The sequence below is a fragment of the Molothrus ater genome, chromosome 3, assembly GCF_012460135.2.
Source record: "Molothrus ater isolate BHLD 08-10-18 breed brown headed cowbird chromosome 3, BPBGC_Mater_1.1, whole genome shotgun sequence".
NCBI lineage: Eukaryota > Metazoa > Chordata > Aves > Passeriformes > Icteridae > Molothrus > Molothrus ater.
This window is the reverse complement of record NC_050480.2, coordinates 19,520,610-19,664,788: the sequence shown is the minus strand read 5'-3', so window position 1 is coordinate 19,664,788 and position 144,179 is coordinate 19,520,610. Positions and strand designations below refer to the sequence as shown.

The window sequence follows — 144,179 nt, the reverse complement described above, 5'->3', positions numbered from 1 at the left end:
ACCAGTAACTTTATAAAACTGGCTCAGAATCAGAGCCTCCATCACAGACATTTCAACAACTACACTTCTTTGCATGACTACAGACTTATTAAATTCTTTGAGCAAAACTTGGACACTTTCAATATATTCCCATAAATACCTAAAAATAAATACTTCCCTTTATTCTTATCTACTATTGTTGCATTATTAAAAAAAAAAAAAAAAACCTTGAAAAAAGGGGGGAAAGAAAAAATAAAATTGCAAGCAACTTGTGAAGCTCTGTCAACAATGGAGAGAACTTCCTGCATTGTTCTGCCTGATGTGCTGCTCTGAAGCAGCTATATGGACAAGTGTTCCTAAATATGAATCACCTTTTCCCTATTTGTGTGAGTCTAGCTGTTCTTTTGACACTCTAATACCATGAATTCTTTCAGAAGTATGATTGATTGGATCAAAGTATTATGCTGCTCTTTTTCTTAAAGCAAATTATCTGCATTGCTGGAGATTAAAATAGGTTTGTTTTCTAGCAAAAGTACATCCATGTGCCTGGTCTTCAAAAAGACCACACTCTCTATCTGTTATGTTGCTCAAGAAAACTAAATATATTGATGTTTAGGAGAGATTTTCATAAAAGAATAAAATATAACTCATAGGAAAAGCATGTATAAATACCAGAAAAATTATAACAGTGAAATCACCTGCAAATTACAGAAAATGTCTAATCCAGGAGAGTAGAAAAAAGGGTTAAAAAAATTGCAAGAATTCTAGAAGCTCAGATGACTTTGGAAACACAGATCAAAAACAAAGAGACTGGAAGTATAATTAACTCCATTACTGCTCAGTCAAATGAAAACAGCTGTGACACCCTGTCTTATTTATGACAGCAGCAAATAGCTCTATTCCCTTGCTGGTTATTGCTGTAGGACAGCAGTGGTTCTACAGCAGGTGAAATAGAAACAAGCTGCTAATATTTATGTCACTAGATCAGGCTATGGATACAAGATTTATGCAGAAGTTCTATAAAAATATCCAAGTAGCTTTTATATCTTCTGCAGCAATCCTCTTCCAATAGCAAACTAAATATCTCTTTATTAAATATGATCCTATGTTCTAAGTTGTACTGAGGCAAAAAGGCAGCTCCCCCACTGCTGAAGATGAGAATGTATTTTCACTGCAAACCCAGATTTGTTCACTCTAAAACATAAATAAAAATCTTTTTAGCTCTCAAAACCACTCAGTTATTTGCAAATCCAAGCTACACTTTGTCAATGTGGTGTGGGATATGTGGTAGCTTGGTAAGAGAACTGTTTGCTGTACTTTGAAAAGCCTGTGCTTTTAACAATATGGAAAGCAAAGAAGAAAAACAGCTTTCAGATAAAACCCTTACTTTACTAGAAAATGTCATTACCTCCTTTGATATATTAAAAAAAAATGTTAGTGGGCAGATTTCCTAAAGCAGTTTTTTACCCCACTGCTTTAATCACTGTGCTTACCACACCTAATCGCTCTTCTTACTCCGACTAACTGCCCATTAAATAATGACTGAAAATAAGATTGTCAATAACAGGACAGAAAATAAAGCAAGTAGGATGTTGCATACTTCACTGCTAACCTTTTTACCCTCTCCCCTCCTTATCACCCTTCCTCCTCCCATTCCCCTCTAGTTTTGATGTTGCCTGCACTCCCCAGCTTCACGGTGGATTGACACTTGCTCACTATCACAGCCCCTACCTGCACCCCCACAGATCCAAACCCCTTTATTTCTCCACCCCTCTTCCATTATGCACCAGGAATTTGCTCTCTAAGCACTTCACTTTGGTCCCATGGGGCCAGATTTTCTCTCAACACCCCCTGTCTTCCAGGGACTTTGGACAACCCTGACATCCCTGCCAGAAGAGGTCATCTTCTCCACTTACCCCATGGATCCCACACCACAGTCACAAGTGGCAAACTAGGTCCTGATCCCTCTCCTAATGTGGGCAATATCATGTGCTTCTTCCCACTCCACCCAAAATGATGCTTCTCCCCTTCTTTCTGGTTATTTCACCTAAGGAGCATCATCAGGAACCAGCCTCTGGGGTTTGGCTATGCAGGAACACCTTTACACCGCTGTGTCACCATCCCCACATAACACAGGAATAACGGAACAGATGAATTTGGGAACCAGACTGATGCCATGTGTCTTTGTGTCCCCCATCTGCTTGTTGCTTTTTTTCTTTTTTTTAAATATTTCTCCAAAATCCTCAGTATTGATAATGTCTCCTGGAATTTTTTGGGCCTGTCTACAGCATATGCAAATAAAATGCCATCAAGATGATCATGAGGGTTTCAGAGGTAGGTAGAAACAAATCTGCCCTTTTTCTACCACAAGATATGTTGTTTCTACACAGATACATGGTTCTAAAGGGTTTAAGACTTTCTCCTCTTTCACTTTCACTGAAATTAATGTGCATAAATTGGCTGAATAACTGCACATGTGTTTAGGGATTTAGTTATGCATGAGCACAGCATAGAATGTGGTGAGTTTTCCAGTGTTAATGGTCCGTGGTCTGACCATTACACCTTTACCTGGCCTTTTTGCACCTGTCCATAAGAAACCATGGGCATCAGCTCTCTTTGTGGTAGCCTTTAGCATCTCAACTAGCCTTGAAGACACTTTTTGGTCCTTACTCTTCCAATGACTCATGGTAGAGAATACAGGAGTGAATCCCTGGATCTGACAAAGATGTGAGCAAAACTCCAGCTGGCCTCAGCTGTACTAAGGTTGAGCTGCTGGCAGCCTTGTGGGCACGTGCACAACGCACACATTAAGACTACTTGGCATTTTAACACTAACACTGAGCTACTGTTTCCAGCTCTTCCACAACCCAGATGTTGTTTTCCTCAATCTGGCAAAAAAATTTATCCAAGTTTTGAGTAGCAGTGGTAATAGCTGCAGATTTTAACTCACAAAGGGACGAATTTTGCCTGTGTTTACTTTCTGCAGAATGGAGAAGAAGCTCTAGATGCTTGTAGGAAGTAAGAATATAGTAAACATACTTTCTAGCCCTTTTCTTAGGCAATGAAATTACTCATTCCTGCCTAGTACAAAGGCTTAGCCCGACAAGGTAATTTGTGCAAGCAATGCAAATTATGGAAGTGGTAAAGGCATGCTTGGATTTGGATCACAAATCAAACTCTCCCAAACCTCACAGAGATCCCAAATGATTTCCCTGCTTCCAGGAGAGACCCTGCATTTCTTGGCTTTCAGCCTCCCTGCAGCTGCAGCACCATCCCAGCTGTGAAGGCAACACAGAGTGGCCAGCTGTGCTGGCAGGGCTGTGCTTCCCACGGAGCCATCCCTGTGCACCCTGCTCAGAGAGCTCTGGGACAGATGAGCTGAACATCCCAGGCAGCCACAGCCACCTGGGGCCACTTGCTGCATGGTGTCACTGAGAAGACTCAAGAGTGAAGTTTTTCATTCCAGCTTGGTGGAGATGCTCAGATTCTAAAGCTTTTGCCTCCTCTGGGTGAGTTATTTTGCTGTAGGAAATCACCTCCAGCTCTAGCGAGGTGTCACTCTGCAGCAGCCCTCAAGCATGGCAAAGCACAGAAGAGCCAGAGCTCAGTGAAAACCAGAAGTGGTCAAAAGCAGGGCAGGGTATAAGGGATGCTTCACAGGGCATGCAGCTGGCAAGGCTGGATCCCTTTGAATCTTGGGTTGGGAATGGGTTATAAGGGACCTGAGGCACCTGTACAGAAAGGGCTGGTATCCCTCAGGATTTAAGGAGCCTTGCACCCTGTTGGACAAACATGTAGGAGCACAGGACAGCCAAGGTTCCTCAAAGGATGCCACAGACCCAGGTTTGGATTGCTGGATCAAGCTCTGAGAGCTGACAGTGAGTCCTGGACCACTGTACAGGAAAACATCCTTCTCTTGCCTTCTGCAAAGGGCTGTGCCAAGCCCAAGAACATGGCTGACGTGGAAATGGGAGTGCTGATACTGGATGCCATCACTGCATCTCTCTTTCTATATTTTAGCTGGCTAAGAGCATGACTAAAAGCTTTCCTCTATTATAGTAGCAAAATCAGATGATCCTGACATTTACTGATGAGGAAGCATATGAGGCTACACACAACCAGCACCAAAATAAACAAAAAAAATTTTTGCAGCCTTAATGACAGATTCACTTATTTTGGCATATCTTCCCAAATTTGGTCTATAACTTAAAGACAGGCAATGTTTAAAAATTCAAAACCAGAAGTGCAGGCTACCCTGGGACAATTCTGCTGATCTTTCAGCAACATGATCAAGAGAAGAATGTAGTCTATGAGGTATTAATATTTTTAGAATTAAATATTTGTTGCCTTAAAAAAAAATATGATGCCATTTGATACAATTTATCCAGAGAGTAGAAATATAATAGTACTCCAAATCAAAACACCAGAGCTAAGAATAAAATTTAAAAAAATACATTTAAAACATACTGTACTTAGTTAAAATAACGGCTAAATGTCAGTTTATCTTTCTGTATAGGAATAGCTTTAACCAGCAAAACACTACAAAAATATTTTGTCTTTTGTATAGGGACCTATATTAACTCTACTTTGTGAAGGGAGAAAAAAACCCAGATTTTTAATTAACAATTGGAAATTGCTTATTAACCTCAAAATAAATTAATTTCTTTATCTGTCCCTAGCCCACATCACTGAGATGGCAATAGTAATTAAAAAACAGATAAACTATTAAAAAAGTCCATAACTTAATGCACACAGGCAACCTGAGTTCTTAAGTGTGCAGTGATAGAGATATTAAAAACCCTCACACTGATAAGATTCTGCTTTAAAGATGAGACCTCATATGCCAACTTTCAACAGAGTGATTTCTTAAAGTCAAGCCATAAACCCTAAAACTGGGATTTCATGGCAACACTATAATTTATAATACTTCTACAGTTTTCAATTATTCAGATGCTCATGGCCCAACAAATTGAATAATGAATGGAGTAATGAATTGAACCCTGACAAGATGATAACAGAAAATATTATGAGTAGTCAATACACAGTGGAAACCACTTATAGAAAGATCCCTCAAAGAAACTACTTGTTTGAAGGACACATTTTCTCTTGAAATCCAAAAGACTTGCAGGAAAATGTGTGCAGGAGTTGCCATTAACAAATAACCACTGAAGGCATAAACCTGCAGAACTGTAGTATATTTCTAGTGACCAAACTGTGAATCATAATCATAAATAGACCAGTTATATTTTCTGTGGATGTAGGTTATGCATTTCATTATTGCTTTTTTTTCCTCCCTCTAATGCCACAGAGAGAGAAAAAGAATGGCCATATAAATTCTTAAACACTTTAGCTGCAGGCTTAGCCTTGGAAGTGTGATGATATTCCACAGATGCTAAAGCACACAGGTCTTAACAGCATTTAATACATTTGCATCTACACTGCAAGCCAGAAACATAAATAATAAAAATGATAAATATACTGTTCAGAAATGGCAAAGGTAATGCACGTTTGTATCTCCCAGCTAGTATTTAAAGGAGTAGTGCAGGCAGCCAGCAAATGCCACGTTAAAAAAAAATAAAATTAAATTAAATCAACACAACAAAAACCCCCAACCTAAAATCAGATTCAAACAAAGCAATATTCTGCATTAGCAAAGAGATAGTTAGCTTATTCCACATAGTGAAATTTATGAGATATTGACAGTTTCAAATGAAGGCAAACAACACTGCCTTCCAAAAACTGCCCCCAGACTTCATGCCAAAAATCAAAATAAGCCTTTTATGGAAGACTGGAAAATACTGGGCTAACTATAAGAGAAAAAAATACTGACTCCATTTAGAGTAGGTCTAAACACAAGGCCAGTTATTTGTGGCATGTTTTGCTTGAATCCATGCTTGGTCTTCAGTGCTGGGTCAACACTTTTACTGGGTTCACCCAAAAGGCCTAAATAGCTGTAAACAGTGTGAAGGCTGGAAATAAACTTAACAGCTCCAGACCCTTTGTGACTGTACTTGTGTACTACCTAAGTTGATTCAGCTAAGAAAACTATAAGGTTTCAAAACCCTCAAAAAAAAAAAAAGAAGATAAAAAGGAAATTCAGAAGCCTGGAGGTTTTATATTCAGTACTCAAATATCATAGTGGGGAAAGAAGTGTCCTTATTTCTCTCAAGTAGTGAAAGTGCCTATTTCCAGCATTCTGAAGAAAAACCCCATAACCCAGGAACCAGTAGCCAGGTGGCAGAGCCAACCTTTCAGTGACACCTCCAGGTGCTCTGCTCCTGTATGGCCACCTCTAATGTGCAATGACAGTTCATCAAAAAGCTGCATCAGCTGGGAAAAACAGATCTATGCCTCCATCTCCAACATGGGCAGAGCTCCCAGCATGTGCAGCTGCCAGCTCACAGCCCTTTGAGAAGCTCCCACGCCCTCACATTTGTGTGAACTCAGTCTGGACCACCTGGGCAGTGGGATATAGCTGGGTTGGTGTTCACTCAGCCCAGACCACACATGCAAACCCCTCTCTGCTTGCTGAACTTAAAAGGAGGAGTTAGTTAGCTCTCAGCACCTAAAAGATCCTGCTCTTAGGTCATGGAGAAGTTCAGATCTCTGCTGTAATACTGTAAATCCACAATTAACTACATGGATGGAAGAAATAAGCAAATACAAATATGTAAACTGTGTGTATATGATTTTTCTTCATTGTTTTCCTCTCATAATAGAGGGAAAATCAGTTATATCTGGAAGTTTGGACTAGTGCTTTTCATTTCCCACTGAAAAGGCAAGCCTGTCTTAAAAGTGAATGGGCTTTGAAAACTAAATGCTGTGACAAAATCACAGTAATTACACTTAAAAAATCACTTACATTTTTATTTCAGCATTTTCAGCACCCTGCTGTTACTAAGTGACCTCCAATCATATTATAAACATTAAATTGCACCCTTTGCCTTTCCATTCTTCTTAAAATTTGTTTTTTAATAGGTCTGCCACTGTTCTTTTTCCATGAGCATTTTTTCTGGTATTTAACTCATCAGCTGTGACAGCCTGCATTGCTTATCAAATCCAATATCCCATTATTGAAATCATTATCTAGCCATAAAAATACATTGATTTGTGTTTACTGTTAATATTTTAGAGCTTAAAGCACATTTTCCTCACCAGAAGCAGATTTGGTGGTCAATTCTGTCATCCTTGCTCATCCTGAGCAATGAAGCCAATGGAATGGCAAGACTTAGTGTAGTACAGGGGTATGATTCTTAACCAAAGACAGAAACTTTGGAAGAACTTTATTTGAATTACTGCTGTCATTCTTAAGCTCAACTTCTGCTGAAGGCAGTGGGAGCTGCTCTAGACAAAGCCTAGTAACTAACTAGTTTTATACAAGCTCAAATTGTGCTCACCTTCTTTCATTTCCTTTCCTCACAAAGCAGCTGTGAACTGGAAAGACATGCAGATTTCTTGAAAAGGATATGGGAAATCTCTTTGCAAAAAGTCTGACCTGGAAATAGTCTGTCTCACTTGAAAATGAGCCTCCTGAACAGATATTCAGCTGTTCTCAAAGGGATGCTTCAGTAAAGACACGTAAATTTCAGCCTAGTACCACCAGTATAATTTTGATGTGGTGGAGCCCTGCCCCCACAAGGTGGGGGCTTTAAGGAAAGATTTAAAGTCAGGGATGTAACATTTGGAAAATGTCAGCTAGCGACTAACAGAGAAAAATCATCTAAAATATGTATTTCTGAAGCAATTGCACTGCTAGAACTTCTTTACAATGGCATTTTCTCCAGCTGGGAGCTGTAATAGTCTTTACAGCTAAGTGGAGAGGGACTCTTCAACTATAGAGATAGGACAAGAGGGAATGGCTTCAAACAGAGATAGGAAACTCAGTTTAGATATACAGAGGAAATTCTTTACTGGGAGGGCAATGAAAATTGGAACAAGTTGCCCAGGGAGGTTGTGGATGCCCCAAGCCTGGAAGTGTTCAAGGCCAGGCTGGATGGAGCTCTAAGCAACCTGGTCTAGTGGAAGGTGTCCCTGCCCATGGCAGCAGGCTTGGAACTAGATATTGTTGAAGTCCCTCCAAACCCAGACTATTCTATGATTCTGTCTGTATAGCCTGTGGTGTCTGGGCTTCCACTAAACAGTTTGGGTTAGAAATGACTCAAAATTTTAATATAAAGGTAATTTATTTCTATGCCTTAGCCCACACATTAGCAGTAATATGAAAGGCACTAAAACAAGGGTAATATTTAAATTCTGTTAAAATTAGTGCTCCAATATTCCACAAACATTTTGGGCTTTACAGACAAAACACATCTTACAATTGTAAAATTACTATTTATTATAGTTCCAGTACAATAAATCTGTACAACAAATCTTCATCACAAAACCTCAGCTCCTCTAGGGCCTAACACAACTCACTGCTGGTGTTTCAAGACACACATCCTGGAGCAACATCAGAGTGGTTCAGTGGTTCTCACCTTCCTACACACCACAGAGAAACATTTATGCTAGTAGCTTATGCAGATGCTAATATATGGGTTATCAGCATAAATCCACTGCTCAGTATGGGAAAAACCTCTAATTCACCTACCAGGTTTCTGAAAGCTCAAAACTGACACTATTCCTGATATTGCCACCCTATCCAGCAGCTCTGGCTTCTCCGAGACCTAAAACATTAGATGAGCCTGACAGATCAGACAGGGGCAGCACTGCTGCCAAATCCTAGCTATGTGAATTCCATGTTTCCCACTTAAAAGCATTGCCTGAGTGCCTAATCCAGCTAGTTTAGACGTACATTGCACCTCTCTTCTCAGCTGGCCCCAGGATGCTCCACCATGAAGCTGGGCATGGCTGTGCTGACAAAACAAACACCTCCTTTTCTTTTTTGATGGGGAAGTGCTGCAAAGCATGTAGGTATCATCATGAAATGAAAAGGCTTGTTAAAATCAGATGTTATTTAGCACCCCTTTCAATATGTTGATTTTTAAATTTCTCTGAGGAGAGGCACCAACAGCTGTGCTGAGAAAGGAGGGGTTTGCTGCAAGTACTGAAGAAGGATATGTGTCCTTGCTCAGAGCCAAACACTGAGGCACCACCAGCAGTGACTCCAGAGGTGTGCAAGGGGACTCTAAGGAGCTCACTTTCTTTGGCTGAGCTTACCCTTTATTTGATCACTGTTTAATCATCCCTATTAACTATTTTTCTTTTGCTTCAAGAGCTCCTGAAGATAATCCAAAGGATGTAGGTCATGTTATTCACTGAACACACACACATTGATAATCACACAAGACAACAACAAAATCAGTAACAGCAGTGAACTTCTGGTGCAAAATAAATGGAAACATGGGTTACAATTTGACATGAGGTAAAGATTCAGTCTTTCTTCTACATATCCACTTTCAACCCATGTTCCTTATCCTATGCCTTTCTCTTGCAAGAGTCATCCACACTTACTGTGAGTGACAATTCCTGTAGCCTTCAAAACAGCAGTGATTTTGTGCCAAGCCAAATTCACTTATGCAAAAATACTAGGGTTTTGGGGGCTGTTCTGGTTTTGGGGGATAGATACAAAAAGACACTTTTTGTAAATACTGAAAGTGACTCTCATTAGATTGTTTTTAGCTGCCTACAGACCTAATATGATTCAGCCCACCAAGAGTCCACTTCTTGGCCAGACCAGACCTTGGGGTCCTTGCCCTCCAATGGTGAGAAGATATGCCACTGTCCCAAAAGCAGTCTACTCCCCTGGAAGTTCCTTAAACTTCATTCAAGCTTAAATGTCAAATAAACCTGGAACTGGTATTTTGCAAAACTATTAATATCATCAGCATCTAACAACCTGATAATATGTAATTTATCATAAATTTTAAACATTTCTGTAGGAATTTTTGCTTTATATTATTGACACCTCACTGGTAAAACTTGTTGCTTACATGGTAGAATTAAAAAATGAAAACTACAGAAACAAAAAGACAAGCATATTTAAAACTCCAAAAATTATTTTAAATATTGTGCTAATGCCTTTTGAATTGTTAAAGAAAATGAAATGCTAAACCATGTTTTATTAAACCATAGTTTCTACGATATCTACTTTTCCATAAGATTGTCTCATGTTTCATTTTATTAACTCTGAAAACACAGCTGGAGTTAACTAATAAAATAGAAAGCAATTTGGATTTTTTAAATCATCCTTCACAGTTAAATTTACTAATCCAGTTAAAACTGCCTCACTTCAAAGCCTAATGTGTAAAACATTTTTATCTCACATGCTAAGAAAGACTAGGTTGAAGAACATTTTTGACTTACAGTCAAACTTGATCTGCTAAACACACAGCTCCACTCAGTGACAGCCTGGTTTGGAACAGATTTCTTTATTTTTGGAAATCTAGCGTCACTGAAAAAATACTTTAGAAGTGTGTACATACCAACTCAAATATGTATATACAGTCCTGCTGGACACAGTGAGATTCCATGTATTTAAAGCACCGCACCTATGGAGCATTTTGCCGGATGAGAGCGGTATAACAATATCAACATCTGGATTAAAGGATAAACATCCATAAAATTAATATCTAAATCAAAATTTTAGCATGGTTCTAACTGCTTTAAGCACTTAGATAGCATTATGTACTTGGACAATCATGTACGGGGAACACATACCTGGCATTTAGGAGTAAATGGGGTTGGAATCTGCCTGATTGGGATGGGGACATGGAAATCTGATGGACAACAAACAATGTTTGTTTTGGACACAGGGGTCAAAAGGAAATGTGTGTGCCTCCAGCTTCACTGAACACAATGTGCAGAATCTGAACACCATCTGCAGAATTCTCTTCTCTCTCTGCAATCAGACTATCAAGACAAGGAAAACATCCTTACTGGAGTCTTAAAAGTCACTCTCCTGTAGCTGAAAGCTCTGTGTGGCAGAGCAAGTATTTTGCCCTACCTGTCATTTCACACACCTGTGCCCATCCAGGCCTTCTCTTGTCATGGAGACAAAGCCCAGAGCTGAAGTATACCAAGCTGAAGAGAGAAGACCACCATGATTTCTGTGGGATTGGGTTCTGAACACTTAACAACCTCCCTTGCTGCTCTCCAGGAGGTCAGGCTTCAGGAGAAGTCAACACATAAACCAGAAACGTTTGCATATTTGAAAGGTATTTTTTAAATACTAAAATAAACAAGGAAGGTGGGGGAAAGCAGAGGAAAAGCTTCCTCTCTGATCATTAGTGTAAACCTACTTCTTGGCACACTATGGAAAATTAGTAGCTTTTAAGAAAGGGCTTTTAATTGCTTAATCTAAGTAATGTGGACAATGGCATACGTGTTTTATTTTAGGGTCTATCTAGCCCACTCAGAAAATGTAATGGACCTAATTTTCATTTAGTATAGGTCTGTGCAGTTCCTAAAACATCTAAATGGCTATTAATTTAATCAGGTAATTTAACTATAGCTCTAGAAAAGGCCACCAGCTAGTTGTCACGCAATGATTATGAGGATGACATTTCTATCCCATGATGCCAGAGGCAGACTTTGATACATCATTTTCTTTTTGAAGGTTAAACTCAGATAACCTGCCTTTGGCATTTAATTAGCTACATATTAAACACTCTTTTAATAATAAAATGATTAAAAATTTTATTGCTTCTCAAATGAGGCCCTTTTAGATAGATTTAATGACTTGGTTAGAGCACTGTAGTTTGTGAACCAAACCTTAGTTAGACCAGTATATAGTATAATGATATGCTTTACAGCTTGCAAAATCTGTATTTTATTCAAATGACTGCCATAATCATTTTGGGTAAAACTTATAATGCATTCTTCTGTATTTTTAAGTCTAACTGTTAAATGTCATTGAAAAGTAACTGAGAACCAACTGATTTCAGGATTTAAAAAAATGTTCAAATTCAGGTAGTTACATTAAGCTGCAGCAGGATTAATGTACTGTATTTTATACAGAAATTGTTTATCCTTTTAAAAATCATATGTTCACAATTCAGTATCTGTAAAAAAAACTCTCATGTTCACCTAGCAATGATAAAAAAAGCGTGAAGTGGCTGACAGTCTCCACTCTTTATTTGGTATAAAAATGTAAGCAATTTAATGAAAACTGACACCAAAAAAAGATAATATCTTTCCATTCCTCCATGGTAATAACAGTGTCATGACTGCAAAATAGCTGTAAAGATAATAATTCCATGGGCTGTGCCCACAGAGCAAATAGCACTATAAGGCAAAGCAAGTACATGGCATTTAAGAATATATGTGTTTTATGTCTGTGTGCATATAGATTTCTCTCTATACTTAAACCAAAAAAACACCTTATCTACAGATTAAGGTAATTATTAAAGCTCAAATTTTTGTGGCCAGAAGTTTGGCCTGCCAAAGTCTCATCACCTTCACAGCCAGAACTAGGTCATCTCCTCACAGGCAGTTAGTTACTGGCAGAGACGCGTAATGTAGGAGTCAGCCTACCATCCAGTCCCCTTAAAAGTGGTCCCTCAGGGAAGAAGTACATTGTCAGGACAGCTGGATAAAGAGGGAAGTTCATCTCCAAGTCTGTCAACCTAGCACTTTTCATGGGCATAAAAATGAAGGAGAAAAAACAAGAGCAAACCAAATGAAGAACTGAAAAGTGATATCTTTTAAGCTGTACTGCCTTGTTTCCAAGTCTTTGAAAGATTTCTCTGCTGGAAAAAACAGTCTGTCCTCAACATCTACTCAACCCAATTGTGACAAAGCTGGAACCTTTTTAAACCTGCCCTTTTGAAGCAGGAAGGACAGATTATTTCCTTCACCAAAGTCTATTTGAGAAAGGAAAAGTGGGAGGCCATGGGGATTGTGGTTATTCCCTTTTCATTTTCAAACCCCTTCATCCCTATCCAGATGTAAATTAGGACAATCTACAAGTTACTCTGCTTACAGACTCAGCTGAGATGCTGCTGGGAGAAGAAATCTACTTCTCCCTGTTCTTCCCATGTTTCCTGAGCCAGAGCAGTCATGCACCAGTGTCCTTCTCACCACTGACATCCACACAGTTTAACACCTCAGTTTGACACAAGACACCACAAGTAGATCAGGGCAGGTGTTTGTGCCAGGCCCACGAGCACATCACCAGTGCCCTGAGCAGCCTCTCAGGCAGTGGGTACCTGCCTTCTGCCTCAGTGGTACATGGGCCTGCTGTGTCCCTGGAATTTGTAACCACCAGCCCACCTGGGCGGTTGGCTGACCCTGGTTGTTGCTGTTGGACTCGATCTGCTCCTCTTGTTCAGGTGCTGTGGGGCTGAGAAATTTCTTTCTGAGCTTTTCTCTCTCTGCTACCATTGCCTCTGGTGTCATCAGCCCTTTGGAAGCAGCCTGCTCCTGCTGCTTCTGGGCAGGTCAGTACAAAATGTTGGGCTTTGTTTTTGTGGCTTATTGGGGTTTTTTTGGAAGGTTTTGGTGGTGGGTTTTGTTTTGGTTTGTTTTCTTTATGCCTGGCCAGTCTGACTCCTGGTAACTGTTGAGAGTTCCTGTCAATGGTTTTGTGCTGATGTATGGACATTCAGAGCATGCACCCTTCGAGCTTTTGTAGGCCAGACCTCATTTCAGTGTTTAAGATGCCTGCATGCCTAAGCACATGAAACCTGTAAAATGTAAGAGGTGCTCTGCACCTCACTTGGTACTTGCAGCACTGAACCTGTGAGATGAGATAAAACTTTAGAAGTATTGTCCCGATAACCCAAAAGCAGTACCATATAGTGCATTTACATTTTATAATCTAGACAAAAGTGCTGCCTCAGAGGACCACCACAGAAATGTTTCTAGTAGAAATTGAAGTAGATCAAAGAAAAAAGATCAGATTATCTGCTCTTGGGCATCCTTACAAAGGCAAATGGAGAACATGTAAAATACCACCATTTCACTTCACCCACATGTTAGTAAAATGCTGTTAAGCCACTGGGAAGCAGAGCCATGTACCAAGAAGTAAAGATTTTAGAAGCTATTTCTTATATAAAGCAGACTTTTTGCTTAAAGAGACAGTTTATCACTGGGGAGATGACACTCACATTGTTGCCTTTGTACCATCCTTTTGTGAAGGGTGGGAGAAAAAAATCCCTTAGTTTGTCTTCAAGCAGGTAAAGATTCCCTCTCCAGAAGAATGATGGTGATGAAGAAGACAGGCTAAGGATTTTCTGAACTACTAGATCTACAAGCATGTGAGGACAAAAAAACAAAAGTAGTCTTTCTAGTAATTTTTTTTTTCAGTATAAACCATTTTAAGCATGCCTTCCTGCTTTTCTTTCCAAGATACTTTAGTTTTCTTGGGTTTTTGTTGTGGAAGTTGAACCTTCCTTTTCAAACTGCCCAACTCTGGAAGCTACTGTTACTTGAAAGCAGAGCAATAAAACAAGCAGCAAATCTGCCTTAAAATACAAATTCCCTCTTCCAGTCATGCTTGTGCCTGCCCTGGGATCATGCCCACCTTCTGCAAAAATTCCTAGGCGTATCAGCTTCCATATATCTCATTTTTCTTTGTGAATAATGGCCATCCCTTTTCTTATGTTACACTTCTGTGCCCAGCTATTCAGTTTCTGCTTTTTCACATGATCTTGACATCATGGGATGATACTCCAGTGTATTATTTTGCTATGCATCCATGCTGCAGGTGAACTAGTTAGTGAAGAAGGTTCAGGCAACGCTCTCTCTTTGTACTCCTGTTTTGAAACTATACCGAATTTTCACTCTTTGAGTTCTGCAAAAGGACTTTTTAATGTAGTAGATTACATGGCCAAGGACAAAATCTATACTGAAATACAAATTTTTAGCCTTTCTGTGCCTCTTGCAGTGCCCATCAGGATTAGTCAACATGAAAATGGGTTAGAAGCTGTCCTCCAGCAATAGCACCAAGCTTGGGTAAAAAGCCTGAGTGCAGGAAACTGCCTCCCTGCAGTGATGATCATGTTTCACCCAATTTATTCAAACACATCAGTTATAGCTAAGCCAAAAGATTGCATTAAGGATGCCATATTAATCATTAAGCCAAGGTAGCCACTTGCAGCAATGAAATAAAACTTTTCACTTTCTCCTGGGCATGTGATCCCACTCTCCCCTACACCCTACAGAGTCTGACCATAACACCAATAAGCATCTAACTTGGCAAGGAGGAAGTTTTCTGATTGCACAATCAGCAGAGCTGGCTCACTTGGGGATCTGACAACCCAGAGCTGGCCTAAGGGAACAAAACTGTGACTGGGACCAGGATGGTCTCCTTCAAGAGCAGTGAGCCTTCTGCTGGCATCCAATTATGTCCTAAATAGGAAATGAAACATAAACACACCTCTCTAGCACTCCTTCAATAGAAAGATAAAACACAGATGTAATTTGTTGAGAAAAGGCAGTGATCCAACTTTGTAAAAACCATAGGGTAAACACCTAACAAGACTGTAAGCATTCCAGCATCATCATGTGATTTTTGATGACACAAAGAGATTTGGACCTGCACCTTATACTTTAACTCCAAGCTACCTGCAAAGTAATAGCAAATACAAAGTGGATCTGAAAACAAAGTACACTGCACTCAGAAACTGCAAGAATTCCAAATATTCAAAACCACATTTCTAATTATTATTTAAAACCAGCCACAAAAACAAAACCCAAAGCTCTGCATATGAAGTTTTAAGCTCATCTCATGATTACGAACTGGCAAACTAACTATTTGTAAAAGAAAGGACACTAATAGCACTGTGCCAGCAATGATCAGAAGTACAAGGTTTAAAAAAAGGATGATGAGATGCTTCCATACAAAAGCTTGATGCAAAATATCATGGGGTGAATAAATCTTTCCTTTGACTTCAATGGCCTTTTTGTGAGGAGTGAAGTGTCTGAATTTAAGAGGCAGGTTTTTTGCTAAGATAATTATAAACAGAAAATAAAGCTATTAGGATTCCAAGTTTACCTCCAAAAAACATATGAATTTGGAAAAAAAGTAATCTTTGAAATCCCAGGATTTGGTACCCCATCATTTGCAGAAGAGTATCTGGTTTCCTATCTCATTTACTATGGATAGAAATATCCCCTTCCTACTCTTACAACACTTATCAGATTTATATTTGCTTATGTTCTTTAGGAAGTAGAAGGTGATGAAAACCACAATGAATTTGATATATTTATTTATGAAAAAGAAGTCCAGTGAAACTATACATATAGTTTTATGGAAACCTAAATAAATAGAAAACACACAACTATAAACAAATTAGACAATTAAGAAGACTTTTATAATCAGAAAGATACATGGTTTGACCAATAAAATTTTGACATAACTGTTTTAAAAATATTTACTGTTTTAAAAGTTAAATTCACACCATTAGTTTAGCATCACTTTTTGTTATTTGAAATACCAGAAGTCAAGAAAAGATAGTACAAATACATTTTTACATTTCAATATTCTTTAGCTCTGAAACTAACAGTGAATTTTAGTGGTTTTCAATCTCTGGGCTTTTTTAGGTACATTTTGGCAAGATGTTATGCAATTTGCATTACTTTTCTTTTAGAGAATGGTTTTGTGGCCAGAGCTAGAAAGCAGCTGAGCTCAGAAGACAAATACTGGTTTGGAGTTCCACATATTTATAGCATGTAATGCTCCTGGCAGAATGAAAACAAACTCAAGAAAGCATAAGGTTGTTAAGTTTTTTGTCATGTTTTAACCACAGCCAGCACTCAAGTCCCACACAGCTGCTTGCTCACCCCTCCACCAGAGGAATCAGGGAGAAAATTAGAAGGGTAAAAGCTGGAAAACCTAAGGGTTGAGATAAAGATAGTTTAAGAGGGAAAGCAAAGAAAACACGAGCAAAGAAAAAGCAAGGAATGAATTCACTGCTTCCCACGGGCAAGCAGGTGTTCAGCCATGTCCAGGAAAGCAGGGCACACCCCATCATACTCCAAAATCACCTGAAAAACAGAGCATCCCTTTTATATGAACTTCTGGTTCAACCCCTGGTGGCCGTAACAGCTTCTATGGGTTAAAGGATCACCATTAAAATAGGAATCAGGATGCGCTTTCTTGGCATGACTCTGTTTAACCCCAAAATAACTTTTTCTCTTCAAACTGGGTGGATAGATTCTACTGAATACTACTCTATTTCCAAATGAAATTAAACTAGTTTATCCATAAGGATTCATATTGAAATTCATATTACTTTTTCTATTCTGTGTATGAACTCAGAATTATGTGTACAATTTGTTCCTGAACCTACAGCCTCATGACCAGAGATAATGGAGCAATATACTCTTCCCCCATATGCTTTGGACTGTACCAGAAAACACCTGATCCTTTTGTTTTATTCCTGACTTAGTGTTCGAAACAGTAAAGAAGTGATCACTTGTGTTTTAAATTACTGGGTGTATTTTGATCAGACATTTGTCTCATACAGAGTAATGAAAGATCAAAGTTGACTGCCTTTGTGGCAATAATGACTATGGATCAAGGAAGTGATTCATTTTCTGCTTATAACCCCATTGCCCAGTCTTAATATCCCTTTACCTCCAACAGAAACTCCAAAGAGGAAAACTTTCCATACAGGCTACACATTCTCAGTTACTGAGCTCAGCTGCTGTGCTCAGCCACACATACAAGATGCAACACTGCACTTCCTTTACTAAAAATTCTTTGCCTGTAGGAGTCCCTGTTGCAGAAGTAAAGCTCAGTGTGCCCAGTGGAAGGGAGCACTTGCTCCACTGAGGAATAAATTACTGATGCAGAAGGCAAACACAGGAATTGCTGCATTTATATATATATCTATATAGATAGACTTCCCACAGACATATACAACTCTTCCTGTGTAGGGTAACATCAAGGATTCTTGGTTTTACAAAACCAAGTAAAATCCAGCTCTGCCTGAAAACTACTACCTGCAAAGCACAGGAGCTTTCCTTTCCTTATGTGAAGTACATGAAACTCTACTCCCTGCCCACACAACCCCAAAACCCAAAGCTGTTGTTTCTCTGCACACTTGCTGCTTTGCTGTCTCCCCTCAAGGGCAGAATCTCGGGGGTTTCATGTAATTTGTATGAAAATGTAATGCTTTCCAGCTCTTTCATTTATGTTATGCAAAGTCAGGATTCTCCTCTGCAGAATTTAAAGCATACCCAGTGAAACTTGACAGGTAAGGGAGGGTAGGTGGAGGAAGGTCTTAGAGGTCTGAGAAAGTGAACATAATTTACAACACCTAAACCCATAAAACCTCATTAAATATGTAGAGGCAGCACACCTAGCAGGAGAGGGAACTGGGTAGGGCTGGCCCCAAGCACAGAGGACGCGCTCCACAGAGACTCCCTGCTGACCTTCAGTGGGGAGAGGACTGTCTCAGGGAGCTCTCCTGCACACTTTCCTGCTCAAGTCTTGTGGGATGCTCTCCAGCAAGGCAAGCTGCTGGGAAACCTCTCCATTCACCCTCCCCCTGCATCAGTAGTGTATGAAGTGTGGGGTCTGTGTGTACATCTGTCCATTGTGCCACTCCTTTGCTGGCAGGGAATGCTGGGGTGAATGAGAAATCATTACCCTGTGGCACTACATTTAAAAACCATTTCTGTGATGTGCCCATGATTTTTTTGCAGTTTCTGCTATGGATCTGATTATCTAGTGTTTTGAGCATACAGGTAGGGTGTAGGAAATGTAGCTGTCTTATGAACTGTGATCCACCACAGCCCAGGAAAGCCCATCATTGGGCAGAACTTATCCTTGTCTCTCATTAAATTCTTCCCCCAGTCCTCCCAGCTATAAGAAGACCATTATTAAAATGCCAAGTCTAGGAAGTGTTCAATGTTAACAAATAAATTTTTCAGACAAATGCTGGTTTGGGACTTTCCCAAGCATGTCACACTCAGTCTGCAGATGTAGCCCATTTCCATGGTCTCAGTAGGAACAAAGGGTTTTTAAAGACCCCACATAGACAGATACAGAGCCAGATCCTATACCTCAGGTGTTAAATCTTATGTCCATTGGTCAAAAAACAAGAACCATTTCCAAATATTTTAAATGCCTAGTATTCTCTAAAAGGAGGGCTAAACACATATAATTTACCATGACACCAACTGAAATCCATCCTTCTCCTTCTAGTTCGTTACCTTCTTTTTTCCCCTCTCCCTCCTTTCTGTTTCAGTGAAAAAAAAAAAATCCATCTTAAGCATGGCACTCAGCCTCTCAGCTTTACTATGAATGTGAAAAACAAATGCTGAAAAGAAATGTACCTGGCTCTATGCAGGTCTCTAAAACACAAGATGCAGTGAAAGAGCTGTCACAAAACTTACTGCAAGTATAAAAAAAAAATCTGGGGTTTTTCTTTTGCATGCTTCACATCTAATCAATTTACAGCCTGACAGTATTCCTTCTTTCTTACTGTATAAAGGCCTGGTATTCAAGCATTTTTGAGTGATAATTCAATAGGATTAAATTACACTCATGTGACAGCTCAACCTCACTAATGAGGTACATTTCAGTAAACTGTTGACAGAACTGTCTGGAAGGCTTCTTTAATTTACCAACATGTAACAACATGGGAAAAGCATTAGTCAACTAGATGAAGATGAATAAGCACTGGGGTCTGGGGGCATTTTGCATTAACACATGACAACCTAAAAGTGTTTTTGTCATTTGCTCTTTTTAGCCCAAGGCAGTCACTGAATAACTGGTACCTGTTAGTGTGATTGACTTACCAAAGCAACAGAAGGGATTATATTTACAAATGTCTGTATAGAAAACAAGCCAGAGAAATGTCTTTCTTTTTTCTTAAAAGATAACAGTTGTTCTGTGGGAAGATGTCTTACAGCTACAGCCAGGCTGAAAGAACATTTAAATCTCCTCAGTCTGCCAGCATGCTACATCCATTATTTCATTTCAGAGGTTCTTTTAAGACTAGAATTTTTTTAAGCTTGTTTAAAATACATCATTCCATAGAGCTGTTGACTAGCAATAGTACATACAACTTTTACTAAGCAGAAAATGTAAAAGGAAGAGTAAAGGCAGCAGAGACAAACTCTGTGGCTTCAGGCAACACAAAACTCTTCATGTGCATCAGTTTCTGCACATATACTGCTATTAGCAGGCTTAAATAGAAGCTGGGGGGCACTTAATGAACTGATGACAAAATTAAACTAAGGAGAGACTTAGGGAGACTAAAATGCAAATGAAAGTGAAGATAAAACAATGCCAGTAACTTAAACTGTGCAGCTTCCTGTAGGTGTAAATCAGTGCATGTGATTTTAAAGATGTGATGCAAAGTCTCTTGCCCAATGCACTCAACTAATGTATCTGCTGCATTTTTAAAACTAGAAAGGTTAAATAATTGCAAATAGCATAAGATTTGAGCTAAACCGGTTGCACCATGACTGATGGGAAGTAGTCCACTGAAGGAAAAGTCTGCCTTTCCATTTATTCAGGTTGCATATTCAGAGTGTCTGTGTGTATGTGTGTGTGAGTGCTTGCGTGTATTTTATTCTGTTCTTCCTTGGTATCACCTGGTGCAATGCTCACAGTTCTGTGAGTTTGTATCCTTAAAAGGGACTGTCTGTTTCAGAAAAATTAAAACTTTTCTTGATGGAGGGGGAAAAAAGACAACTGAACCAGAACACAAGTTTTCCAGTGTAGTGGAGACAAGCTAAGCATCCTAAAATAACACTGTGGTAGAGGACAGAGGGGCAGCAGGAGATCTTGTAGGCTAACCAAAAGAGAAAAATTCAAAGGCTGAATTCACTTGAACAGGAAGCAGACCCCAAAACCACATAGCTGTCTGATTATATTGAATTTGAACAATATGAAAAGAAGAGAAACAAAAGAGGCATAAATGAATCTTGCCATGAGTAAAGTTGATGAGGTTAAATAATAGATAACCACTAAGCCTTTTAAAAGATTCATCTTTTCCCATTTGGATTTATGGTAGTCTGCAGCTGAGGGCTACAATAGCCTTAATTTTTTCCATCTGTACTGGCTCTACTACCTGACTACCTAACTTCTTTCATCTGTTCCTTATTAAAACCAGACTTTATCTCACCAAGGTAACCCTATTGTCTGTGACCACAAAATGAAAAATCATAACTTTTAACACCAGTGAACAGCCCTCCCCAGTCTCTTCAGCATTTCAGACTGGTAAATATGACTGATGAGAACAAAAGGGGTACGTGGGTAATGCCTGGGGAGTGGCAAAACTGCTGTGGTCTCATGCTGAGTGTCCCTGCTACCCCCCTGTCACTGACACCCCTGTCTCTATACAGCAGCAGAGACACAGAACAACTCAGGCACAATATTAAGGACAACCTTAAAAATGTACAGTAACCCACATTTTGATCCCTTCACACAAGTTACTTCCTACATACACATACATAAGAATAAAAATACTGAAAGTCTGGGGCTGGCAGGTGCTTCTGTCCTCTTCTACAGGCAATCCTCTGCACTCCCCCCCCGTGACTCTCTTTCTTTCTAGCTGGTGTTTTGTATAGGCCGTACTCTGCTTCACAGCAAGTAGTGGGGAGCCAAGAACTTTTGACTGCATTTGCAAAACTGTTTTGAAAATGTATGGAGAAATGTCTCAAATGACAAATATCCAGAAGAAGGAAGAGGAGAGGGGAAAAGTGATTTTCATATATAAAAGAACTTGGTTAAAATGGTTTCTGAAGAACCTTACACCTTGTAATCTCAGTGATGGCTGATTGAAAGCACTGATGCCACAAAAGTAGAGTAGAAAAATAGACGCATGCTGTGCTGATAATGTATCTTTTTTAACAGTCTGAGTCTCTGGGGCCAAAAAGGGCTGGTGCGTGACTTTGTCTCTTCCTTTTTTCCCTCAACTCAGATGCAAGTGTATTTATTATTCAGCAAGCTGAAACCTTTTTGTCACAAAAAGTTAACTTTTTTCCATTGAGTTTTACTATTTATTGGAAAGGGGAAATACACTGTTTTCATGACTGCAGTGCCAGAGTAGCTCATGGTCCTGTGCATTCATCATCACAGAATTACTTGAAGGACTATTACCTGCTCTTTGTGAATGGCAGACTTGAGCTCAGAAGCTGGTGCATTCAAACTCAGTGATTTGCTCAACATTACATAAACTTTTCTGCCACAACGAGGCCCTGAACTTGGGCCACCTGAGGTTGTCTATATGGAAAAATCAGAAATTTATAGAAGTTTCTTTTCAGACAAACCAGCTTTTGAAAACACCTAATTCCCTTCTTAATTGCTTCTTAGGTCTACCAAATGTCCACAGTACCACACAACACCTTGAATAAACCTCAGGATGATCTTATCAGGCTTATTAAGAAGTCTATTGATGGCTTTACGTGTTTTTCCTGTTCTGCTATTTTATCATTAATAATTTTTAACTGTGGTGTAATCAGTAAGTGAGACTGAAAAGGCTGGTGTATATTGGTGAGCCAGGGAAAGGCTAAGAGCCCTAGCATACAAAATACCATGAGAAGTAATTGTCTAGCTTGTTGAAAACACAGGGTTTCTTTTTTTTTTAAGCACAAAACCTTCCTAGCTAGTCACCAGTATCCTTAAGGATAATTTCAACTGGTTTCCAGGGGAGACAGGCAGGAATCTTGTAAATTCATTCCTGCCCATGAATACCTGACCCCTTACAGAAACAGAACTACAATTGTAAGGAGAGGTTCTCTTTCAGAGACTAGAAGTCATAGGTTTCCTCCCTTTTCCCTTCTAGCAAAAATACTTGGAATAAGTAGGACTTAAGAAACTAGTCTGATCCCCTGTAATGTAAAGCAGCTTTTTTTCAAGTCCATCTCATAGGTTGCCAAAAATACAAAAAAAAAGGAGGGAAAGTTAAAACACTCTGATAACACACTCTCATTTACTTTTGGATGACAGAAGGCAGCTTCAGAGCATACATGAACCTAAACCACTTCTCTTCCTTGGCGAGGCAGTATTTAGGGACATCCATGGGTTATGAACTATGTTGTGTTTTCTCTCACACTCCATGACTTTCTTAGGTACAACAGATGCTTCTAGGACAGTGAGCTGAATGAGCACAAAGATCTAAATCCATATAGGCTCTGTACATACAGAAAACCACAGAATATCCTGAGCTGGAAGGGATCCACAAGAATCATCAAGTCTAGCTCTTAAGTGAGTGGCCCATACTAGGATCAAACCCACAACCTTTGCACTATTAGCTCTCAGCAACCACATGCCAGACAACCAGCAGAGGATTCACCACTGGGTCAGATCGACACTCTAGCATGTAAACAGAATGATTAAGTTTGTACTCAATACTGGGGAAGAAATTGGTCAGTGCAGAACTTGAAATAGGACACCGGGGTGCCAGAAAATCTGTTTTTAAGTACTTCCTCCCTGACAGAGCCAACAAGCACACAGCCTGAGCTTGCTGGCACTGCTCAGCCTCTCCAGCACCCTCAGCAAACTCCACAGGGCACAGAGCAGAGCTCTGCAGCCTCCCTTGCTCCATCCTAGAAGGGAAGGACAGCAAGGCACCTTCCTGAGAGTTTTACTGTGCAGTTCTGGAGCTGGATCTTGGGGCTATTTTCTCTCTGTGTTGAAATATCCGTGGGTTATTAATTTACTATATGCCCATCACTGTCTTGATTCTTCTGTTCAGTCAAGAGTGCCACAAGTCAGTGTCCTTTTTCCAGGACTGTAACACAAGCACTGCACAGGTGGCAATGCCTTCGGGCAGTGACATCTGCAAATCCTGCACTTTCCAGTCCACAGGCAGTGCAGGCAACTGTCAGAAATGGCAGTCAGCTCCATCCTGTCCTCCTTGGCTCCAGTTCCTGGAACACAAGTCCCATTCCTATCTCTGCTGACCAAAGGTAACCTCTGGGGCAGAGGTGATGGGCTGGGCTGGAAATGCAGCACCTGCACATGAGTCAGTGCTCCAGGGTGGCTCCTGCCTGCAGGTGTGGGCCTGAACAGCAGTGGAGCAATGGCCACAGGTAACACCCATCTGGAGGTATCTCACAGACAACAAACTGAGCAAATAGCTCAGGTCCCACCTTGTCCTTTAAAACATGTCTTTATTCATGTTTGTGCAGCACCACCTAACACAAGACAGAGATGAGGCATCATCCCATAAATATTGTAACTGTTCTAAAAAGTACAGCACCTGTCCCAAAAAATCCAGATTGCTTGTTTGCCATCCATGGCCTTGAGTTGCCCCAAGAGAGTAGCTGGTGGGCAGAGCATGGATATCCTGCTCCATCTTTCAGCTCAGGGAGAAAAGCACACTCTGAGCTGCTACTGCTGCTATCACTCTGCTCTTGCAGCTTGGAGCACTGACAATTCCAGGTCTGCTGCCCTTATCTGCTACAAGATCTTCCAGCCAAAAGATGACACACACGTCCTGTTATGACAAATTGCTTAATTACAAGTTTGGTAATATGTAATACTTTGTATTTGCAGCTATCGTTAAAGCTGAAGGAAATGAAAAAAACATCCATTACCCTGAGAAAAAAGTCTACTCTTACCATAAATTTCTGATAAAGAAATGAAGTAGGTTCAAGTTTAATCACACCAGCAGTAAATCAAATATCAAATTTAAAACAACAAATTACAAAGAGCCTCCTCACAGTCACTTAGCATTGATAAATTAGTAATGTAATATTAAATTATTCATATCTTTTTTTTTTCCTTAGGACTATAATGATATACTGTACACAGCACTGATAATTTACTTAGGCTGAGTCCATTCATTTAATTATGCTGCTAAACTTGGTAGGCCAATTGGTCATCATGAGAGTTTCCAGGCAAGCTAATCACAAATATATAGAACATGTCCCTTATTGTCCCCAGCGGCTAAGTGCTAAAATGCTATTTAGTGCTCAGAAGGTTAATGTCCTGCTTATGTAAATTGTCCAATTTAACATTCAGCAGCAGTATCATAAATTCTGGCTCCAGGATTTCATTAAACGTATGTTCAAACTAGTTGACCTTAAAGGTTAACAAGCACAAGTTAAACAGGACAATTATTTAACTCGCTTCTTATCAAGAGACTGAAGCGCTCTAGCCATTTAATAGTTATGCATACTTCACAATTAGAATTCTTAAAAGGTCTCTGATAAAGCGGCAGGTCATGAATTTTCATAAGGATGTCAGATAATAACTATTTATCTGCACTTGTTTTTCTTTCTTATAAACTTAAACTTTGATCTTAACATTCAATTAGAAATGATTCCACAGAGAAAGACTAGGTGACTCAAGGAGCTTGTCTTCACATTAATTTGAATCTAAATTAAGCTTTAAAAACATTGCATCCATATTGTCTCCTACAGAAATTAATTCAGAAGTTAGCGACCTATTCTTCATGCAAAAACCACTTCAGCCTTTCAGCGTTAGGCGATCGAAAACCACTGAATGCCAAATTATTACATCAGGTTAACAACCGCATTTTAATGCAAATCACAGGAAGAAAACTCTCCCTATACATCATGAAATAATTTGTATCATACACAATTAACTTGCCTGGTACTATGTTAACCAAAGATGAAGACAGATTAGCTGCGATCATTCCTTTTTTACGCTGCCCTATTTCTCACACAGCTTCTTTTCCGGAGGCTTTGGTGAAATATGAACAGCAGCAGCCCCTGGAAGTGGCTGCCACAGCCACCGCTACCTATGGCAGTGGTGATGCATTGAGAGCAGCTCTTCTGCTGACATTTCAAATCCCAAACACAACTTCTAAATGCAAAGGATCAAGTCATAGCTTCAGGGATACATTAAAACAGTAAACATACACGAGAAATCTCTGGAGCTGACAGTAACTATATTCCAAGGAAGTCACAAGAAACCTTTTCTATTTTTTTCCGAGATCAAAGGTACACGGTGATTTCACTTTCAGATAAAATAGAAACTACAGTTTTATAGTTATAAATCATGCAATTGCCACAGTATTTTAGAAAGAAAGGAAATGCAAGAGAAATTTAATGGTTATTTGAGAGAGAAAAAGTATTTTCCTTTTTCAATATGCTTATGCTTTCACCTAGCTCATGAGGATCTTTTGAGAACAAAATTTTGTTCCTGAGGGTGTCTGCTGAAAATAGGATCACAGGACATTTTAGAGCTAGGGCCTAATTTTTTTCAGTAATATATATTAAGAAATGCAGGTCAGTGGGATTAAGTCCATAAAGATGGGATGTTGGCTACCTATTTTCCAGTGTTCAATTTTAAAAGTTTTCTATCTTAAAAGAAATCAGAAAGCTACAGACTTTGGCAGTTAGGACAAGAAATCAAGAATAAAGTTACGTCATATAAGCCTAGAGGGGAAGGGACTAAGACTCTGAGAGCTGCTACCTGCAGTACATTTAAACAGCCAAAGGAAGTGTGATATATTCTAATTTTGTGAAATTAGCAGATTCCTTTGGCTTGCTTTGCCAGAGTTTTGTTTCCTAAAAGCACTGTAATTTAATGATGGCAAAGCAGTACATGATGAATACTCATTTGTCTTTCTAATGGTTATTGAAAACCTTGCAGAAATAAAAGAATTTTCTAGCATGCTGAAAGTGACAGCTTTTTATGACCTCATATGTGGCTCCTTTTCCAAACTTCATCTTTTGCATTCTGGCTTCAAATTCTTCCTGAAAGAGGACATAAATAAAAATGAATGGCTAATGGACTAAAAACACTTATGATCAGGTTTTCATAACGAACATTATTAATGGCTTCCTTTGCACATGCACTGACATATAGTGCAATACTCATTTCTAAAGTAAAATTTAGAGACCTATTTGCAATAAAAAGTGTCTCTGTCTCTCTGCGAGCCTCTCAGGAACCCTGGGCCAGTCTCGAGTCGGCAGACACCGGGGAGGGCAGCCCCGACACGGCCGACAGCGGGGAGACACTGTCTGTGCCCCGAGGGTACTGAGGGCACCTGGGCTGGGCGCCTGTGCAGCACAAGAGACACCAGAGACATCGGTAGAAGATAAAGGGCCGACTCTTAGCAGGGGCTAGTCCATGGTTTTATTCAGATCCCAAAGGAGCTCCTGCGCCTCAGGGGGCCTCCTGCCGAGACCCCCGGGAGATGTCCGAAGGTCACATTTCAAGGGAGGAGGAAACCAAAAGTAGATAACATTTTACCAACCAATAGGTATCTCTGAGGGATGGGAACTGGGGGATAGACATATAGGGCAGCGTATGGGACTAGGCCTGGGGGGCTGACCCCTGGCCTCTGGCAAATCACTCGACAACTTGGACCGAAACTTCTGGATGGAAGGATGGGATGCTGAGTGATTGACAGAGAGCCAGGGTGGGGGTTTAGGGATGATCTCATCCCAGGAGAGGGATAACACAGATAAAGGGAGGGGAGTACAGTCTAGGATAAACCATTTGGGAAAAATATAGGAATACAAAACAAAACTATTTCAAAGTATTACAAAATATAAAACGCACTACAACAAAAAAGCTAACAGATGCAAATAAAAATGAGAGATTCCATTACATAGCTACACACAAAGGATTTCTATTAAAGATAAACAGAAACATTTTCTTCTAAAGGCAGAAAGAGCTTCATTAGAAACTCACACATGTATGTAGGATTCACATTTATCTCCTCAGACATGAGTATGTTTCTTTTTTTGTTATCAACAGTACTAAAACCTTGAGTCTGGTTTTGAGTAGCAATGGACACACATATCCTACTTTGGCTTTTCCTATAGTTGTGAATCTTCACACCTGAAAAATCCAGTTGACAGAACCCAGATCATCTCCAAACAATGCAAAAAGCCCACCAAACCCCAAACCACCCCCCCCCCCCCAAAAAAAAAAACAAACCAAAACCCACGAAAACAAGTAAAAATAAGTGCATATCCTTCTGCCAGACTTCTAGTCTTTCTCCCACATCACACCACCACCACCTATTTCCTTTTAAAGGGCAACAAGACAGAAATGAAATCCAGAAAAGACAGGCAACTTGAAGAGTTACTATTATATAAAAAACTCATCAATCTGTCCAATCATTGGTTAAGATCACCACAAATCCTCTGGTCTGGCTCCTCACAAGTCCAAGATTTAGGTAAATATTTTTGTCCCTGTTTAGAAAGGCAAGTAATTTTTCCTGCTGCCACCATGGGACCCCAGGCACCCCATCCTGCAGAACAAATGAAGATCCTGTCAGCATGGGGAGGTTCACTCAGGCAAGGAGGCTGAATGGCCCCATGAGCCTGATTTACTCCACAGGACTTCTTCTCGTAACAAACCCATGAACATTTACAGAACCCACTGCTTCTGAATTTAAAAGTAAAGCTCATTTCTCTGACTCCAAGTTCTTTCAATAATTTCCATAGACACATTCCAAACATCCAAACTCATTGCATCAAAAGAAACTCGGGATTTCACTTGCGATATCTATTTCTTTGGAGCTGCAGTAAACAAAAAACAAACAAACCAAAAAAAAGCTATTTGAGTTTAGTTAATCTCAGCATTCAGATGAGAACTGAAAGATTACTTCTATAACAGGTTTGTCCATTAGCAATTCCATCATTAAGGTACATCCCTAGAAGCATATGGGCAAAAAAATGAACTTAATAAACAATGACTAGTAATTACAGTTTTGCACAGGCAACAAAAATACTGTATGTAATTCTATTTTGCCTTGACACACTGAGGGATCTGCTACTGAATTTGGGGAACCAGGAATGCACTTGTCTTTTACTACCTTTCATCTTTTACTAAAGATGAAATTTTCCTAAAACACTTTGAAAAAGAATCCCAATGTTAATTGGGAGGGTGCCCATTGTTAGAACACAGGAAAAACTTGATGAAGACAATTGAAGATTGGATGATGAATCTCTCGAGCAAGTGTCTTAACAGAATGGGATTCTGGCTTGATAGAACCACCTCTAACTTTATTTCAACATATCTAAACACTTGTTCACTGAAGAGTTTAGGTCCCTCTAAATATCGCCCAGGCCCAGTAAGACTCCTGATAGATCTCACCTCATTTAAATGAGTCTTAACTACTATTGTTGGCCAAGTTCTCATTCAGCTGAAGGAGTAATAACTGAGTTCACTGATTTGTAGATTATTTTCACTCTGAGGAGACGGGAGTGTAGAAGGGGGAGGAATTGATTTTTAGCAATAAATTAATTGGCAGCAATACATCTGAATGCAAAGTTTAGTTTTGTTCGTTTAAAGTGTTCTTGTGACCTTACTTCTAGGAAAGTTCAGGTTCCTGAAAGCATACCATTACTTGAAAAGCTGAGAGTATGACAGGAGACCAGTTGTAAACCAATTCCCATTGTGCTTCAATTCTCAGGAGGAAAAAAATAAAACTTAATCATTAAGTACCGAATATTTGCTGAATGAGAATTATAGCTTTTCATCAGCAATTGGGTGCGAGTAGGGCACCCCAGTAACAGCTCTTGTGCCTGCAACCTCATGTATTCAGGCTTCATCAAGGTAATTACACATCGGCTTAGTAAGCATGTTTTAAGAACTCATGGAAAGATTTTATAATCTGGAAGGTCACAGGTATAGAAGTCTTGCTGAAGAGGGGTTTAGAAGCTTTTTGAAGCTTGATTTTATTTGGTTTTTTGGGTTTTTTTTTACTGATTGGTGTAGGATAACTTATCAGGTGGTATTGAAGGGAGGTGTATCAAAATCTGACATTAAATGAAGTGCAAGAATCCATGCACTTGCTGATCTTGGGCAAACAAGTTTGAAGTAAAGGTCAAGTCCAGCTAAAACCTGAAATTTTCCTGTCTTAGAGTTTAAAAAAATATATCATGGAAATTTTAAGCTAATTTAACACGATTTTTCTTTGGCTCTTACACCATTGTATGAGGGTATTATCTCATACTCCTCAATTATCCCAGTACAGATTTTGCTTTGTAGTTACAATACTGTTTTTGGCTAACCCTTCTGCATCTCTATTTTATTATGACTTTTATGGCCAATGTAAAATCACTGCAGTGAGGCTTCAAGTGGTTTTGTGAAGACTGTTATAATAATGAACAAAGTAGATCTGGAAAATTTTGCTATTTGAGGTAATAATTAAGCATAGCTTACAAATATTTAGGTGAAAATATATAAACCTTTCAACTGAAAATATATATAAACTTCCCTGAAATTATTCTGTAGTAGGAAATGACTCATAATTAGTCACCTTACAGAATTATCTTTCTCTGCATTTTCTTGCTTTATGTGTCCCTGCACAACCCTCAGTGCAAAAAACAAAGTTACTTTTCTGGCACCCTTGTCCCACATGGAGGTTTAATTACAACTTGGGCATTAAGCATTTGGATTTTCTTCTACTAGAGACAGGCTCAAGCCACAATCTCTTCTGCGATTCCCAGGGAGCAGGAGACAACTTCTGCACTTACCTAAGGTTTTCTGATTTCTCATATAACATTAGTAAGGAGAAGAACAAGAAGCTTGTTCTTCTCCTTACTAATGATTACTGAGAAATCTTAAAAATTATCAGCTGTCATGAACATAGCTGACAATAATTTAAATGTAAAAAACCCCACCCCTAAAGCTTTAAAGATTTGGATATATTCATTGACCGTCTCATTCTCCCACCTGCCCTCCTTGACTAGTCCTTAAACATTTAAAATCCACTCAGGATACATTTTTGGAGACAAGCTCATTTTCTCAGTTGCTCATCGCAGCTCCAGCCAACTCCTGTGATGCGGGTATTGATAAATTGGAAAAAATCTGACATGAATTTCCTAAAATTACAGTCAGTTCATGTTTTGGACTTGATTATTTCAGGTAATACATCACTACGATAATTCATTCCTGGGAAATATAGGAACAAGAATAATTATTGAGGGTGAATAAATTAATGAATGGAGTTAGGGAAGAACAAACACAGAAAAGTTTAAGATTTAGGTACATATTAGGCAAATTAAGTCCTTTCATCTCTTTTTCATTTTCTTATATTGATGAGACAGAAAATAATAATTGCTCCTCAACATGACACATAAACTTACATATCTCTCAAACCAGGAAACTGTTTAGCAAATGGCACTGCAGTATTGGTTGAAAGCTGATATATAATAAAATAATAAAATCAACAATCACACACAGAATAAATTGTGTCAAATAATAGGGGTAATTTCAAATTCAAGCACTTTAAATTCAGATTACACAGAATTAAGATTATCCAGCATCAGTTCATGCATACACAGGGTACAAACCTGTTGCACTCAGTGGGCAAGATTTCACAATTTATTTTTAGAATCATTTCTTAGTCCATGATTCTGAGCTTGGGGTTTTTTAATGGACACAAGAGGCCTTGTCTTTTCTGTTTTTCATTGCTGAGGTAGCTAAAAATTGCACAAGCACTCAGCTAAGTCCACGAACATGTTTATGTTTAAAACTACAGGCATAAAGGTTTGCAAAAGTTGTATTTACCACTCTGTGTCTCCCTCCTAAAAACTGCACTGGTGTTTGTGAGGATCAGGGATCAAATGAATTCACATGGAATGAAACAGAAAGTTTCCACCTGACCTTGCTGGGAGCTAGACTAGAACTTTCAGGAGGTAAAACATTTGCAGAGGACCAGGTAGTACTTTATTATGGTTTATTAAATGTCAGTTTATATGAGTTTTATTGAATATGAAATTAGAGCAGTAGTTATTATATGACAGCACAGTGTTCTATGATTTACTCATGAAATGCTCTTTTTTTCTTCATCTGCAAATACCCTGCAGAGCTGAGGGGAAAACATGGCATCAGCTAAACCAAAGAAATGGAAATGAGAATAAAGATATTTAAATCTTGAGGCACTGGAGAGTTTTATCATGCTCATCTCCTCTCTGGTGTTATTGATCTCTCTTAGTGAAGGAATCAGGCTATGAATATGACCTCCAAATGTGGCAAAGATTTTTAACTTTATTATACTGGTTCAGAATTCAGTCTTCATTGGAACAGAAAGGGCAATTATTTGGGGGATGTGTGTGAGTCAAGGCAATTTGTTCAGAAAGGGAAGAGGAAGAGATTGGTAGCAGCCAAAGAAGAAAGCTGGAAAAGAAAAAACAGCTGGAAAGTTCTGAAACACTTAGTGTTCAGCTGGGATAATATGTGCTCAGATCTTGGGAAGCTGAGGATAGTGGCACATGAATACATGAGGGTTGCTACAATTCTCCATTTTCATGGATGCCAGTAAGAATTTCTAGCACAGAACAAGGGGCTACATTTGCAATTATCACTTTTTAAAATTTCTATTCTATTGAAATTTAACCATGAAGAACTTGATCCAAAGACTGGAGGCAGCAGGTATCTACATTTACTTCCAGACCCATCCAATTAAGCCAAAACTGGAGCCCTACCTTAAAGGCTTTAGGTGGCCTACACCCAGGGTATTGAGAGGCTCCACTCTGGGATGAAGATCACAGCTGAGAACTACAGCCTGACTGAACTTTTTTAAGAAGGGTAATCCTGTCTGCCTAGGCAAGAGCTCCTTTCAACAGAACAAGACAAGCCTCTGAAGGCTTTCCCACAAGAACTAAGGGCAGTGCAAAACTTTTACTGTGTTGCTAAGAACAAGTTATGTTACTCTGTCCTTGTTCTCCTTTATACACACCCACTGCACATTTCCCCGTGCCTTTGTGTTGAAGAACATCACACAAACCTCTTTCCTAGAGACAAACGGACAACAGACTTATGCAGATGTTGGTCACTTTGTTGCTGGGATCCACAAAATAACTGTAACTCCGGAACACACCAGGACATAGGAATTGTACAACTCCAAAGAGAAACCAAAGGGAAGTTTTGTCTTTATTTGTTCTCTGTTAAAAAGACAGACCAAGAGAGCTGGGGTTATTCAGCCTTCAGAAGAGAAGGCTCTGGGGAGACCTCTCAGTACCTAAAAAGGCCTAGAAGAAAGCTGGAGAGGGACATTTCATAATTTCATAAAGCTGTGTGGTGATAGGACAAGGGAGAGTGGCTTCAAACTGACATAGGGCAGGTTTAGATGAGATATTAGGAAGACATTCTCTACTGTGAGGATACTGAGGCACTAGCACAGGTTACCCAGAGAAGCTGTGGATGCCCCATCCCTGGAGGTGTTCAAGGCCAGGTTGGATGGAGCTCTCAGCAGCCTGGTGTAGCGGAAGGTGTCCCTGTCCATGGCAGGGATCTGGAACTGGATGACCTTCCAAACCAAACCATTCTATGATCCTAAGAATTTGCTGCTGCTATTTCTCTAATGAGCAATACACAGAGACTGCTTCAACTGACCTTTATTGTTGATATTTAAACTTTCAGAAAAAAAAAAAAAAAGTTAACATATTTAAAATCTTAGGAAAAAAAACAGTTAGGGCTGCAAATTCTTGCACCATTCTTTTTACACTTTTGGATTGGATTTTTTCCTGATGTTGGCCGTGGTGCACACATACATAAAAGTTTTGTGCTCTGTTTCATTAGCCAAGGTTTAACTACAGACCCGTACACACAGAATGCCAGCTTGTGCCTCTGCTGCTCTTCAGCCACAGTTCCTCATGATAAAGTGGGATGTAACTGCTGCTTTGTCTGGTTTGGAAAGATTCTGTAGTCTGGTTACATCTCCAGCATTCCTCAGACCACAATTTCAACACAGAAAACATTCAGACCAGAGTGATGGGAGACAATGACAGTCATTTGAAATGAGGTTTGGCAACGGATTTTCTCACAAATGCTCTGGGATAATGCTTGCAGAGAGAATTGTGCTCCCGGAGATGTGACTTGTTAATTCAGTCTGAGGGAAGAAGATTCAGAGCCGTCATGTATTGGAACCTATTACAGGACTTAATCTGAAGATTTTGACATACTTCCAAGACAAATAGGCTACCAGGAGTGAGACATGTTCAATAAGGTGTGTATTGTAGGAAATGAGGGCTGTAATTGCCATGCTGAGAGAGCTTGTTGTCTATGCAGTTTAATGACCTTCCCCTGGCAGTGTCCCTTCCGACACAATGGGATTCAGAGATGAATCATGGAAAGGGTCTTTATCATCACACAGCAGACTGGACCGAGTAGTTACTGCTTATTACTGGTGGGCACCGTAGCATTTGAGCCCCACAGAGTAAAACATTAGGAATTACATCTCCTGTAATGCTTGGGCCTCTTCATTAAACATCATGGGGGTGTTTGTAGTTTCCTTGTTACTCTGCACATCACAGCCGTGGCCCAAGATTTTCAGCACAAGTTTTCTCTTTGCTTGCAAGAGTGAGTTAGACTGAAATGTGTACCAGATAGCTCCACTCAGCAGCACAGATCATGACAGAAACAAGAAGTCCAATCCTGTTTGTCCTTAGCACTTAACCAAGACTTAACTCAGTCTTTTTAGTCTTTCCTTGTGCAACAGTTTCTCCAGTCAAGTCAGAATGTCTGTCATCATTTTTTGATCTCTCTCCAACTTCTAATTTTCCCACCTGATACTGAGGCAGGAAAAGAAATTTGCTGTCTTAGCTGCAATCCACATTATTGAGGAAAAAAGGCGGAATGAGATGTGCAAAGACATAGGTCACTTAATGTGCAGGGCTGCAACAACAAAAGAAATACTTAAAAAAAATAAGGTGTAGAAATTAACATTTTTAAAACCTGAAAAATACTGAAGACTACCCTACATGTAACAATTTCCCCCTGTAATACCTATATTCATAAATGTTCTTGTGGTTATTTCTACGGCACTACTTTGGGGCTTCAAGGAATGCTGGAGCTTCTATCCCTCAGCATATTTTATTGCTGCAAGAACAGCAGGTCTTGATAACTAATTTTCATTTCTTTAGTTTAGAGCGCTTTTATGTAAGAAGTTGCCCAAGATTTGCTTCTTTTACAGTTCTGACGTTCTAGGTGGTGCTGTTTTCAGGATGTGCTTCTAAGAGATGCACCAAATTGAGTGATTGGATGGCTGGCAGACTTACAATCTGGCCCTAAAACCTGAGTGGCCGTTTAGTGCTTGTGAAGTGACAGAAAATTAGGGTTACTAAGATTTCTTTCACCTAACATGGAAGAAATTTTGTTTTCGTACATGTGGCAGATGGTCTGCTTTTCCAACCAGCCAGTGCTAACAACAAATACCACCACTAGGAGAAAGCGATTTCAGTACATCAACCGGAGTTTGCCAGCATTTCCAGCCCCTCCTTTGGGGCCTCAAAGCAATGTTTGGAAGCGTGGCTAAGTTTTCACTGGTTTCTCTAAGTTTTTCTCGGTACACCAGCACTGCGGTAGTGCCTTCAAATTCCTCTTCGCACCCGGATTCCTGTATGCGTATATATATATAGACACACACGTATATACATATATATATACACACACACATATATGTATACATATATACACATATATAGAGCATTAATTTCGTTTTATCTTTGCCCTGTCCCTCCACAGCAGCCCCCCAGGGAGGAAGCGAACAATGAGCCCGAGCTTTGCCGTGCTGGAGAGGTTCCCAGGGTACTTTCCATGCTCCAGGTGAGCGCAGCTTTCTCGAGGCATGGAGCCCCGGGAGGGCCCGATCGGGGCCTGCCTGGGGCGGACCCCACAGCCGGGGGCTCAGCGCAGGGCTGGGCTGGCCGGGCCCCTCCTGCGCCCCAGGCCCTGCTCCGGCCAGCCCCCTTCGCTCCATCCTCGGACCTGTTTCTGCCCCCCGGAGCCCCCGGCCCGCCTCGCCCCGGCCCCACCCCGGAAGCGCCTCTGGCCTGCCCGGAACCTCGGCAGCCGGAACGCAGCTTGGCGGCGCCGGGGCCGGGCCGGAGTGCGGCGCCAGCTGGGCCGTGGGGAAGATGGCGGCGGCCGTGGTGGGCCCACGTGGGCGCGGGGCCGAGGGCACGGAGATGGACACGGACAGCGGTAACGGCAGCAGGCACGGGGTTGGGGCTCTCTCTTCTTCTGAAGCATCGCCGGCCGCCGCTGTGGGCCGTTTCTGACCTTGGAGGCTTCTCCTCTCTGCCCCGTCCCAGCCCGCCGGTGGGTCCGTGCCCCTTCACCCCCCCGGCTCCGGACCCGGGCCGAGGCTGGCGCCGGTCGGCGTGGGGGGAACGGGAGCTCCGGCCCCGGCCCTGCCCCTGCTGAGGCCGCTTCTAGCGGCGTGGGCGGTGGCTGCCATTCGCGCGGGGCCTGCTGGCTGCTCCTGCGCTGGCCCTTGGGCTGTTCCCACTCAGCCCGGGAGTACCGCCCACAGCTCCTTAATTCCCTCGGCCCACCAAAACAGCTTTCGCTGCCCACTTTCCTGGGAGAGAGGGGAACGACTGCAGAGCTGCACGAGTTCCGTGTCTGTGCCAGCCGGGATCTGCTTCTCACCGAAGGAAAGCCCTGGGACGCTCTCGTTCCAGTGATTAACCCTTAGCGCACGGTTCTGCATCGTTCTCGCCTCCTTGCGTGTTATGAGAGTGTTGCTAACCAGTTGTGATCACTTCTTCGTTCTATCCTGTGACTGGACTTCTTTTTCTCTTTATTCTGGGAGGAGTCAGGGTTGTGGCCGTTTGGAACTGTGGCTCCAGCATTCGTTCTGTTTGGTTTGAGCGCCAGAATTGAACCAAAGGGAAGCGTTGTGTGGGAGCTTCTTTCAGAGCTCGTTGCTTAAAGTTCGCTGTGTTTTAATTGTGTCTACACCTTGATCACTGAGCGAGTCTGAAAGAGTGAGATAGAGAGATGTGTATGTGTATTTCACAGCAACACACACAGAAACAATTAAAACTTTTTATATTAAATCTATGCTAGATATCAGTCTTTCTTATTCAGAATAGGGCCCCAGGTCCTACTTCTGATTGAGTTAATCTGGTTTAAATTATTTTGAAATACCTCCTCTTTATCTCATGCTGTTGACTGATAGTCTGATGTATTAAAGAATAAATTATGGCAGGTAGTGGAAACCTTGTTAATTTTTCTGTAATTGTTGAAAGCAAAATGTTGTTGGTATTCTCCAATTTTATTGGCAGAAGATGTTATGTAAAGGAAATGATACATGTTTTTGCAAATTTCCTTTTTATAAGTCTGATCTGTTTTTTATGGCTAACTGCAAAAGTTCACCCTAAGCAGTGTGGGGGAGTCAGGTTTGGACTTTCTGTAGGTGTTTGCTTTTGTGTGTGTAAAAAAAGTCACAAACAGGGCTGATTCCTTGTTTAAAAGCTAAAGAGCAGCATGGACAAGGCCCAGGGGTGAAAACTTGACGTTGTTTTATGTGTAGGAACCAGGATGTGGCTCCTACATGTAAAACGTCATGTGGTGCTGCAATTACTTCTTTTCAGGCGATGGTTTGAATTTATTTTTTATTGGAAACTCAGAATATGGATGCAAATATCTAGAAGGATATTAAAGGATAAAAAGGATGCCTTTAAATAGTTACTGAATGTGTTGAGAAAATTTGCCACTTCTAAATTTCCAATTTGTAGTAAGGACTGTTGGAAAACACTCCCATAATTTATTTTGAGTGGAGCATGACATACCACTTGGTAGTAGTAAAAGTCATACTGACAATGACCAAGTATTCAGTCATTATTTCTCTTCCACATTTGTTCTGTAACCACAGACTCTCACTTTTTTCCATCAGGATAACCAAATGCTCCCCAAGCCTCTAAACATGCCTGGGCAGTAGAGGTTTTGTTTTAAATTCGTCAATGCTACTGTTTTGCTGCTATGTTGTTTGTTAGGTTTTTTCTGGTTGAAACAGGCACATGGAGAAGACAGAATAATGAATTAATGTGGCAGAAGAGTGTATGTTTATGGTTGATTAATAATTAAATAGACAGTTGATTAATGGGGAATATCATTAATAGCTGCCTGCATCGTTTCATGGAGAACAGATCTTGTGAAGCACTCCTGGCTTCATTCTCTTAATGGTTTGGTTGATAAAGGTACTTCATGGGATATAGTAGTGCTTACAAAGTAAAGGACTTGGCTCAGTAGAACTGTGGTTTAAAATTTAAATTTTCTTTTTTAAAGAGTTTGAGAGTGGTAAATGGATGAAAGTGAGTCACATGAGGAATCTGGGACTGGGTGGGATCAGAAACCAGCTTCCTTCTGTTCAGCATTTGGTTTTGCAGTCTTGAAAGTTGTATGTAAGATAATTAATTTAAAATTTAATGTGGCACAAATATTACTGGAATAGTAGTTAATGGTGGCAGGACTTGGTGTATGCTCTCCTCTTGATTACATGGTGAAGTGAAATAACTCAGCTTATTTCAGTACACCCTAAACTTGCAGCCCATTTCATTCTAGTTAATCACCTGCACTGTTGAAGACTTCTATTTTTGCAGTTTGACCTACTGAACAGAGTAATGAGGACTAGCTCTTCATGTATTTCTTGTGCTATCAATTTGGCTGTTTTCAGCTATCTTAATTCCAAACTTTGGTATTGTAACTTCAGTTCCTTCTTTTATTTTGAAGGGCTCATAGGGGTAAGGATTTTGACTTTGGGGGTGTTTTATACGTGTAACTTGAGCAGTTACTTACCCAGAAAAGCACAGTGCCTCTGGTTTCTTTTGAGCTGCCTGTCTTGATGCTGTATTCCACAGAGCAGTCTCCCCTGGGTTCATTATGCTTAGGTAATTGTATTTTTGCTGGCAGCGTTGTCTCTGAGCAGGTTTTGCTGTCACATAAGAAATGCCCCCCAGCTTCAGTTTAATTCCTGTGGCTGTTTGCAGCCAAACACCAGATGTCACTGTTGCAGTTTCTCTGGGAGTGTGTACAGGCATATGTGCACATATTTGTGTGGATAGGCATTTATAAGTTACACTTTTAAAACTGGAAAATAGACAGGTTTTCCCACCACAATTACCAGCCCTAAATATAAAAATTTTCAATAATCTAATAATAAATGTCTATGGCTGCCCTCTCCCTTTTGCGCAGCCTCTTTCAATCACTTTTGATCATCACTGAGGTGAGCAAGCATTGCACTGGATAGTTTCTAATAAATTCAGTATAATGGTGTGTGTCTGCTTGAGGAATTAATTGTAACAGCACATTTACAGTAATACCTTGCTCTGAACTTGGATAACATTTACATGTGGAGCAAATGGCACTAGTGAAGGATTCTTGTTATAAACAATTCCTGATACTTTTTTTTGCTTAATTTGTTTCCTTTTTTTTTTTTTTTATCCCTAGGTTCTGAGTTAAGCTCAGAACTTCCAGAAGACAGCTACTCTTCGGGAGGTGAAGCCCTGGATGGTGATGATGAAGATGAAGCAGCACCCCCTGGCAATGTGGCTGAAGAGGCAAAAAGCTCCAAAGATGGCCCAAGTTCAGGATGGGCAGATGCCATGGCAAAAGTGCTCAACAAAAAGATTCCACAGAATAAGTCCACCATCTTGGCCAAGAATAAAAGCCTGGAGAAGGAAAGAGAGAAAAAAAAGCAAGAGAGGCAAGAAAAGAAGATGAGGGTGAGAAAAAGATGCAGTATTCCATGTGCAGTGACTGTGAGATGGGCTACATGCAAGATAGTCTCAGAGCACTGTCTCAAATCTCTGCTGAGTCTGTCTCAGCTTTGGAGTCTCTCCTTCACAGTGATCTTGAGCAGATTAATTTTTTTTTACTTTCCAGTCATGCTGTGTAAGGTTTTTTCTCTTACTGCTTCTTATGGGTCATCAGGCAGGCTGAACATTGGCAGCAGGAGTGTTCCAGTCTGTCAGCTTAAGATGTTTTCTTTTTTGAGGGGCTGAAAGCAGCTACTTTAAGCTTGATTTTCTACTTGGCATTGTTAATTTGGGGTGAAATTCACTTTGTTGGCATTTCAAATTGAAATGGTTATCTACCATAGAAAGTGAGAGGGAGAAAGAGAAGAAGACTGCTTCCATTTAAATTGTACTGTGACTTCCAAAATCAAGGCCTCTAGGTTGAGACTGCAGTAATCAATGATGTGGTTGTGCATTGTTGTTTGCTCCCCTCAGTCATGAATAGAAAATAGTTTTCTCAATAGAAAACTTCTGATCGGAGCTTTCTATTACCATGTCTGTGCCCTAAACTGCTTCTGGTTCTGAAACTGGTATGAAGAAACCAAACCATGTTGGCAAGTCATTTGTTTGTGCCTTTAGTGGAACTTTTAATTCCAGGCTCTGATTGATTTCCCTTCAGGCTAGAAATACATTAATAGTTTTAATGTCTCATCCTACCAGTTCTGTTTCTGTGGGATAACCAGGTTATTCACCTGACAGTTTGGGACATGCTGCAGTTGGGCCGTGGCTTGCCTTTAAATTCAGAGAGCTTCACTACAGCATCTGCACAGTTATGGTTGTCCTAAATACCTGCTCTCATCCAGTAAATATGTGAGAATACTGCAAAACAGAGATGGGCCACAGGTCCCCAAAGTGACTTGTTTGCTTTAGAAAAACTTGAAAGCAATTTGCCTTTCATTGATTTCTTGCTGATGAAAGGTAGGATAGGGCAGTTCTTTTGATCAAAGGCCAAAGCATGGTCATAAACTCAGAAATTCATAGTAGTCTGCCTGTAATTATAAAGATAAGGACTCTGAAATTCCATTAGAGACTTCTTGCATAAAACAGATTTAATGGAACATCACCAGGCCTCAAACACTGTTAAATTGTTCAGAGGGGAAGAAAAACTTACTCCTAAAGCAGAGGTCATGAAATACAGTGGTCTCCTATTGCAGCAGAATGGTTTTCTGTCTGCTGGTAGGGAAAGGGGACCAATTTGGTTTTGAAATGGAGAGCCTCCAAAAAATAGACAAAAACCAATACTGTACACATGACTTGTTGTCTGGTGGACACTTGGTGCTCTTCTTGTGTTAGAGTTCTGCCTGTTGTACTCTTTGCTGAGTGTTGCTTTGGTCACAAAGCCATACTGGGACCAGTTCTGTAGGGGGAAGTCAAATTCTCTACTTTCAAAATATGACATGCCAGTCTTGATGGACCCAGGATTTTACTATGTATAAATTTCTCTGTGATCAGCTCTGTGATCAGCTTGTGAAGTCTGGGATTTGAAGGCTGTCTTTGAATAATTTCCTTGCTCAAGGCAGTTGTATGAAAGCACCTTTTCCTAGGCTTTTGCTGCTGGATGTAGATGACTCTGAGATCTGAGTGTAGCCCCTGTTGTGTCAATGCAAGAGACTTGTCCAGCCCTATATTGGAGTTCCTTTTACTTTCAACCAGACTGAACTTTGTAGATACTTTTTTTTCTCCTACTACATACTCTGTCAGGTCATGCTGCATTCTCAAATGTCCATGTTGTTTCACATAACAATATTTATAATGCAGCTTGATAAAAAGCGGGAATGGGAAATGATGTGCCGAGTGAAGCCAGATGTTGTCAAAGACCGAGAGAAGGAAAGAAATCTTCAGAGAATTGCCACAAGGTAAAAGTTTTTCTGAATGCTTTCCTTAAATGTATGTATATCAAAAAGAGGAGGAAAAGGCCTGTGCAGGTAATCTGTTTCCAATCAGATTGAACTCTTAAGAAGTGACTAGCAGGAGCTGAGAGATTTATAGACAGGTCTGCATTGTACAGTATCAAGTTCAACAAAAGATTTCAGAAGCTTTATGAAAGAGTAAAAATTTAGATGGGAATCTAATGTTTGCTTAGCAGGAGTGCTTTGTTGCATCCCCTCATTTTGTTAATTTAATGCCTTAAAAATGCAGAACAGTTGTTACTACTGTTCTGGTTTTTTGCTTCTCCACAGAGGATTCACCAGATCCACAGTTGTGAAGTTCAGCTGCCTGTTCACATTGTGGTAGTTTGATGTCACAGAACTAGCTGAACATTTTGATGTGCTGCCTTTATGTCCTTACTCATTCCTCTGCCCTATCCCCCAGCTTCAACTGCCGTTAAGAAACTTGCTTGAGTAATTTAATAACTGATTTTAGGACAAATAACATGCTCCCAAGGATGAAACATGCTCAAGGATGAAACTGATCTTAGTGCCATGTTATCAGGCTTACTTCAGAGTCTGAATAGTTTGTTACTGGTTCCTAGCAATAAGTATGAAGGAGGAGTAAAAATTGAAAGTCCTTTATATTCTAGTAAATGTTACTTCTTAACCAAATCGAGGTTCCAGGTCACCATTTTGGGGAGTTAGAAGCCATCCAGCATCTGCACTGATTGGCTTTAGTAGGGGGTTCATTTCTGTGGAAGGAACTTGAGTTAAAAGATTTGCTTTGTTGTCTTTTTCCCTGTCCCAGAGGTGTTGTACAATTATTCAATGCTGTCAGGACACACCAGAAGAAAATGGAAGAGGAGGTGAAGAAAGCAGGGAGCTCTGAGAGGAAGCGTGCTAAACTGATGTCTTCTGTTTCAAAGAGAGATTTCATTGATGTTCTAAGAAACATGGAGGGGGCTAAAGGAGCCAAGAATCCTGCTGGGAAGGCCACTAAAAGTAAACAGGTAGGCTTCATCTGTGAGAAAAAAAATCTTACAAAGTACCTTCTCAATATAATGACTCTCTGTTAATGTGCTTGCTCTTCATAAACCTCTGACCCCAATGGCTGGGATGTTTTGAGACTTGTGGAAGGGAACAAGTAGCCTATTTTCCCTGTCTTTTGACTATCAAAGTACAAAACACTGGAAGCTCTTCTGATAAGACATGGAGCCTTTTATGCACTTAACTTGGTTTAGCTATGTTTAAAAAAGATTATGAAACACTAGATTTTGTCTTGGATTTTACACCAGGCATGGAACAAACTGCTAGATTCTGGTGGGTTGTGACATTTGGAATTTGGCCAGTAAGAGTTAGCTCCTTGAAATTGTTAAAGACCTGGGGGCTGTTCATCTTACACAGTGTGTTAGACTGTACTTGTGTGTCCCCAGAGTTTGGTCATGTCAAACTCGCTTCCTCTGGGTGATTGGTGTCTGAAACTGAAGGTTTGCCATACAAAATGAGTACCACAACAGAAAGAAACACAGGCGTATTAAACCTTATATGTAGACTTTTCTTTCCCTGATTCTCTGTGTGCGTTGGGCTGGTGTGGCTTCCTTGCTCTTGAGATGTTTTGGAAAGAAATACATTCCACTTTTCCCAAATGTGTTTGAGACACAGTGTAGTTGGACTCATCCAACTCTTCATCAGTTCTTTCAGCTCACCAAGTAGCTCAGGGTTGAAAACAAGTTGCCCAGACAACTCTTTCTCGTATTTCAGAAGCTGCACGTTTTTGAAGCGTATTTGTGTTCAGGTTTGAACTCTGTGCTTGGTGGTGGGTGGAATACTGTAGTTGGCACAGACACACTGCAGTTAACTAAGTGCTTTTCCGTGCCAGCAAGAAATACTGGGAGACAACATTTTGTCATATGTTTTTTGTTTGTGTGCACTTGGGGAACATGCTGAAACACTGCCTGGCATGGAGTGCTCATACAATTTTCATGCAAGTGCAATATTAAAGTATTTTTTAAATTCTTTGGATAATGAGAACAATTTAGCTTGGTGCTGACACTTTATTTCTCCTTAAATAATTCCAGCTTGCTTGTTTGGGTGGGGGGACATGTGTATGTGTGTGGTTCTCTTTTTTTGGTTCATTTGTTTGTTTCTCCTCCCTTGGAGTAGCAAAATATTGGAAGAATGGCAGTGCCAACTACTGTTGTAGTCAGCATTAAATCAATATCTGAGCAAGAACTAGGACCTTTGTTTTGTGCCACATTGTAGCAGGGCAATTTTTTAATTGCTAGGTCAGAAAACACAGATTGCAAATGTTTCTATGCTAAAGAAAAGTTTTATTTTGGCAGCATCAGTAATAGCATATTTCCATTCAAGACCTCTGGAGATGCTATAGCTGCTGGCTGGTTAGTCTTGGGTTTGAGTATTAATGTAGGTGCTGCTTTCACATTGCTTGTGCACAAAAGCTGGGGTGGGGATCGGGATTTTTGGTTGGGTTTTTTAACTGTATGTCTGCCTAGACAGACCACCCCCCTTCCTCTCTCCCTTGTTTCAGTGATTCTTCAGCCTTTGCTTCAGTGACTCTCCATTCAGTTTAATAGTGAACCAAACTCTTCAATAACTCCTTTTCAAGCTGTTCCTAATCTGCCTTATTTTCTCTTGAGAACATATCTTACTCATTTAGCAAGCTCCCCTCCTGGTAGTTGTTGAGGGTTGAGGTTGAGGCCAAAATCTGCTCTTCATTCTCTTTCTCAGAATTACACAAATATTTAGCCACTGAACACTTCTGCTGGCCTCCACTGTCATATCTCTGCTTCTTGGTCTTTGAGAGTGTTTCAGAGGGTAGGAAACCTGGATGAGGTTTTTCGGTAGTAAATTCCTTGCAGCAGGGTTTCAGCAGATTGCTTGTGCCATCTGAAAGCTTTTGTTTGTTTGTTTTGTGGGTTTGTTTTTAGCAGTCAAGAGTATAGAGTGTATTCCTTTTTTAAAAAGGGGGGGGAGATACATTTATTTATCTCAGCAAAAACAATGGAAGAGATGCCAATCCCAAAATCCAGGCACTCTGCCATCAATTAAAAGGCAGTCCAGAACAATAAAAACATTACCCCACCCACATAAAACAAGCAGTCAGCAGGAAAAATAGCAGAAAAAAGTTTTACCAGTGAAAGCAAACCTTTTTTGACTCAAGCCTTGTGCTGTGACAAGACTTGACTGTATTTTGAGAATGGGTGAAAGCATTTTCTTGCTCTGCAGCAGTTTTTAAATGCAAAATGTGCTTTGCATTTTTAAAAGTTTGGCAATTTCTTTCACGTGTCAGGGGTTGTTGAAGAAACCCCTTATAAAGCTCTGTTGATTGACTGTTTAGCCAAGTATATTTATGTGTGAAAAAAAGAAATTAAATGCTCTGTAAAGGCCCATCTGCAGTGGTATAATTTCAAAGTAGCATGACCACTCTTTGAATTTTGTTCTCTGTTTCCATCAGCTTTATGCGTGCCTGGGAAGGGCAGGTAACATGTGCCCCACTAGAACATTGTTCATAGTCTTGTTTACTTTTAGCCATTGGCCTAAATGTTACTTGGCATATACCTAACCAACTTAACTATGAAGGAAAGACTGTAAGGCTGTGTAAGTTTTCCTGTGCCCTTCATGTGAAATTGTAGCCCTTCTTGGAGTTCTGTGTGCCCAGCTGGGAGTAATTATTTTTCTGAGCTGGAGCCAAAAGCTTTGCCTTTCATATCATTTGCTGTTTATCAAAGTATTTCTTAATCCTTGCTGAGCCAGCTGACTTGTGTAATATTTTTTCCTGTTTTTTTTCCAAGTTACTATGCATGATGCTTGCCTCTGGGTAAGATCATCTAATTTCTCTCCCCTCACCACCTTGTCTGAAGCCTTGCAATGTTGGAGAAAAATGTAGTCATTAAAAAAAGTAATAATAAAAATCCCACTTGTTTGTGTTCAGATGGGCTTTAAGTTTTGGGTTGGGCTTTTTCTATGAATCTTTTATTGGCAGATATGAGAGCTTTCAATTTGTTAAACAAAATCCTTACACACCAGCTTTTCTTTTCATAATGTGTTGGTCATATCTTCTTGTAAGACATTACAAGAAACTTTATGAAACTATAGGTTTAGAAAGGGTACGTGTCAAAAGCACTGTTTTTTCATGCCTGGAGACTGTAGTTATTTTATGTCTATAGAAAGAATACAGAAGTAGGTAGTGGCAGTAAAGGATTCCTTGTAGGAACCTTTTGTTTTCTTTAGGTCCTTAATACAGGGTGCTCTTAGGAAGTACCCTTGCTTCCAGGGTCGAGTGAAGTTCTCCTAGAGTTGCACAGATAGGTTGGCTAATGTACCAAACTACATGAAGTCTTGAAATCTTAATTGTAAGAAGACAAGCAAATTCAGAGGAAATTCAGAGTTATTCTCCACGCTTGCTGTGTATTAGTTACAATTTCATTGTGACTTTTGTAATTTGTGCTGGTCCCTGTTAAGCATTTTACTGTGTGGTAAAACATTTTTTAGTGACACATAAACAACTGGCATGAAAGTTACAGATGCTCTTTAAGACAAGCATAACCTGCGCTCATTGACCTTTCATTTTTTATTAGGACTTTGTAGAATGGTTTTGCTTCAACTTGTAAACTTTCTTAAACCAGATCTGTTGCAGAACATTTCAGTGGTGAAAGTAAGAGCAGGATTTCCTGGTCTACTTCAGTAACCATGATCCAAATTCTGCAAGGTAATCTTTCTGTAAGCTAGGCTCACTACATGACCCCAAGGTACAATTTGCTTCCTGTGTTGGGATGACATCTGGAAAAAAATGGTGTGTTGGTCTCAAAATAGTACCTATTCTAAAATAAATTATTGATGGGAAGGAAGATGAGTGGAGAAGAATATAAGTGCTATTTCATAGCAGCGATTGCTCATATGGGACCTAAAGTGCTTTTCCAGAAAAGTTACTCCTACCTCAAGCAAATTTTATAAGTGCTCCAAGTATCTGGTAAGTAATTTGTAAGGATAGTGATTAGAGTCAGACTTACTATAGATTTTTCTTCTGTTCATGAGACTTTATTTTAAGCCGTAGTTTGAAGATTGTTCAAGGGCAGGAGGAATATTATGCTTCCAACTTTGACCACTGTTCTTGCTGGGGTACAAGGATTGTCATGGGGGCTTTCATTTTTTAAGATAAATGGGGTATAAATTATGCTTTCCAGCTTAAAAGTCGCATCAGTTTAAAAACTGAGAGTGACTGCCTTCGTTTCTTTGCAGCTTCTTGAGTACTGGCCATCAGCTTGGTCTGTTTCTTTCCACTGCTTTTACAGTGTAGAAATGCGGAGGGTGAAAAAAAAAACAACTGCTTTCATTCATATACCTCTTTGGAGTGACAATAGTCTGAACAGTTACTTCAACCTGCATTATGAAATTGTTTCTGAAGTGTGGATGAAGGCAGAGATGAATTCTGGAAATTTGGTAAGGTGTATCAACACCTCTTTCAATCTTATCAAGAAACTTCCTTAGGTGATAATAGCATTGCAGAGTAGCACAAGTTTATTGCTACAGCTGTTGTGTGCTGGTTTTACAGACCTAATTGAAGGAGTAACCAGGCATGCATATATTCCAGCAGATTTGAGGGGGCAGCCAAGTATTAATTTAGTTCAGCTGTAGCCAGAGTAGATATATTCTCCCAGTTTTAATAAATGTCTTCCCATCACATGCACAAAAACTTTTAATTTGGATTCCTTTGGAATCCTGCATTTTTATCTGTTTTTCCTAACTGTATGTACATTCTCTTGAAGGTTACCCCATATATGTTTGGAGCTGATGCTTTTAATGAAGTTTTTTGGTTTTGTACCAGAAAGTTGCTGACAACTAATTGTATGCTGTATTCTTAGGGATAAATACAGTGCAACCTGCCACCAGTTTGCTATATCCTATAATCCTTATGTTCTTTAAGGTAAAGGGTTGTTGTGCAGTACTAAAGGTTCTTTGATTATGACATTTTTCTTTTAAATTTGTTTAGAAGTTGTATTAACTTAAGAGAGTTTGGGTCATCAACAGGATTGGGTTTTTAAGACGTGCAATTGTTGTCATAGCAGGTAATGAAAATCTGTGTTAACATGGGAATATAGACCTTCTTCAATCTTTAAATGTCAATTTAAATTTGTCAGTGTTACAATATTTAAATGTGATTGATTCAGTGTCAATAAGTTGACACTGTAAATTCAACTCCACATAAGATAATTAAGGGTCATGTGAAGGGCAGTATTTTACTGGGTTTACCTTTTTTCCTATGGTATTATACTCAGATATCCCTTTCTGTCCTATTTATCAGATATTTGATCAGAAATCAGGAACGGAAAAGGCTGTGATTTTGCACTTTGTTCCCATCTACCTCTTTTTTTATCTTCTTCCCGTTCTGTGTTCCTGACAGGTTCTTTCCCCCTGCACCTGAGGGCCAAGCAAGTATCCCGTGCCTAATGCAGGAGCAGCCCTGACAGCTGTTTGCACAGAAAGGCCAGTCCCCTGTGTGTCATCATGAGTCACTCTCAGTTCAGTTGAATGCTGCCTGCTAAGATGCAGATAGTGTGTGATCAGTGAGGACAGATATCTTAAGAGAATTTGGATGCTGAATACTTACTGCATTTACTGAGGTGATGACCTGAGGTTTGGGGAGGGCAATCTTCCAGATGTTTATAACTTGTCCAGATCCAGGCAAATGTTCATGGAGATAGCAAAAGATATGTTGCCAGCTCCAAAACACATCCTTAACTGATTTTTAAGTTTAATAAGAATGAATGATGCAAGGTTCCTGTAGAAAATGTCTCTGTCTTCCTTACAGCTGAAGACAAAATACTTTAAGTTTGTCTTTCTGTGAAAAGGAATGAAGTGGTTATATTTGAAACATTGCAAAATCCTTCACCATGAAGCAGTTGAAGCTTGGCAAATTTTTAAGTGAATATAAACAGGGACTTGTGATTGAAATGTCAGGCAATGCTGAGACAGCTCCATCTGTCATATTTGAGAGTAACTTGCCTTGCTATTTGTTTATTAGTGCACATGATAGTATGATGTGTTTTGTTTTCCCAGAAGATGTTGCAAGGCTTTTTTTTTTTTTTCAGTAAAACTATGTCAGAAACAACCACATTTGAAAAACTTGTGGCATATATCTTCTTTTGATCTTCCTGTGAGTATACAAAGCACAAAGAGTCAAATCCTATTAGACTTTTATCTGGTAAATCAAGTTGGAAGCCTTATAAAAGCAGCTCTCCACTCTTGGCTTTGTTCATAACTCTTATAGGCAGGGCAGTGTACTTAGAGAAAAATACATCTAAACATTTCATAAAGTTTTATAGAAAAATGTTCTCTGGAAGTAAGAAGGTTTGGGTGGAGCTTGTCTATCTGAATAAGTTTGTTTTCCCCATTTGAGCATTTGCTATTGGAAATTATCAAGGAAAGTGATTCCTTTACTTTGAAGTCTTATTAAGGTATAAAATGTTGTGATTTCCAGAGTGTGTGTGTTATAAATGACCTCTGTGAGTACCTGCTCATCTGTTTATCTTGGTCAATAGACTTCAGGAGTGGTGGATCATACTCCTTCCATCCTGCAATTGTTAGAGGGTTGCTGAGTTCAGTAATTTTTTTTCAGTCGTGTGGGAAGTCCCAGCCAGGTTTTAATGAATGTTTCTGAAATTTACTGAAAGATTAGAAAATGTACTTTTTAAAACCTGGTTAGTATTACAAATTATACTAAAACTACCTCTTGGAAAGGTCTGACCTCTTTTTGGTTTGCTGCTGAACTTTTGGACAGTGGTCTGCAGGGGGTCTGTGTCATTTCTTCTCCACCTGCAGCTGTTGGGAAAGCCCATACAGAAACATAGAGATGCAAAGGTCAGAAATGCAGAGAAAGGGGAGCCAGATGTTTAAGATAAGGGATTGGGATCCTGGGCAGTTTACATCTTCCTTCATCAGGCTGCTTTTAGAAAGCAGCCTGGGAGTGGTGAGGGGTGTGGTCTGTTCCTTAATGAGGTTGCCACTCATACATGGCAATGTGAGGGGAAATTACAGAAATATAAGATCAGAGAAATTTGGATTTGGAGACCTCTAGGATATAACATAACCATTGAAGTAAAACCAAGGGCAATGACTGTAGGGAGGTGAAAACAGACAAGCTGCTTAGCAGACAGGAAAACGTCATTGTTTCACATTTAATAATAAAATTGCATAAAGCTTAGTTCCTTGTAGACTCTGTTTTGGTGTTTTTTTATTCCTCACCCTCCTACCTCAAAGGTTTTTGGATCCTTACACTTCTTCTGGGATTCAAAAGTGGAAATCCTGAGTTAGGAAGAGGCTTTTTCCTTGCCCCACTTCCTTCTCATCAGCTGTTCTGTGAGATGATTTCTCAAGTTCTGGAAGGGACAGGCATGGTCATTACTGTAGCCCTTATTGTTTGCGACAGCCTTTTGGGACTCACTCCGTTATGCCTCTTGCTACATCATAATGAAAGACAGTGGATGATTTTAGCATCATTTGTTGGAAATAATTTGAGTGATATTCATATTATTTAAAAATTTGCAAACTGCTAATTTATTGAAAAAAAAAAAATCAGAAATACTCCAAACAGCTGCAGGTCTGCATGTTTCCTTACTGCAGGGCCAGCAGGCAAGCTTTTATAACAACTTGCAGAAAATTTTAGGTACCCAGCTGAGATAGTATAAGAGTCTTTCATAAATGGGTGACATCTGAGAAAAATCTGTTGTGACTGGAAAATGTTTCTCTAAAGTAAACTGTTGAAAGGCATTAAGATGTGACTCCTGAGAGATAGCACAGTGGAGGCCTTAATCTTGACTGCATACTTTTTTACTAGGTACTCTTGCTATATCTGTGTATTTTCCAGGTAGAGCTTGGTGGTTCAGGAACTGTGCAACTTGCTCCTGGTGTAGCATGCCCATGCTATACATCATGCTCATTAAAACATGGGGAGTCTTGATGCCAGTATGGCCAAACAGGTCATGCAGCAGCATGTGGTGGAATTCCTTGTGCAGCACAGGGGTTTCTGAGATGGCTGCTGTCGATGGCTGGAGTACAGCGCAGGCTGAGGAGTTCCAGAGCGTCCTGTGTGCAGAAAGGGCCTGTGTTACGCTTGAATTCTTAAACTATTTTTGCTTTTCCTGACAGAAATAATAATTTATGAGGTTTCTGGTGAACCAAGCCTGAGGAAATCTGTTCTTTCATAAGCTTTTTCTAAGATTCTTCTTTGCAATTGAGCATTTAATAACAACACTTCTGAATTTTCTTCGTTGCTTAGGCCCAGGTTTATGCTTGTTTTTAGAAATTCTGTAATTGAGTTCTGACCCCTCCAAAGCTGGGCCATGTTTAAGCCTCTGCGTGCCAACCCAAAGCATTCCTTCTCATTCACACATCCCCAGTTGTAGTAAATCCTAGAGGAGGATGTGAGGATGGGGAGATTCCTCGTGCAGGTCGTTACGCTCTGGGTGGTCTTCTGGCTGTGCTCAAAAGGAAAACCACTATTTGTTGTGCTTGTAGTAATAATTCCAGTGTGTTACTTTCAGAGAAGTTTGAACAGGAACAGCAGGTCTCAAAACACACTGTAAAAAAATTTCATTCTTAGATTATTTACTAGAGTTGCCAGAGCAGATCCTGGTGTATATGAGAAAGCTTGTGATCTGGGTAAATCCCCTGTCCCACTGTTGATACCCACAGTGCAGTGTCACTTCAAGTAAACCAGGGCAGTTTAGTTCAGTTGCTCTAATTTCTCATTCAGAGAGAGAATGCAGATGGGCATTGAATAACTCTCACCCTAAGGAATAAATGATTGTGCAGAATTAAACTGCAGCAGAATACATTTCTGTTGTGCAGCTCACATGTTCTGCAACCTGAAAATGCTTCCCAGAGTGAGTTGCTGTGAGAATTCAGCTCAGAAGTTCAAGATAATATCAGTGTAGGTTGTATTCTCAGTTTGCATATTTGTGGGGTTTTGGCTGTTTGGGATCAGGCTTACATAGGAGCCTTTCCTAGAGTCTTGCTGCAATTCAAATCAGATGAAGTTGCTGGCAGCACTAATGATCAAACCCAAGTATCATTTTCCTGTTAAAAATCATTACATTTTGTTTTCTGCTTACATTTCTGCTTTAGATACTTTGGCTGCAGTTTTTTTTCATTTCTTCCCAGCCTGGAGGAAATTTATTTTCTTAGCCTGTGAGCTCGCATATTGCTGAAAACTAACTTAGGAGAAATTATTATGCTGGTGTTCTTTGCTTTTCATTCCCTCCCCCTCTTCTGCCAAGTGGGGGTTTTATTATCATTATTATTGTTATTTTAAATTCAGATTTAACACAGCTCAGTTGTATGCCTGTGCTGCCTGATTGGGTTTTTTTGAGCTCAGTTTACATGGACTTGCTTGGGGATGAGAACCAGAATAGAAGCAGTCATTCAGAGCTAGATGCAGGCTGACAGGGAAGGTAATTGTCAGATGTATGTGAGAATGTGTTCTGGCAGTTACGCTTTTTAACTTCTTCCCCATGACAAAAGCTTCGCTGTGTCTCAAGGTCTTAAATGTTTGTACTGAGCAAAACAGGAACCTGGGGAGGCAGTTCAGATTAATTAGACACGTTAGAATTGTTTTCTCAGTGCTTAAATTTGTTGCTTGAGAGATATTTATGTTAGAAATTCCTTTCCTGACAGGTACAAATAAACATTTATTGTAGGTGATGGTAAAGAGAGATGCCCCTGCAAGCTCTGGCATTTCATCTTATACACAGAGCAAAGGCGTGGGGTCCAGTGTGCTGATTGTAATCCCTAGGTCTGAAAAATGTTCCTTTTTGGAAAGCCTGGAATTCCTGTCTTCTTCTGGACACTGCTCTCGGGGAATCTCCGCGGTGCTGTAGGTGTGTCTGTTGTTTTGCAGATGCAGAAGCTGGAGTTGCTCAAGTGACCCAAGCAGGTGGACAGTGGAGTGAAATGCTGTCTTTTGTCTGATTTCAAGGCATATCTTCTTTTAATGCCATTACTTACCAGTAAGCACTGTGGACTTTGGTCTGCTTCAGTGTAAGGTTCTGAAGAGCTCAGGCAGGTATCATCCTGCTTGAGACGGGGCAGAGAGGATTGATCCCACACCTTGGTGTCAGTGCTGTCTGCCACAGCTCCAGTGCTGAGTTTGGCAGGTCTCAGTTGAATATACTGTCTTGTCATTTACCAAGAGCAAATTTTGTCGCTCCAGTTTTTTGTGGTGGTAAAGAAATGAACAAAAACATGGAGATTTCAAACTTGATCTTACAGCTGCTGTTACTACCACAAGGCTTTCATAGACCAATTCCTTTAAAAGCATCCAGGAGGCAGTTCTAGCCTGGATCTTGGAAGGGTCAGCTGCTTGTTCTAATTGACAGAACTAAGCTTAGTTGGAGCTTAGTTTGGACGTCTGTTTGGTGGTTTTATTAGGACTTGGCCAAGAATTTCAGTTCCTCTTGTCCTGGTGCAGATTTTAGTAAGTGTGTCTTCAAAGCACAATTAGTTCAGGAAGTATGTCCCCACTACAGAGCCCTACTTGTGAGAGGCTTTAGCTAATGCTGTGATAGCCTAGCAAGTAGGCAAGCTTTTTTTGTTGTTTTTTTTTTTAATTTATACTCTTTTTCAACTGGACTATGAGTCCATCAGAGCAAGTATCAGCACTAGTGTAACCACAGTGCATGCTTTGTTCTGCCTTATTTCAGCTCATGATAACAAGTTCATCACCAGCAATTAGTAAAACAACAGTGACTCTTGAGGTATTTTACTAATTGCTGCCTCTCAGACCTTTTGAAATAGGTTGCCAGACCCTTCTGGCAAAGAAAACCCAATTCCAATGTATAAAAGAGGAGAGGAAAGAAAGCAACACGAGAATTTTTCACTCCTTGCCTTACTGAAGGATTCACATTATGTAGCATTACACTCTGTTGTTTATATAGTCTGCTTTGTTTTCATTTGGGGATGTTCAAAGGGGACTTCAGTGTTGTAGTGAGATGTGCATGAACAGCTGACTGGGAGTTCAAAAGCATTTGTGTAGATTGAAAGTTGGTTTATTTTCCACGTGCCAAGAATCAGTTTTGTTTTATTTAGATGAAACTAGATTATGGCATTGAAAACCCAACTGTATTAACATTCTTACATAAAGCAAGTTGGGAAGTGATGTTACAGTTCAACTAATTGTTAATTATACAAATATTCTCACTGCATATTTTCTTAAGACTTTGGGAATGTTTTGTGATGTAGTAGATTTGGAGAGTTTTTATTCTGAGGGGAAAAGAAGTAGTAAATGAGTTAGGAATGAAGATACTAAATAAGGCGTTTTCTTCACTTGGAGGCATGCTTAAAATTGATTAAATATTTGCTTTCAAGCATTTAATCTTCATCTTTGAGGCATGAACATGCTACCTCTGTCTTTCTCCTTTGGGCTTGTTGTAAGACTCTATTCAGGCCTTTGTGGTGCCTTACAGAATGGGTAATGCTATGGAGGATCAGCATCCCTCTTTTGTTCAAGTCCTGCTTTTGTCCTGTTGTTCACTTGACATATCCAGAAAGAAGGGCTAATGGTTGCTGAATAGTAGCTTGGGATGAATTTGAGGATTGAGCTTTTCAAACCCTGAGCTTGCAACTGTCATTGCTGATAATAATCTACTCCTTCTGTGCTGTTAAAAACCAAAACAAAATAAGAAAAAAAAAAATTCCCCGTTCTCCACATCTGGAAAAAAAAAAGAGTTCTGTTGGGTAAATTGCTGAAAACAAAAAATGTAGATGTTTTGTAAGAAATGTGGGATATTTCCTTTTAAGTATTTCAGATTCAACTCTCCTAAATTTCACTGTTCAAATATTGATTTATCAAAGATCTGGGATTAAAAAAGAACTTGGTGATTTTTATGATTTTTTTTTTAACTGGTCTTTATTCTGCAAAGGCAAACAGGTACAACTGCAATACAGTTAAAAAGGAGGAAAACAATAGTTACCTTCTCCTTGCATCCCAGAACAGACTACCTGTCTTTGCACTATCATAACAACACAGATGAATCTTGTGAAAAATTTAATGTCTGCCTAGGGACCTACCTTATCTGTAGCTCTTTAAATCCAGGTAATTGATTGCCCCTTCTGAGATGATGTTAGGTTTACTGGGTGTAACACTTGAAGTAAATTGCTGCAAGAGTGGTGAGTGGTTAGGAGGCACTACCCTTGGGAAAAGGGGAATTGTTGGATGGGAGAAGCCATTAATGAGAGCATCTGTGAAGGCACAAAAGCAAACCCTAAACTGAAACCCAGTGCAAACATCTCGAGGAACAGCTGTAGAGTTTGTCTTTATTTGAGCTGGGCCCTGGGAAATTCCGTTTGGGAAGAAAAGGATAAGACTTCTTATCCTATTTTTTGTGAGGGCAGTGTTTGATGAAGAACTGCAGAAGTCACATGTAGCATTTCTGCTTTGATTACCTGTTAAAAACACATACCTTGTTTGGCAGGCATTTTGCACTCAGATAACTTCTGATGGGGTGATAGGACATGTTTTATTTACAGTAATGGACTTGCATTCTTCATTTCTTTTTTCTCCTGAAATCAAATTCTATATGCTGCTCTATCCCAAATCTTGATTCCCACAGGCTTCAGCTTAAATATGCAGTGGTATCACATTCCTAGATATGCATGGCACAAAAGAGGCGTGGACAGATGTCTACAGTGATCATACATGTACTGCAGGTTTTGCATCCAGGAGGCAAATCTTGTCCGCTGAGGATGCTGAGGTCCCTTCTTTGGAGCAGGGGAGTGGGGAAAGCCTCCCTGGGGTGCCAGTGTTAAATTTATTTCCAAAGACCTTGCAGAATTAAATTAGTATTTTCAGTGCCCCTAATTCCACTTTGGTAGGACAGTTTTGTGCTTGCCTGCTGGACACTGAGCCATGTTTTTCCTCAGAAATATTTTGCTGCTTAGGCATAAACACTGAAATAAATCCTTCCTCAGTACATCGAGCAGCTTTGAGTATTTTCCTCCGGAAAGGATGCAAGCATAGCTTCCAGCTGTTGTGTGAAAGTATTGCCACAGGATGGGGCTGTTGCACTGCCAAACGTCATCTGTCACCTCCGGGAACCGCGACCGAGCGCTGCTTCCAGCGCTAACCTGAAACTCCACTCCCGGCCCTTCTCTTTATTATTCACCAGCCCATGCAGTGGGCCTCGAGTTTATCCACTTCCAAGAGGTAGGAAATTTGAAGTAAGGTGTTGTTGGCTTGCTAAGAGTAGATCAACTTTGTTTCTTTTAGAGGCAGCTTTGTACCAATGACAAGCCCAGGTAGTGAGGTAATAATTCACATAAAGGGGATTTGGTTCACGTATCACCGAATATGTTAAATATTAAATTTGAGGGGGGTTAAGCCTTTATTAAATCCATATTTGTGTTTTAGAAATGTGCCAAGAAGTGTTCTAATGAAGCAGCACCTGGGGGTTAATAAATGATATCATGAATCCATTCTGATTGCCAAGAAAGATTTTAATAAAGGAAGCCATGCCCAGGGTTGACTGTTTCATCCGTGAGGAATAATTGTTGTGTTTCCATATTTCTTTTATTGGTTGGTTAAAACAAGTTTGCATTTTAGCATCAAGTAATTTTTCGTTGTTCTGCATGTTTCTGTACCATTTGCACCAAGACCTGGCCCCCAGTCTGCTGATTGTAGGAGGTGTTATTTTGATTGCCTGGAGACCTTGCATCTTTTACTGCCTTTCATATTTATCTCGTTCCTCTGTTCTTTCTTCTCTTCCCCTCAACCATTCAGGGTGAAGTGAAGTCTGAAGAGGGGCCAGAATGGAATATATTGCGTGATGACTTCATGATGGGAGCATCTATGAAGGACTGGGACAAGGAAAGTGATGGAGAGGGCAACAGTGAAGAAGGAGGTGGTCTGAAACAAGAAGATGACAGTGACTGAATGAAAACCATTCAAGATAATGTTTTATCTTCTTACGTTTGTTTGGATAAAAAGTCAGCATTCTATGAATGTACAACACTTGGAGGATACCTCTTTTAAAAGGAAAAAAAAAAGACTTACACAACCTTGGAGTGTTTTCTCCTCCATGTCAAACTTTTATTTAATATAGCTCCATTTGCTATACTGAAATCCTGAAATATTTTCCAAAACAAGTATAATTTTCAACATATTTCCAAAACATTTTGTACAGTCAAAATAGTGGCACTTGCCCAATGAAAGATAGATTTTGCCAAGGTCATTAAAAGTTTACACATTAGTCATGGCAATTGATGTATTAGTGTGCCTGCATTTCCAAATCACTGCTGCACTTTGAAAAGTTGTTGCAATTTGCAATAGAAATGGCTTACAATAAACACAGAAATGCTGTCACCTTGTAAAGTTATTGGACTCCTATACAGTCTTTACTACTTTGGCCAGAAAAGGTTCTGTAGATAATAAAGGAAAGTAACCATTCATGTGATAGTTCTGGTCTAGGAGCATTAATTTGATTGGAGACAACTCTGGAAACAGAATTGTAAAGACAGAGACTTGACCCTACTGATAGGGTTTAGTATTTATATATGTATATATATATGGTTTTTCCATTGCAAGTCTGAGATTGTATAAGCTAAGAGTCTGGTAGGAAAAATTGCTATTTCACTGGGGAGGGAGAGCTTTTCTAACAATACCACAGAAAATGGTGTTCAGTGTTGTTATGGTGTTCTGGCCTTTTTCAATGAGGAGCCAGAGCTCTGAGATTGATCCTGTGGGTTTAGTCAGCTCTAATGCTAATTCCTCAGGTGTGCAAAGGGTCAAACCAAAGCCCTTCCTCTTAAGTGTGGGCCATAACAGTAACAAATTTGGAAGTCATCTGTCAGGATAACACAATTGCCTTTCTTTAAGCTACAGCATTTCTCTTCAGTAGTTGTTGGTTGCAGAGGTGCATAAGCTAACACACATAAGAATATATTTTATGTAAGCATATGCAGAAGGAATTGTGTGGTGATAAGGGTGTTCTAAATGAGAGGCTGGGGTTGAATTCTGCTGCCTTTGCTGTTCCAGACTGACTATCTGATGCTGTGTCATTTGTTTAACTTTGCTATCACATTTCCCCATTTGCTACATGAAGAAAAAGCCTTGGGGCCCATTACTTGATAGTTAAAATGCATGGTACTGTTCTGTCCATTTCAACAGATACCTTACAGACAAACCTTTCTTTGTACCTGCTTATAGGCAAGATATGATTAGGAGCAACTTTGAAATTTTCAGTCTTCAGTATGGAAATGTGCAGTAGAATTTAGATTTTCCTAACAAAGGCATTGTTTGAACTTTGTGTATACTGCAGGATAAAAACTATGGGTACAAAATGGCAGAGAACCCCATCCCAACAACTGGCAATCATTGTCTTATCCCTAGCCTATTCATCTGGTATATATTGTAGCATAATTCTTCCAGGAGAACTCCAAGCTAACAGCAGAAATGTTTAGATTTTCAAGCTGTTTTGAGTGTTAAACATATTAGATATCTGAGGAGACATTAGTTTGTGGCCTGATATTTATTATCACAAATGAAGGCATACACCCAAAATACCAAGTGGCAAAACCACACAAGTTTTACATATGGTTATCCCAGCTTCTGAAGGCTTGACATCTGTACAGCTGTGCAGTGAGAGGCACCGTCTCATGAGTGCAGTGCAGAAACTGCTGCAATGGGGCTTGAGTCCATGAAGCAGCATAACAGTCTAACCTGACACTGCTCTCTCTCTACAGAGTTCAGCTGCTTTCTGTGGAAAAATTACATCAGCACCCTGAAATCTACAGTTGCTCTCTAGTTTCATATCAGCAGTTTCTTTCCATAATCAAACTTCTGGAAAATAATCTTAAGTTTTCCTTAGGAACTGTGACATCCTGAGGTGATTATTAAAAATTTCAGAATGTTTTCCAAGTACTTTTAGAATACTTGGGTGTTTATTTGTGTATTTTTGGAGTAATGTTTTGATTAAAGCACTGAAGTGAATCTTGTGTGTTTAAGAAAAATGTGGAATCTATCAATATTGCTGAAAGTATTTTGAGCTTCCATTTCATTTAGAGTGCATAGCCTATAAGGGGAGAGCATTTCTTGCCTTTTAAGAAGCATAGTAATTACATTTTTATGTATATTGAGTAGGTTTTTAAATTTTATACTGTACCTTGTCTTTGCCTTGTCCTTTTTTTGTGCCATATCCTGAGAAGCTCCGAGAGTTGCTAAAATTGCTAACTACATGTTTTGATTTTGGACTGCTTTATTTCACAAGTTCTGTTTTTGTTGACTAGAAGTTCAAAAGATCTTCTTTGGCCCAGGCACCTTCCAGTCTCTTCTCTGGGCTGCCCTACCCCCTTTTTCAGTAATGTTCTTCCTCTTCAACAGCTACCAAGAACAACCTTCAGCAGCTTTTCCCAGCAGTCAGAGTGCTCACTCTGTTTTTTCTGCTCCCATGAATATCTCTGCTCAAGCAAAGTTGTGCTGCTGCCCTTCATTCCAGAGAGCATGAATCATCTCAACTTTGTATATTTCTGTACCTATCTATATAAAGCCAATAAGGATGGGGTGGTTCCAGTTTTGTTAGGCTTCAAGCCAACTCCAGAGTATGTAAAGTTTAATATTCTATGGATTGCACGCAAAGTAGGAGTTTTGTTTAATAAGAGAAGGCACAGGGTCAGCTCTTCCCCATGTCTCTTGTCCCCTGGTCTAATTTCTCTTCACATTAATTGTGCTAGCATTTTTTCAGCAAGGAAAGCATGAGTTGGCCTATGGAAAAAAATAACTGTCTTGTCCCTGCTTTTCTTCAGCCTCCTGTTAGGGAAACACTTTGGGAGTGATGATGGAATATCCTTGTTGTGCCTGATGCCACTGTACCACAGCATCATCTCTGCTGAAACCTGGAGGGTAGAGCTCCCACTTCTGCAACTGTGAGGCAGATTCTCCTGGGTTCACAAGCTGAGCAGGACAAAAGAGCTGGAAGCTGCTTCCTAGTGAAGATAGGGCTTTTTTGTCTTATTTGTTTTAAAGAGAGAAATGAATTGTTTGGAGGCCATACAAGTTTTTTGACTATCTCATGCTTCCAGAAGAAGGTGGTCTGTAGAGCTGCATCTGTTCAGAGCTGGCTCAGTAGCTGTCTCCAGGGAGGAAGGCAGAAGTTATCTGGCGCAAAACACTCTGCACAACTGAAAATGACAACCTTCTCATTCTTATGAAATGAGTCCTGGCACAGTTAATATACACACAGAGCAGTCATCAGTGTTGTTCACTTCCAATCCCTGCAAATTGCTCAATGATTTCTTCAAGACTTGCTGAGGTAAGGAGTGAGAGGGCCAGGAGAAGGCTTGAGGTAGTGGAGGCTTAGGATCATGTTACACAGATTGGGTCCTTGTGCTAAATAAGTTGTTAAACTCAGGAGTCTGAGACCTTAGGCACTGGAGACTGAAGAAGTTCTTGATTAACAGATGGTGGAAAACTGTACTTCCAACCTCTTGCAGTGCGTAAACCTTCAATGTTTCACCTCTGTAAGTGATCTAGCAGATAAGGGTTTTTTCTTAACCATTCTTCTTCAGACTTAACAGTGGCTTATCCTTCTTAGACAAAGCATTTGTTTTCAAATGCATCTTTTTCAATTGCTTTTCTGTCTTAAGGGACATGTTAAAAATGAAACTCCAGTCAAACTGAATACCTTCAACACGAAAGGTCCTTGTGTTTGTGTAATACTCCATCCCTTGAAGTTACTTACTTTTGCTTAAATCTCTGTGTTTAACCTGTTGGATACAAAATTGTTAAATTAATTAGGGTTCTTTCATCAAGCTTTTGGATGTGAGCTCATGAGCACAAGCAGTTTCCAAGAGGCACTTTGGAGGGTTATTTTAGGAATACTCATAAAAAGCATTATTTCTTCACAATGCCACAGTTGGTTCAATAGCCCATTCTCTCATGCCAGTGCATGAACTTTTAGAGCATAATTTTACAACATTTTCCTTGTGTTTCTTCACTGTTTTTAGTAAATATGGTGGTCTTCATTGTGAACTGCTAACCAGGATCAGACTTGCACTGAGGTTTTCATACCACTAGGATTTCTTACTTAGATAGTGTTCTCAGAAGTAGCTGAATAAATTATTAGAAACTGTTCACCTACAAGATAAGCTAGTTACATTTCTTATCAGAAACTTCATGCCATAATTAAGAAATGGTTAAATATAAAACCTGCTGATGTTATGTTAATAGTTCTTTAAGTCATGTGTTGTAGGCATGTATGATCATAAGTAGAAGGTAACAGGGGGTTGTTTGCCATAATTTAAAAATCTGAAGTACTTAAAGATTCAACTAGCCACTTATGAGCCCATTATAAAGTGCATTAGGAACATAATCGTGGAGATTGTGACTTCAGGCTCATAGCTATTCAATCACTCTTATTTTGAACTTTGTTTTTCTATCCTGATAAAGGAGGACATTCTAATCTTGGTCAGAACAGAAAAGCTTAAAAGTGTTGCTTGATTCAAGCAACAAGATAGTGACAGGCTTTCCTGATTATGTAGATTTTGCATTGACTTTGAGGTTGAGTACAGTTTATCTCAAGAGGATTTTCTTTGGTTTTTAAGTGATCCATAAATTGCAAGTTTTGTGGGCAGTGAAGCAGCCTTTAACTTAGGGTAGCCTATGTCCAGGGACAAGAGCTGGCCTGTGTCCATTTCAGAAAGGGTGCCTGAGGTCAGGCAGCTGAATGAAAACTGTCACTGGAGAGCTGAGCCCCTGAGCTGTTGGGAATTGAGCCTCTGCCATACCTGCCCATGGCTCCTTCCCAGTCACACCTCACAGGGCTGCTTGGAAGAGAAGGGCAGTCAAACACACATTGTCAGTCTGCAGCACAGGCTACTCTGCATCCTCACTTACAACCCCAACGAGTTTCAAAAGAGGTTCACTTTGCACAGTAGTGCAATATTGCTGCAATGGTGTAGTTTTTTTCAAAAGGTAACAACAGTGTGGTTTTGTATGTGGTGGATTTTTTAAAGGAATTAAGTATTTGACAGTACCTACTGAAATTTGGTATATCCTTATGATTATCCTTAATTAAGAAAAGACTGCATAAAATTCTGCATTGTCTCTTCATGATTAATAGAAAAAGACTGGAGATTTTTCAGAACTTCAGACAAGATCCTCAATTTAAGGATGCATTACTCAGCCACAACAATGTATTAGACCCAAGTACAAATATACTTCCAGTGTGAACATTGGCTGATTTGGGAGGATGATGTATTGATACTCTTTCTTGTGGATTGTGTTAGAAAGGGTCTGGTCAGGCCTTGCAAGATGCTGAACATCTTTCTGATATTGTAGCACTGCAACCAGCAGGTCAGACCAGGATTGCCAGTGCCACTGCTGTTCTCTCCATCTGCTATGTTTTGCCCTTTTTTTTTGTTTTTTTAACTGCTGGACTTATTTTAAATTTTTGTGTCATTTCCTAGAATTAAAGTGGAACATATCTTATGTGAAGAAGATAGACACACATTTCCCTTCTTACTTGAACTTTCTATGTCAATACTGTGCCTCCCAGACACAGGCTGTTGTCTTGATTTCTCATTCACTTCAGTTGTTGCTGAAGCATCTTGCTGGACTATCTGTCTCATGGTGAATTAATTGCTTTTAATTTCACAGGACTGCAGGGATGAGCTTGTGGAGTCAGGTCCTTTATGTGAGACACTACTGGGTCTGATGCATATCTGCAGCCAGTTTGTAGGCATTTTTACATTCTGATTTAATTGTTGATAAGGTGGATGTTCAAATGACACTGGAATTTGTGACAGGAGGCATTTCAGCTGTCAGTCAATGTCCATGATGGGGAAGCTTAGAGTCTGGTCCTTAGAGCCCAGCTAAAACCAGGGGAGTAAGCTATTTAATTGCATTCCCATCTAAAAGATCGATTGAGGAGAAGAAAATATTGAACATCTTTGCCACTCCACAGAGGTGGCCTGTTCAAGATCCAGCTCTAAAATAATCTGGATATGGATCAAAAGAACTAATACAGAAATAGATCTTTCTGTTCTAATTCTAGATGGAGTCACCAAGCTCAAACCATCTGTCTGGGAGGATGTAGTTTGATCAGCCATTCAGGAATACTGCATTCATTGATTTCAGTAGCCAGGCATAGAAAATGGGTTTAAAAATTTGTAAGGCTGAGAGGCAAAGACCTCTGCACTAATCTGATGGGTGCAGCACAAAATCTTGGTACTGCATGAGGTCTGGTTTGGTTGTGGGTTTGGTTTTGTTTCATGAGGTAATAAGAAACAATGCATTGCTCTCTGTAAGCTTTCTAGGGTGTTCTTGAACATGTGTTGCTTAAAAACCATTAGGGAAAAAACATTTCTGAAGCTGTGTTAGCTTATTAGAGCTTTTCATCTGTGCAGACTGCATAGGCAGCTTGTGAAGAAGTCAGGATGCCAGACCCAGAGCTATTTGATTTTGTAGCTGCAGAATATGATTTAAATATGGCATTACTACTGGCTGGCCCATTATTGAAGTTGCTGACAATTAATCTTGCTATACACATAACAACAGTGCAGTCTGGGTGCACATTCTAACTTGAGTTACATGGTTTTAATTTGTTAAATAAACTCCAGTGGATGCTCTGCTAGGAATCCAATATTTACTGATATCATTTGTGTGTTACTTAATGAGGTATAACCCAAATCATCACCATGCAGTTCAGAAATAGAACACAACAGCTGTAATTCTGAGAAGGAGATGCAGGTCACGAGTTCAAACCTTGAGATTAAAGGGATGACTTTTACCCTACTGTCTTTACTTTGTCATGTTTGCTATAAGTAGATGTCAAGGCCCTCTGGTTTATGAACCACTGAGCTTATATTTCTCTGTCTTATTTTAATTATTTTTATTTTTAGTTAGTGAATCTGATCATTTGCCTCTGCTGATATTTAAGTCTTACTGACTTAAGTGGAAACAGGATTTCCTGTGGTGATTAAAACCACAGGTGCTAGGATTAAGGAAGGCCTTTTCTTCAGTGGCATATGGACTAAAACTGGAATGATGCATAGAAGATTAGTGTGGCATCCTCAAGGCTGACAAGCAGTTTTAGGAAAGCACGTGAGAGGATCAAGCTCTGGGAGGTGTAACCAGGGGAAATTTCTTTGGCAAAGTTTTTATGAAGACTTGAATCTGAACTTTTTCAACGCTGGAAATCAGCTGTTGGAAGCAGAAACCTCTTTGGATGCAGCAGTGATGTGTGCAGCCTTTATGGGAAATGTGTATGTTTTTAGGATATGAGGTTTAGGCTGTTGATGCTTCCCTAGATCCCTAATGTCTGGCTGTACTCTGTGGAGACAGGGTGCAACTTTTCTGGAGAGAAGCTATTTTAGGAGTTGAAAAATGTGAAGAATAACATAGCCCTGAAATACAGACTAATGGTGATGTTCCTTTCTGTTCCCTTTTCTTCTTTTCCATAAGAATTTTTTCCCTTTTCCTTCAGATTTTAGTCATTCTGGCTTGAGGTCCTGTCTAAAGTTCCAGTGTTGTTGTTTTGGAGTTTTTTTGGGGTTAATTGCATTCTAGATGTCTTTTATTAAGCTGCAGTTTTAAACACAGACTATTCACTGCTGTGTGGACATTACAGCTTTGTGTTCTTCCTTGATGGTGGAAGATGATGCCATTCCATAAGTTCTCAGAGATGACACCTGAATGGCTTTTTGGATCAGATCCTGTTGACTACTTGTGACTGTTTCCACTGAAATTATTAAATCTATTTGTAGGAATGAGAACTTCTTTTATGTATATAGATATTTATGTATGGATACATATATTTATAAATACACAAAAATGTATGTGTGTCTATAAATAAATATTAAAATAAAAGTTCTTATTCCTGTTTGATATTTGTTCTATATATATTTAAAAGGAGTTCTGGCTCACACAAATAAATTATCTCTTTATATATATATATATATATATATATATATATATATATATATATATCAGAAGCATACCTTTGATTTGCAAGTTGACAAGTAGTTGCATGTGTATATATAGGTAGCAGTCTTGCGTGCCAAACAGCATGTTCTATAAAATGGCCTTTATCTTCTGGAACATGAGTGCTGCAGGAATGGGCTGTGGTTGTGTGAAATGCAATCCTGGGCCAGTGGGGCTGCTTGTGTTAGTAAGGTCAGCAGGGTTTGCTCTCAAATTCATCCAGGCGTTACAGCGCACACTAATGAAATGTGCAGCACAGAGGTATGGACTTCTACTTCACTAAGGATAATAAACAGTAAAATCTAAGGTTTTATTATAGTATATATTACAATTTTCCATTATTTGTCATCTCCTCTTTGCCTCACCTTTATTAGGTGCCACCTTGGCTCTCCGAGTTGAACCTTTATACATATATTTTTATAAAAAGGAGAATTCAAAAGTTTTTTTCCCTAGCACCCTGCATCAGAATGACTGAGATTCTACACAACCACAGTTATGGCTGCAGATTTCTGTGTGTGCCACAAAGAATTAACTGTGCAATCATCCTACACTCGTCATCAGTGTGAGAATTTACAAAAGTCACCTCTTAACTTTTAAAAGTTATTCCTCTTCCAACAATGTTCTTTAGTTTATGAAATGTGACCAGCCACCTTACTTAATGGCCTGGTCGTCAGCAGTTTTAGAAAGATTATTGCCTTTGTATTTTGCACAGCGCATTTGCGTATAACCAAAACAATCTAAAAAGAAACCACAAATTGTAAAATCCCAACCACGTAATTTTTAACTTAATAGGAAACATGAAACCTTTACATTTAGTGAAGTAACTTTCCAGGTGTCCATGTTTTTCTAATAAACAGTCAGTGTTTATTAAAAAAAATGAATATGTAAAAAAGACGGTATTGTATTGAATTAAAAGCACCAAAACAGATAAGTTCTGTTCTTTTCCCATAGGCACACTAAGGTCCCATTCCCACTTTCTGACTTACAAAGCTTCCACTGACAGCAGCCCCACAGGACAAGGCCATTTCATAGAAGCATAGGGAAGAGATAAATGTAAGCTGAGTTAACCTTCAGTGTTTGATAATCCCAGCAAGTTTTGAAACTAACAGGTAGTCATCAGTAAAAGCTGTTGTAGAATGAATAAAAACGAAAAAGCTTGGCAAGATAAAATACAAAGCCGTAATTGGGATAGTAGTCACAAAAATGAACAGTAGAATGTAGAAGCAGAATTACCTCTGTAAAAGGTCATGTTATAGTTGAATTCTGTGATATAAGACTTTATCCAGCTTTGTTGAGTGCCTGCAGTTTGGTTCTGCCATTTCTGACAATTTTTGATAGCCTCTTCCGTGTGTTCCTCATTTTAGCAAGGTAAAAAATGACACCTGTTTGAGTCTAGTTTGCAGGACTTCTGTGGCAAAAAAAGCCTCCTTAAATGTGCAAGGGGGAGGTTTTAGAACTAAGACCAGATCTATCATGATGTATATGTTCCAGTATTTTCCATTTAGATTACATAATGGAAAGTCGATGTTTATGAATGTGGATGTGTATTTGAATGATTTGGCTAGCAGGTAGGTGTCCCTTCCTGAAGCAAACTGGAGCAGTTTAGGCATGTGTGGTGGGCTTCTGCAGCTGCTGGGGATTTAGCCCAAGTGGTCAAGGCGTTTGGAATGGAGTATGCATGCCCGGGAAGTTCTGCATGGCAAAAAACATCACCATGGTGACATTGGGAAGTTTTAGGGAATCCAGCTTTGCTGCAGTCGTAAGGCAAAATGGAGACATGCACCTGGGTAAGCCTGACACCCTATGTCACACTAAAAGAAGAGAAGGAAAGAGTTTTTTCTCAGATGAGAACAAACCCAAGATTTATCTTAATTATTTTATTTTTTTTTTCCTGGATGGTCTAAAAGACACTGAGGAATCATTGCTGAATCAGAAGGAATCCCAGCAACTTTTAAAATCTAGTCGGACTGGTTTGCTGTCAGCCTGGCTGGATCCCTGGCAGCTCACAAGGAGAGCTTCTCCGGAGCTGGGACCCCCTGCAGCTCTGTGGGCAGTGTGGCCAGCTGGGCACTGAATACATGGGGGTTGATGGCCTCCAGCAGGGCATCCCTGAGGCTTCAGGGTTTGTGAAAGACACTGCAAAGTTTGGGTTTGTTGGGTTTTTGTTTTTTTCCCCCACCAATAATAAACTTTCAAGAATCAAAACACTTTGTAATCTGGTGGGTTGTGTCTGCAGAGGGATCCTGAGAGATGGGGCGAGTTCCCTCTCTGAGGAGGGTGTCCAGCACTGTCCCAATCACTGCTCTGAAGCCTTCAAGGTGAGTGGCACGCAAAGCCAAGTGTTACAGGGCTGCAGTTGCTGTATAAGGAATTCCTTCATGGTTTCAGCTGTAGATTTCGGAGGAAATAATTTAATAACCCTTTTCTTTAGAAGTATTTGCGGTTGAGGTACCTCGTGTAACAGAGCTGATTCCTCAGCTGGCTAGCAGTGGAGCTGTGAGATGTAACAGCTTGAGGAACTGTCCCCTTGGTTTTGTACAGGTGTGCTGCAGAAGTGAAACCAGCTGAGTCTACATGTTGAGCTTGCTTGTTTATTTGAGTAATTTTGGAAACACTGCCATTCCTGACACTGCAGCTGTGTTTTTGAGGTCAGTAGGAGCAGGACATTGACATGTACGGCAGTAAAAGAGTGATGTTGTGGCAGAGAGGTTTAATCTGGCCTTGCAGGAATTCATGGATTTAAGTGGAAAGCACTATTAACTCTTGCATCATGAGGATTGCAATCTTGGTTGCACGTACCCACGTGCTGGTAAAGAATGAAGTTTATTTTAGAGTCTCTGTGTGTACACATACCTGTCAAAAATATATTTTTGTAGCTCCTCCATCTCTCAGAGAATGCCATCGTCGCTGGTACCCACAGCAGTCCGAGGTTAGCTGGCCATGTTGGCACAAGATTCCCCTGCAGCAGAGCCCTGCCAAGGCAAATAGCATGTGGCAGCTCCGTGCTGCTGGGTGCCTCCATCACCCCAGCACACAGCCACAGCTGCTCACAGGAAGCACTTTTCCTCGCTGGGAAGGAAAAATTCACATTTAATTTGGGGTCTGGCATTCTCCAGCTTTGGAAAACAGTTGAAAATTTTGCAGAAAGAAGATTGTTCCTGAGGTGTGGTCGGCTGGAGGAAGCCTTTGGTGGTGTTTGGCTGGTTTGTGTCTTGCATGATTCTCCGTGTGCTTCAGGTCCCAGTCATGCTACCTCCTTTCTCCTGTGTGTGTTTACTCGTAATACCAATGGGAATGGCTGAGCTGTTTTTGGGAACACCTATGGCTCTTTGAGTACCTTTTCTACATCTTTCTTCGTCTCTGAAAATAGAGGTTCTTCAAAAACAGCCTTGCCCCACTTAGGATGATGTTATTGGAAAGTTCTGGCAAAACCTGTGATAACTTAATTCAGAAGGGAATGTAAAGCTAAAATGGGTGAGAGTAAGGAGAAAGGCTACTTATCACTTTTTAAAGTTAATGTACAGTGGTGATAAATGAACTGTAAAGGAAAAGCTTTATGGCATTAAGTTGAGGGATGCCTAGTAGACTGTGGAGTGATTTCCCTGGGGCAGAGTAGGGTATGGATGGAGGCTGTGATGTTTGTTGGCCAAAAGAGGCAGGGAAAAATTGAATTACAGGCATAGCCAGAGCATTTGGGGCTTGAGAGTTTCTGTCAAGTGAAGATGAGGATGTATTTGCACACTTCTGACAGGAGAGGAGACCTCGGCGAAGAAGCAAATCCTCCTCATCTGTGGTCTCTCCCTCCTTGGCCAGTAGTACCGATTACCAAGGGATCCGGGGAACAGCGAGCATTGCCCAAAACACACTTGGAAGTGAAAGTGAGGGGCAGTGCCGAAGAACGTTCTGTGACAGAGCAGCGGGCAGAGCTGCCCCGCAACCTTGAACAGGAACGCGTCTGAGTGGTGTCCAAGAGGCGTGTTATTCTTCCTCTAACGCTAGAGTGCTATTTGGCCCAATTACTTTAATAATAGGTGCAAGAAGCACTAAAGCCCTTATTTTAAAAAGAAGTAAAATAAAAGCCTGGCAGGACTTGCTTTTTCCTCTCGGCTCCGGGCTGCCTCGCCTCTCCTTGCCCCGGGCTGAGGCATCTCGGCAGCGGCCGGGCTGCGGCGAGTCCCTCGCCGGTGGCGCGGAGGGGAATAAATAGCCGGGCGGCGGCGCGGAGCCCTCCGCTCCCGCAGCCCCTCCACGTCACTTCGCAGCGAGCCGAGCACGTGGGGCGGGGAGATCGTATAAATCTCCCTCTCCCTGCGCGGCCGTGATGTTATCTGCTGGCACCCGTCCCCTCCGCGCAGGGAGAGCCGAGGGGCCGGGGGCGGCAGGCGGGGGGCGCCGGGCGGAGCGCTAGAGCCGCCGGGGACGGGGCCAGCCCCAGCCCTGCGGGGGAGGCCGGCGGGCGGGGAGAGCGGCGCTGCGCTGCGCTGCGGCCAGCCCCGGGCGGCCGGCTCCGCGCCTGCGACCCGCGGGAGGCTGCCGGGGCGCGGCGGCGCTGCCTCGCTGACTGCGGCGCGGGGTTGGCGTTTCGGAAGGAGGAGGAAGAGGAGGGAGCTGGGAAGAGCTGTGCGGCGCGCAGCGGCCCGGGCGGGGGTGGGTCGGTGCATGCGGCGCGGGGCGCACGCAGCAGCCTGCGGGACGCGGCCGGACCGGGGATCGCCGCTCGCCGCGGGCGCCGGGCGCCGCCGCGGGGCCGGAGCCGCCGCCTGCCGCTGCCGCTGCGCTGCGCGGGGGCCGGGGCTCGGCGCCGCCGGCCGGGCGCACACGTGCGCGGCTCTCGGTGCCCGCCCGCGCCGCCGCGGGGGCTGAGCGCCGCCGGGCGCAGGGCGGTGCCGCTGCCGCTGCCCTCCGGGAGCCGTCGGGCGCCGTGGGCGCACGGCGGGGCTCAGCGCCGCGCCGGCACCCTCTCTCTGCCGGCTGCGGCAGCGCCCTGTGATACCCATCACTGCGCCTTCTCGTCCTCCTTTTTTTTTTTGTTTTTTTCCTCCCCCCCTCTCTCCTCCCCCCCCTTCAGATTTTTGTTTTACAGCGCGCTGAGAGCAGCCTCTCTGCCATTTACTTGTTTTGCAGGTTTGTTGTATCTTTTTGGGGGCTTTTTTCCTCCTCCTTTTGTACTGTCCGGTTCATTCCGCTCCCGAATTTTTATCTAGTTGTAGCAACTTGCTTTTTCTTTTTCTCTTTTTTTTTTTTTTTTTCTTATTAGTGGTGTTTTTTTTCACTAGCGCCTCCCGTGCATTTTCCGATTGCGAGCCGCTCTCGCAGCCGAGTTTTTAAGAGCATTTTGTCTGCAGATCTCCCCTTTGTTTGCACAGATCCCCTTTTTATTTTTTAAATTTTTTTTCTCGTTGTCGTTCGTTGTTAAAGTCACTTTTTTTTTGGGGGGGGGGGCGCTGTATTTAAACACTTAAAATGCACTGCTATCTCCTGAGCGTGCTCCTCACCGTGGATCTGGCCACCGTGGCTCTCAGCCTGTCTACCTGCAGCACCCTCGACATGGATCAGTTTATGCGCAAGAGGATCGAGGCAATCCGGGGGCAGATCTTGAGCAAACTGAAGCTCACCAGCCCCCCGGACGAGTACCCCGAGCCCGAGGAGGTGCCCCCGGAGGTCATCTCCATCTACAACAGCACCAGGGACCTGCTGCAGGAAAAAGCCAACCACAGAGCCGCCACTTGCGAGAGGGAGAGGAGCGACGAGGAGTATTATGCCAAAGAAGTTTACAAAATAGACATGCAGCCTTTTTACCCCGAAAGTAAGTCCTCTGTGTTTGTGCATGCGTGCGTAATTTCGCCCCCGAGGCTTAGCGGCGCTCAGAACCTTTAAATAGCACCCCCAAGCATCGTGCTCTGCCTTCTTTGCTCGGCTCGCTTGTCATCCTCAGCAGTCGCTTAGGTAGAGGCTTCTAGGGTTTAATTTAGGTGACGGGGTACCCATGACTGGGTGGGTATGTCCTGGGGGATCACCTGTTGCCCCAGACTCGCGAGGTTTCCTGACCCCTCTGAAGTCACCCAGGGATTCCTGAGGGTGCCTGTGCTGCCAGCCCCACGTACCTGAGCAGCGTTCCCCCTCCCGGGATCCCACTCCCTCCCCAGCGCCGGGTGTAGCTCCCCGGCAGCCCCGTGTACAGCCTCCAGAAACAGCCAATATCTTTCCACTGCTCTTGTTTCCCTTGGAGTGTCTGGAACGGGCAGGTTTCCATCTCTCCTTAACTGAAAAGAAAAGGAGGTCTTAAAAAAAAAAAAAAGTTGCCACCTCGTCTTGTCTGTGTCCCTTTAGAACTCCGTCCCGCAGACTGCTGTTCGCATAGGTGCTCAGAGAGGACAGAGACGTCCTCCCTGCTCTTCCCACTTTAACTAACCTCCCCTTTCGGTTCGTGGGCACCTCTCATTTCAGGTACAGAAAAACTTTTCCCCTCTGGGTAGCTTCGGTTCTTGGAACCTGTCTCAGACGGTCTACCTCTTGCTGTTTTTAACCACCTTCTGGTGATCCATGCCACGTTTTGCACAAAAAAAAAAAAAAAAAAAAAAGAAAAAAAGGGGTACAAATGCTCTGTGCTGACCAAATCCACTTAGAGTGATTAATAATCATAATGACGTGCCTTTTTGTTTTGGTAGTGAAGCTTAAGTGCATAGAAAAAAAAAAGAAAGAAAAAGCACCGTACTGCCTTAAAAGAATCTAAATCATCATCATACCGAGGAAAGTGAAATACCAGAAGCAGAAAATAACTTCACCGTTCACATAACCAAACCCTAGTCCCTAGTCATTTCATTTAGCTTGCTTCCCTCCCCCACCACTTGATGCCCTATATACTTGCTGTCTGTTTCTCAAAAGCACATAGCTCTTGCTTAAATAGATAATTCAGCCATCTTGGTAACTTTATCCTAGAGTTTCTAATTGCATTTTCCCCTTATTTATTTTTAGTTTAGCAAGTTGTAGCTTTGGGGCTTGTTCTGTCTTGCATGGGATAGTCTAGGATGCCAGCCAAGGTATCTGAGCCCCACGCTCCGTGCAGCTGCCTCCCTTTCTTCCTTTAGTCTTAAATGACAACATCAGGTACAGGACATCCTGGCAGTCAGAGCCATTTTATTATTGTAATTATGGCACCATCCTTAATAGCCATGATAAATACACTCCACCCTTGTTTTACCCTTGGGGAAGAAATACTTTATTTTTAAAAAAAAAACCCGCATGTTTGGAGCCAAGTGGGTATGAACAGAGCAGTTCAGTATAATTCATAGCCATAGCAAGAACACAGAAGTCATGCTTGTTTTCCATGTTGATGTACTGTATTATTTTGCTGGTGGTTTTGGTAAAAGTCAGCACTTCCTTTTGAGATGTATTAGATCATACCCAGGGCAGAGGAGCACCTATGGGCAAAGGTTGGGAAGACCTCTAGCAGTGCCTTGGTTTGGGGAGTTGGCCCTGTAGCAGAGAGTCTCTGAGAATTGTAAAGTGCATCTATCCTGAGCACATCTGTCCTCCTTGCTTCAGCAGACTGCAGAGAGCCAATAGTCCAAAATGCAGCTGCATACTTCCCAGAAAATTAAAATATCTGTGGTGTGTGACTTGGATGGTATTGGCAAAAGAGGATCTATTTTTAAAACGTTGTCAGGGGCCAGGTTTGGTCTGAAGTATCGATAGAGGCTTTGGAGGAGCGAAGGAGATTGCAGGTATCTACCAACAGAGTGCATCAGACGTTTGGGATCCGAGGGCCAGCTCGCAGCACATCCAGCACTACTGTGCGAGGCTGTCGCTAACATCAGAGTAAGTAGGTTAACTGTTTTTCCACTGCTCTCTAGTTATGCTGGATGGAGCAAACCTTTCCAAAAAAGACAGTAAGGAAGAAATCACTCCACCATATTTTAAAGGAAGAAATTGAAAGCGCAGCTCTGGCGACCACAGGCACTTTCTCCTAGGCTTTTCAGAGTGGATTTTTTTTAACTCTGCAGTGTCTGCTGCGTTGGAGAGTGGTAGGAGGGAAAAGGGGATCAGTGTGAATGCACTGGAGGTCAAAAGCTGCTGGAAGGCAGGCATGGGAAAGATCAGTGGTTCAGTTTTCACCACAAGTTGTTAATGTTCAGAAACTGACTACAACCCAAGTATTACAAATATGCTCTAATTATACTCATAGTCAGCAATATATCACTACAGATCGCTGATAGGTCTTCATGGAGCATTTTGTAAAGTTCAGACTAAATATTTTTAGCAATGAGGAGATTTAAAAGGAAAACTATAAGAGATACTGTATATACCCTAAGGCATATTTTGTCTTAAATATTATCCTTGGCCAACTGTACTGTATAAGTACAGTAAATATGAATAGAACTGGCAAGATGCCAATCTCCTGGGATGAATTTTAGTCAAGAAGGTATTTATGGGATATAAATAATACTGTGTCAACATTTAAAGAAGGGATCTGATTAGTTTTGAAATTATTCATATTAATCTTTTCACATGCTGTTAATTTAAGGCTCAAACTAAAGTTGTGCTAAGGTTTACTGATAGTGTGCACTGAGGAATTAAGGGGGCATCTGGCTTGAGAGTCCACTTGAGGTTAAGGACACATTGAGATATCGGTGAAATTCAGTGAGTCAGGGACTGCATGACCCAAAAGCAACAGATGCGAAAGATGTGTCAGAAAAAATACTACAAAGACATTTGGAAGAAACAGAAAGCTTTTGTCTGTCAAACATGCCTTGTGCTCAGGACAGTATGCATCTGTGTGAGTCTGAATCTCTCCTAAGTCCAGAATTTGAGGTTTTTTAGAGGAATTTAAAGAGGAAGGCTGGTTATGGTGTTCTCTGAGCATGACATCACAGACTTCTTGGGAGTTTTGTGCCTAGGCAAAGTTACTGGAGAAAATGCTTAAAACTGGTTACTGTGAATGCTGGATCACATTAGAAGCTTATTACTTACCAGTTGTTCCTTGGGCCTGGTATCTAGGGCCTGATACTTAAGCTAGGTGATGACTGCCATTGCACTGAGACCAAACAGAAATTAAATGCCAACACAATTACGGATTGTGAATTGTTATGCTAATGAACAACAGGCATACTTGAGAAAAACAGGCAACACTAGTATTTGGAGGCAAACGCCCATTCTGTCTGTCTTCATTCAAAGCAATTTTTACTACAGTCAGTGAACTGGTTTCCAGTGATAGCTTAAGGCCAATGCAGGTAAATTTTTAAGTTTTCTGCGTTCTTGAAGATAGGTTTATAAGTACTCATTAGCCTAAGAAAACACAGTTCTGGTTTTGGGCCTGTTTTTTCATGAGTTTTAAGCTACCTTAGTGTGAAGGAGCCTCTATGGGTTCCATCCTGCCCTGGTGGTTAGGATTAGTCTTCTCAGGAGCTATGTCCCATGAATATTGCTTTACATAGGCCATCCTTCTGCTGAATATTTGCCCCATGAAAGACAACATTATAAGCTGACAGGGCACAATGACATGCTTCTGCTTTATCAACAAGGACTCAATTTACCAGCAGTTACACGTATGTGGGTTCCTTGTCTTCAGGGTACCAGAACAGCTCCTGCAGACGGCTCCCAGCACCGACTGCATCATTACCACAATGTTAACAGCTCACCTGTGTTTGCGTTTAGCGCAACACAGAGTCTAACCTGACAGGCTCTCCTGTGTTATTAATTATATTGAAACAGACTCAGAAGGAACAACTTATTTTAAAACTTTCTAGCTATGCTGGACCTATGGTTGTGCTCTGGAGCATCTCTTGGAGGAGGAGGTGTTTGCCAGGCAGAGTCTCTGCATTACAGACAGCACCTGAAGCAATGTGAAGGCTTTCCCAAGGAGGGACGTGAGGGGAAGAGTTCCTTATTCCATAAGGAATGACACTTAACGCAATCTTTGTAGGTGGAAAACCCCAGGAAATTGCAAATGGCTTTAGAAAGGCACGGGGTAATTTTCTAGACAGTAGTCCTCTACATACTGAGAGGGATAATAAAATAACATGCTCTGGTGCACTAATGAAGGGCAGCACCACATGTGCTTCCTGCCTGGCTTCTGAATCACCAGCCACTTTTACTGTAAGCAGGGTGCCAAGCTGGGAAGCAGGGGGGAAGGTCCAAGAGGCAGTCTGGAGTGATACATGGTCCTTGAGTTCCTTCTAGAGGATGAAGCCTACAGAAAAGCTGATAATATGAAATATAGTATATGAAAATACCCATGACCCTGCTCTTTAATACTGCATGGTCAGATGACCTACAAGACAGGGCTATATTCCCAAGTCCTTTCCATAACCCTCCTGGCATTTCTCTCTTGTGTCTGTTTGAAAGAGGCACGTTTCACTGTAGTTTGGTGAGCGAGAAGATTTGACAGAATCTTGGAATCATTTAGTTTGTAAAAGACATTTTATGTCATCTGAGTACAAGTGTTAACTTATCACTGTGAAGTTCACCACTCAGCTTTGTCCCTATGTGCCACAGCTATACTTTTAAATACCTCCAGGGATGGTGACTCAACCACTTTCTGGGCAGCCTGTTCCCATGCTTAAGAGCCCTTTTGGTGAATATGCAGCAGTGCCCCTGCTGCTCCCCACCCTCCAGCCATTGACAGCGTGAATGTTTTATAGTCCTAGAGACCTTTTTGGAAATGCACCCTTGCATCCTGGAAAAAGAGGTGCATTCTGGAAATGCACCTCTTCTTCTCATGGCTGGAGATGTGCAGGGAGTGTCCAGAGCTTGTGCTGCTCTTGCTGGCTGTACTTTGCAGGACTAGTGTGAGTAGGTGATTGAGTGAGGAAAGCAGAGCATAATCTTCATTAGATACTGGTTTTAGCCTTGCTCCTCTTTTGTGCTCTGCATGAGATCTGTAGTGGCCATCAGGATGGCTGTGCTACTTTGAAGTTACTACTTCCAGCATTTTGCTGTCAGCTTGAGATTCCTGTCTGCACCAGCACTGAGGAAAAGGATGAATGTGAGAACTGGCTGTCATTCTCAGTGAGCTTCTTCAGCACAGCCCTGAAACACGCATGGAGCTTCACACACATGAACAGGCTCATTAGCATTAAAGCTCTGTGTATGCCTAATTAGCTCCTGAGTTGGGGCCCAATTTATGTTGCACTTGCAGGGATGAACAAAGCCAGACAGTTTAAATCCCTCTCACTGTGTTGAAATCTGCCATTGGGGCATGGGAGCCCTGTGAAAAGGAAATGCTTTACAGCATGTTTTAGAGAGGACAGAAGAAACTCTTCAGTGATCCTGAAGAAGGCTGGCCCTGTTGGGCAGCTGCTTCCTTTGCCTTTGCACTGATGTGCTAGACTGCTCCTGTATTATGGATAAAGAGAGGAACCCCAGGGTATGGTGACAAAACGAGTCATGAGTGAAGATACACAAACGTTTTTGTTCCTGTTGTGAAACCACATGCAGCAAGTTTTCAAGCAGGCAGCTTTTAGCTTGAGGATGATTCGCTCCCCAGGTATTATTTAATGTAATAATGTGTTACGGATGTTTCTGCTGGTTTGTTTAGATTCAAAGGATTGGCTTGGTCGTTTGTTTAGGGAAAGTTTGCACCCTGCCTTCCACCACAGGCTGTTGCTTGCTTTCCCTACAGTCTGTGCTGTGGATAGTCAGTGCCTAGCTCCAGCATCACTCTCAGTTGGCTTCCTGTAGTAGTCAATCTGAAGCAGCAATGTTTCTTCTTAAAACATCTCCCCTGTGCTTGTCCTTGCTGTCTGTGCCGTGTTAAGTGATTGCAGCTGGGCACCCGACTGCACAGAACATACAGCTGCAAGGTATAGAGGAGAAACGGAAAAATTTGTCTGTAACAAGACAATAAAATGTTGGGGGAAAAAAGCCTTAGTGTCAAGAGTTGTATTTTATCTCCTTCCAGTGTGACCAGTGGTGTTTGGATTTATGAATTACTCATGAGGCTGTTCACTGCTGTGGTTCTCTTAGCTTGAATGGCACAGGACTGGCTTTGCAGAAATGAAGTGCTAGACCTGGCTTTGTTAGACCTGTCTGGTCTGAACAGTTTTTTACATGTTTTTGGTGCTATGCAAGTCGGTCCCCAGTAGAAAAGTTGCTTCTTTGGATAAAAGAGCATTCTTTCAAACAACCAGGTTTTCCAAAGGGAACATGGCAGTTCATGCCACTGGGAAAGCTTCTGGCTCCTTGTGTTGGAGATTCTGTTGGATAGGTTAAGGCAGCTGTGCAGAGAGACTTCTCACTCACTGTGAGCAGACAGGCTCTGCTGAAATTCATCTTGTGTTGTTTGGGCTCTCTGGCATCCATGTTTGGTTTCAGGAGATGCTGAACCTCACAGGCACCCCTGCAGCAGATTTGTGGCAGAGAATGTGGAGAGGATCTTCAGAACATCTCTCCCTTGTTCAGGCTTTAGTTTGGACAGTGACTGAGAAGTGCTTCTCATTTCATGTGTAATGCTCATTGACATATTCAGGTTCTTCATTGTAGAACTGAGCTTTTCCCCTCTGAATCCCCCTTAGGGAGGGAGCCTCTTTTTGTTGTTCTATAATACTTAGTACAGCATGGTGCTGACTTCAGGTTATTAAAAATAACTGTATAAATTATAAAACATAAGTTAACCTCATAGCTGACCCTGCTTTGAGCTGGAGGTTGGACTTCCAACATGAATTAACCTGTAATCCTTGTAATACTACATTTTAATACAAGGAAAACAATGCATTGTATTTCAGCTTCCACAGGGTGGTCTTGATTCAAGTGTCACCACATTTCTAAAGATATGCTGTTTTCTGCCAGTCTTGGATTTGTCCCTCTGCTGTAGCTTTCTTGCATCAAAATGTTCCTGTTCTTCTCTCCTTCTGAACACACTTTTATTTTGTTTTTCTTGCTTGAATGTTGCTTTTCAAATAAGCATGGTAAGTTGCATAAAAATAGACTACTGTATTGGACTTCAGCAAAAGCTGTGGCATAGTTTTAGGCAAACTGAGGAGGGGCGGGGAAGGAAAATGTTGTGATACTGACCTTTCACTTTGCTTGTTTGGCTCCTTCCCATCGTATCTAACCCACACTGCACTGACAAATACCGCATCTGTCTTGACAGGCAAGTTCACAAATAACCATTCATTCATAACTTGGAGCTGCTGTAAGACTCCTTATGGATTGCTTAATCTGACAGTTGTGCATTTGAGCAGAGACTTTGAAGCAGAGACTTTGCAGAATGCCCATGAGTTCAGTCTGACTTCGTGAGAGCTCGGAGGGAGGTCTCGCGTGAAAGAGGATACTGTGCTCGGGGTGTGTTGCGTGTGTGCATGCGTGCACACGCGCGCGTGCATACATTTTACAGTATTGAAACATCTGTTGTTGCCAAATCCCAAATTGGAATGTTCTGGGAAAGATAATTTAATTTTTAGCTTCTGGATTCATTTCAGTGATGGTAATTTCAACACTTCCTGGGGAGAGTCTATCAGTGGTTATGTGCATCAAATGCAGCAGTAAATCTGTCATTCTTTCCATTTCAGTTTTTCAGGCTTACAACTTCGTTATTTTTCCCTGTTTGGCCGGTGTTAGTATCCAATGTTTTCCCTGGCTTCATCTCTTTTAAACCCCTGCTTTGAATTTTAAAAGGCAAGCTAAGCCTGTTGAAGTTCCTTCTCTTACTTGTTTTTGTTTACTTACAGCATTTGCAATTCAGCAGCTAACTCAGCTGAAACAGTGATGGTAATATATCTTTACCATAGTGATGATTGAAAGATAGGAATCAGAACATGTTGGTTTTCATTCCTTGGGGTGGAAAAAAAAAACAATCCACAAAATCCCCCAACCCTGTGGGTGAACTTTGTAATCACAAGGCTGAAAAACTAATAGGTGTAAGCAGCACTGACTCTTTTGAAGTGGTCAGAAAGCACCTCACAATCACTTATTTGATGAAGGCTTCTGCAAAATAATACTTATTAATCCTGAGCCTGCAGTTGTGTTTACAGCTGATCTCCAGTATCCCAGATTGAGAGAGCAGTCCTTGCTTATTTGTGTGGGCATTGTCCAGTATGTATAAAATTATTTCTTTTGGGCTTTGGGCAAACAGTCATAAAGATCTCTAGGGCTGCCAAGATGCACACTTGAAAGAACACCTGCAAAACTTTACATCTTCCAAACAGCATTTAAAAACAATGCTGCAAATTCAGCCTCTTCTGATGCAGCAGTGGGTTGAATCAGAGCCTTGGGCAGGCTGCTGCTCCTTGTCCCGTCTCTGCTTGGTCTCATGGGTGGCCCGGACTAGCAAAGCTGAGAGACATCTCTGCTCCCCCTGACTATGGAAGGGCCGCTCTGCCCTTTGCATCATAGTTCCTGGCCTTTGTGCTTGGAGGCTTTGGTGCAGGAATTGATCCAGCTGACTGGAGAATAGTTAAGCAGAGCACTTAATGAATGCCTAGTAAACAAGATTTATGGATGCCAAGGTTCAGGTCCACTGGCAGTTCATTTCTGCCTTCAAATGCCTGTAGGAGATATAACGGATATATGCCTTCAGGGAAAGATAAATGATACATTGTACTCTCCAACATGATAGGACATTGTAAATAGTCTGGAGATGTGTTGGATCTCTGCAGATCATTGATGTTCTCATTGTCGCCCAATCTCCAAGAGATCCAACCCAGTTTTCTTGGCTGTTGCAGTTGGCTCTGGGCCTCCCTGGCAGAGCGAGGGCTTGTATGTCTTGTGCCAATCACTGCTTTATGCTCAGATTTTTCTTGATGCACGTTTTGGAAGTGAAGTAGCCACATTTCAACACTGAGGTTTGCTGAAAGATGTCTGTAGGTTTTGCTTGTTGTGCTCATTGCGTTTTTATCCAGCCCACGATGGCAGAGTATTGCAGCAGACACACATCTCTAGGTCTGTGAGGGGGGAGCAAGTTCCAGCTTTCTTGAAGATCAATCTGCTGTTCTGATCTGGTGGTGTGATAGGAACTGAGAGCCTCCCTGCCAGGGTATACAGTGTGCAAAGCAAGGGAGCTAAGTGAGCAGCTTTGGCCCAGTTTGGATGGGCTCAGAACAGATTGTTGGGGGCCTGACCTTTCTCTCCCTCTTTGAATCTGGATTCCCCCGTTCCAGCTTGCATTTCTCCCTGATGCTAGGAGCCATGTATTTGGAACTTTAACATTCCCCTTGCTAATCAGTGAAGAAAAGAGCCCCAAAAGAATCTAGTAAAAGAGGTACATATGAAGGTGGCCATAGTCTGAGTTACAACAGTATCAAGTGTCTGAAGGAATTTGCCGCCTTCCAAGCTGCAGTCCCATTATTTACCACACTGTATTGGGAAACATAATTTTCTCTGGTTGGAAGTGTATTTGTTGAGGTGGAGTCTGGAAAGGAATCTGCCTCATGCACACTTGGCACCACTGGGCCAACTATACATGATACAGTCAAACCTTTCCATTTCTCTGCTGTTTGAGAGTATGTTCCCTAGATTAAGGGCCCTGGTCCAAAGCCTGCTGGAAGTCTTTCCACTGGCTGCAGAAGTCTTTTGTCAGGTATTAAGTGTCATTCCTTTGTTTCAGGGAGTTGCCACATCTCCAATATATATTGGGGTGTATAACTGTAATATGGTGCTTTGCCCTTTATTGAGCTTCCACTGGAGACATTCTTCTGCATAAGGCCCTGAAAAACAAAGACCACGTTTGAAAATAAACACCTTAGTTAGCCTTATTGATGGACTACATTTGTTGGCAGATGTCATCTGGGATCAGCATATGGCGGCAATATGGCAAGAACTGCAGAATGCAGAGAAGGAGGAATGAGTTAAAGTCCTGTACTTCTTAGGTATTCCACATCTTCCCTGGTCTAAAATAAATGACCATCTGACTGCAAAGGTCTTGGCAAATAAACATGCCATAATATATCTTTATCATCCTCCCTACAGCGAGTTTTTGTCTAGAAGTTCATCACTCCACATCCAGAGGCTTCTTAGACACATGTGCAAAATCAGACCTCAGCGCCCAGAGCAGGGAAGAATCTAAAGGCTTTGACTAAGAATGTGGCAAATCTCTGTGCAGTGGACTGTAGAGAAAGGTCAGGGCTAAGCCAACAAGATGTTTTTATGTTATCAATAAAATCTTAGAAGTCAGTTCTGCATGGAGTGGGAGCCAGGAGGACTATTTCTGAAAGTCAGTTTGCTACATGATATATTCTGAGTTTACAAGCTGGAAAGCCACGAAGTTTGGGAACAGGAGCTGTGCTTAGAGCATGAAGGTGCATGTGGTTTTACATAAAGCCTCTCTGACTTGATGTGTCTCTAAGCTCACAAAATAATGAGTTAACTTCTGAGATACATTTTTTTGCATGGATGAAGAGCTGGAGCAATTTAATTTGAGTCAGTAAAGTCACTCCAGATTTTTTCCTGTGATGTTGAAACTGAATTCTGTGCAGCGATTGTTTAGGCAAGAAGAACAGTCATTGTGGCCAGGGCTTTAAGCAGCACCAAAAGGAGTGGTTTCTTTGTAGCCTTGGAGAATACAATACCAGTCTTTTGTTCAGATGAAGACTGAGGCAGTTAAATCTGCTTTGCTGATAAGAAATGTCCTGAATGCTGTTTGGTATCATATTTGTACTAGTACTGTACACTTCTCAAAGCCTGAAAGGACTCAACATCCAGGATAGGTTGTTGGGCTTTTGTGTGTTTCATTTTTTGCAAAAAAGCAAAGCAAAAAGCTTGGTTTGTATTTTATCTATGTGGTACTTCCTGTGTCCTGGTGGGATGAGATTTCATTTGATTCAGGATATGAAACCAAGTGTTTTGGTTCTTGTTTAATATAAGGCAATATTTTAATTTTGCGGGATATAAAGTACCTTAATTTAAGTACAGCCAGACCTGCAGACAGCTTTCTAATTGAGCCTGTATGTTGTCTGCCAACTGAAGGAGATGCTCATGTCAGCAAGAATGAGATGTTCTTCTCAGGGTGTAATGCTTTCAGGTCTGTTCACACTCATTGCTAATCCACAGTTGGTATCGTACTTCAGAAAGGATGAGGCTAATACTGCTCTAGGAAGCTTTGAGTTAAGATAGAATGGACAGGTTAAAAAATCTGGAGGCCGTCATTATGGTCTTCTGATCTCTCTACCTGCATATTCCAGGCCAATGAGTTTTGAATTAATTCATTTTTGAAAGAGAGTTCACAGCACACTTGTAAATTATTCTATTGATTACTTACAGGGACTAAAAATGGGTATCTTTGTGGTTTAAGTTGTTTAGCTTCAAGTTCTAGCATTTGAATCTGGTTTAAACCTTCACTTGCTATTTTGAAGACCCATTGTCAGATCTGTGTGCTTTCTATAGGTACCCAGAAAAAATTGAAGTTTTGGAGAAGGGAACAGATGTGGCTGAGAGTAAGCAGGCATGGCTGCTGGAAGACCCTGCAATAAGCAGCCAGGAGCTTGGCACGGGCTGCTTTATCCAATTTCAGGTGTCTTTCAGATCTGTAGACTGTGATCAAGCCACATCTCTTTAAAGTTAACTGTGTTGTATGTAATCCATGAGATATTTCCTAGCCTTTTCAGTTATTCTCATGGCTCCCCTCTAAAACTCCTCTGCTTTGTTCATGTTCTGCTGAGACTGTGGACAACAGTATTGGACACAGTATTTCAGGAGTGGCTGTGCCATTATCAAGTTACATGCATGTTGCAAATTCCTTTAATTCAATACTACACAGTTCATGCAGCTAACTTTGGCAGTAACTTTACCAGGAGCTCTGTAAGAAGAAGTTAAAATTCATGCTTGGGTAATTATCCACCAGGGTCTCTCCCAAGTTCTTTTCAGAGGTGCTGACTATCAGATGGAGTCTCCTACTTTGTAAGTATGGTCCACTTTCTCTGTCCTACAGCTGTATTCCCATACTGAAAAACATGGACATCTTGATAATTCAGGATTCAAGTCACTCTATTTTAGTGCATCTTCTTCATTATTTAACACATCCATATCATTGTTGAATCTGCAGTTGATTAGTAATGGTTTGGTTTCCTTCCTGATGATGGATAAAAATATTAGATAGTAGAGTACAGTAAAATGGGACCTTTGTAGATGCTTTCCTCTCAATAATGGTTTGCTGTCTACCATTGTATTTGAAGTCTCATAAAAACACAAGGCTTTGATTAATTTACTGCCTGGCCCTGTTTGTGTCCTGTTGTTCCTGTTTTCCTAATGAAGCCATTATGTAGCACCAGCTTAAATGTCTTGCAGCTGCCCAAGTACATTATATCAAAACAGTTGTTTTACCTACCCGTGTCACTCACTGTTGCAGCTTGAATTTCTGCTAGTAAAGTCCAGGGAAAAGACCAAAAAGGGCCTTTGCATAATACCCACAGATGTTTAATTCAGCCACACAGTGAGATGTTCAGGTCCCAGACACCCACACACCCAGAGGGTCCTGCTCTCTCCCTCGGGCCCCCCAGGGCTGACCTTGGTCTCCAGGCAGTACAAAGGTGAGGCCCAAGCAGGGAAAAGGGAGGCAGTGGCTCAGGAGCACCTGTGTTCAGGCATAGGAACAGGGGAAGGAGCCAGCAGGGTGTAACTTAAGAGAAGCTCCTCCAGGGCTCCCACAACTCACTAAGGTACAGACCAGTGGGATCTCTTTGCCTGAGCTGCTATGGATTATACTCCCTTAGTTCTTCTGAGCTCATTCTCATTCCCACAATTCACATATTTTTTCTGGGATCAGTATAAGGCTGACTGTGTAAGTGCAATATCACGGGTTGCCTGTCTAGGATTGTGTATGAACAATTATGTTCTGACTCAAATCTTTAAGGTAGTTTTTGGTGTTTAGGATTTATTGAAAGCTAGTTTTAATAATTTCCATTCTTTCCTGGACAGCTCTTTAAAAAGTCCTTATGCAAGTTATCCAGTCTTACTTGTTTTACAATGTTGTTTTAAGACCTTCTAAGTTGCTGCTGGAATTAAAAAAAAAATCTGTTCATCTTATACTTGCCTAGCTTTTGTATCTACAGAAGTATATTTCATATTTCTGTGCTTCAATAGGTTTTATGTAATGGAGGAATATCACTGTTAAGCTTCCTTAGTACGAAAGTAAATTTCATGTCCAAGTTTCTTGGCCATGGAGCTGCTCTTCCCATTTGTTTTTTCATGTCATGCAGTTATCTGCAGTTCTTGTTTTCTGATGTTGCAGTAGTTCTCAGCAGCTATTAGTTTTAGTTTTAGGTTTTTTGGTAATACATAGTTGCATTTTTTAATTTTATCTTCTTAGGGAGGTATTCTTATGGTTTTACTATGGTTCACAGACAGTTTTCTAGCCTGAGAGGTCTTAGTTGATTGTGTATCATTTCTACTTGTCCAGCAAGCTAAGTGTCAGTCCATTTTCCTGTCCTGCTTTCTCTTTAAACACTTCTGTCCACTTGATACAGTTCATCATTGTATCATCTTTGTATGAGTGTATCCTTCATAGTACTAAGCCCATATGTTCAGTTCTCCCAAAATCAGGGACTTCCTGATTTTGTGCAGAACACGAAGTACTGTCTTCTACCTGAGCTTTGAATCTTGCCGGTCAAGCACCAGTACTTATGTCTGGCTCTTTGAAGTTGCTCAGTTGTTGAAGTGCCAGTGATCTAAAATCAGGGTTCTGTAGAGACCAGCTCATCAGAAAGTCACCGTATTTCCTCAGGAGCCAGGTGTAAAGATGTGGTGTGGCAGAGTTTGGTGGCACAAGGACAGGTGCCACCCACCGCTCCAGACTGCAGGGTGGGTGGGGATGGGTTATCCGGGGCTTGTACCATTGGCAGCTCTTCCTCTGAGAAGTAAGGGGCCAGACATTCCAGCTGTGAGGTTAGTTCTCTTGCCAGAAACCATAATTTTGGAAGGCAAATAATATTTTTGGGTTTTTTTTTTCATGTTCAATAGCACAAGACATGGGAGACCTCCAAGTCACTGACTCAGTTGGTGACTCCATGAGCAAAGTAGTTAGTGGATGTGTTCTTCCTACCCCACCCAGAGGTCTGAGCCCTTAACCTATAAAGAAATTTCACTTGTACTAAAAATAGTGTAGAGGGCATAATGGATCATAAGTCATCCTAGTAATTGCTACTTAGTAAATGACCTTGGCATTTGCTCCTTATCTGTACTTAAATAATAGGAGTTGATATGCTCATTAGCACTGAATTGGAGCTAACTCTAGTAAGTATCTTCATGGAGCAATCCGGGTAGTTTCTTTTTTTTACAAGTTACTGTGCCAAAGAGAGTGACCAGTTCCTCTGCATTAATCCTCTCCGAGTTAGCCATGATTCCATGGTAGCAGGATTTGTGGCTAGCTGAACATGAAGCTCTGCAGATGGGTTTTCCCCGGTTTTGTTGTACTGTTCTGTCCTGTCTGTGCTACAACTTCTAATCCTTCCACGTCCATCTCTATAGCTGTTTCTGGGCTCTGTGAGCAGACACATTTCCCATGGAGTAAATGATGCATTTTAGGGATCTTCAGAAGTGGCCTGGGAGCTTCCTGGGCCAGCTGCAGTGAAGAAGCAGAAGAAGGAGTTGAAAGCTGAGCACCTTTGCATGGACAGACAGGTGTGTGTTCCCTGCTTGCAGGCAGCCAGTGGCACTTCTAGTGGCTGCAGAGATTTCGTGAGAGAGGCTTAAAATCTCTGTGCTTTTCTGTTCCTGATTTGCACTGCAGAAGGGTGTAAATAATTTTAATTGTAATTACTGTTACAAAGCAGGAAGGATTGAACAATTTTAATGTGGTTTAAAACTTTCACTTCCCTCTGTCTCTAGCATTCATCTGTTGTCTGCTGTCTTTATCTTAATCATTTAAAGATGTGTTGCCTGTGCTTTGAGTCTGTGAATCTTGACTTCTCTGCAATGAAAAAAAACCCCAACGTAGTTTTTCTTTGCTTTTCCTTCTTCATGATACTTTTACTTCTTGTAAGTAAAAAAATTCTTTTTCTTTTTTTTCTTTTTTTTTTTTTCTCTGCAGAGTAAAAGGGTTGGACAATCCAATCTGCTTTTCTTGAAAATAACTTGCTTTCATTTCCTCCTGCAGCCAGGGAATAGTTTGGAAAGGCTGTTCCCTGGACCCTTGGCCGAGCAGGAGAAGGCAGCCAGCTGTGCTGCTTGCCAGGGGAACAGGAGCGCTTCCTGGCAGAGGTGGGGTGAGAGGAATGGAGCCTGTGCCGTGGGACTTGCTTTCATCTCCTCCACTCTCTGCAGACACTCCTGAAGTTTCCTGACCACTCTTAAATCTTCCAGTTAGAATAGCTAACTAGTGAGGCCCACTTGTATAGAAAAAAAAGTTATAAAGGGAGAAAATGCAACTTGCTCTTAGAAACAGCAATAGATTAAAAATACTAATAAGGAAGATGGGTGCTCCCACTTGTCTGGTCACCATCACTGTTCACCTGGTGTGAGTGTCCTTTTTGTATAATCATCCACATACATTTCTTCTGTTAAAAACAAGTATGTTTTATCCTATTCCATTTTATTTAGCATAGATAGGTTTGGATGTGCTGGAATGTTCTGATTCCTATTTATTTTCTTTTCCAAATTTCTTGGTATGTTTGGATTTGTGGGTTTGCTTTTGGGGGCAATGAGTGTTGCAGAGTACCACAGCCCTGTTGCTGAGGTGAAGTCTTGTGCAGGAGTGCATTGCATTCTGGCTTTGGACTCCTGCAGACAAGTTGCTGTCAGCAACACTGCAAATGCTTTACTTCTTAGAGTGTTCTCTGAAGTGAAATGTTGCAGGTTTCCTGGTAAAATCTAATTAAACTTAATTCCTTGGTCTTCATTGCTCGGGCCTTTATCAGAAATACACAAGCAAGAAGGCTTCTTTTTTAAGCCTCTGGGAAAAAGTTTGGAAGTATCTATCCCCTTTTATGGTTTCATCATAGACATGTTTCAGAAGAGGTCCCAGTGTGAAAATTACTCCCATGGAGAAGCCTTTCTTTTATTTGCCTCCAAGACTGACTTGCCTAAATCTGTAACTGTTTGCTTGCCTTCTTCCTAAGGCACTTCACTGCTACCTGGAGATGCCATGGACCCTCATGCCACCTTTTTAAGTGATACATTCCTCTATATCTGTACTAGTTCAGCTTTTACCATGAACCTTAAGTGAAGTCAGCAAACAGTGAGAGATTCATGGTTTTGCTTGAAGTCTGACCTACCAGTGGTGACAAAGCTCCTCACCTGAGGAGTTGATTCTGCACTTGCACCAAAAGTGATGGGAAATCTTTAAGGTGTACGAAACCTCAGTGTCATGGGGAAGCTTTGCTCATGCACCCACGTGTTTTCAAAGGTGGAAGAAACAATTTGTTTGAGGTTTTTTTTTTATTTGCTTTTGTGAAAGTCTGGTAATGGTGAGGTGAGCTTTACAACTTCTAGTTCGGATTGTTGCAGTTTGTGATCCTGCAGTTGGATGCAGAAACTGCTGATGGCTGACTTGACAAAAAGCAGCCAGTGCCACCAAGAGCAAATATATCTCGTGTGCTGTGCAAATGGCATTTGCTCCACCAAAATCTTTCTGTTTAAAATTTGTGTCCCTGACTGGAATTTGGAAACCCCATGAGGTCTTGGGATCCTTCTGCCTTAGAGATTTTGTTACAAATACAAAAATACTATCTTACTTTCAGCATTATGAAGCAGCAGTTGTGTTTTTGGGTATTGACACCTAAGCAGGTGGGCATGAGCACTCTTAGTTCAGGGGCATTGGCAGATGCTCTATGTTGTTTGTAACCTTTTCATTGCTTTTGACGAGGAGCTTTAAACTTTTATTGATGCCACCAAAGGGAAGAAATCTACATGAAAGCAGTCTTGTTCTTCTGTGCCGGAAAAAGTGAAAAATAGAGAAAGAAGTTCACTATGGATGTTACTTTTTTTCCCTTTGGTGTTATTGAGAGGTGCTAAGTAAAACATCTATGGGTAGGAAGGGTGCAGCTGGGGAGGCTGTAACTGCCCATGTTTAGTGAGTCAGGGCTCTCCACAGCTCCTGTAACAGAGATCCTTTTCTTTGCTCCCATTCTGGTTCTTCTGGTGCATCAGCCAACTTTCACCCCATATTGCAGCTGCTGACAGAGAGGTTTTCTGATGTGTGGAGCCAAGGGCCAACCACAATTTGTCCATTTATTTACAGGGATCATTTCACTCCTCTAGAAGCGCAGCCAAGTATTTCTTGATAGAAACATGCTGCATCCATCTAACAACACTATCCAATTGAGGCAAAGTGGAGAATGCTGTAATACTTGTATTACAGTAGTTCCTGAAGTCCCAGTGAGAGATCAGGGCCCTGGTGCGTGAGGCACTGTTGATCTCACAGTGCTTTTCCCAGCTCTACAGACCTTCCCATTTAAGCTGACAAGTCAGATAATGATGCTCTGCGGTATTATCAATTACGCTGCAAAAGGCATGCGTGCTTGAAACCAGAGATTTTCATGTGATCTTAAATATTTCTTCATGTGAGAGTGTTCATCATCTCATACAGATTGCTTATCTAGGAAGTGATCGCACATGAGAAATGGAGAGACTTCATGTGTTCATTCACTGCTACTGGTCATTTTTTTGTTTTGGTTTGGAGTTGGCTTTTTTTTCAGAGCCAGACATTAATCTTGGCCTTACAGCCCCAATAACTATTATTTCTCATCAGCAGCATGGTGAGTCTGAAAAGAGAAATTAGAGTCATGAGGATATTTTCCCAGAAGATTACAGCAGTTATAATGGAGGTCAAACTTTTGGCTTCAGCTATTGGACTGTTTCACTTTAAACTTGAAATGCATATCAATGAAAGGAGCAAGTTCAAAGTTTAGCATGAAATAATGCCAAAGACTAAGGAGAAAAAAAAGCATGTCACAGTAATTTTACAAAAATTCTCCATCACTCTTCGCACTGAATATAACTTTTCAAGCAATATAACAAGGAATCGCAAGATAATGAATCATCAGTGGAGGAAAGTGTCATGCAGCATAGCGTCCTAGTTTGGGGAATTCACAATCAGGGAATAGAGTATCAGTTATAATTATTTACTGCGTTGTTTTAAGCACAAACTTGGTTTTAATACCAGAGAGAATTTACTCATTATACTTACATTATTATACATGTCAAGTATCCTGGTATAAATTCCTCTAACAGAAGGCTTATCTCTTTAACTTAAGGAGCTGCTATGATTTATTAGTTAGTTCTAGGATAGTTGCAGCAGGCTTCCAAGTGCATTACCCAGGAAACAGAATGCTTCGAAGAAACATTGTTAAATTTTTTAGTTAGTTGGTCTCTGTGTGTGTAATTGGTATCCTGTAAAAATCATTCCCACGGGAAGGGTTTTAGAAGCCTGCCACTCACTCTGGATGCAGTGGGAGCTTTCTGTGCAAGGCCCTTGTTGTCTAATGGTTTTCATGGTGCCTAGAGCTAACCTTCCGTGCCGCAGCTCAGACCTATTCAGGATTTGTCCCTCATGAACATGGAAAATGGATCATCCCCCTGCTTTCTGTGACAGCTGTTTAGGTAGCTGGGGGCTGTGTTTATGTAACACCCTAAGTCGTCTCTTTTTGGCTGAGCAGCCCAACTCATTAGTCCGTGTTTGATAGCTCAGTAGTAATCTCATTCCTCTGCATCACCCAGGTGGGTAGAGCTTCTATTTTAACCAGGAACCACTGATAACTGCTGGCTCAGGGCAGTTTCCCAGTCCTACAGCCTACCTACGGTCTGTTTGTGTCTAGACCCCATTTCCCTCATTTGCTAACAGGCTTGTCAGTGTCCAAACTTACTGAAGTCAAGATAAATGTCATCTGTGGTTTCTCCTCTAGTTGTAAAGTTTGTTATCCAGTCCTGAAGGCACTTCAGGTTGTTTGGACACTAATTGCTTCTGACAAGGCCATGTGAGCAGTTATTCAACTCCTTGTTTTCTTCCAGGTGCTAACAAATTGTTTGTTTGAATATTTTTCCACTCCCGTTCTGTCTTTAATTTCTCACTACCCCTTATTTCCCTCACCTCCCCTTTTATTTTATTTCTTTTATTAGATAGCATAGATTGCTCCATTCCAATCTTCTAGTGCTTGACGCTGTATTTAAAATTATCTTTTCCTAATTGTAAGAGTAGTGTGGCAGGTATTTGCAGAAGGTTAGGTAACTGTAGAAAAATGTGCAGGTGTCCGTAGTCCCTTGCACGCAAGGCTGTGCACTAGAGCTGCATTGCTTGTATAAGAAAGGTAGAAAAAAGAAGGATTGAATGTGTGTATCAGAGAGACCATGCATGGATCTCTGCCTCTGATCATGGTCTGGGGTTTTTTTGCCCTGTGCTGTGACCCTGATTCATCAGCTGGTCTTTTAGTTGGTTTGTTGCCTGCCATGTACTTGGAGAAGCAAAAGAAAGTTTGGGAATCCTGTTGAAATATATTGTGAACAGCCAACTGAGTTGCTGGTTGTACGTTAAAGTCAGCAACTGAGTTGCTGGTTGTATGTTAAAGTCACTTGTCAAATTTGAACAGTGTCACGATCATACCTATTTTTGTTTTCCAAACCAACCTGAGAAATGATGAGTAGTATCTGTAGTATGCGCAGTAGTATTCTGTAGTATCTTTTACTCAAGTGCCTACAGGAGGCTATCAGTTGAGAAGAATAGAGCTCAGCTGTGACTCTCCTCATCTCACATTATTATTAACTCCTTTTTTTAGATGGAATTAGGGTTTGATGCCCTTTCAAAAAAATGGAAGCTATGAAAAGAATGGAGAAAACAACTTCCAAGCATTTTTTCTTTGGCCTCTCTTTTAAAATAACTGAATGAATTAAGAAGTAACTTTTTCTTACTCTTTTCAAGAAATCAAAATAAGGCTGTATCATCTTTCTGACTCAGTGTACAATGTTGGCAAGGTTTGCTATCCCAGACATAAAATTGATATTTACGAGAAAAATAATTTTCTACATTCTTTGGGCTTTTGTTCTTTGGGTAGGGACTACTCAAGTTTCATGCTAGCACAGTACTCTGCCCTGGTCTCCAGGACAGTGGTATTTCATCTCTTCTAATTAACAGAGATTTTCAAGCATTATTTTTTTCCAGTGGCCTGTACTTGATGCCATGGATTATGTTACTTTGCACGAGTTTATCCTTTTTTACATTTCCTCTCTCCTTTTTGCTTCAAGTCTCAGTGGCTCCCTTGCTGTATCCAGGTGCCCTTCCCTCCACCCTTGGGGTAGCTGGCAAGGAAGAAGGAGGCATTATGTATTTGCAGTGCTTTAGGCAAGTGGTGCCACAGATTAACTGGTGATGTGGTTTATCATACGTAGGTGCTATTCACCTAATCCTTAGATTAGCACTTTCATAACTTATTTCCAAAATGAACTATTCAGTCTTTGTTTCCTTTCATTACACCCTGGAGCTATTGGACCTCCTTGCTTAGCTCTGACTTCTCTCCATTTTGACTCTGTCCTACTGGAAAGAGATGTGCGGTACTAAAAGGAAATATTTTGTGTGTGTGTGTGATCCCAGTTAATTTCTGTAGTAATAGACCTTACTTTTCCTTTCAGTCTGAGAGCACATTACTTTTGCTGCAGTGATGCCCTGAGAGCTTGTTTATCTGCAGTACACCATCAACCCTTGTCTTGACATGTCCTTTCAGTTGAATAATTTTTTAAGTTTTTTTTTGCAGTGATTTTAATATTTATGATTATTTTGTGCATTCTAGTAATACTTTTGTTTATGTAAAATAACCTATTGTGTAAATTTGAAAATGGCAAAAAACTGGTTATTGTTGCTTGATGTGACTGTTGGGTGGTTAGCTGGTGTCCCGTACTTCTCATTTGTATCTGTGATCCTCAAGTGCTGGTAGTACCTGTGTATCAAGAGTACAGAGCCAGGACAAAGGTGTCACCTCATTATTGATGTAATTTATGTGCATTTTGAAGACAAATTCCTTCTGAAGTTTCACCTCTGAAATGTGGAGCTTTTTCTTTTGTTAGAGAGTCAGCCTTGGATTGAGGAGAGCTAGAATAGTCCTGAAGCATTCTATGTTTTGTATAGATAGGTGTGATATTTCACTGTCACCTGTTCTTTTGTATCAGTGTTGAGGACAACTCTGCCTCCAGAGTATGCAACCAGTACTTCAGACAAAACACCCAACTCAATAGCAAACTCTTCCGACAGTTCCCTGTTTCACAGCTATTTTCCAGGGCTTGTTCCCTCTGAATATGATCCTTAAACTTAAGTATCATATGTAATTTGTGTCAGTGTCATATGTCTGGAGCAGTAAAGACTTATTTCTGGAGCCCTGCTTCTGCACAGGTCAGCTGAGTAACCTGTGCTGTCCCACCAGTAGGAAGTATGACTAATAATGCATGTAGAGCAGAAAATTTAAAACTTGCATGGTTTTCATGCTCCTTTGAACTAAAGTGTTTTCAAATCGTTCTTTAGCTTATTCCAAGAAGCTGCTGAGGCATTCCTAGTCTGTTTTGATCCTTAAGAAATGCAGACGCTGACCCTGTAGTTGTTATCCGTATTCATTATCGCAGTCATGGTGTTGTATGATGCAATTTGTGGAGCTCTTTCACTGAATGTGATCTCTGTCTGGAGTCTGCGTTAGTTTTGGATTCTTCTGAATCATAAATGGTCAGAACATCTTTTTCTAATATTTAGTTGGATGTAATTTTGTTAGTCTGAAACATATTCTTTTATATTTTTTGTTTCTTCGTGTGCATATAAGTGTGTCTGTTTGTATGCACGCCTCTTTCTCTAGAGAGTTTTGCCTCAAACATTTATGCGCGCCCAAAAGAGCAGAAACTAAAGTTGCTTGCCAATGTAAAGCAAATTTTGGGGGGTATTACCATAACAATTTAAAAGAAAATAGGTGCAACTTCAGGTGGAGGGAGAGAGTTGAATAAATTGAGCAAAACCTGTCGTTAAAATAGGAGGCAATAAGCAATCTGTTGTTGAGCTGGCGTGTAGTTCCGTTGTCCTGGTGGTACCTGCTGGAGGTGTGTGTCCCTGCCCCTGTCACTCTGGTACCTCAGGTGCCCAGCTCTCCTGCACCACAGTTCTGTTATCATGGGGTCTCCTCCAGGGTGTGAGAAAGCTCACCAAGGACAAAGGAATCAGGAACTCCTTCGTGGTGATGCCTGTCCAAAAGCCAGTTCTCTGCAGATGGATCTCAGGCAGGTGGCGGCACTTGGAATGATTGATATTTGTAGTATTTCGAGGAAAGACGTTTATCTTGCCCTTTGGAAAATCCAACTGGATCAATCTGGCTGTTTTATTTGGACACAGGAAAGCCAGTCTAGCCTTGTAACCTGAACACTCACAGACAAGAATAGCACAGACAAGAGCTGAGTGCCCACTATGATACGAACTTCTGCCATTTCCTTGTGTGTTAACCTGTCACAAGGAGGAGCCACGCTATAAAATGACATTTTTCGTGTCTGTAATGCCCTGCATTACCTTGTGCAATGCAAAAAGAGAGTCCATACCTGCAGCAGCCATTGCAGTGAACCATACCCCTTCTCCTTATTCCCAACTCTCCCATTTTTCTTTCATCTCAGACACTAGAAGGTTAAAGTATAAAAACTGCATATATTGTAACAAAAAAAACCTTAATCCTTTTTCAATCTGTATGTGATTTTACTCCAGACAAGGCAACTTTCCAGATTTACATAAACTAACATTTGAAATGGGATGGTTTTAAGACTTAGAAAACTGTCTAGGACACCTTACTATGTTAACTTGAAATTATTCAGGAAAAAAAATTCTTTTTTTCATCTCTTTTTTTTCCTTCTTTTTTGTTTCCTTTTTTTTCTTGCTTTTCTGGCAATACATTTTTTAAATTTTTAAGATTTTTTTTTAATTGTATCACTGTTCAGGAGTGATATGGGGGGGCTCTCATGTGCTCAGAAAGGCCATTGTTTACTCAGTCTTCCTGTGCTTGGACCAGTAGAAACTGGAGGCCAAAGTTAAGATCAGACTGGAAAGAGGTGGGTTTCCTTAAAAAGTAGACTGTTGGAATAAAACATTTTTAGTCATAAGTACCTAGAACGTTTCCAGCATTGGATTAAAAAAAAGATCAAGTTGGAACAAGAGGGTCTGAGAACCTGTGGTCTTCCATTGTACACCTTGCTACTAGTCAGAAGTTCTTGCATAAACATCTGTGATGAATATTGGTGTCTTTTCAGATTCATTTTGTTTGTTTCTGTTTCAAATTTTGAGAGGCATTTTGGCCCAAGGCTTCTGAGAATTAGGTTAGCAAGGCATAACCTTGTAAATTAGTCAAGTTATACCATTCAGAGCTTGTACCTGTTGGGTTGGCGAGCCATTGCATTCCCATGGGAGAAAAGCTGGGAATGCTATCTCTTTCTAACTTGTGCTGACACAAAGCATCTAATACATACAGTAAATTAGTAGAAGCAAATGTTAAATTCAGAAGAGCTCTTCCAGCCTTAGAGGGTCTTACAGTTCTGAACAGAGCACTTGGAAGTTAGCATTAGTTAAGACTGAGTCTGTATGGACACAGCCCTAGGTTAGAAGGTGAGAAATGCTTAGATTTTATCCATGCCAATATGTGCTACATGGTGCCAATCAATAAGGCTTGATTATAAGGAGGATTGTGACTTAGTTGTTGTTTTGTGACTGTTCTTATACTTAAATAGCAACTGACTCTCAGTGCTATTCTGTAAACTCAGTTACAGAATGACAGAAGTTTGCCCATGTTGGTCCTTGCTGTTGTGCAGTTCATGTGACAGGCAAAGATCCTGTAGGACAAAGCATGAGACCCCAGCCATTATCTTCTTTCTCTTTTCCGTAATTTGTGAATGATGATAACAAAAATGTAAGTATATATTCCAGATGGAAAGGTCTCTTTGAGACGCTGCTCTTTTCAGGGACTCCAAAAAGGCATCTAGCATTCTTATCTTCGCTTAGTGGCATTTCTTAGAGGGCATTTCTCTTAACTTGGTTTTGTTTTTTAAGAGGTTTGTACAGTCATGGGAAGCAATATCTTTATTTGAATTGAATAAGGCCAGTCAAATACTGTTTGGCACTAGGCAACAAGGTATGCATGAGACTCCAAGAAGAGACTCTGCTGAGCTCTAGATGCTTCACATTCCAGACCTGTTACCTTGCAAGTGTAATATTTACTGAGCTTCATTTCAGCTGGAGATGAAGAGCAGCAAGCCTGTGAAGGAGAATGGCCTTAGGGGGATTTTAGGCTTATAGAAGAAAAGCTTGACTGAACTGGTACAGTGTGCTAAATTCTCCCTAGGTAATTGACTTACGTGAAGATGTGTAAAGAGCAGTCACTCATGGGCAGTTTGTCCATGCTAAAATCAACATGTAAAAGGAAAACAAGGAAGGAAGGAAGGAAAAAGGAAAGGCTTACTGTAGCTGTGAATGAAAGGCACCAAGCTTTTGTGTTTGCAAATATGAATGGATTCTTCAAAAGGCACAAGAGTGGTTCCAACACGTCTGCTCCTCTGCATGTTTTGATTGATTCCCAGATGACTTTATCAATTCAGATGACCTCTGTAGAGGGGGTCGTGGTCCATGGTTCAATTGGTGCTTGAAATCTTGTTTAGAAACAGAGTTAGTAAATGAGCAAAGCTGAAAAACTGGAAGTCATAGACGTTTTTAATGGGTGCAAATCATAAAATCCAAAGCCTGAGTATAAGTGAGGAAGCTTTGCAAAATCACTCTGATATTGCATGTTGCAGTCCCACAGGAGTGCTGCTGGAGAATTATTTCAGACTTTTGTCTACCAAGCTAAGTATCAAGGAGAAATTGGATCTAGTTCACTTGGACTTTATTGGATTATGCCTTCATGGTATTGTAGCTGAAAAAAAAAAGGCTGTGATTCCAAATATGGTGTCTAACAATTGTACAAATTCCTTAATCCTGTTTTCCATTCATTTATGTAGTAATTAAAACCATAAACCTGGAAACTATTTTCACAGGCAACTTTCATTTGCAGAGACCTATTTGATTTCCTATGGTTTATGGCTGTATATTCAATTTTAGTCTCTTTCTCTTCCAGAAGAGGGTGAAACCTGATGGTGTTACCTTCATTATCAGTCTGTGCCTTGGCTCTTTTTTCTTACAAGTTATTCAGAACAGGACAGTGTAATTTTGGGGGGAAAGAGGTTTATTTTGTTTTGTTCTTCTTAGAGAGCACCACAAAATACACTAATGAAAGAATAATCATAAGCTTAAAGAGGAAGGAAAGTTTTAAGGGACTAATTGAAGAGGGAAAATGCCTGAGTGGTTTAAACGAATGAAATGGTGGGAGAGCTCCAAGTGAGATAAGGCAGCAAAAGTAAAAGAGCTACCACCAACTGTGATGAATGACAGATGTGCACCTAAAAACTGTAATTGTGGGGCTGCATAAATATACAGATAAGAGGAGGAAAAGGAGAGTTCACAATTTCAAAGGTACATTGCCTTACATGCAACCTGCAGCCACAGGTAACAGGACTTGGTGCTCCAGACCTTTGGCAAAGGGACACTGCTCTTTCTATGTCCATCATAAAAGGAAAAGTAGCTTAGTACGACTTGGTTTATGGTATACTCTTACTCAGTAGTCATCTGTGACTGAGCAAAGACTGCTGTCCTGCTGGCTTCTGTGGGATGCACTGTTTAATTTCATCTCTGTGCAAGGGATCTGCCTTGACCAACTTCTGTCAGTTGAAACTATACTCTCTTCCCATGTTGAAACCAAAAAAAAATCTGGGGAGACTGGATGACTCTATGTAGCCTGGAATGTAATCCAAGCTGGGAGGCCTGGAGAGTGTTAGTAGGAGGTGACTGTCCACAGGCCAGCCTGAGAAGAGTGGAATGAGCAATCTCTGCAAAAGGTGGATGCTCATTTTCACCTCTCTCATGAGGAGTACAGACTGCCAAGGCTACCAACAGCAGAGGCAGGAAAGCTATTATCTACTCCTGCTCCTGCTAGGGGAGGCCTTTCAAAACACAGGCTGGGTAGGTTGTGAAAGCAGTAACAAAAATCACGTTACAAATGTGAGCTGCATGGAGGATTTGATCCTGTAGGCTCTCCTCAGTCTGAGGAGCATCACAAGGACTGGGTTCAACCTGTGCTCCCTCACTGCTATGGGCTCTGAGGCAGGAAATCCTTTAAGTACGTAGCTGCATAAAAAGCTCACAGGGTGAATTTGAGAAGATTCTGTTTAGAAGGAAGCCTATGCCTGTGCTCTTTCTCTGAAGCAGAGTGGTGGGCTTCTTACCCTGCTACTGTGCTAAATATTCAAACTGTTTGGCACTAGGCAAACTGGTTTTACCACTTATATCACTTAGATTGAATTCCAGCTGATTGAATTGCCCTGCAGATGTATAAGAGGAGAAATAAAACGTTGGACTTGATCAAGAGAAGTGATATTTGGATTATTCTGTGCTAAGGTAAAAAGGCACATAAACACAGCAGCTTAAACTGAATTGTGAAATAGCCTGAGAATGTCTTTTTGCTGCCATTTCCTTGATTTCAACACTACTGAGTTTGTCATGTATGACGGCTTTGTGGTTGTTGTGACACTGTTGGAGAAAATTGGATTTGGGAAAAGTTTTCTTAGTTCTTTAAATAATTCAGAATGTTTTCCAGTTCTGTTTTTTTCTCTCCAGTGCAGCTTTGTTCTGCAGCAGTTCATTTTTGTAAAGTAGATTTTTGTATAGTTGCATTGCCCTGGCATAATAAAATCCTGAGGACATATCCAAGAGATTTCCTGCTATCCCCGTGGATTTCGTAACAAAGCTTGTGATTAGGAGCCATTCTACGCAGAGGATTAAAATGGAGATGGCATTCATGGGCTTAAAAGGCAGCTCAAGTCATCCAGCACTAAAGGCGCAGGTCGGAGCCTGTGAGGAGCGTGTTTGCTGTCAGAGCGCAGCAGCCTGATTTTACAGACAGACAGACAGACAGATGGGTGACCACAGCTCGCCTTAAAGGAGGTACTGAGTCCATCTCCTTAGAGAGGTTAGCCCCAAAAGACCACCCTGGTCCCCAGCTCTGGGGGCACCTGCTCTGGCTGGCCCCGTAGGACCAATGTCCCATGGCTGCAGGCTGCTTGGCTTCTCTGCCTTGGGCACTGCTGAGGGAGTGCAGCTTTCTTACCTTACCATGGATGGCAGGTCCCCAGGGCAGCAGGATGCTGCTGCCTTTGGCCTCATGCCTGTGGAAACCCTGGAGCTGAGAGGAGGGAGAGATGCAGAGTGTGAAGAGCTGGGTGCAGGCATGCCAGGCTCTCCTCATAGACTGACAGGGAAGATAGATTTATAACAGAAATAATATTCTGTGTGAATTTGAGGGATTCAATAAAAGTATGTCTGAACAAAGCATATTTTTTAAATATAGTTCATTAGTAAAATGGAACAGTAGTAACATGGTGAAGCCAGTTTGAATCCTGCTGGATGGGCTGTGAGTGCAAGTGAAATTCATCAGAAGGGTGTCAGGAAGAGGAAGGATTTAAAAAAATAATAAACATATATAGACTTTCTCAAACACACACACATAAATCTAACCTTACACCTAATCTGCTCTTGAGAAGGCAAAATGTTTTTCTGAGATAAAAACTATTCAAGGTGACTCGGGTTTGGGGGTGGAGGTTGGAGCACTGATGGCTGCTAGGGGGTTTCAGGCACTGCAGTCAGCATCCCAATGTGTGTGTAAAGCAGTGGGATACACAGCAGTGCAGCTGGACTTGTGATCATGTCTGCCTCTTCAGCCTGCCAGCAGAGAGGTCTCTTGTTACAGAAGGTACCACTTCAGTAGCATGCAAGCAGAAGGAGTTTGGGAAATGGAAGGGAAAAAAGGTCTCTGTTACAGGGAAGACTGCTGGTCAGTCCTGTGAGCAGCAGGTTGGTTTGCTCTGTTTTCACTTGCTGAGGTCATTGCAGCCATAAAACCTCAGCTGAACTGTGCCAGCAACTCAAGTCTTAGTCTGCTGTGAGAAAGGTTTGCGTTCCCTGGTGAGCTTTTAATTTTTGCCCCACCTTTTTTTTTTTTTTTTTAAGATGAGATAGGCAATTGTACTTGCAATTCTTCCTTATGATTGCTAGCTGAAAGAGGAGCAGCCTTTCATGGAGAGAGATGAAAGACACTAGGAGTATTTTTCTTACATTCCAGTGTAAGTAGAATAGCGAAGTACATACCTGAGACATTTCCAAACAAAACACACATCTATTTACATATTTGATTTCAGTGGTGATACATGATAACCTGGGATTTCATTCAAAGGATCTTGATGGGGATTTGAAAGGAGTTCTTCTTCCCTGAATGTTCACAAAATAACTGCTGAAAGCTGAAGGGCCTTTTGTTGGCAGATAAATTCACAGAGAGGCTGGAGACAGTTTCCTTGTGCTGAAAATGTTCTCTGTGCTTGCAGTTGCAGGGGTAAATTCCTGGCCCTTTTGAAAGTGTTGGGAATGTTTGGTCGGTGACTTCACTGGGACCAAAACTTTACTCAGGTTTTGGAGAGGCTTTGGCATCTTTGTAAGTTGTTCTAATGCCTCTTGACAGACACAGCAGCTTTCCTGTTAGCTTGTCGTGCACCTTGCCTGCAGAAAAGGATCTGCTTCTCCTGAGAATGGTCATGAGCTTGCTGTGCTGGCACCCAGCACAGGAGTGAGGGACACATCTGAAGATATGTTTTTCTGTCTCACTACGAAAATTGCAGTGTTGCATGCACAGCAGTGAGATTAGAGGGGGTTCATGTGTGAGAGAGAGTGGTTTTGCTGTACCTTTACCCTATATGTTTTAACCTGCCACAAGATTAAGATTTCTTTGTTGAGAAACAAAGATAGCAGTAGGGTTTGTGTTTACATTCCCTCTCTGGCTGCTTTGCCAGCTGACAGGTGATGTGTAAAGAGGACTTTAAGAAGAGGAGAATTGAGGTCAGACCTTTCAGACTTCCTAAAATGCCTGGAGGTTTATATATGTGAATGATGGTCTGGAATGGAAAGCTCAGCATTTGCCACTCTCCAGAATAATCCCAAGTAAGTAAGTTGCCCCAATGATGCATTGCTCAAATGGCTCAAACTTTAGACCTGAGAACAGTGCTCAAGTGATGTTTCAGAGTTGTTCACATTACCCAGCCCCTGTGTTTCAGCATGGACGAGGGAAAATGAGCCAACAGCCTGGAAGGCTTTGAAGGCAGGCAGAGAGAGGAGGGTCTAGTGACTTCATATGGTGGAATTTCTCTTCAGGAAATTCACATTCAAGCAGTCATAAAGGCAGGGGCAAAAAGTGTCTGTTGAGCACTGTGCAGGTGCTGTCATGTGAGGTGCTGGTTTACCTGTTTCCATCTACTCTTGCTTTTGCAAATAGGGAAAAGAAATACCAGGCCTGGGGCCTGTGTGCTGCTTTGTGTCCAGAGAGTCTGTCCCCTAGGAGGTATTCCATGCTCCTTTTTAAGAAACAGGAGTATTTGGGAGTGGTCACATCAAATATGCCTGGGTTGGAGTTCTGGTTTTGTGTTCCTGAGAGGGACTAGACAGTTTCCTCTTTCATCTTAGCCAGAGTTTCAGTGATTTCAACAAGTTTTTGATTCTCCTCCAGCTTCAGAAGTTTGGATCCAGGCAGTTGATTCAAGAGGCTCAGTTTTTATTCAGATTCTTCTAGAAGTTAATGCTCAGAGAATTTTGTTTTATAGCAGAAGTGATCTTCTGGGCAGCCTTTGCTTTCTTCACAGTTGTGTAAGTAAAGTGAACTTTCCTAAAGGAATTCACACAACAGAACACACTCTCAGAATAGGAGACTGTAAAGGACCAGGATAGTGTCTTGTATTTGCCCCAGGACTGCTCTGGGGTGGTAAAGTAGTTGCAAGTTTTTTTGCAATCTCTGTACTGATTTACCTTACCATACTTCTGGAGATGTAAACTCATACATGCAGTCTGTAGCCCTTAGTTCCAGATGTCTTCCTGTGTATTCCACAGGTGTCACCTTTTTGCTCCAGACATCTCACACAAACAACTGATTTCCTCCAAAGTAAATTGTGTAGCTTGTCTGGAAGGACTATGTATGTTTTCCTTAAGTATTTTTCTCCCATTGCTGAAACACATTCAGATTTTCTAATCTTCCCTGCAATGAGCAGTGATGGGGAACAGTTTTCTTTTCTGTGGCAGGCTGCACCCACCTGAACTCTCCCTCCCCTTGCATCAGGAGTGTGTGAGGCAGCAGCTCCTCCCTGTCATTCCCAGGATTCTGGAGACTTTGTCTGACGCTTTTGGTCATCTCAGATACAGCAGAATGCTCCTGCAACTTTTCTCTTTGGTATTAAATTTGACTCTCCTTTGCCTTTTGGGTGATGGAATAGCTGGGAATGTTTTCCAAAAGGGATCCATTTGGGGCATCTGTTGTAGCCCAGACTCTTGGGGTTGCACTCATAGGAGGTAAACAAACGTGTGTGATGTTGGCCTGGGTTTTTATTTCCTTATGGAAAGAGAGGGAGGAGAGAAGAAGCCATCACTGATTGTTCAGGATAGACATTTTCTCTTCTTTCTTTCTAGCTGGTGTGAGTAGTATGGACTTTTTCATACTAAGTGCTGTTTTGGACTGAGTGTACAAAGACTAGTAACTTGAAAATAATTGGGAAAGTGTGGCAGAGAGAGAAAGTCCAGTGGAAAAAAGGATCTCAATGAGGGCTTTCTGGCTGATAAGATTCACTTAAAGCAGACAATTCAGTGATGTAGCAAAATTACAGCTCTTCTTACGATGGTCTGCATACCCAAATAACATCCAAAGCAGTCAGTTTCAGCTGCAGCATTTAAACACAGTTGAGGTTAAACTTGCAACACGATTTGACCCAGCCCAGGGAAAACAACTACAAAAAAAAAATTAAATGTGTTGAATTGTTACAGCCTTAAAACAGCAAAACAGCAATAGTAGCTTTTCTAGGCAAGGTTTGTTGCCCACTGTAATGTAAGACTCACATCCAGCTCCAATGTGCTAATAGGGAAGAAGTGACAGAAATTAAGGGAGCATGTAATAAGATGGCCTTCTCTTTGCATCTTTATGGTGACCCACAAAGCCAGGACTTAAACCTGTTTTGTACAAGAATTCTATGCAGCAGCTTTGCTACACCACTAACAATTACTGGAGTTTGTTTTACTTCTTGTCTTTGTGAGAATTTGAAACCTAAACTTAATCCTATGATTCTTCAGGGGATAATTACCATGTCTCAGAATCCTTTCTGTGCCAGTTGTATTTTGACCCAAAGACAACTGCAGGATGTTTTTCACCATTACAGAATTTAAAAGTACAAAAGACAGTTGTGTAAAAGTGTCAGAGTCCATCAAACTCCAGAGCAGTAGGAGTACCTTGAGGGAATGAATTATTCGGGTAGCTGGAAACCTGGCTAGCTGATCTGTTTGCTGTTGAAGTCATTGCTTTGGCTAGTCATCTTTTGAGTCAGGCTTGGTGAAGCAATGAGGAAGTAGCTGCAGAACCAGAAGGCTCTTGTCAGATTTTAAGTAAGGAGCACATAATTTCATAAATGCGTCCTCCAAAAATTCCCTCTTTGCCTCATTGTGCCTATTTTTCAACCTGGTATGTCCTGGGATTGTTTTCATATATTTTCATATATACTTTTCATATATTGTCATAGATATTAAATGTGTTTCAGAAAGGGAATAGCAAGTGGTTCAACAGTGAAAAATGTGTCCCAAAATCTGGTAATTAGGTAGTTACTCTTTCTCAACCTACTGTGTTCCCAGTGGGTTTGTTCCTGACTTTCAGTGCACAGTCCTTCCTCAGTAGCAAATGGTTGATGACAGATAAAGGTAATACCTCAGAGACAACTTGGTAGATAAAAACTGGAATACTGGAGTTAAGTCTCTTACACTACTTCTGTACTGTCTGACTTGGAAGTCTTGCTGCAGGAGCCTGGAAGTGATGCCTGAGGAAGAGTGGCACAAGTGCTCCATCCAAGAGCACTGATCAGCTAATGGATGTGCTCATAGCTTAATGTCATAGTGGGACAGAGGTTCAGAGCTAATGGGAAGGTGATGTATGACTGATTTACCCTTGAGGACCAGTCCCAGTTCCTGGATATGACCTGTGGCTTCCATTATTTGGTCCCCTTTGATTGCAGAGGCAGTTTCCAGCAGGATTTTGCAGTCACATCAGGCTCAGGAGGGGTGAGCAGAGTGATTATTATGGGCTTTGGGAGCCCAGATGCATTAAACAAGCTTCTAATTTCTTGGAGACACTTTCCCTGGAAAAGAGGAGAGGATTTGTGACTGAAGTGTGCCTGACAGGAAGGATGGGATCCTGCTGGAAAGATGTGCTGTCAGAGCTGACAAGATGTTCATCCTTCCAGCGCATGCTGCTTCACTTACCCTGTCTGCATGTCTTTGGAGGCAGCCTGACCCAGCTCCTGGCAGGGACCCCAAAGCTGAGCAGGGAGAGAAATTCACACAGAGGGAGAAACGATGTCACGTTATGCTGCTTGTTAGGAAAAAACCCATTGAATTTGCTATCAGTGAGCTGAAATCTAAACAGCCTAAATGGTCCTAATAGTTAGAGAGGTTAGGGAAGCTTGCCAGAGCATGGAAAGCATAACAACTGCATTTAATAACAATCAAGCTACTCTTATAAATATTTGCATGTGCTGCTTCAAAGCCTACTACACGGTCATTCATGTACTGCAGTTAGAAAGATGAGGAGGGGGAAAAAAAGGAGAGCGAGAAGAAAAGGGCACTCCGTGTTTTGTAGCTGCCATAATAAAGAATGGGCAAAGCACCAGAAAGAAAAGGAAAAGAAACCCTCCAAAGTTTAATAAACACAAAAGAGAATAAAAATAAATCTTTGGAGCATTTATTACAAGCCCTTGATGGAAGGATTAGATTGAAGCTCTCAGCCTTTCCAGTGTGGGTGTATGTGTGAAGGCGGCCTGTCTGGCCTCTTCCAACAAGAAAAGTTGTTTACATTTCTTAACTTGGGCTGTGCATGTAATTGATTTCTTTTTGTTTCAATAGCAGAAATGAAAATTCAGAGGGGAAAAAAAAAGCCTCATTTGGATACAATTGAATTTAGGTCTTTTTCCTCGCCAGAACGAAAGCTCAACTCTCAGAAGAGCTGTGTCAAACAGAGTGTTTTGTTTCTCCTGAAATGTCAGTACATGCAGTACTTGTGAGGAAAGCTGTGGAAATGCAGGGCTCACTTCATCAAACACAACTGCACAAGGCAGAAGTGTCATCCTTTTATGCAGGTTATTCCTGGTTTGGGGAATATCTTCAGCGTGAAACAAACTTCCTATCCCTGCTTTCAGTTTCAGGGTGCTTGACTGCACCTTGCTTTCGTCCCAGGTGCTCCTGGGGGCCTGTGTGCTTTTTTGGATGGTTGGTCAGAAAATGTGTCCAGTCTCTCCCATGGACAGTGTTCAGCCTGGAGCAATACTGCAGACTGTGTTGGGATGGGTCTCCTGCACCCTCCCATTGGTGTTTTTCTGCTTTGTCAGAGCAGGGCTGCTTTCTGTCCAGGCTGCTGGCACAGAAGCCTGGAGGATGCTGGATATTGAACAAAGTCTGTAAGAGGCACAGAAACCACAGTGTCCTTATGCACTTAATCACTCACATACCAGAGTACATTTCAACCTGGCAGTTCGGACTGTCCCGTGTAAAGCAGCTGATGAAGTTTCAGCTTGTTCAAGACAGGAAAAAAAAAAGACAGAAAGAAAAAGAGTAAACTTGTGATACTTGTGATGCTCGGTGTTTAGCAGCCTAAAGGGAGAAGGAGGATGGATGCTGCCTTCACCATCTCCAGCTATGTTGTGTAACTCGTCTCAGCTGTGGTGATTGTGATTGTTACAGCTGGAAGTCTTCAGGTTTTTTTGAGGGTTGATTTAATGACTAATTTAAAAATGATGAAAACGGAACCTTTCATTGCGTTTAATATTCTCTCTCCCACCAAAACAAAAGAAATCTATGTTTTCCTAGCTACAGGAAATATATTGATTTAATATATACACTCATTAATGATAATAGTTCAAAGAATACTTCAGGAGTCTAGTCTGTCTAGTCTGCAGCAGGGTAACTGTGACTGCAGACTAGCTTGGTCAGAGTCATCCTGGTGTCTGCTGAAGTCATGGGGCCAAAACCAGAGGGGAGTGCAGAGGTATCCAACTGAATCTGAATTGATAAAACTGTCAGGTTAAGGTGGAGTCACAAAGAGAGATAAATTGCAGCATCTGAGATCACTTAAAGGCCAATCCAAAAGCCTGTAGACTCCACGGGGTTCTTAGCGTTCCTTTAAAGAGAGTTGCAAGTCTCATTTCTCAGTCTTCATGTTGATTAATTTTCAAATAAACCCCAATTGTGCAGTCAGCCATTCCTTCTTTTTTTCATCTCTCCATGAATAATGCCTTTTCCTCAATTGACTTCCTGTGGATACTGTCATGAATGATAAACAAATCAAATTTCTTATGTGAGGTTTTATATATAAAGATGTAAAACTATCTTACAAGAGAGATGAAACTTCTGTAAGACAAGAATTCCTGCTTACTCATAGAGGGTTTCCCATGCCTGCCTTCCAGTGGAAGGTAAATACTCATTTGTAATTTATACAAATGCACATATGCCACACAAAAACAGGCACACTAAAAGAGTATTCATTCTCTGTCTTCTTTATAAATGAGGGAGAGAAAAAATGTATATGCAGGAATGGCTCAGGAATATCCACTCAGATACATATTCAGAGGTTTGTAATATACAGCATCTAAAACAAAGAAACTGTAAAGAAGGCCTACAAATATAGCACAAGAAGGTTCTAGGAATAAGAAGCTAAATATAAACCAAGCTGACAGTTAAATAGGGCTTTTCAATCTGAAATAAAGTCAAGATGGACAGGGTTTGTCTGTGCCAGGGCAAGTGAAGGGCTGCTAGTTTGGCTTGTCCACAGTGAACGAAATGGTAGGTTGATGCCTCAGACAAATGACAAGGAAGGACAACTTACAACTCATCCTGGAAGCATCAATCTTATATATACATATTATTGTGCCAAATTATATTCCTAGTAGGATTAGGTTTGGCTGAAAAGCAAGTAGTAGTCTTGGAGTTTCCTACAGCAGGAAAAATAAACTGAAGATACTATTTCTCTCTTAAAGAAGGATGTAATCTCTGAACCAAGTAGCTTTTATAAGAATGTGCAAAATATATCAAGGTCATAGTGGCATACAGTTAAGTGTTTCTCACAATCCCTTCCTTTGGTGTTTTGAGAGACTCTGGCACTGATGTGTTGCTGATGGAAGAGAGGAGCAGCTTTGGTGTAGGAGTAATTTGCATCTGTTTGCCTTTGAGTTCTCACTGTAAGATTGTGGCAGTTTCCTGTCAATGAGCATGGTAGCCAAGAATAGTGATTATGATGCCTGGGGGATTATTTTCAAGCACTGCAGATGTGAAAATCTGAGAACCTTTTTTTTTTTTTTTTTTAATTAAGTGGAATCATAAGGAAGTCTGGAGTTTCTTCTTCATAGTTGTACCTGTTTGATCATACTGAGGGTCTGCTTTGGGAAGTACACTTTCAGAGGATTTTTTTGAAGTGCTTTGAGAACTTGTCATTTCTCACAATGCATCTACAGTTGAGGCTGAGATTATTTCTTATCATCAAAGATTTTCTCATAGCTACATTTATTAAATAGTCAGTTTGAACTTCCTCAAAGAGCTACAACAGGTGGGTTATTAAACATGTAACTGTGAGAACACATGTGCTTCCTCAGCTGAAAATGCTTTCCCAGCCCCCAAATGTAATTTTCCTTTTCTTTTGTTTTCTAATTTATCCACTTCAGTTTTCACACTGTAAGAAAATAAGAAACTGTTCTCTTCATTTGAACTGAGATTTTTATCAGGCCTTACAGTAATTTCATCTCCCCTCTGGGGAGTGTGAGCTTGTCTCCTTCCACTGTCTTCTGTCTCTGCAGCGAGTTTGGGTGTCAGGCAGGACTGCTGCAGGCAAACTTCTCCTGGTGCTGTTGCTCTGGACAGTGTGAAAGGGCCTCAGATGATGACTGAATGCCTTAGGGTCACCTGGTTTGTGCAAAACTGCCTTGCTGCTTACCTTTGGTCGGGGTTTACCACTGGGAAGCAGAAACACTGTTTTGAAACCTAGACTGAGATGTCTGGCACTGCTGCTGAAGACTTGAACCCATTTTTCAGGTTTTTTTTTCCTGTTTTTACCAAATTTATAGTAAGGGGTGTTATGTTTATGGCTTTTACTGCTTTCAAGGGGTCAAAATTCATGTAATCCTGTTCATAGTGTCTACTCTCTGCTTGCCTTTTCCCCTTGTTTTTCCTTCCTCTTTTCTTCCAGCCCTCATCACTATAATTAGAATGACTATTTTGTTCCAAAAATATCCTTTAATAACTAGATATGGAATAAAATCTGAAGCTGGCTAATTCATACTCAATATTCTGAGGGGAAGTGGGTTTCAGAAAACATATAGATCAGATGAGCTGCTGTTATTTGTTGTCTTAGCAGATCCCTGTGAACTCTCTGTAAGCCTGAAGGCATTTACCATGTACCAACTGCTATGTTTTTTCCTCAGTTCAAAAGTATTCAGGATTTTCAACCCGTAGGTTGAAAAAGGGGAGGTTTAAATGCATGACCTGAAGTAGAGTTGAAAGTAGTTGTTAATCTCTGTTAATATGGCAGTTATATAAAAAACACGTGCAGTAGATTTTCTTAATTTTTATTAAATTGTTAATAGTACTAAATTGACCATTGGAAACTGAACTGCACTTTAGGTATTTCCCTGTCTGAGGCTGTGTTGTATTAAAATGTTTGAAGGAACAGTGGTTTTTGTCACCAAGAAAAGGAATAAACCCCACTGCTTTCTTGCAGATGCCATCCCGCCGAGCTATTACAGCCTTTACTTCCGAATCGTCCGGTTTGATGTGTCGGCCATGGAGAAGAACGCCTCCAACCTGGTGAAGGCCGAGTTCAGGGTCTTCCGCCTGCAGAACACCAAGGCGCGCGTCTCGGAGCAGCGGATAGAGCTGTACCAGGTATGGAGGCACCTCCCATGCCTCAGCTCCCCGCCTTGCTGCTGCAAACCCATCCAGCAGGCAGAGCAAACCTGGGGACGAGCACTTGGGTCCCCTCTCTGCAAAGGAGCCTCTCACTGCAGTGCCTTCCCTAGAAAGGACTTCACTTGAAAGCATGTGAAGCTGAAATGTGCAAAGTTTTTCTAGCAGTAAAGCCTCAGGACTCCAGAGTTTTGAGCCAGCAGTGTGCCCAGGTGGCTCAGAGGGCCAGTGACCTCTTGGCTTGTATCAGCAATAGTGTGGCCAGCAGGACCAGCATAGTGATTTTCCCTTCTCTATTCAGCCCTGGTGGGCTTGCATCTCAAATTCTGTCCAGTTTTGGGCCCCTCACTGCAAGGAGGTGCTGGAACATGTCCCGAGAAGGGCAAAAAAGCTGGGCAAGGGTTTAGAGAGGGAGTCTTATGAGGAGTGGCTGGAGGATGTGGGGCTGTTTAGCCTGGAGAAAAGGAGGCTCCAGGGTGACCTTATCACTCTACAACTCCCTGAAAGGAGGGTGTAGCCTGGTGGATATTAGCTTCTCCTGTGCAACCAGCAACAGGACAAGAGGAAATGGTCTTGAGCTGCAGCATGGGAGGTTTGGGTTGGACATCAGGAAGAATTCCTTCACTGAAAGAGTGGTCAAGTATTGGAACAGGCTGCCCAGGGAGGTAGTGGAGTCACCATCCCTGGAAGAGTTCAAGAAATGACTGGACATGGCACTTAGTGCCATGGTCCATTTGACATGGTGGTGTTTGATCAGAGGTTGGACTCCATGATCTTGGAGGTCTTTTCCAACCTTTGTGATTCTGTGATTCTATGTTTCACAGCATATAAAAAAAAGTGAGAGACCAGACATCAAAAAAGTTATTCCCAAGATCTCTGTCTCCCAACACCTGACCTGAACTGTAGTTTACACAGAGGTCAAATTCCTCTCTCTGGCCCGTATTCAGGAGAAGCTTTTTAAGACTTCCTTGTAGAAATTGAATTAAAACTGAATTGCAAAGCTAAGGAGTTTCAAACCTGGCTTCTGTATAGTAGTCCGGGGGTTGAGGCGAGGGAGTGGACACTTCAGGGATTGTGGAGTGAGTAAGAAAATGCACCATGACTCACTCCTGAGTGTTGACAAGATTTATGTCATTTAATCTTTAAGGACTTCGGAGCCTTTAACCTCATTTAACACAGAGTCTGTGCATTTGTGCAAAAAGTGTCTAGAGCATATTTCATCTAAAGCATAGTTCTCCTCACTGGGAAACACAGCAACTAAAAGGGGCCCAGCTCCCAGAAGTTTTATACTGAGTAAAACTTGCGGTTGTTCCAGCAACCTGTGACATGTTTTGCTAAAAACCCTGATGGATAGAATATCACCTTGTAAAGGTGTATGGAGACCTTCTTTAGCTTTGTTCTTACTGCCTGCATTTGCTGTGTAGGTTGGATCCAGTGGGTGCAAATTTGAGTCTTCTCCCTCACTTTGAATGTTCAGCTTTTCCTGCCTGGTCTGGTCAAGTGGAAGACAAACTTGAAGCAGAGAGAGGGGGCACTTTGGGTTCACGGCCTCGCTGAAGTGATAGTAAAAGCCAGTCTTGGAGGCTGACAGCTGGAAAAGTGCATTGTTCTGTTTAGTTGTTTAAATGTAGGAAAAGTTAATTCCCATTTGAATGTGGTTCAGGTCCACAGGTGGTCACTGGCAGCTGCAACCTGACTGCCATCCTTTCCAAGAACAGGATGGCAGAAAAGTTGAGCAGATAATGTGTTATTTGTTAAAAGTTAAAGCTAAGAACCTCTACTGAGAATCACTGGTGTCGCCTGTATAGAACAACCATCCCAGAGAAATACTCTATGAGTCCCAGTGAAGCTGCCACAGCAGCCTGCTGAAACAATTGTATATTCTGGCTTGACCTCACTGCTCAGACACCCTAAAAGGAGTTGATAGCATCTCTGGGCTTTCTGTTGTTCTACTTTTGAGAGCTGTTAGTCAGCCACCTGAAAAGAATACAGCAGTGGTTGCCTGAGCTCAGTTCATTGCCTTTCTGTGTTTGAGGAACATGGGACACAAAGAGTTCAGCAGAGGTATGGAAGAAAGGGCCTTTGCTTGGCTGGGATTTTGCCTTGTGATGAGAAACAGCTGGGGCTTACTTGAAAGAGCCTGACTCCAGCAAGCCTGTGCCCATGGAAATGACTGACACCTGCATCCAGGGCAGGTACTTCGGTCCCTGGATAAATATATGGCTGGTGAGTGAGGCAGTTTCTTTTTTAGGCTGGGTGGAGCAAACTAAGTGAAGTGTTAGGTGAGTAATGAGTTCAGGTTATTGTAGGATTAGATCTTTTCTCCTCCAAGTAACAGGCAAGCCAAAGGCAGCATGCCCTGTGTGTTTGTGCCAGGCATATTTTAGGTATGTTACTTTGTTCCTTTGCTTGTAGAGAGGCAAGCTGTCTCTGGATCATTTCCTTTTGGTCATGTTTGTTTCTTGCAATCTTGTATGCAGCTCTCCTAAAACCTTGTATGGGGGTATTACAACTCTGTGGTGGGCAGTCTGAACTGCATGGGTTCCTTGGCAGGAGCTCTTCTGCCAGGAGCATGAGAGTCCCTAAATGTTGCTGCAACTCATGTCCATCACAGCACATGAGGTAAGGATGCAGTGTTTAGCAGGAAGAACAAAAGCAGGGAGAAATCAGAGACAAGGGACCCAAGATGCTTTTGGGTCCCTTCCAATTTGAGATATTCTGTGATTCTATGGTGTATTATAGAACAGTGCTATAGAAAGCATTCTAAAAGTTACTGTATGAATCCTAGAGATTAGAAAGAAGAAAATATTTGCAGATGGAGGTGAAGAGGTACGGATAGGAGACATTGGTGCCCCAGTGGTCATGGAGGAGCTTCAGGGCTGTGTATTAATGTATTGAGAATGCAGATAGAGTTGTCTAGTGGCGAACATGGTACAAGCGTGGGAGGTAAAAGGGGACAGTCAGGAAGATCCTCCTTTCAGTGGAAGTGGGAGAGGCAGCTGTCTTCTGTAAGGGCTGAAGACTTAGTCAGATCTCTGACTCCAGCATGAAAAGCCTTGGAGAGTGAGCCTTGCAGAGGAGATTGCCGGTGGAGCTGGCATGAGCAGCTGCCGCTCCTCCTCTGTGCATGAGCTTTGCTTCCTGTCTTGTGACATACATGCTGGGCTTGCCAGGGCTGTTGTGCCCAGAAGGAACAGTGTGGTTTTTCATCTTGCATAAGCAACATTTAATTATTAGGGTTTTTTTTTTCTCCTCCAAACCAAGTTTCAGGTTGCCTAGTGTTTTGCTTTGTTGTGGAGCTCTTCTTGATGAGGGTTTTTGAAATTCCTCTCATACCTGCAGTTTCAAGGAATGGTTGTTCCTTTGTCCCCTTGTCTTTCTCAGAAGAGGGGCAGAAGGCAGAAGCCTTCTGGGGAGAATCAGAGCTCTCTTGTGGTTCACTGAGATAGTCCTTGAACATGTGCACATCTTCTAATTGCCCTCTAAGAGCTTTCTGATTTAGTTCAGTGGCAGTTTAGTAGTAGCATATATCCCACTGATGCAGAAGGGACGTTATTCTAAAGGACTCTTTTAGGAACAGCTAGAGACAGATGTGCAGGGTAAATTGAAAAAATAAGCAAGCAGAATATAAATATTTTGTTTTTCTGCCTGATTTTCTTTGTGTGGTCCTCTGACCTTACAGATCTACCCCTTAAAATGAAAGAAGAAATGCAAAACTGCACCTTTTCAGCTAAGCTTTCCTCAGTCTGTACTTGGCTCCCTTTTCCAAACCACATCAGAAAGGGACTTTGTGTTTTCTTACAGCCCTTGTTTGCACTGACTCCAGGAAGGCAGTCTGGGGCTGCTTGGCATGGTGAGCCAGGGCTGTGGCCCCTTGTTCCAGGCCCCTGGCGCTGCAGCAGCAGCAGGACCCTGTTCCCACCTCAGAGCCTGAGCTGGAGCAGAGAGCACCCCATCGTATTTATGCTGGGAATGCGTGGTTATGAATCTGCTTGTCAGGTTTTCTGCCATCTGGATTTCCCCAGGCAGTGAATCCTAGAGATTAATTCTCATGGAGGTGCCCTGCATGCATCCACAAAGCTAATGGGCAAGTAGCAATCCCTGTATGCAGAAAATGTCTGTTTTCACCCAGAATACTTCTCTTGGTATTCAAGGATTAGTCAGTCACATCTGTGTGTTCCTGCACAGATGGGAAGTACAGTGCACATACTTAGAAGTCTTAGGATGGAAAATAATAAAACTCACAGAAGTAGGAATTAAGTTACTTTTAAAAGGCTGTTATGAAAGCTTCTGTCTCTTCTTGGCTCTGGTTAAGTGAATCTGCAGAGAATTAAATTCTTTAAAGGCACTACCCTTTCTGTTGTTTCTTCTGCCCAAAAGAGAGGCTTAATCTGGTGGTTATACTGCTGATCATCAGCAGAGCACGTTGGAGAGTGGGAAGGAAGCCGGAGGGAGGGAAGGAAGGAAGCGGTGTGACCTCAGACAAGGCGCGCTTCTCCCGTCCTTCCACCACGCCGTGCTCACTCAATGCGCTTCCCAGCGTGCACCGAGACTTCAGAAAATATTAAGAGGATAAAGTACTTTTGGAGAAGGGAGGAGAAATAATATTAAATAAACAAGTTTTAGCATCCTCCAGTGGCCCTTGCTATGTTTTTAAAGATTTATGCCAAATGCAGGCTTTATTGGAATTTGATCAGATAAAGCTCAGTTGTTATGGGAATGTCTTTGTTCATCAGTTTTCTTCCCTGCTTTGAAGACTTCATCACATCTTTCTTTTATTAAGGTGCTTCTGTATTTATGAACAAAGTTCCTGCACCCTTCAAAAAAAACCTTGTCCTTTATGAATAAGCATTCCTAAAAACAAATAGGCACCACTGCAAAGCAGAACTAGTAGAAACCCTTACAGGGTAAAAAGACATCCTTCAGAGAGTGGTGTGGTATTGGGTTTAAGGTATTTTTATTATGTGCAGGCAGTCAAACAATAACAAATAATAATTACTTCCTGTGGAAGTGGTGCCATGTTTTGTTAACACATGATAAAGCATCACAAAAAGTGCAGCTGAAGCATTGTGTTTTATTGTCATCGTTGTCTGAGGCTGCTGTGGATGGCGTTACCTGAGAGGCTGTGGATGGGAGGGATGGATCCACAGGATGTATCAGAGCAAGGGTTGAGGCAAATGAACAGTGCCAGGTTAAAGCAGGGGATACACATCAGATTGCAGTGAAGAATCCAAAGCAAATGGGGAGACCTCTGGTCTTTCCATTTTGGGGAGGGCCCAGTCCATATCAAGAGCTCCCGTGGAGCTTGCTCAGGATCTAGAAAGGCTACCACTGTCTGTCCTCTAGGCAGTGGTAGCCCCCATTTCCTCCAGGGCCTCTCTCCCTGCTTGGAGGTATGAGGAGGAAGATGCTGTGGAACACACTACCCCATTATGAGTCAGATTTAAATTTAAACCACAGTCAGTTGCTCAAATACTTTCAATTCAGATGGTGTTTTCTGCTGTTTTTCAGTTGGGGAATACATTTAGAGTGAGCTACCATAGATTTGGGCCAAATCTCCGTGGTGCAAATCTGAGGCAATTTACACTGACTGCAACAGAGATTCTTCAGGCTGATCTCCATATAATCAGGCGCAGAGGGGTCTTGCTCTCTTTTCTTGCCAAAAAGTGCTGTCTCTAATGGCATGGAAGAAAATACCATGAAGCAGGATTTGTGGCTGTGAGCTGGCACAGGATGTCTGTATTACAGATATCACCTGGGGCACTTGGCTGTAAATGACTGCCTGCCATTGCTGTGACCCACATCTAAAGTAGTGCATTTGGATCTCACCATTTATGTATTGCTATCCTGAAACCAGACTCTTGCATTCTGAAGGGTTATGAGGTTATGTTGCATGGCAAATGTATGGTGTTCTTTGAAGTGCCAAACCCAGTATAAGGCATGGATATGATAACTTTCCACTCTACCAAACTCCTTCACTTTTCCCCAGCAACAGCTCAGGAGCAGAGGAAGTTAATTTGCAGTATATTTCAATTGAATTACTGTTTTCTTCCTTTTCCAGAATCCCCTTTTTCTGGTTCCAGATACTATATGCCCTATAAAAAGTTGTCAGTACATTAGAGATCATATCTAGAGTACCTTTGGCAAATACTCTGTGAGCATGAGGGCAAGTGTTTATGGCTCCATCATCTTCACTGTAATTTGGGAGCGTATCTTGGATGCACCTGCCTCTTGTCAGGAATAGAGCAATTACTAAAGACAACTTGAAGGAATATAATATATAATATTTCCATCAGCTCCTGGCAAGGGCCAGTGTGTACTTCCCAGCTGGACACTGCCATGTGTAGAAGTGTGGGCCACAGGTGGCTGTATTGCCATTTGTGCTGCCTGTACATTATTGGAGGCATGGGAATGCACGCCATGGGTCTGAAAACAACAGCTAGCTTTGGGTTCCTGTTCTTTGGGCTGGGGTTTGTTGGGGTAGCCAAGCCTACATTACGCTGGGACACGAGCAAGTTTGAAGCAAGCAGCTCAGCGTGGTGGTCACTGGGCTAAGGAACAATAGGTTGGCTTGATGGCCATGTACTGTTGGAGGGGGAAAGGTGGTGCTCCTGTTCTGGGGAGCTTTAGGAAACAATGTGAAGCCTTGTTAGAGAGAGGGCTATGTGAAGAAGAATAGGTGATGGGAGAAAATGGAGGAGGATGGGAGTGATTTGTGTGGAAACCTGTAGGTGGTGGGAAGAGAAGACTACAAGGAGAACTGAGTTATAGGGAACAAGGCAGGCAAGAGGAAGGGAAGAAAGAGGAGGGACTTGTGGAAGAAGACAACATCTTGTAGAAAGTACTGTGTTCAAATACTCATTTAGCCAAGAAAGCCGCATGCCAAAATGTTGTAGTAAAATGCACATGAAGATAAGATGCGACTGTCAGGGACCAGGACCAAGGAAGAGAAAAAGCCTTAGGAGACCTGTGCATAAAGGGGATATGAACACAGGACTACCCTGCAGGATCTGGGAGATTTGGCTAGAAGACAGGAGAACCCACTCTGTTTCTGTTGACTTTGGCTCCTCTTTGTTGATACTTTAATAAAACATAATGTGCCTTTGGCAAGTTAAAGCTAAAGGCTAGATAAGTTTACGGGATTTTTTTGTTTTGCTTCATTTTATATAAAATCTTTCTTTGGAGCTATCTTAAAATCTCCCAAATGGCAGGAAATTGCCCTCAATATTTCAGAATCTTCCAGAAGAAGGACCCCAGACCCTCCGTTCTTCTTTATTGCTTAAACAATGCAGAGTCTTCCTGCCTGCTTAAACATAAATCAGACTGGACAGCCTCAGGGCTCTGTCCCCAACTTACACTGCAAATGTATCTTCAGTATCGGGAGGAAGGCCCTGCTTGGGGAACAAATGGAAAGGAAATCCCTTCCCAGAATCCTTTCTCTTCCAGAGCTCATCCTGTCACCACAGGGTGATGCAACGAGTCAGTCACAGTGATTCCATGACACACTTGACTTCCCCTCCCTTTCTGACCTGCTCAAGTGCTCATCTCTTTGCCTGCCTCACACTTCACCTTCTTTTACCTTTAAGTGAGCATCAGCCAGCACTGTAAGAGAATCCTTCTGCAGCTGTAGCCCATCCAGATATAAAAGCAGTTAGGTTATGTGTGCAATATGTTCTTTTTATTTGCAAGTTTGCATGAAGAACGTGTCTGGCAAGTTCTGAGCAGATGGATCAGAGACCTATGGGTTTTTTACAAACTTTGGCAAGTACTCCATACCTTTCTTTGTATTTTGGCAGGAACTCTGCATCTCATATAGTAGTCTCTAAAGATTCTGCCCTCAGTTTGAGCCTGATTTGGAGACCATTGCAAGTAATGGAAAGTCTTCATTGATAAGCGGGGGACTGTAAAGCCCTTTTAACTCCATAGCACTGAAGGCAGAGTCTGAATTATTCCTTTGCAGGAGTGGCTACAAGAAGAGCTTAAAAACTCACACGATATTTTTTAAAAAGCTCGTCTCTTGCACTTAGAAGCAGCTAAGATTTTGATAGCCAGTAGATTCCCAATTATCTGGCAAAAGGTACGTATGGAAGCTTTGCACTTTATACCATATGTTTTCACATATAATGAGTAATAAACTGGAGAGGTTTGCAGCAGAATCAAGAATTTTGTTTTCCTTATGTCCAAAATAGGATCAAAGGCCTGAGATTTAACCGGGCAATGAGAAAGGATTGATAATTAGCATGGCCATTTTTTAACTGTAAGTTTCAGAAAGAGCTGGCTGAAGTCCCTGAGAGCTGTCTGAGGAGACCTTTGAAATTTGGAACCAGGCAGTGGGTGAATCTTTCAATAGGGTGAATCGTATGTAAGAATTTGGAAACTCCCAGCAGCTGTGTATGCAGACCTTGGGAATCTGGTCATTCCAGTGTAAAGAGTTAGGCTGTAGTCCCCTGCAGTTTCTTCTGGTTCAGGAAAGGTCATCCTAAATGGCAATTTTCAGCCATGGTGTGCATAGCTGAACTTATCTTTGCTCTCATGTTAACCAGCATAAGCACCTCATTTACCACTGGATCTCATTGTTTGGGCTTATTTACTTTAGGCTTACAAGCACATGTCAGGTTATTTCCATTATTTTTAAAAGGGCCATGAAGTTCCAATGGAAATCGTGGATAATGACTGATAAGTCAGAGAAAGAGAAGTGAGCCTGCCAAGATGTTGTAATACAGGAACATCACAGGAGTCTGAAATGACAGAGAAGGGAAGGGAAGGAAGGAAGTTATCAGGGGGCCAACAGCATCTGGAGGGAGGAGATCAGACAGTCCAGAATGAATGGAGAGGAAAGACAGATTAATAGCAGGTTTTCACAAGATAATGCCATATTTACTTCTGTTCAGTGACTGCAGAACCCACACTGGCTGATAGCAGTGACCATTTCAAGTTCTAATGCAGTGCAGGAAATCGGATAGATATTTTTAAGTGGCCATATGATCTTATTACTATGTTTGGAAAGTTCATCAACTTGTTTTAAGAAGCTATAAGTCACCAAAAATATTTCCAAAGAGTTGGTGACCATAATTCCCAAACCCAGCCATAAAATGCTCTTGGTTTTCTTGGCTGTAGCGGATGTATGTCATTGATGCATCAGCCTGTGTATCATCACTGCTGAACCACATTCAGTTCTTTGTTTGCTTGCTGAGGAGGTGGTGAATTTATTAGCCAAAACTATTCCACTGTAAATTATACTTAATTGTAATTTTCCCATTCTTCTGCATCTGATTGTGGTGACAGTAGAAGACTAGAAGTAGTTATTGGCCAGAATACCAAATCTGAAATGAACTAAACAAGTTGCTGTTCTGGGGTTCTAGTTATTTGAAAGAGCCAGTGTATCTTCATGTCAAATTTTTTCCTTTTAGCTGTGTAATGAGTCACGAAGACAGGCTGTTCTGGCGTCTGCTGTCAGTGGTTATTGTCTAGAATGCATACACTAATGTGTTGATTCAGTTATCCCCTGCTTTAGCTGCCTAAATATATGAGTGGGGGAGTAGGCAAAGGAAACTTTGAACAAAATAATGTTTAACAGTCGTGGGCTTAGTAGTTTTTTCGAGTTTGTTTTTGAACCAGTCTAATTACACTGACACTGAGTGCTGCTGCTCTGCTCATATTAACTGCTGATATGCCCCATTCTTTAAAGAAGTCATGTTTCTGCTAATTTTGCAAGCATTCTGCTTTGTTTGTTATCATAAATTATGTAGTGTTCTCAGTGTACTTTACAGTTTATAAAATACAGACTAAGATAATCCTTATCCTTACTTTTACTGTGTGATAGTTTCCTGAGGGTATAAATTTGTGTGCCTATAAATAAACAGTTTCATCCTCCAGTATTTGAATGAAGATTTCAGCTACTTGATACTTAAATTTTTAAAAAATGTATCTGTTAATGCTTTCCAGTTAGTCTGAAAAATAAGCATAGCAAGTGACAGAAGTAATTTACAAATCCGTATTTTCTGGAAACTCCTCATGCTTCTGAAACCAGTTTGTGACAAAACTAAATTTTTTCACTGCTGAATGCCCTGGTCGTGGTGATTTGGGATGTCCTTTCAAGATAACATCATGGGTCAGCCTCCTCTAATGGATGAAGAGGAGCACAGACAAATCCCTGCCAGCCAAGCAGAGGTTCTCCCCCAGAAGACTGAGCAGAATTAAGAGTATATTTCAACAGGATTTGTAAAATACCAGAAATCTGGCAGGCCTGATGAGGGTGGCATGTGAGTGCTGTCATCACCAAGATCCCCGGCTGGGCTTCCTAAACAATGTACAAAAAAGAGCAATGCTTTGTTTGCATCTGGCTTCTTCATGAGCCATTTCCTGCAATTAACTGCATTATTCATTTTTTCATGTGTTTGTTTCACCTTGGTGTGCTGGCAGTAGCTGCATGTATGTCGAATCTAGAGACTCCTCATGGGTATTTGTAAGATCATTTTTTCACCAGATATTTTCAAGAAGCTTCAGAATTGAAAAAAAATGTATGAGAGGTAGGTTAGCAGTGGGCATAGAAAACGGTAGGTAGAAGGCAGTGTGCAAGGCATTGGTCAAGAGAAGATTAAGAAGTGTTTTAGTTGGTGGTTTTCCTGTGAAAGGGAGGAATCACATTCAAAAATGGGGTAGAAAAAACCTGAAATTGTTCTAAGAATTTAGGGCATTGCTACTGAATGAAAGTTACTCTGTATACTGGTCTAGAAGCCTGGTGGATCACCTTTTGGTAACAGTTCTTCCAGTTCAGCTCATGCCCAGCATGTGATCTGTATATGTATGTTCCCTGTGTAATCATTTGTTCTAACAGGCAGTGGAAGCAAGACCGAGAGAGCAGATATCCCTGGACAGACATGTCCATGTCCAGAACCCGTGTTTGCTGGCTTTGAGCTGTGTCTGAGGCGTGTGCAGGTGTGCATGCTCACAGCTGTTCCTGCGCAGCCATCGTGCATCACCATGCTTGTATCTGGGGGTGTTGGGATGTGTCCCTCCCCACTGGGGGAGGTGGGGCTGCTGTGTGGAAACTCTGTCTCCTGCTCATGCAAATGATGGGATCTGTGTCTCTGCATGCAGTGGGTGATGCAAAGGATTCCCCCACCAGAAAACCTTTGCCTTCCCATCATGGCCTGTAGTCAGACCCAACTATTTCTACCTCTTCAAGAGGGAGTGTTTGGGTAAGGTGCCAAAAGGAAGTAAGAAAGGATTAAAGGGGAAGTTTGACTTTGTTGACTTTCTCTCCTGTGGATTTTCTTTTTTCCCCCTGCCTTCTGTTAATACTTTTAATGGACTGAAAACTTTTGCACAAAGGCTTTTGTTTAGCTCCTGCAGGTACAAGCTGTGCAGCAGCAGTTCTGATAACCGTGTTTGATGTGGTTGAGATGGGCTAAGCATGAAGGTGAGGTGGTGTTTATAGGTAAGGCAAGGCAATGTTTATAGGTGAAGGTAATATCTCTTCTAAGACCAATCAGTGTGGTTGGAGGAAGTAGACAAGCTTTCAAGCACAAAAGCTGCAAGGCTTTTATTCTTTTTTGAAACTAAATTGGTTGATCTAGTAGGAAGAAAGGATTGGAAATGGTGAAAGAGAAGTTTTTCCTTGAGGATATATACTTGAGGGTGTATTGGAAGAAAAAGGCATGTTGCTGCTGGGGAAGGTTAAAACCAGAATTGTAGGGCAAAGTAAAAAGAAGCAAACCAAAGTGGGGAAATGGCACAGAGAACTTAAAATGCTTATTTCATGTAGTGATTTCTGGAAGACTCATTTGAAGAATATGTTGCAGCTGTAAAAATTTCTGAGAGATTCCTACAAAAAGGCCCCTTTGTTTACCCCCATATAGAGTGTAATTACTTCAGTGTGAATGGAAATAAAAAGCAGGGTAGGAAAAGAAATTTAATCAGAATTATTTGTGGGAGAAAATAGACTCTGAGGATCCAGTCTTGGATTTTATCTTCCATTAGCTTTCCACACTTCCGACAATTTAAGAGAAAAAGAAGAGATAATTGAAATGGTGAGACTAGAAGATCATTCTTGCTTACAAGTACTCATATTGTTAAGATCATGCATCACCCTAACACTTTAAAGATACTTAACCCAAGAGAAGGAGATTTAAGTTAATTTCACCAAGTGTAACACTCTTCTCCCTTAACAGCCTTTTGCTTAAGAGCTGCCAGTGCCTGTTTAACCCATGGTGTCAGTTGTGGAAATTATCTCATACTTAGTTTGTGACTTTCTACCTCATTCTTTATAATTTTCTTCCTGAATATGCTGTGTAAACAACATGGAGAGAAACTTTACTCTCAGATGTTGTAGGTACCATAGGGTGGATAATATCCAGCTCTTTTAATCCATGATATCCATCCTGTCCCATAGTGCCATACAGCTCAGAAGCATTTTCTTGCCATTCAGCTCAACAGTGGGGTTGGATTTTCCTTGGAGCATTGGATACGTACAGTGATGATTTCTTGTACTTTTACAAATGCCTCTTATTCCAGGTACACACTGACAGCCCTTGACTCTGTCTTTTGGTAGCAACTGGGATAAAGACTGGAATAAATACATTTAATTTTGATACCAAGGCACAGCTGTGTCTTCAGAATATGTCTAAGACCAATTATAGTTAACATCAGGAGATTGCTTTTGGCACATTACTTACTTTTAGTCCTTACATCACTGCCAAAACTGAGGTATGCAGTTTCTGGAGTCTTTGGAAAGATATGACTGTGCAGAAAGGAAGAGAAATGAGCCAAGTTCTTGTGTCCCATTTGCTTCACACCCCCCACCCCCCAGCCCCAACACATCCTTGCAGAATGACAGCTGCATTACATCCTCAGAAACACTTGACCTGATAAAGACCAAAGGGAAGGCAACGTTATATTTGTACTTCTCTGGGACTTTCCCAGCATTGATTACTGATTCTCTCATCCCTCTGGCACTTCTGAGCAGTGGTAGTCCCCTTGCTGCTGCCAGACTCTCTGTAAACAATTGTTCAGACACTTTGTTTGAAGGTTACCTCATAAAAAGAAGTCCCAATGTTCACTGTTGGAGTGCCCTTAGTTTCTACTGGGGAACTCAGCATTGCCTACCAGGGGCCCTTAGTAATCTTCTGGACTTGAACCAACATCTTCTCATGGCTTTTTGCTAAATGTGTTGATCAGAAAGAAGACAAAGAGCCTGTCATGTTGCTGTTCTTTTCATAAGACAAATGTTAGTGTAGGAGCCACGGTGTTGGCCTATGAGAGATCCAGCACTGCCTTGCAATAAACAGGGAGACTCTGCATGCTGACTCCACATGCTGGACAGAATCTGAGCTTTTCAAGCCTGTTTAATTACGAAAAGCATGATTTTATCACGATGACATAGTTTCACACCTCTTTAGAAATATTTTTCTTTACGTGTATTATGTGGTTTCACCATGATTTTATTACAGCACTGCTTGCTAGATGTCAGGTTGTTCTGGGCTGAGAAAATAGGAGGAAACAATGAGATGTTGTCAGTTACTCATTTGGAGATGGATTTGGGTGCTTAAAGGAAAAACCAGAAACAAAATATGAAGTCGCACAGCTGGCATGCCAAAAGTTACAAAGTGATGTTATCGTGTGCTATCTTGATTGGAGTTGACTAAATGTTGCATGGCATTCCAGCTCCCTGCATCACAAGACTATCAACAGAGTAATAACCAGAAAACCAGAAACCAGCTGTTAACAGCCAGAAGTCCAATTGGTTTTGTCTTAGGGTAAATAATAGCAGTCTATGCTTGTATATGGGAAGGCACTCACTGAATTGTTTGCCTGGGATGAGGAGGACTGTGGACACTTGAAATTCTGGTCATGCAGGGCCTGGGTTTCTTTTGTTCAAGTATTTTTTATTGCTTGATCAGTGGAAGCTTTGCTGAAACATTTGACAAAAATACAAATACAGCCTGTATCAAAGTTTGGATGGAGGCAGCCTCACCTGTTGGCACAAATCTGTGCATGGCTATCTGTTCAATGTATGATTAGTACCCAAAATCAGAGGGAAGGCTAAAAAGCATGAATAAGGCAATACCATAGGTTAGTTATAGGGGAGCAATGTAATATCTTCAGTGTACAGACTACATTGTACAGCCTGGACTTTGGCATCTTGTGCTCTAGCCAGTATAAGTATAACTGAAGAAGGTGAAATAGCTTCTTTTGATGATTACTGTGATCTCTTCAGAAGAGCACTTGTATTACGGGATAGGTTTTCAGGGCAGTTCTTTCTGTGTGATTTCTCTCACTAAGGAATATGTGATGGTGTGTTTTGCTTGGGAGCCTAAGCTGATTTCATTAGGGTGTTTTTATATTTTTCTTCTCCTTACACACCCCAAGAAGATTCTTCCTGAAAATGTGCACAAATGTTCATCTGCTGCATAGAGGTTTCAACTCTAATAGTTTCTTGTGCTATTTTCTAATGTTAGTGATCCATTTTAAAAGCAACCAGGTAAATGTTAACCTGTAGGAAATCTTATTTGTTGTGTCTTTCAGGTTTTAAAATCTAAAGAATTATCATCACCAGGACAGCGCTATATTGACAGCAAAGTAGTTAAAACAAGAGCTGAAGGAGAATGGTTGTCTTTTGATGTCACTGAGGCTGTACATGAATGGCTCCATCACAGAGGTGACAAAAAGTGCTCTTTGCTTTTCCTCCTGCCCCAGCTGCTCCTCCATTAACTCAGGAGTATTTCAGAGTCATTCCACATGTAAAAACCAACTCCACTCACTTTTATGTTTTGCAGACAGGAATCTTGGATTTAAGATAAGCTTACATTGTCCATGCTGTACCTTTGTGCCTTCCAATAATTACATCATCCCAAATAAAAGTGAGGAGCTTGAAGCAAGATTTGCAGGTAATTAAAGAAAAAAGCCTCCAACTTTTTAAAATGTTGTGGTATGTACTAATTGAGGAGAGAAATAAAACGCTGTTTCTGCCTTCTAAATGGCATTCAGCTGATTGAAAACTTGCTCATTTGAGAATTGTGATTCTCAGCTGGTAGGAAATTATACTAAAGTCACAAGGGTAAAACTGTATCACCTGAAAAATTCTAAAATCACAAGGCATGAAAAAGCTGTCTCATTCCATGCATGCACCTTTGATGTCCTTAAAAATCTGTGTTACAGTTTGCAGCATGCTCACCAGATACATGTACATTTTTGGATTTAGTGAAGACTCTTGCCCAGTTTGCCATCCACTATTGGATAGTTATGAGAAAATAGCTCAATATTTTCAAAATTATCCTTTTGCTCTCCATCCTAGTACTGTAATGAGTCAGACTTAGTTGAAAAGATTGGAATAAGTGGGCATTAAAGAATAAAAAACTGTGTAGTGAGGGTTATGACTATATGTGTTCTTTATGGACAGCAGGCAAAGTGATACGGAGTAAATATATGAAGTTTGTATAAGCTCTCTTGTGTTTTAAAGCCATTAAACTTTCAGTTTCACAAAAGAGAAATTATATTTAATTGACTGTACTACAGTTACCATCCACCAACACACATGAATCTATAGCTATATTAGAACTAATTTTTACCTAAATTCTGTTCCTGAAGTTCTCATTTATTGAACTGTATCATGATTTGGTTCACTTGTGATCCAAGTATTTGGCTATATTCCTTGTCAAGTATTAAGTTTTTCTAACTGTTGTTTCACTGCATTGGAATTTTTTCCTGTACATAAATACATGTACTGTACATATGATTAAAGCCATTGTGTGCATTTAAAAAATGATTAGTATGGTGTTTGGTCACTAGAATTGCATATGTAAAGAAAAGAATAGTGTATCTCTTTCTATTTAGATGGTAGTATCTGGTTGGGGGGATTAATTTTCTAAAGGATGTTAACAAAAGGCATAATGTGACTCCTGTGAAAGGCCAATACCTTGAGTCTCTTGTCTGTGCTATTGCCATGGTAAGAAGCTAGTAAGGCAGTTAGTGTTAAAAGAGAATACAGAATGCAAGGCCATAGATTGCCATTTCAAGAAGAAATACTTTAATCAGTGTCTTTTCCATGCCCATATAAAGGAAGAGACTAGAATAATTGACTTTCTGGGGAAAATTAGCAGATTTAAATAAACTGGCAATGAAAGACGGGAAATTTACGAGTATCATAAAGGAGTGAATGTGATGGTGGAAACTAATGGGATTAGTTAGAAGTAAGAGTGGGAAATGAAGGTGCAGTATCCAGAGCATCTTTAAGTGCGTTAAAAGGTTTTAAAAGGTACATACCTGTTAAAAGTTGGGAGTACTGCTCTGACTGAAGCAACAAGAGAATCGCTGCTTGGGGCATTTGAAGCTAAGATGCACAAGATGCAGTGACTGAAGTTACCTTCTCTGTTACTCACTTAAACGTGTCTAGTAAATGTACTGAAATGGCATTAAACAGATGTGAATGTGGGAGGGTTGACACAATAGCTAACATGAGAACTGTGAGTATCTTAGGCATCTTGGGTTGAAATTTTCCCCCACTTCCCCAGTAAACATGCCCAGATGACACCACCATGGCCCAGTTTCTGAGATTTTTTTTTAAGAGATGGTTTATTTAATTTGTGAAGAAAAAGCAACACAATGTTTATCACCAAAATGTATTTTTTGAAGGTATTGATGACTACACATATTCCAGTGGTGATGTGAAAGCTTTAAAGTCCAATAGGAAAAAATACAGTGGGAAGACCCCACATCTTCTGCTAATGTTGTTACCCTCCTACAGACTTGAGTCGCAACAGCCCAGTCGGCGGAAGAAGCGTGCTCTAGATGCTGCCTATTGTTTTAGGTAACTATGCCTGCACATCCAATATTCTTACACAGTGGTGGGAGACTTGGAGGTGTCATGCAGTTTTTATCATGTTTCTTTACAGTTAGCCTTTATACAGAATGCAGACCCTCAGGCATCTGTGTGCAGCAGGTCTCTGCCCAGCGGTCTCCAGTCCCATGGAGACAGGTGCAGATTGCTGTGACCTTAGACAGTAGAAGCCCAGTTCCATGTGGGATGATTTCCAGATGCGTTAGCCCCATAGTTAGAGCAAAATTATCACCTTCACTTCGTTCACCTACTCAGAGTCTCCTCTGTAGAACCTGGAGAAAAACACTTGAGTAGTCCTCCAGGGAAGCCATTAGCTTGGTCTGTATGAGCAAGTCCTACCATGTCCAAGCATCCTGCAATAACTAATTTCAGTTACAGCATAAGCTACTATTGATCTGATTTAGCTGAGAATTTTTGTGACTCAGACCTGCCTTTCTGTAAAGGTTGATTTCCAGGGAGCGAGCAACTGGATTGTTTTTATTCCCAGCATTGTCTTTGTTATGACCGATGTGTTTGTATTTTATTTCCCAGGAATGTGCAGGATAATTGCTGTCTTCGTCCGCTTTATATTGACTTCAAGAGGGATCTTGGCTGGAAATGGATTCATGAACCTAAAGGATACCATGCTAATTTCTGTGCAGGAGCCTGCCCATATTTATGGAGCTCAGATACTCAGCACAGCAGAGTGAGTAATGGATTTGCTAATTTTTGGCTTCTGTTTTATAACTGCAGGTCGAGCTGTGTTTCTGGGACTGACATCAGCACAAGTATCCAGAGTTAGTCTCAGTAACTAAGGATGATGAAATTTGGCCCTATAGAGGAATTCACTCATGGCCTCAAGCTAGTGTTGAAGCAGGAGAAATGTACTGGCCTAGATATTTACTTACTTTTATGTGTTCATTGATACGAACACATGGTTGGATTGAATACTTCTTGTGAGTATGTAGCCTTTGGAGGTGACTTGGAAAAGGCCTTTCACTATAGACATGAGTGGAAATGGCACAATGAGTTTGGTCGGCAAAGACACGGAGGGAGGCACTTTCAGAGTAACAAAAGAGCCAAGCTGTACCACCTGGTCATCACCTACTTTTATGACCTGCCGTACTGATAGCTGCCCTCCTTTTACTTCAAAAGACATATTCTTTTGTACACTTTGAAAATTTATATGGGAAGGAGGGACTTTTTGTATGGGATGTTGATAAACCAAATCATAGTTGCCTGAGATGGGACTTTTTATTTTAGGGATTGGATGTGGTATTTTAGCCACCTGCCTTAGGATGAGCAGTATTCTGCTGTGAAGTGCTAATTTCCTCTCAGCTGTCACTAAGGATGTCTAGACAGTAAATGCAAGAGACAGACATTTGCATCATAGTTGTCATAAAGTAAGAATTTCACCCTTGGGTCCATACTAAGAATGATGTCTCCCCTTTTTCAAGCCTCCCTTAAAATGACAGATCAGTGTCAGCCAGCAGGGACAACTTGCCATGCCCAAGGGACAGCTTGAGTTTCTTTCAGTTGGTAAAACCATGATACCATGTTCTTCCTGAGCTTACAGACCCCTTTGTGGCTGTCACTGTCTGTGACATTGTACTGTTAGCAATGTCAGCAGGCAGAGGTATAAATAAGGTGAGTATGTTTCCATGCTGGTGTGGAGTAATGGTGCACACATTTTGGAACTGCACTTGTTTTTAAAGGAAAGAGGAAGAGTAACTGTCATGGTCACAAATATGTGGTTTGGATAATTGCCCCAGGAGCCAGAAGTTGCCTAATAAAGTAGTTAGTGTTGCTGTCCTGAACAGATCTTCTGTCTCTCTAAGCTGCAAATGTTGTGTGGAAGTTCTAGGAAAAGGTCACTTGGTGTTTGGCTAAGGCATTAATGGCATCCTCAGGAGCACCTATGCATCATCAGTGGCTAACCCTACATACTTCCCTTGCAGAGAACCATGCATAGGAGTCCAGGGTGACATAGGAGGTAACTCCATGCATCTGGCTCTCAGCAGGAATAACTGCACCTTGAGTCCTGGTGCTTGCAGGGTGGGATTGATAGACTTAAGTAGCATAGCAGAGGGTAAAAGAAGAGGGATGCCTATACTCTGAAGAGGTCTCTCTTCTCTTTGGTCACTTGTAATTCCAAAATCTGTAAACAGCAAATGGCAACCTGAAGAAACAGATAAAAACCTTTCAATTTCCTCTGTATTCATAAATATGGTGTGCCTGTTGACCCAAAGGGCATCATTCTAGAGGCAGACTCCAGGTATGTGCCTGCTTTGAGGATTAAGACTGTATGGACAAAACCTTAGGAAATTCAGGCATATTGTGATCACTAGATTGAAGTGGAAAAGCATAAAAACCCCTAAATTCCAGGAATCTTTATACCATTTTCAGTGGGCATTCTCTCAGGTGCTGGGGGAGGAGGTGATGCAGAAAACAGTATGCTCATTAGAGGCAGCTGCCTTAATCTCTCTTTTTTGGTTTCTTCTTCTAGGTACTCAGCTTGTATAACACCATAAATCCAGAAGCTTCAGCCTCCCCGTGCTGTGTGTCCCAGGATTTGGAACCCCTCACCATCCTCTACTACATTGGAAAAACACCCAAAATCGAACAGCTTTCCAACATGATTGTCAAGTCTTGCAAGTGCAGCTAAAGGATATCCCTGAAACAGCATGACATGTGTTTATAAAAAATAAAGATAACCAAGGAAAAAAAAGAAAGAGAGAGTGAGAAGGAAAGAAAGAAAAATAAAAACCCGGGTTCATCAGTGTTAAAAGGAAAAAAAAAGAAGAAAAAAAAGCGGTACTAGTCTGAACTGTTTGAAAGTTTGTTTTGTTGTTTTTTTTTAAACTGGCATCTGAAGCAAAACATTGAAGGCTTTTTCCTACATTTCACCTACACATAGTGTGAGATAGACAAGAAGCAAAGTTAAAGAAAAAAAGAAACCTTTTAAAAAATAAACACTGGAAGAAATTTGTTAGTGTTACTATGTGAAAGGAAAAAAACAGGAAAATCCCATGAAGTGGAGTTGCTGTATCTGTCCCGTGCCTTACTTGATCTCTCTGTATTGTTACGCAATAGGCATTCTACCCATTCCTCTTAGCTATAGAGTTAACAGTACATTATTTATTTGTGTATAAAAACTATCAAATGAACATTTCTGTATCACCATTGGGAAAATGAATGAACACCAGCCAGTGTGGACAAGGTGGAGACCAAATAAGCTGCCAGAAATACATATAAAGCCTAAAGGAACACAAGCTCAAAAGAATCAGAAAAGTAATGGTTAGTTTAGTTCGATTAAAATAGAAATCAGTTATTACATTACTGACAAACTCTGCCTTTAAAATACCTTATTTTTCATGCCAGCTGCCTAGAGAGACTTCTTGTAAGGTCTCAAACCCTTGTTTTAAATACTGAATAATTTACTAATAAAGGACACTCTGTTTCAGTCTCAAAGACAAGTCTATAAGATTTTTTTTTTACTGTAAATGATTTAAAATGTCAGTTTAGTAAACCAGTGAAATATTTAACATTTACTGGTCTAATCTTCAGACCTTAATATGTTGCTGTATAGCTATGCTATGGGAATTTTTTTTGTTCTTTTGGTATATGTAACCATACCTAGAGTATTACAATAGGTGGGTAGTAAAAGCCAGCTTAATTGGAAACATATCTGTAGATCTCTATTTGTAAACTATTAAAAAATTACATACTTTATGTGTAATGTGTAAATTTTCACAATATTTTTGTACTCTGTAATACTGTCAGCTCTCATGACTTTGAATTTGAATTTGGGGCTCTTTTTGATCACTCAGAATCATGTGTTTCCCTCTAGCTGGCCAGTATGAGTAGAGTCCCTGTATTTTGACTTGCACTACAAATACATGTTTTATAATAATTGCTATCATGTGCTTTGTATATTGTTCATCATTATGACATAAGCTACCTGACTCCATTTGTTTTTCTGTTTTATAAAAAAGGATGGATTAAAGTAATCTCCCCCCCCTGCTCCTCCCCTCCTCCTCCAGCTATCCCCCTTCATAACGCTTACATCGCGATGCCGTTCAGATCTCTGGGCCTTCCTATTTTCCCATTTCCTTTTGGCTGTAGACATTCAAACAGGTGGGCAGGGAGCGAGGTGAGGAGAGAAGAGGTGTCCCAGCCTGGCTGAGGCGAGGCCAAGCCCTGCAGAGGATGACATCCAGCGCTGTGCAGGAGGCCGTAGGCAGCGGCTGCGGCGATGCCCGTGCGTGCATGGCGGGAGCACAGCCCACCCGGACGCGCCCGCCTGGCACGGGGAACTCGCTCCTGCAGCTCCTCTGTGGGGCTGCTCCTGCTGCAGGTAACAGAGGTTTGCCTTTGACTTCTGCAGTGGCACAGCAGGGCCCTTCAGGCTGTTGGGATATGTGTAAGGATTGGCAGGATCAGACCCTTGATTTTGGCAAGTTTACCAATTTTTTTCTCAATTGCGTTGATGCTAAACCTTCTTTTGAAAAAAAGAGAAAGGAACACGGGGATTCCTGGGGTTTTGTTGTTTTCATATTGTAGAGGGAGTAAAAAGAAACCACATTGCATACTTCATTTTGAGAAGAAAACCCTAACCTAAATAAGAATGAAAATACTGAAGAAGGCACAATCATTTCATTTCATGTGATGGATGCTACTGCAGAGCAAAGCCGGAAACCTGCAGTGCAAGCATTCTGCTTGGATGGGAGGAGACATTTTCTGCCATTGTCCTGAACAGTGTTGGGAGGACACTCCTAAGCTTGGTGTTGTCAGTTCCAGTTTTAAGAAGTGCAGTTTCTTTGGCTTCATCAGAATACTGGTGCAAAACTGAGGTGCCGTGGTGGCTTGCACAGGCAGCTCCTCAGGACTTCTGTGGTGCCTGTGTTTATTGCCTAGGTGGGAACGTAGCCCCGGAGATTATCTAATCCCACCCACTGGCCCAGGAGGAGAAGGTGTGTTAGACTTCTGATTCATTTAGTGAGCTGAGGTGAACAATCTGTCCTGCTAACACTTGCTTGAGCCAGACTAACTCCAGTGAGAAGATGCACTGAACTCAGTGAAACTCCTCAGGGTAATACGTACTCTGGATTTTGCTGTATAACAACAGCAAAATTAGTTTTATCAGGTTCAGTATGAGAACTGTATTTTTGTTGGACAGGAGAGAAGACAAGGGTGAGCGCATTTCACAAAACTTAAAAATGTTTTTGCAGTTCTCTGATACAGGAATGCAGCTTTCAAACCAGTTTTGGAGAAGTGGGATGGGAGATAGCATAGTTGTCCAACTATACTTACTGTGTGCTGGATGCAGCTGAAAATTTGAACTTGGATTTGAAGTTTTTCTCTAAGCATAGAACACTTTCTGTAAGTCATTGCCCCAGAATCGATTTTTTAAAAAAATTTCTAGTGTTCCTCAAAATGCACTGATAATATTTGAAATTCTCTATTTTAAAGCTCCTACAATTTATTTTTTCTTGTTCATTAGGCATGTATTTCCCTTTAATTACCAAGGGTGTTAGGCCTGATCCTACAATATGCAGAACTCATGGGTGAAATTCCCCTCTGCAGAGTGGAGTAATGTGAGTCCTTAGCACCTCTCAGGTCTGGTGTAAATACCCCTCAAATGATCTTCAGATGGGTCTGCAACAGCTCAAGGACTTTGTGCTACGGGGCCTTATTTTGGCAAGGTGATTATAGCTTCCTGAACAAAGTCCCTGAGATCTGATGGGAAATGTTCAGCATCTGGTAAGATCAGACCCAGGGGGCTGACTGGGGCTGAGGGGGAATCGTAGCACTTAGCTGGGTGGGGTAGGACAGCACATCAATACAACTGTATGGTTGGCATGGTTTAAAGGCAAAAAAGAAGGAACTTAAAGGACAGCTGTGTTGTACTTTGGTGATTGATTACTCTGTATTTTAACACATTGTATGTCTGTTTTTGTGGTGCTCTAGTGGTAAATAAATTATTTCAATTATATGCTGGTGTTGCTTTCGTATGGCAGTATTCTTCTGGCACAGGCAATTCCTCAGCCCTGGAATGTTAAATCCCTGCAAAGCCTGATTTGGTGTGGGATTTTGGCACGTGTGACCTTGATGTGGTCCACTGCAGGCTGAGGTGAAGAACATCCATCCAGGGTGAGGGTGGATCATATCTGCTCTGGGGGTTGCTCTCCCCTCAGCCACTGTAGTGGATGTCTTGGTCTGTAGACAGCTGCCTCAGTTATATCAGTTTACCAGGAGCAGCTATGTGCCACATGGAAGTGTATTTTGACATAAAATAGGATTCCCTAGTTTGTTTTCTATTTCCATCCACTCTGCAATATGCAATTGCATTATCTAAGCAAATAAGAATTAAGGAGCCTGGAATTGCAGCTTTTCTTTATCAGGCTCTAGTCCCTTGAATAAATAAAACTGATGGCAGGAAGGACTTCAGAATTGAATCACTGCTTTAAAGTTGATGAAATTATATGTGAAAATTCTTCCAGACCAGGCATTGCTGAGGAGACCAGGGACTGCTCTCCCTGGTGCCTTCTCTGGCATCTAAGGAGTGCATAGCATTTCTTGGCTTGAATGAAAGAGCATGTTTATGCCAGATTGTTTACGGTTATTGTGATAAATTATAACAAATTGACTCTGTGGTCTGTCAATATGTTTAAGAATGTAACTTGGGATGAGCATTAAAAACAATCTTAGGGGCGATTCCACCATGGTTACACTCCAACCTTAATTGATTGCAGTGAGTTTATGCAGGCATAAAACTGTAGTCCTTCAAAATTTTCCAGATGCCAATTTTTATTCTGTCTATTTTTAGCTACCCAGCTATGTGCTTTGACATGAATGTAATCTGCCAGCCTTATTCTTACCCAAAGAAGCCCTCACACTGAGATGAGAATACCTTGCAGCCCTGTCTCCTGTATTTGTGAAGTCAGTGAAGAACAGGAGGATTTGAGGAGGAATGCTGATTGGAAATTGTAGGTGAGAAACTGGTCATGGTGCCTGTAACTAAGGAGGAACAAAGTGGAGGGAACACTGTGTGCTGAAAGAAATTTTATAGCATGGGACTAAAAAGATGGAAGATTTGCCATGATAATGAGATTTATGCAGAGTATTTTGATGCTGGGCTTGTCTTCATTTTGTTAACACAGCCTCTCCAGACTGTATCAGCGAAGCCCTTACTGTGCTTGAATCAAATTGTGGTTAATAAATGTGGAATATTCAATATAGGAAAAAAACCCAAACCATGTAAATGTCTTGAAAACTGTTTTTTAGGCCAAAATTTGCCTCTTAGTTCAGACAGAACAGATTCTATGAGGAGCCATGAGTTCTGGAAGAAAATAAACCAAGAGGTTATGTAATTATATGTGGTTATAAAGTAGATGTGAAGTAATGTAGTTGGCTTGTCAGTGGGTATGGGTGTAACAGTAATTTCTTCATCTGTATAAAAATAAAATTAAATGGAACAGAAAGCTGATGAGAACTTCCAATCAAATTTGATATGCTCATTTAATGAAGTAACCTGCTGGAATCTAATACAGAACCCCTGGGGTATAAACCTTTCTTCAACCAAATGGTGGTCCAAGAAACAAGTATTTCCTATAAATGGGGTGTTTGAGTGCCAAGCCAAGATGATGGCAGTGATCATTGATCTTTGGGTCTCAGCACTGTTTGCACATACTATACGCAATCCTGATTTAATAATTCACAAACTCATTGCAAAAATATTTGCTATGAGAAAGGGAACAAAAGATAAAAATGGCAAAGGGGACCAGAGTCTCTTGCTGTTCAATGAAGTACACCATGAGCTCTCACATACTGTTTGGTCCAGCTAATTAGAGATGGATGCAACGAAAATGTTAACATGTGAGTTCACATTTGATCAAAAATCAGGTGGCTGGGGCTCTGAAGAAGGGTTCAAACCTGAGTCACTTTAATGAAATCCCATTAGGTCCAATCTCTGCTACTGGTTTGTAACCAAACTTTAATCCCCAAAGTTGTTGCTGGGGTGTGTGAGGCTTTGAGCTCAATATGTCTGAAGTTCTTGCGCTTGAGCTGCTCTAAGTGTGCCAGATGCAAGTCTTACACAGCTCAGTCTTCTGTTTTTTCTCCCAAGAGCAAAGGCACATCAATATAATTGCCACTCATATGAATGGCAGTTGGAAAGAGTCAAATTGTCCCTGTCCATCAAGGTGTTTCCCAGAGAGCCAGGAGTGTTACAGGTCACCTCATTCTTCAGTGATTTAAAGAGCAGCATTGTGGGACTATGAGATGGGGTTTTGCCATCTGATGGAACCCACATGAAATGAATTGATGGCTTCATTCCAGTTCCTAGTGTAAACTTGTTGGTAGTCTCCAAGGACACGCAGACTGATTTCATCCATCAAAAGCAGAAAATATCTTTATCCAGAAAAAAAATGTCCTTTTTTCTCCCCCCCTTTGGAAAAATGTAAATACAAGACAAAATATCCAGCAGTTCATGGGCAAGTTATGCATTCCTCTGCAGTGTGTAACCTGTTCTCACAGAAGTGGTCTGGATCAATTTGTGAACAGTTGGGAGGGAAAGCTGCATTTGGAGATACTCTGAAATATATTATTTCCTCTGCTCCTTCTATGAAACCCTCAGTTACCATAAGACACACAAAAGGAAAAAAAAAATCAAACCAGAAGACTGTAAATAAGCAAATGAACTGACATTTTTCACCTTGACACCCAGCTATGATGTATAACACCAAGGTAAGTCACTGCAGATCCTGAGTGTCAGATACAGCCAACTGATGTACACAAGCTTGGGTCACAGAAAGAGGAGCAGGAAAGCTGAACAAAACAGAAGGTTTTTGTCAGCATAAGTATAGGCCCTACATCACACCACAGGAAAACTGGATAGTTTTGGTTGTACTTTTTGCTTTGGACTGCTTCCATAGCACAACAGGCCATTCCCATTTCTCATGCTTTAAGAAAAGGGGTATCTTTAGGGAGGTAGGAATTTACCTAGGAGTAACTGAAAGTCACTGATACATTTTGAGATCATTAGTAGTCAGGAGACAACTTAAATGAGCTGTTAACAAAACCTTAATTAACTTTTCCTGTAGCTAAGCTCCCCTTGTGCTGTTCTCCAGGCCTCTATCTCTTATTTTAGTGTTAAAAGTTCCTCCACTGCTTTGCGGTAACAGATGGTGTCTATCAAATAGTCAAAATCTCAGCAAGAATCCCAAGGACTGAGGAGGAGATCTCAAGCATTAAATCCCCAGGTTTCTCTAGTTCCTGATCCCTTAAAGCAGTGCTGTAACACACCAGATGATCTGCAGGCTGTGCACAAAGCAGGACCTCAAATGCACTCTCAACAGTGGGCTACCCATGTAAATGCAAAAATACTGTTTTGATCTCGACAAGATACTCATGGACTCATTCAAACAACTTTCTCACTGATCAGACCTCCTCTCCCACTGTAAGCACTGTGAGCAATGTAGGAGGAATCCATGACTCTCACCCATGCCAGGGGAAATTTATCCTCAGATAAATCTGCATATGCAAAAATACGTGTCATGGCTTGCAGAGAGGAAAACCCCATTACCATGGTTTTTAGCTCAAGTAAATTTCTTCTCAGTAGCTGTTAAAGTGCTGTGTTTTGGGTTCAGAATAAGAATGGTGTTGATAACTCACTGATGCTCTGGGCTGTTTGCTAAGTCGTGTTTATCCTAGGATAAGGACTATTTTTCCCCCTTGTTTCAAGCTCTGCCAGTGAGGAGGTGAGCAAAAGAAGCTAAGAGGGATCACAGCTTGGACAGGTGACCTGAACTGACCAAAGGGATATTCCACACCACAGAACATCATTCCCAGTGTATAACCTGGGGCAGTTACCTGGAAGGACAGCCAGTCTGGGTTCAGGAAGGGGGTCTGGCATTGGTCAGTGGGGTGGTAAACAACTGTATTGCGCATTACTTGTTTTTTTGCTCTTATTGCCAGTATTATTATTTGCCATTATTATTCTATTTTAATTTATTTTCAACCATTAAAATGTTCTTATCTCAAGATTCAAGTGTCACTTGGATTCTCCTCCCCATTCCACTGGGGTGAGGGGGGTTGAGTGAGCAGTTTTGTGATGCCTCATCTCAGCTGGGTTTAAACCCACGATACAGTTGCAAGCAAGAATGTATATAGTGAAAAAGGAAAGAATCAAGTCATGTTTGATCCATTTCTGTGGATACATAAATTAAAGTAGTGTATATAAATTTAAAGACTTCTTTAAAATTTATATTGGGTTGAAATGTTGGTTGTTTTTTTTTTTTTTCTGTAATCATAAGCCACTCCCTCTATTTGCTAAGTAACTTTCCACTTTCTGGACAGCTTCACTACATGTATTCTTAGCAGTCTTGCTGTATGGCCCAAGGGAGGAAAAAAAAAGGAAATTTCAGAGACTGATTCTCTTCTGGGTTACTCCACAATAGCAGTTTGGGTTTGTAACTTGCGTTGCTGGATGCAGGAAATTACTTTTGGAGGCAACAGGGTTGAACTGACTGGTCTTATTCCCAGCTCTCTTACTTCAGCTTTACTACAGCACAACTATTTCAACAGGGGACAAACCAGGTTTTAAAGTCATTTGTCTAAGAATAGTCAGGCTCAGTTTGCTATTTTACTAGAGCCTTCACACAAAGCATATGTGTTTGTGAGGTGTTTGAACACTGATTGTCACAGCAGCCTGCAAGAAGGCATTTCTATTGCACATTTGAGCTTATATTTGAAATCTAGAAGGATGATGAACATGGCAGTATTCTGGAGAAGGAAATTGATCTTCTTATCATTTAGATTGGTATATTTTGCAAGGTGTTGCTGCCATTTTTCTCTCATCCAGCAGCATTGGAAATAAAATTCTCTAATGCTGGAATCAATTCTTGTGCTGTATTTATTGCATGGGTGTAATATATAACTATAACCTGGGGAAAACTATCCTTTTCAGTGTTCACTATGCTTATGGTACTCTCAGATAATTTTCAGTCTGACCTTTTGATATTGGAATCCAGCCCAGAGATAAATTTGTCTACACAGTTTTATCAGGCTTTGCTGAGATATCTTTGACTTCAGAGAGTAACAGGTAAGGATATTTGCCTTACACTTTTCAATCACACACAGCTCAGCTTAAGAGCAGAATTCAGTCATTTGTACTCTAGTTTGTTGGGGTCACAGTCAGATGAGTATATCAGCTTTCATTTCAAACATGAAAGCAGATTTTCGATGTTCCTGACTGTAAAGGAAATCATGAAACCATGACCTGTGTTGAATTAACACAGCAGCATCTACTTGAGTCTGCAGAATTACCAAAGCAGACCATGTAGTGAAGCTTTGCTCTTTGTAGCTTTTCAATGGAGAATATGCTCTTTTCCTTTTCAGTGGAAAGGTTTTTCCCCCTGCCTCTGGCATACAGCAGCAACGTCTTACAAGTGAAAAAACTGTCACCTTTTTTCTTTGGAATTTAAGAATGAAAACATCAGGATTTCAAGTCCTTGTTTTGGGAAAAAAAAAAAAAAAAGGAAAAAGAAATAGCTAATCATCTAAACTCTTTTCAGCCTCGACAATATTCTTCCAAAAAAAAAAAAAAAGCCGCATGAACTGGTCCTCCTGTGTAAATGTCCTAGTGAGAATCCTCTCTGGAAAGAGCCCTGCCCCTTCCTATCTGTATTAAGGGGGCAAACACCTCAGTGCCAATGCTCTTCACCAGCTAATGGAAAGGCATGACAGACACCACTTAAAACTGATTTTAGCTGCCTCTCTTTGGCAGTCAGGCCTTTATTCACTGCTGAGCAGTGACAACATGACAAGAGAATAAGGCTGTAATGGCCCTTTGAAAAAAGGTAGATGCAGAAGACAAGCTATGTTCAGACACGTCTTGGTGTTCAACCACTGTCTGACCTAAGAGAAAATGTAAGCGTGAAGGAATCTCATTCAGCAAAAAAGTGACCACAAAGAACAGGAATCGTACTCTGCATCTCCAGAGACAAACAGGCAGAAGGAGAAGGTTTTTTACCAAAGACCTGCTTAGGAAAGTGAAAGAGCAGTGACTCTCAGGCACTACAAAATATGATGACACATCCCTAGGCTGGCCAGGCACTGCGTGGGAGTAGCTTCATCACAGTCTAGTTTCAGCTTCCTCATCCACTTGGGTTGTTTGGTGGTATGTGTCTGTCTCTGAATCTTGATTTATTCCTTTGAAATCTTTTCAAGGGTAATCTGCCACAGAATGTGTTTGTATAAAGGGATGAAAGCAGCAAATGTCCACATGAAAAATAAAGGTCAATCAGACACTTTTCATGTGAATCATCATTACACCCATACTTCCTGCTGGAATAATTAGGAGATTTGTTTAGAACACTATGCTTCTTTTGATTTATTCCAAATCTGCTGTAAATTACTGACTAGAGATTACATGCTGAGCATCTTTGTACTAAAATAACTCTTAATCCATACCAAAAATTTTCAATTTGCTTTAAGGGAACTGCTTCCAAAGGCTAAAGGACAAATCTGTCTCTTTTATCTCTTCATTCTGCAGCCTGTCTCCTGACTTTCTCTGTATCAATGCCATGAGTTCATGGCATTGATTTGCTTGTATCTTATGTTGACATTTCTTGAAAAAGTGTATGGCATTGAAATTTATCCATCAATTTGCCACATTGACCATTGATAGCTAGGAGACACATGTGACTTTGAGTAAAATGTTGGCTTGAAGCTGAGTTTCTAAAAGTCAAAGAAACATCCCAAATTTCTAATCTTGGAGTCCATAGTCCAAGGTGTTTTTTGGGTTCCCAGTCACAGTCATCCCTCTTCAAGTCTGCTTCCAGAAACCAAACAGGAGGTACCTTTCATGATTGAAACAGAACAGGAAGGCCAGAAAGCTCTTTAGATCTGTTTATAGGCTTGGAAACCTAAATATATTCCTAGCTAAGGAATATTTACGTGAATACAACTAACCATATGCAATGATCAAGTACAGACAAATTCTTCTTGTCCCAAAAAAGCAAAGGAGACTTCTCTGCAGAACACATAGTGAAAAGGGCTGGTTAAAATGGGGATGCTCCTAGAGGGGTCCAAGGCCAGGCTGGATGGGCCCAGGGCAACCTGATCTAGTGAGTGGTATCCCTGCCCGTGGCAGGGAGGCTGGAACTCCAAAATCTTGAAGGTTCCTGCCAAACCAAACCATTTTGTGATTCCATGGTTAGCTCCAAATAAATCATTAAATTGATGCTGCCGAATAGCCACTGGCTTTCCAGCATTCAATTAACATTTTATTTGTTTGATTGGTGTATTTTTGGAAGCTTTAAGATAAAATGTGGTACATTCACTCAGCCTTCAAATCCAGCATTATTTAACTGCTTAAATGAGAAATATTATGCTTTTATGTTACTAGTTTAATGCAGCAAGCAAACAGAGATCAAAGTATCTTGAGAACTACATTTAATTATAATCGCCGCCATAAATGCCAGAGCAAGATGTGGCTCTGTCATAAAAGAAAACACAGTAAAACAATATTATGCAGTTTACAAATTCCATCAAACCACTGTACAAATAAACAATGCTACTGAATCACACAACAAATCATCTTACAATTAGGCCACACAAGACCATCTGGTTTGCAAACCAGCCTACAAGCCAAAGAGGAAAACTTTGAAGATAAATATTGCCATATGTGGAAGCCCAGGAAAAAATATTGCTTACTAGCACGGAGCATCATTTTGAAATGTAATTCTCCGTGGGAATTGAAGATTTCTTACAGAGGCTAATATGTTTTGCAAGAAACCTCACAAAATGGAAGCAAAAAGTATTACAGATAGGCCCAGAGACTGCAAAGGAATGAAAACCCTTTTAAAGCAGCTGGATTTAGCCTGTCTGCTGCTTGAGTACCTAAGTTTAAGTGGAAGTTGTAACATTTTCTCTGTCCAGGACATTTGTCTAGTTGTATAAGGGAAACATCCTGTTCTTTCTCGGTCAAAGTGTACTGATAATGGAAAAAAGTAGAATTTGGTCTACATGAGCTTTAAATGGCTGAAGTATTATTATTTTACCACTCCTTATTATACTGATAATCAGAGATTCTTAGCATTCTGATGGAACAGTTTTGCAAAACTCAAGGTCTTCTAAGGATCAAGACTTACCAAAGCAAACAGATATTTGGAAAGTCTGTTTTCAAGACATATAATGGTTGTGCAGTTCAGGAGACTGGAATTCAGCATTCTTTAAAAACCAAGGCACTGAAAGACACCTAAAAACAGACACCAGCAATCAGTAAAGATGTCTAAAATCTTCTCTCCAAGATGTTGGCAAAGGAACATGTTTTTTCTAAAGTCAGAGATATATTCCTCCTTAATGTTGGTGATTCAGGGTCAGGTCCTGAAGCGTAAGGGTCAGTAAAGGAGAATATTAAAGAAAGAAGCAAATTATAAAAACCACAAAATCAACATCAGCCACTTATCCATCTGAACAAATTTTGATGAAAATAAAATATACAGAAGTGTTTCATTTGCTTGAAATTTACAATCTCTGTGCTGTTTTGCTGGTTTGTTCCTAATTTGTTTTGCCTTATACCATGAAAGACCATGAACATTTGAAAAGGGTTTATCTTTCATGCCTTGAAACAACTAAATGGAAAAAAAAAGTTGAAATATTAAAAGGGATAGTTTAGAACATTTATAGAATGATAAAATACACTTTAAACTGTATTGGTTTATATGCATTATATAAGGTATAAAATTGCTTGAAAGCTTGTAATTGACATCTCTGGCTCATTAAATGTTTTCTTTCTGTCACAGGTATTTCTCATAAAGTTGATCAAAGGTTTGGATTCTCCAGAAAATGGCTCATATGTTAAGAATAACTCAGAAGTGCTGAAGTCACATTTTTATTCTTGCAGGGTTGCTAATGAAATCTGTACTCTTGGTGCAGAGGTTTTAGAGAGATGGGTTTAAGCAAAGTTTTTACAAACTAAGAAAATATCTTTAAAAAGGCAGCCCCCACTCCCATTTTTCAGCTTCACAGCAAATATAACATCCCAACAGTTGTCATGATTTAAAATTTTTCCTGCCTGTGGTGTCCAGCGTATCATCCTTTCAAGAGATGTTATCAAACTAATTGGGGTTGTAGAGCTTTTTTTTTTCACTAGGACTTGAAGTTACACACAACTGTGCCACATCTCAAGCTGTCCTGATGCACCCTGAGCTGGGTCTAATTTGCTGCATCAGTTCAGTCCAGTGATTTTGTGAGAGGTCTGATTTATGTCAGCACATGCCTCGATAAAACAGAAAGAGAAGCAAAAGTGTTGTTGGCCTGACTTTGGGTGGGTGTAGGTTGGGGGACACCACAGTATTTTATCATGTATTCAATGGGTGCTCATGTCACAGGGAACACTATGTGCTTTAAGTATATTACCAGCTCATGAGAGTATTTTGCTCTCTAAAGCTTCCTCTAAAGCTCCTTAGGAGCTTTAGGGTGGAAAAAACATGGTCTGCTCTAATCCAGCTATAACAATTGAGTCTTTTCTCAGGCTTGCTGGCTGGTGTCTTACATGGTTTGAGGTGCAGTCCCTGCATTTTCAGGCTGTTGGGACTACATGGCCAATGCAGAGTGGAAGATCTCTCCTTTTGGCACCACAGGGCAGCAGTTTTCATGGAGATTCAGGAGGTGATATGCAAAGGTCTGTCAGTTTCACCCCAATTTTGTCAGGCAAGCAAGCAGGCTCTGCTTGCTCACAATTTATGATCTTTGCATTACTTACTGCTTTTTTATTTCAGACAGCAGCAGTTGTTTTGCCATCATTGACAGCAGGTCTAGACTTACACGGAGCAAGAGGAATACCGGATTTTTGCCCTTTCACTGAGGCATAGGTAGCTCAGGCTGTGGAGAAAACCAAGACAAGTCCTACCACTTAAAAGGATTTTCTCCCCAAATGACTATGGTCTTAGGCTTTGACAGAGCAGCTCCAACTTCTCCTGCTGGATGTGTCATGGCCAGGCATCAGCGAGATGGTTTAAAACAAGTGTGAGTCACAGAAAGCAGAGTTTTGGATGGCAAATATGGAAAGGATTTGCTGGGTAGGGCAGGGAAAGGCAAGAAGGGTGCCCATGGCTGGGGAAAAAGGGCACTTATGTTCACTACATCTCTGTGTTTCTTGCTCTGTTGTCTGCCTGTCTCCTGGTATTTCCACCAGGGCTGCAGCCCTTAGCATGCAAACAAACAGTCAGAAAGAAAGTGCCTGGATTTTGTCTGAAATGTGAGCAGGAGATGCAGGAGATGAAATCTCCCTCATCCTTGCTGGGGCCTGTCTCCGCAGCTGATTTCGAACAGCACTGAGTCACGGCAAAAGACATCATGTTGAAGCCAAAGAAACCCTTGCCAGCATCCCAAAGGGGATTCCCAGCCACCTCACTCATGTGCAGCGCCTCTGGCATCCAGTGGCTTGCCCAGATTTATTTATTTATTTGTTTTATTCACCTCTGTTTTGTCTGGAAAAGACTTATCTGTTTCTCCTCCCGAGGCTAAGGTCTTTCTTTCAGCTCCTGCCAAATTCAAGGGCCACTGGTTTTGCTAGGTTCTTTGGAGGAGGAGCCATCCCTCTTCCTTGTCAGGCTGGCCAGCAGCCAGCTCCTGGGAGGTGACCAGGACCTTCGAGGGGAGGGATGCCGTGCCACAGCTGGAGGGAGAGACATCAGGTAGGAGATGTGGTGTTTGGCAACTGCAAAGGCTGTGGGGCTGAAGTACCACCCTGGGACGTGGCTTTAGCCCTGGGCTGATCTTCCAGCAGGGACACAGCCCCTTCTCACACAGGGGTTATGGGAAAGGCAAATTGGATGGAGGGAGGAGGAAAAGCGATGCTCAGTGGCACCAGGAAATTTTGCCAGGCGATGAATGTGGCCCTTAGCACCTAGCATGTGTAGGCTTAGCACTGCCACAGAAAGCTTCTTTCCCCCTTGCCAGCAGTGCCATTTTGGCTGGGACAAAACTCTCAGCTGCTGCCGCAGCCAGGCCACTGTCCTCCATGGAAACACACCAGCTTGATTCATCTTGGTATTTTCATCTGCGCCTCACTTGGAGAGCTGCCCAACCATCACCTCCAAGGAGAGGGGCTGCTGGGTAGCTCACCCCTGGCAGTCACACTGCACCAGGGGGAAAGAGTGGACCCTTCCTCAATTTTTGGGGTGTCTCAGGTTGGCAGAGGCCCAGTTGTGCTCCCAGTGCAAGCTCAGAGCCAGCGGGTGCAGGGGAGAGCATCGTCAGCACCGCCGAGATCCAACGCCCTTCACGGCGGCTGCACACACAGCACTGTCTTGACACTAAATAAATAGTAAAAAAAGAGATGGAGAGAGAGAGTGAAACATACACCCTCCATTTCACACAGTGTCCAGAAAGCCTGGCTGTCAGCATCCTGCTGGACTCCCTCCAGACAGGTATTCATTACATAGATTTGACTTTTTAAATACGATAGAAATGAGAACTGCAAATTTAATATGTTTTTCTTCTTGGGAGATGAGGGGGCAGGAGGGAGGGGAATAGCATTTACCTCATAATTTCCCTTTCTCTTCCCCCCTCTGTGTAAGCCACATTATTCTTTCTGCAAAGGTACTTGGGGAAACTTGCTAAAATTTTCCCTCATGCTTGAAATTTACTTACCCTGGGTAACAGGAAATGTGGTGTCTTGTGATGTAGATTGTTATACCAGATGGTAATCTTAGCACATGCTATTTGTGTAGATCTGCGGTGCAAGTGAGTCATCATTCGTAGCTGACCTTCACTGCAGTGAAAATACTTCTTTCAATAATAACAACAACAATGACAATAACAATAACAAACAACCTTTCGACAGGGCTCGCCTCTGCCTGGCACGGGGACAAGGGCCTGCTGTGCAGCCAGTGAAGGTGGGTCCTGGGCTCTCTGCAGAGCACAGTTACAATCCCTCTGGAGCAGGATCCAGGACTCGTTACGAGTCTTTCCATTGGCTCTGCGGAGCTCTGGATCAGGCCCAGGTCGTGTTGCATCACATTTCTTTACAGCCTCCTTACATTCCCCTCTCTGCACTCCTTTGTTGACAGAAAGCACTTGCCCTTTTTCTGCCACAGAGGAAGAGGCTCAGCCCCATAATCAGACCCAAATAATGTGACCAGCTTGCTGCTCTTTCCAAAGTCCCTGCAGCATGCTGAATTTAGCAGAAGGAGAAGACTGTGAGATGCATTACACCTGAAACAAAATTTTGTTTGCAATTTCCTCAGCTTAAAAAGGAGTATTTTTTACCTGAGACAGGTAACAAAGCCCATTGATATTTCAATGGTTTTGCTGGAGCCTCCCACAACACCTGTGGCAGCTCAGCCTTTCTTGTCCCTTTTTGTTGTCTGCCCTGATAATTCTGAACACAGGTTCCTGCCTCAGCAAACCTGCAGATCTAAGCCCAAATCCTGCAAGGACTCTATTGGTGCAGGATTGAGCTCATAAATTGAAATTACAGTTGTTATTAGTAGTGCCACTGCAGTCCTGTAGAAATCCAGACACAGTATTTGACTCCAGCGTTTCCTGCAGCAATGAATTCCACTCTGGGAAGAAGCATTTCATTTCATTTTCCTGAAGCTGTCCTTCTACTGTGGGATTTAAGACAAAGATTCATTTTTCTTTCCATTAAAATTAAAATACTGGATGCTAGCAGAAAGTGGTTTCTGGCTCTTTGTAAATATCAAAACCTCAGACCTTACTAGCTCTGATAGCTTTCCAGAGCTATTCTTCCAGGCATTTCAGCATCTACTTCACTGCGTCTTAGGGAGAGGGTGAGAGTTTCAGACCAGGGTACATATTCTGCTTAGAAAGTTGTTTGATAAAACAAATAAAGCATTTAAGTAAGGAGAGCCCAGAAGCCTATCGTATGTCAAACTTTTCAAAACCAATTACAACTCACATCTGATAGAGTGAAAATCACACTGCCAATTAGATCAAGAATGGCTGATTAAATTCCTCAGGCTTCCCAAATCACAACGCCAGTATTTGTTTCAAAGACCTTATAATTACTGTATTTAAAAGGCTGTTATTCAATACTCTCCTCTTACTCTAAATTGCTCCTGATGTCAGCTTGAGGTACATGAAATTCTGCCTATGGCATATGCTGTGGCTGATCAGTGCACATGACCTTCATGGCAGCGTGCATATCTTTTGCTTTGTACTAATCTTCTCTAAGATCAGAGGAGATGGATACTGTAGAAGAGGCAGTAGATCTGACTAAAAGTCTACTAAACCAGTGGAAAAACTGGATGTTAATGGACTTTAGATCAGGTCCTTTGTGATTGATTTTGCTGGATCACTGTTGCAATAAAAATGCCTCTTTTCTCATGCTGAACTGTACTTATCTCCCAACCAGGGGAGTACAAGTGGCACATACATTCATCTTAACCTACTCCACATTTTTCAGCTGCTTTTATGAGTGGATTGATGAAGCAGGAACTAGTTGCAAAAGAAAATTTTAAAAATTACTTTCGAGTGTTGTGAAATAATTTAATTTTTCTATAATCTGTCTTGTTCAGAAGAATGTCATATTTGTTACCCTGTCCTGCTGGTAGCATTGGTAAAATGTTCTAAAACTGAGGTCCATTTTCTTGCTCTCACATGCAGTATATGCAGCCCTTGCAAAAGACAGAAAAATTCCTGATGTTTGAAAAAGTTGCTTCTGGTGCCAAAGCAGACAGAAAACGTCTATGCTCCTGTAGAAATGCAAGGGGAATAAAGCTGTTTCTAAGGGGATAAATGTCTCTCCTATTTCCTATTCCCTGTTACTTTGGTTACTGTTACTTTTAAACATTCCTAGCATTTTGCACATAATAAAAAATGGCAAAATCCCTGTTCATTTCTAGACACTTTGTTCAAACCAAAGCTGTTTGTGTCAAAGAAAAGTGTAAAGACCAAACTCCATCCCACTCCAGTATATATATAGCCACCCATCCTAGGTGAAGCTCTTGATACTCTGCTTTTTGAAGGAAGGAGATACAAAAAGAAAAAGAAAATAAAAATGAGAATAAAAATTGCACAAGAAGGAGGACTTGAAAAACATAATCATAAGACCCAGTGTTCTATCTTTGGTCTTATGATCACCATCAACTGCATTTCTTCCTTCTGTGGTTTGGTCCAGGATGCAGGTCCTATGTATGGCCATGCTATGACATGAGAGAGTGCTCA

General features: G+C 41.2%; 2 protein-coding genes across 3 annotated transcripts; both read left to right on the top strand.

The window, feature by feature from the left end:
• Positions 1–35,623: 35,623 nt before the first annotated feature.
• Positions 35,624–56,680, top strand: RRP15 (ribosomal RNA processing 15 homolog). The gene is made up of 5 exons (XM_036380396.2): positions 35,624–35,746; positions 38,999–39,273; positions 41,104–41,201; positions 42,025–42,226; positions 56,008–56,680. Exons 1-5 carry the CDS (start codon positions 35,680–35,682, stop codon positions 56,158–56,160), a joined length of 795 nt encoding a protein of 264 aa, XP_036236289.1. The 5' UTR covers positions 35,624–35,679; the 3' UTR covers positions 56,161–56,680.
• Positions 56,681–69,136: 12,456 nt separating this feature from the next.
• TGFB2 (transforming growth factor beta 2) lies at positions 69,137–129,972 on the top strand. 2 transcript variants are annotated; one of them, XM_036380658.2, is made up of 7 exons: positions 69,140–70,009; positions 106,977–107,140; positions 121,688–121,820; positions 121,939–122,049; positions 123,794–123,968; positions 124,530–124,683; positions 126,484–129,972. In XM_036380658.2, the coding sequence occupies exons 1-7, from the start codon at positions 69,667–69,669 to the stop codon at positions 126,640–126,642; spliced, it is 1,239 nt and encodes a 412-aa protein (XP_036236551.1). In that variant the 5' UTR covers positions 69,140–69,666; the 3' UTR covers positions 126,643–129,972. The 2 variants fall into 2 exon arrangements, with proteins under 2 accessions (XP_054370332.1, XP_036236551.1); XM_054514357.1 differs by lacking the exon at positions 126,484–129,972 and having other exon boundaries at positions 69,137–70,009; positions 123,906–123,968; positions 124,530–124,637.
• Positions 129,973–144,179: the final 14,207 nt, after the last annotated feature.

Coding starts and splice junctions, on each gene's coding strand:
- RRP15 (XM_036380396.2), top strand. CDS start 35,680: ATGGCGGCGGCCGTGGTGGGCCCACGTGGGCGCGGGGCCGAGGGCACG. Junction 35,747..38,998: donor GGAGATGGACACGGACAGCG/GTAACGGCAGCA, acceptor TTTTATCCCTAG/GTTCTGAGTTAAGCTCAGAA. Junction 39,274..41,103: donor GGCAAGAAAAGAAGATGAGG/GTGAGAAAAAGA, acceptor TTTATAATGCAG/CTTGATAAAAAGCGGGAATG.
- TGFB2 (XM_036380658.2), top strand. CDS start 69,667: ATGCACTGCTATCTCCTGAGCGTGCTCCTCACCGTGGATCTGGCCACC. Junction 122,050..123,793: donor GCTTGAAGCAAGATTTGCAG/GTAATTAAAGAA, acceptor TATTTTTTGAAG/GTATTGATGACTACACATAT. Junction 123,969..124,529: donor GATGCTGCCTATTGTTTTAG/GTAACTATGCCT, acceptor TTTATTTCCCAG/GAATGTGCAGGATAATTGCT.